The sequence below is a fragment of the Eublepharis macularius genome, chromosome 8 (assembly GCF_028583425.1).
Source record: "Eublepharis macularius isolate TG4126 chromosome 8, MPM_Emac_v1.0, whole genome shotgun sequence".
NCBI classification, from domain to species: Eukaryota; Metazoa; Chordata; class Lepidosauria; order Squamata; family Eublepharidae; genus Eublepharis; species Eublepharis macularius.
This window is the reverse complement of record NC_072797.1, coordinates 110,125,742-110,269,920: the sequence shown is the minus strand read 5'-3', so window position 1 is coordinate 110,269,920 and position 144,179 is coordinate 110,125,742. Positions and strand designations below refer to the sequence as shown.

The window sequence follows — 144,179 nt, the reverse complement described above, 5'->3', positions numbered from 1 at the left end:
TCCTGGACTGCCCTTGGGTCTGACCCGGAAGTTACAGCTGATCCAGAATGCAGCGGCACGCATCCTTACCGGAACGCCCATCCGAGCACACATTCATCATGTGCTGTGCCAGCTGCACTGGCTTCCAGTGGAGTTCCAGATCTGGTTCAAGGTGTTAACCTTGGTATTTAAAGCCCTTCATGGACTGGGACCTCCATACCTGCGGGACCGCCTCTTCCATTACGTCCCCTGCAGGGTGTTGCGCTCTGCAGACAAGCAACTCCTGGTGGTCCCTGGCCCAAAGGACATCCATCTGGCCTCAACCAGGGTGAGGGTTTTTTCTGCCCTGGCCCTGGCCTGGTGGAATGCTCTCCCACTGGAGATCTGGGCCCTGTGGGACCTGTTACAGTTTTGCAGGGCTTGTAAAATGGAGATGTTCTGCTGGGCCTTTGGCTGAGTGCCAGCGAGTGTCCTTCTTCTTCCATCTAAGACCACCATTTCTTCCGGAGCTGCCCTCAGCCATCTGCCATGCCTGTATACAGACTCCCAATATTTGTTTAAATAGCCTGCTCCTGGACCATTTTAATTATTTTTTATAAAAAATTATTGATTTTATGTTTCTGTGATTTTAATGTATTTTTTAATGTTGTTAGCCACCCTCAGCCCATCTGTGGGGAGGGCAGGGTATACATCAAATAAATAAATAAATAAAAAAGTTACGGTGAGCTTTTGAGCTGCTTGATGTCTGTGGACAGGACCATTTAGGGGGTGCTCAATAGGTTTTCTCAGTTGCATTTTTTTCAAGAAAGTAATCTGTTTAAAACTATGCCCCTCTTGAGGTCTGTGCCCAAGGCGGCTGCCTAGTTGGTCTAATGGTAGCATTGGCCCTGTCTATAGTTACGGCAAACAGAAATGGGGAAAGGGGACAGCCTTGTCTAGTTCCCCTTGCTATATGGATATCTATTGAATGTACATTGTTAGTCCTAACTGTAGCTTTTGGAGAAAGATAAAGAGCATTAATGGCATTTTAGAATTGGTTGCCAAAACCCCTTTTTTGAAGTAAAAGTTTTAGATATGGTATTTCCACTTAATCAAATGCCTTCTCTATATCAAAGGCCAGAAGTAATGCAGGGGCTTTGTATGCTTCACAGAAATTAATTATAGTTAAAGTGTTACGTGTATTGTCTGGTCAAGGTGAATGTAGTTGGTTATTTAAATTTAGACAATGTTTTGGCAAATATGCTTGTAAAGATCTTTTGGTCTTGATTCAGGAAGGGTATTGGTTGAGAAGATTTAGTATTTGTAATATGGTTGTCCTTTTTTGGAGTAACTACTATATCAGCCTCTGACCAAGATAGAGGGATGCTACCTCCTAACATAACAGAGTTGCATGTGGCAGTTAGTGGAGTTGAAAGTAGGTGAATGTATTTTTTTGTAAAAACTTGGCAGGGAATCCATCCCTGTCTGAAGCTTTGTTATTTTTTTCAAGGATTTGATAGTGACTGTAACATCTTCTGTTGTGACTGGTTGGTCCAGATATTGTTTATGTTCTTGTGAGTTTTTTTCCAAATAATTTCCTGTGATGATAAATAATTTAAAATATGATTAGTGTCAGGATTGTCTGATGTACAAATGGTTTGGTAGTATTCAGCAAATACATCGGCTAATTTTACAGAATTAGTTTGAGTTTTTCCTGGGTGCCTTTAATAGCTTGTATAGAATGTGAGGTTTTTTCCTCTAATTTTCATGCAAGCAAGTTTATAGATTGGGTGGCCTTTTTTGTGTTCATCTTCTAGTTTTCTTATTCTAGATATCATTTCATGTCTAATGTTTTCTTTTTGCTCTTCATGACAGGAGGCAACGGAGATTAATTTCCCTCTAAGTACCACTTCCATAGTACCACTTTGAGGAATGCCACATAGTTTGTTTCTATTGTTTAATTTCTAAAGAGACTTCAGAAGAAATTTATTTGTTAAATAAAATGATTTATTTAGTTTCCAATTTGTTTGATGTCATTTATTCTCAGTGTACATTCTGTCCAAGCGTAGTCTGTCCACAACTTGTCACCAATCCTTGATGTAAGAGTTTGACTAATTAATTTAGGAGATAAGAATGTCATTTAAATATGTAATTTAGAAGATAAGAATATGTAATTAATCCTTGTGTATATATTGTGGATAGAAGAGAAGTATGTATAGTCTGTTACCAGTGGGTTTTGAAGATGTCACTAGATCAATAGATAAAACCTAAGAGCCATTAATTGATCTTAGCAGCTTAGTAACTGTATTGTTAATTTTAATCGCTTTGACACGATAGGCAGTAAAATTTAAAAGGTCATTCAGAGAGGAGTGATACAAATGTTTGCTGCTGACACATCGATTTACCCATGTTGAACGAAAGCAGAATTGAAAGCCAAGAGAATGAAGCGCACTCTGCATGAAGACAGCTCGTCAGGTTGTTTTGATCTACAAGCAGCTCTCCACACTGAAAGCAGTGAAAGCAGCTTTCTCAGTAATCATGCTTTGCGGTATTATCCAATACAATTTTTAAAGTTTGTATATGTACACTCACACATTATGCAATGCATTTATATTTGGTATCACTTTCATATTTATCAAAATACTTAATTTCACAGGTCAAGGGATGGTGTCATGGAAATATAAATAATAATAATAACCGTGCTTATATACTGCTCTTCTACACATATTAGTGCCTCACCCAGAGCAGTGAACAAGTTAGTGTTATTCTTATCCCCACAATGGAGCTGGGGCTGAGAGGAGTGGCTGACCCAAGGCCACCTACTGAACTCATGTCAGTAGTGGGATTCAAACCAGTAGACTGCTGATTATGGTTTAGAACACATACTTCGTGAAACATATGCATTCTAAATAACATTGTATGAACATCACTGTAGTTCTTTTTCTAGTATGGTGTATAACTGGTGCTTCTTTATCTTTGACAGCCAATTAAAAATAGTGAACAGTATCAGATACATGTTCTGTAATTGTTAGCAGAGACCAAGGATGATCTGGTCATGTAACTTTTCTTGTCACTTTTACTATCCATATCTCTTATCTTACAGCTGGGCATAGTGGTACTTTTGGCTAGGTAAAATGTCACATGATTGGAAATAGTAAAAAAGAATTAAATTATGATTGGTTTGATATTTATCTTTGTTATCATATGAAAAGATCTTAGATTTCTGCATAAGATAATATATAAAATGGTAATCCAAATAGCAGATCAGGATTTTGGCCAAAAGAAATCTCATGAAGGAAAACAAAGGCAGGAAACTTACCCTTGTAATATGTGCTACGGTAACTTGAATGCATTTCATCGTTAATCTGACTGAGTTAGATTTCATTAAGAAATGTTAGGAAACTTAATTCTTGTTGCGTTCATCTGTTCTATTTTTCTATGTTTTATTTAAATAAACATTTATATTTTGATACCTCACGTAATGAAAACGACTAGCGTTTGTTAATGAAAGAAGCCATTAAACTCTTAGGAGGAGTCTGTCTCCTGGTTGGGAGAGTGCAACAAAAATATACATCCCGTTTATTTTGTACTGAAAAGCAGTTTCTCTAAAACAGAGAAACATGTTTTCAGTTCTCACTTGAAGGTTTCAAGCTGCTCAGGATTTAAGATAAAACCTTCAACCCATCTCTACCGAGTGTTTAATACTTTTTACTTAATGTTTACAAGTTATGTTTAATATTTATGCCTAATGTGATTATAAAAGCAATACTGTTTGAATTGTCTATAAACTTATTTGAGTTGGATTGTTAGTAAAATTACAATTTTATGAAATTTTTACATTTTATAACATTACAACTTTGTACCAAAAAAGTTTTACATGTAGAAGAGGTTGCCAAAAATAAAATTGCCCATGCCCATGCCCATGCCCATGCCCATGCCCATGCCCATGCCCATGCCCATGCCCATGCCCATGCCCAGGACGAGGACGAGGACGAGGACAGCCGGGCCCCTGGGGGTCGCGGCTGCGCCGCTCCCCCCGACACCCCCCGCCCCGCCTCCGCCATCAGTTATCAAACTCAGTTCAAAGCCTTGACTGTGAGATGGCCTTGGCCTGGCATATCGGTAGGTTAACCTCTTCCTCTATGTTCCACCACAGCAGCTTTGCTCACCTGATCAGGGCTGTCTTCAGATACCGTCGAGGAGGGAGGGAGAAAGCTGCCATTTGTCTACTGAATGTAAAGCCTTTGTCCTTCACATATGTGAGAAGCTGTTCTCTTCCACATATGTGACAGGGGGAGGTAAACCCCGCCACCAATCCTTGCCTTTTGAGTGCTGACATCTACAATGGATGCCCTGGCTCCATTTTTTGGGGTTCACCAACCCACACTTTACAAACCAGTGGGTGAAGAAGACATCATTTTTTTTTTTTTTTAAAAATTTTTTTATTGGGTTAGAACATTAATATTTTTACATTACATTACATTCAATTTTTCCCTAATTTTTCGTTTCTAACCCCCTCCCTTTCCCTCCCTTTTGTTGACTTCCAACAGCTTTCCCACCCTCTGTCCCTTTTCCCTTACTTCTATTAATTTCCTCTGTCTAAAACAAATCTATATTCTCCATTATATTAAGCAGTACATCTTTAACTCTTTTACTTATTATACATCCAAACTATACTTCTTTAGATAAACAATTTATCCCATTTTCCAATTTTGAATATTTCTATATATCATAAACCATAAAAATTTCCCACATTTAAATCAAACAATTTGATTTGTTCTCTATATATTAATCATTTCTTCTTTTTATAGTATTTCTATATAACTCATCACATAGTCAGTCGTTTTAACTCTTCTATACATTCAGTTTGGTGCATATAAGTCTTATCAAGTAAAAAAAAAATATTGTTAATTACTCAATCCTCATGTTTAAACCGTTAATTATTCTCTATCAATATTCTATCAATTAACCTTTACATATCTATGTATATATCTCAATCAATTAATTAATCTAACTGCTTATAAATTCACATTTCTCTTCCTCCCCCGGTAAAGTCACCCCTCTCTTTTATACTTTTATTGTACTTCAGTAGTTCTCAAACTGCCACAGTTTTCCTCCCACCTCCCACTTCTTCTCCAGATATTGTTTCAGCTTCTCCCAGTCTGTGTTAAACTGCCCTGAGTCCAGATCTCTCAGTTTTCTTGTCATCTTGTCCATTTCAGCCATATACAGCAATTTGTAGATCCAATCTTCAATAGTTGGCACTTCTTGTACTTTCCATTTCTGCGCATACAAAAGTCTAGCTGCTGCAGTCATATAAAATATCAACGTCCTATGATGGGCTGGAATTCCCTCCATTCCCAGGTTTAGCAGCAGGAGTTCTGGGTTCTTATTTATTTGAAACTGTAAAATTTCACTCATTTCTCTTATTATTTCCCCCCAGAACTGCCTAGCTACCTCACACGACCACCACATATGATAGAGGGAGCCCTCATGCTTCCTACATTTCCAGCATTTATTAGAAGTGTTCAAGTTCCCTAGCGCAATCTTCTTTGGTGTCATGTACCAACGATAGATCATTTTGAAAATGTTCTCTTTAATATTAATACATGTCGTTGTCTTCATTATAGTTTTCCACAAGTATTCCCATGCCTCCATTGTTATTTCTTTATTGAAATTTATAGCCCATTTCACCATCTGTGTTTTAACTATCTCATCCTCAGTGTACCATTTCAACAATACTTGGTATACCTTGGATATTCTTTTCTTGTCTTCTTTAAGAAGGGTCTGCTCTAGTTCCGAGTTCTCTGTTCGTATGCCCCCTTTTGCAGAGTCCGAATTATATAAGTCTCTAATCTGTCTGTACTGGAACCAATCATAGTTAGGTGATAGTTCCTCTTGTGTCTTTATTCTAAGTTTAGATACTTCAGTTTTAGTTATTTCTTTGTACGTTAAACATTGTTGTTCATTATCAACAGCTCTCGGATCTATCACCTCATATGGAACCACCCACAAGGGGGTTCCTTCTTGTAGGTAAATTCTGTACTTCTTCCAGATTATATATAAACTTCTCCTTACAAAATGATGCAGGAACATCGAGTTGACCTTTACTTTGTCATGCCATAGGTATGCGTGCCATCCAAAAATTTTTTTATATCCCTCTAGGGCTAATAGTTTCTTATTCTTTAATGTCATCCACTCTTTTAACCAAACTAGGCAGATTGCATCATGGTAAAGTCTCAGGTTGGGCAGTTGCATTCCGCCTCTTTCCTTTGCATCTTGTAGAACTTTTACTTTCACTCGAGGCTTCTTGCCTGCCCAAACAAAATCTGATATTTTCCTCTGCCATTTTTCAAATTGCTTAGAGTCTCTGATGATTGGTATTGTCTGTAGCAAAAACATTACTCTTGGTAACACATTCATCTTAACTGCTGCAATCCTGCCCAACCATGACAAATTCAGTCTATTCCATTTGATCAAGTCTCTCTCTATCTGAGTCCATAATTTTTCATAATTATTCTTGAACAAATCTATATTTTTTGCAGTCAGCTCAACTCCCAAATATTTCACCTTACTAGTTACTTCACAGTCCGTTGTTTCCATTAACAATTGTTGTTTCTGCTTAGTCATGTTTTTACATAATATCTTTGACTTCTTTTTGTTAATGAAGAAACCTGCCAAGTCACCAAACTCCTTGATCTTATCTATCACTTTTGGCATGTTCTCCAATGGATCTTCTACAATTAACATTATGTCATCTGCAAATGCTCTAACCTTGTATGAATAGTCCTTTATTTTTATTCCTCGTATTTCCTCATCTTGTCGTATTTGTATCATCAGAATCTCCAATACTAAAATGAACAACAATGGAGATAACGGGCAACCTTGTCTTGTTCCTTTACTAATCGTCAATTTCTTGGTCAGTTCATCATTCACTACAATTGCTGCAGTCTGGTCTCTATAAATTTCTTTAATTGCTCTGATGAATCTTTCTCCCAATTGTAGCTTTTCCATAGTGGCAAACAAAAAATCCCAGTTTAAATTGTCAAACGCTTTTTCAGCGTCTACAAAGAAGAAACCAACCTCTTTATCACAACGCTTGTCATAGTATTCAATAGCATTGATCACTATCCTTAAATTGTCTCTTATTTGTCTGTCCGGCAAAAAGCCTGCTTGTTCTTCCTCTATGACTTCCGAGAGCCACCCCTTCAGTCTCTCCGCCAATATCTTCGCAAAAATTTTATAATCATTGTTAAGTAATGATATAGGCCTGTAATTTTTCACGTTAGTCAGATCTTGGCCCTCTTTTGGGATCAATGATATATTCGCTTCGCTCCAAGTGTCTGGAATTCTTTGATCCCTAAAAACTCCGTTCATCACCTCTTTTAGGAATGGTGCCAGTTCGTTGGCCATTGTCTTATAAAATTTAGCCGTAAGTCCATCTGGCCCTGGCGCCTTTCCTAGATTTGCGGATTGTATTGCCTTACTTATTTCCTCATCAGTTACTTCACTGTTCAACTTATTTCTCCAAGCTTCCGAGATCTCTGGAAGTTTGGTTTTCTCCAAATATGATGCTATTGATTCTTTGGTTACTTCTTTTTTATTATACAGCTTAGCATAGAATTTATAAAAGGCTCTACTAATGGTAGTTTGCTCCAGGTACGTTTTATTTTCTTCACAAATTTTATTTATTATTTTCTTTTCCCTTTTCTTCTTCAATTGCCATGCCAAATATTTCCCAGGTTTATTAGCACCCTCAAAAGCTTTTTGATTCAGTCTTTTAAGGTTCCACTCCAATTCTTTATTACTCATTGCTGTTAACTGTTCTTGAAGAATTTTGATTTCCTGATGTATTTTCTTTTTCCCTGGTCTCTTTTTTAACTGTACTTCTTTGGCCTTTATTTTCTCCTCAATCTCTTGTCTTTTCTCCTCTTTCTTTTTCCTTGCTCTGCCATTTAAGTCCATTAGTATGCCCCTTACAACCGCCTTGTACGCGTCCCAAACTTTACTGGTTGGTACTTCTTTATTCACGTTGTATTGTATAAAAAACTTTGTCTCTCTTCTCAATATTTCCATATTCTCACTTTCCTGTAACAAGTCCTCATTTATTCTCCAGGCTTTCCTTTTTCTCCTTTTTCCAAATTTCCACATGATTGGATTGTGATCTGAGCCTACCATCGGCATTATTTCTACCTCCTTAGTCCATAACGCTAAGTCCTTTGAGGCCCAGATCATATCAATTCTTGATAATGTAAGATGCCTTGCAGAATAAAAAGTAAACTGTTTGGTTTTAGGATATTCTCTCCTCCATACGTCTTCGAGAGTCTCTTGTTGAATCAACTCAAAAAAAAGCTTTGGCAATAGCCCTCTTTTCTTTTGTGCTGTTGAAGTCTTTTTGTCTAGTTCCAAATCTGTCACTCCATTGAAATCTCCAGCAAGAATTATCTGGTCATATACAAGATCATCTAAATGCTTCCTTAAATCCTCAAAGAAGCTTTCCTTTGCACCGTTAGGTGCATAAAGTCCGACTACCAACACTCTCTTTAAATTCCAATTACATTCCACTGCTACAAATCTAGCTTCCACATCTCTCATAACAAATTTTGGCTGCAGCTCCTCTTTTATGTACAACACCACTCCTCTTTTTTTCTTGTTAGAGGCCGCTACAAATTCTTTGCCCAATTTTCCAGATTTTAAATATTTTACATCCTGTTTTCTAATATGGGTCTCCTGCAAACAAACAATATCACATTTTTGTTTTAGTAGCCAATGAAAAATATTTTTCCTCTTATTCGGTGAATTTAGTCCATTTACATTCCAAGATAATACTTTACACTCCATATTCATGGTTTTGTTGGTAAGTCTTTTTCATTGTCCTTGATAAATCTCTCCATCTCCCGCTCAGATCTGATGCGTTTTTTTGCCCCTCCAAACTCAAAGGACACTCCTTCCGGTAACTCCCATCTGTATCTGATATTCATGTCCTTCAAAGTCTGAATTAGCACTCTATATTTTTTCCTGTCCATTAACACTGATCTGGGCAGTTCCTTCATTATGATAATCGTCTTGCCATCAATCTCCAATGGATCTTGAAATTGTTTTGTCACAATCCTCTCTTTCATGTTTCTAGTTGTAAACTGCACAATCACATCCCTTGGTAGTTTCCTCTGGGTTGCAATTCTCGAGTTCACACGGTACGCCACATCTAGGATAGCCACAATTTCCTCCTCCTCCTTCCCCAGGTAATCAGCCAACACCTCAGTCATCTGTTCTTGCGCTGACTTCCCTTCCACTTCTGGCAGACCACGAAAACGAAGCTGCTTCTCCATGTGTTTAGTTTCTGCAACTGAAATCCTCCCCTTCACCAGTCTCATCTCTGTTTGTTGCGTGTCTATTAAATTCTCCATCGCGTCTTCTACTGTTTTAACTCTCTGCTGCGTTCCTTGTAATTCACTACTAATCGTTTCCACGCCTTTTTTCACTTCTGACAGCTCCGACTTTACTGTCTGTGTAACTTCTTTGACCTCTTTAATAAGCTCCAATTTCGTGTCCTTAAGTTCTTTCATCATGTCTATAAGTTTTTTGTCCAAATTTTCTATTGCCGATTGCCACTCTTTTTTCGACATCGTGGGGCTTGCTTTAGCTCGCTCCCACGAATCTGCTCTCTTCCTTAGCTCCGTGGCGTATATTTAAACGTTTTCCTTTTTTTCAAATGTCCCAATCTTTGCCAAAATTAATTTTTTGTATCCAAAATGTCGGGCGTCTTTTCTCTATGGTTTCTCTATGTTATTGTAATCCAAGATGGCCTACTTCCTCTTCCGCTGAAGCCGCGACCCTTCCCCTTTCAAAAATGGCGATTCCCTACTTCCTGTCCATCGGCAAGGGCCGCTTCCCTCCAGCCACTCTATTGTTGTTACGCACTTCCTGTCTCCCGTCTTCCCACAGCAGGTCTCGCGATGGTGTCTTTTTCCCACAGCTCCAAAACCACAGGTATTCAAAACAATAGTCCGATTTTTGCAATAACTTCTTTAAATTTGGTCTCTTTTAAAATACAACTCCTGCCGAGTCTTCACCTCCTTTTCACTAGTCTGTTGCAGTTTAAAAATCTACTTTCTTTCCTCTCTGTTTTTATCAATCTGTCCCGTTTCAAGAGATAGCGATCTTTACCTTCTCTTCAACTTTCTCGGGTTGTAATCGCTGTTTCGATCTTAAATTCTCCTCTCGACTTCCCTCCCCGATCGAAGCTTGGGTATGTAGGTCTTATGCCAGCCGAATTGGCCCCAAAACTGCCGCAGAGATTATAGCCGACCCGTCGCAAGGTGGGACCTCAAGGATCGGGGGGGAGACTCCTTGTGTAGAGCCCCCCCTCGTCCGAGATCTAGCTCACCCTAGGGTCTTGAGCGTTCTTTGCCTGCTCCCCGCCTGAGAGCAGTCGGCCGCGGGTTATTTTCACCCCTCCGGCCGGTTAAAACGGCAGTCCGGTCAGCTCCGCAAATGGAGCTGCGTTAGACCTCCATGAATCCCAAACCGGAAGTCGGTGAAGAAGACATCATTTGTGCATGTTATCTACCTACCTCTTTGTGGCTGCATGGCAGACAGATGTTTGGGATATAAACTTCCCTGTGTCCCAAATACCTGGTTTCAGGTCACAGCGTTAGCAAATATGAATGCTGTGCTGTCACAGGATGGCATTGTCAACGATATCAAAAGGCACTAAGAAGTACAGGAAAACAAACAAGGATGCAGTTTCCAAATAAGAGGATCAGTGTAGGGCATTCATCAGGGCAACAAATGATCTTAGTCTGCCATGATGAGGGCAACAATCAGACTGAAATGGATCATCTTTATCACATGGCAACGGGGGTGGACAGGGTTGCCAAAGAAGCCATGGATAATGGTTCTTCAACATTGGTCCCATCCCTCTTCCATCAACACTGCCTCATCTGGAGGAGATCCAACAGATAATGGGCTAATATGCAAGTACAAACCAGCAGCAGGAGGCAGCACCACAGTGAAGCCAAGGACTATTGCTGCCTGTCTCCCTCGTCTCGTCTTTGCCTCACTTGCCTCATCATTGGTCATCTGTGGCTGGTGTCTCTGATCAAGAGGGATCACTGATGGGGCAACTGAGGCAAAGGCAAGCCAAGTGAGGAGGATAGGCAGCATCTGCAGCACCAGGCTTTTCTGCACCACTAGACCACTGGCTGATTCTTGCCTAGCCAGCCTTATTGGCCCTCCTGGCTGCCTGGGCACTGACATGTGTGTGTGTTGTGTGCAGACAAGTGGTACCCCAGACCACCATCCTATAGGAAATTTTCTCCTAGAGGCCATAATGGCAAACCTGATCTTGCTTAGAAGCCCTTTATCTGTTACATTCTAGAGTATGATATTTGCTGCTTCACCATCCTCAGCCTCCCCAGTCTTACAGTTGCTGACTCCTGCTTGTGCCAGCAGATTTAGGGGTTATATCAGAGGATGGTGTGGTTTAGGAAGGAAAGGAACCTCGGTGGCATATAATGTCATAGAGTCCTCCCTCCAAAGCAGCTATTCCAGGGGAGTTGATCTCTCTTATCTGGAGATCAGCTGTAATTCCAGGAGAACTCCAGGCTCTATCTGGAGGTTGCAACCTTACCCAGTCTCCTTCTCTTCAAATCAGCTCTGCTGTTCCCTCCTGTATGCTTGAACCGTCTCTCCAAGCACCTGCTGACACTTTAGTCAAAACCCTCTTCAGATACCAATACTTCATGCAACTTTCCAACCAAGCTGTCACAAATTTTTGCATCACTGATTTTGTTCACATTAATCCACTGTTCACTGTACAAACACACACACCCTTCGCATCATTTTTGCACTCACCTTCATTTTGACCCTCTAACTGAATTGGTCTATGGGAAGCAATCCTTAAAGTGGATTCCTTTTTTTGGTTTATATATTCCTTTTGGTTGGTATATATTAATCGGACATCTCTTAATTTTTTTTTCAAATAAAAAAACAAATAAATAACTGAAAAAATAGGACATATTTTTTTATTGTTACTTGGAGCATCCAGCCAGGTAACTCCTCTTCGCCTGAGGCTAAGTCCCAGGCTACCAACAGATAATTGTTGGGGTGGAGGGAAGCGAAAAACATGGTCTGGGTGTGCTTTCAGTCCCGAGTCTGCAGAAAACTGCAGTCTGTTTTGTGCTGTTCCGTGAGCATATTGGCATAGAAAGGGTTAATTGAAGGGTGCCAGTCCAGAGTTTTCATTTCTAAAATATTGTTCTGGAGTGTCTCTAACACATCCCACTGTTTTTTGTGGCACTGGCGTTTCTTTAGTGCCCGTTCCGGGCTGTTTTGTGCTGTTCCGGGAGCTTTTTGGCACGGAACGGGTTAATAAAAGCGGGGCAGTCCAGAGTTTTCATTTCTAAAATATTGTTCTGGAGTGTCTCTAACACATCCCACTGTTTTTTTGTGGCACTGGCATTTCTTTAGTGCCCGTTCCGGGCTGTTTTGTGCTGTTCCGGGAGCTTTTTGGCATGGAACGGGTTAATAAAAGCGGGGCAGTCCAGAGGTTTTCATTTCTCATAGAATCATAGAATCATAGAATCATAGAGTTGGAAGGGGCCATACAGACCATCTAGTCCAACCCCCTGCCCAGTGCAGGATCAGCCTAAAGTATCTCTGACAAGTATTCATCCAGCCTCTTCTTGAAAACTGCCAGTGAGGGGGAGCTCACCACCTCCCTAGGCAGCTGATTCCACTTTTGAACTACTCTGACGGTGAAAAAGTTTTTCCTAATATCCAGTCGGTACCTTTGTAGTTTTAGCCCATTGCTTCGCGTCCTACCCTCTGCTGCCAACTGGAACAGCTCCCTGCCCTCCTCCAAATGACAGCCTTTCAAATATTTAAAGAGAGCAATCATGTCCCCCCTCAACCTCCTCTTCTCCAAACTAAACATTCCCAAGGCCCTCAGCCTTTCCTCGTAGGGCTCAGTCTCCAGACCCCTGATCATCCTCGTCGCTCTCCTCTGCACCCCCTCGATTTTGTCCACATCCTTTTTGAAGTGAGGCCTCCAGAACTGCACACAGTACTCCAGGTGCGGCCTGACCAAGGCAGTATAGAGAGGGGCTATGACCTCCTGCGATTTCGATGCTATGGCCCCTTTGACACAACCCAGGATTGAATTAGCCTTTTTTGTCACCTCATCACACTGACTGCTCATATTCAGTTTACAGTCCACTCTTACCCCAAGATCCCTTTCACATATACTACTGCCCAGAAGTGTATCCCCCATCCAGTATTTGTGCTTCTCATTTTTGTGGCCCAGATGTAATACTGTGCACTTGTCTTTGTTGAATTGCATCCTATTCACAGCTGCCCACTTCTCCAGAGTATTCAGGTCTTGTTGAATTTTAATTCTATCTTCTTGGGTGTTTGCTACCCCTCCCACTTTGGTGTCATCAGCAAATTTAATGAGCAGCCCTTCCACTCCTTCATGCAGATCATTGATAAAAATATTGAAAAGTACCGGGCCCAAAACTGAGCCCTGCGGCACCCCACTCAACACCTCCCTCCAATCTGATGAAACGCCGTTGACCACCACTCTTTGAGTGCGGTCCTCCAACCAGTTCCCTATCCACCGAACTGTCCTATAGTCTACTCCACAGTCTTCCAGTTTGCCCATCAGAATGTCATGGGGGACCTTATCAAAAGCTTTACTGAAATCCAGATAAATCACGTCAACAGAGTTCCCCAGATCCAGCAAGCTGGTCACTCGATCAAAGAAGGAAACCAGGTTGGTCTGGCAGGATCTGTTAGGAGCAAAACCATGCTGACTTCCCCGGATCACTGAGCGGTCCTTCAGATGCTTACAGATTGATCCCTTTAAAATCTGTTCTAATATCTTCCCAGCAACAGAAGTCAGACTGACTGGCCTGTAGTTTCCCGGGTCATCCTTCCTCCCTTTCTTAAAGATTGGGATAACATTCGCTCTTCTCCAATCTTGTGGCACATCCCCAGTCCTCCAGGAGGCCTTGAAGATGATGGACAGGCCTTGAAGATGATGTTCTGGAGTGTCTCTAACACATGCCACTGTTTTTTGTGGCACTGGCGTTTCTTTAGTGCCCGTTCCGGGCTGTTTTGTGCTGTTCCGGGAGCTTTTTGGCATGTTATGGGTTAATTAAAGGGTGCCAGTCCAGAGTTTTCATTTCTAAAATATTGTTCTGGAGTGTCTCTAACACATCCCCCTCTTTTTTGTGACACTGGCCTTTCTTTAGTGCCCGTTCCGGGCTGTTTAGTGCCGTTCCGGGCTTTTTGGCATGGAACGGGTTAATTGAAGGGTGCCAGTCCAGAGTTTTCATTTCTAAAATATTGTTCTGGAATGGCTCTAACACATCCCACTGTCAGCCTGTGGCTAGATAAGGCTCTTCCTACAGGTTCCCTTTCAAAAGCAAACAAGAGTCCATTGATTGAATAAGGAAACTTTACTGCAGAAAAGGTCCATTATAGTCCACTGTCCTGAATAGAAGACTCAGGATGGTACACAGTCATTGTTACCAATGAAGGGCAAAGCATGAGGTACAGAGTAACAGTTCCCATCTGAATCAGCCTCCCCCCACAGTTCTCAAAACAACATCTTTCAGTCTTGGGAAGCTGCTCTCCTTCAAGGCCAATGCTTGGTGGAACGGTGTTAGACAAAACAGTCTCCTTCGGTGGGAAAGCTGCCTGGGAACTGGTGCACCTGCGGGGAAAGCACTTAGACACTAGAAGCATTAGAAAATGGAGTCAGTACAGTTTAAACACACACTGAACCTGACACCCACTGTATTTTGTAGCACTGGCATTTCTTTAGTGCCAGTTCCAGGCTGTTTTGTGCTGTTCCGGGAGCTTTTTGGCATGGAAAGGGTTAATTGAAGGATGCCAGTCCAGAGTTTTCATTTCTAAAATATTGTTCTGGAGTGTCTCTAACACATCCCACTGTTTTTTGTGGCACTGGCATTTCGTTAGTGCCCGTTCCGGGCTGTTTTGTGCTGTTCCGGAAGCTTTTTGGCATGGAACGGGTTAATAAAAGCGGGGCAGTCCAGAGTTTTCATTTCTAAAATATTGCTCTGGAGTGTCTCTAACACATCCCCCTCTTTTTTGTGGCACTGGCCTTTCTTTAGTGCCCGTTCCGGGCTGTTTTGTGCTGTTCTGGGAACTTTTTGGCATGGAATGGGTTAATTAAAGGGTGCCAGTCCAGAGTTTTCATTTCTAAAATATTGCTCTGGAGTGTCTCTAACACATCCCCCTCTTTTTTGTGGCACTGGCATTTCTTTTGTGCCCTTTCCGGCCTGTTCCGTCTTTTACCCTGTCCCGCCCACTTCGAAGCTCTTGCTGCCTGCGCTGCCCCAGGCCGAGAATGCGCGCCGCTCCAAATCCACGCGCAGATTCTCCCCGTGATGAACTCCGAGTGGGCACCACGTGACTGTGAAGGGGGCGCAGCACAGGGTGGAAGAGGAAATGCCTGCCCCGCCTGCCCTGCCCTTTCTAGAGCCTGTTGGTTTCCCCCCCCCCCCCCCACAACGGGCTTTGTTGCTAGTCCTACTTTATAATTCCCTTAGCGGGTTTCCGATGCACCAGTAAGTGCACCAGGCAGGCCGCTTCTGGAAGGTGCCGCTCGATGCCGCAGGTTTCGCAGCCCGTTCGGAGGGCGATGGCAGCGGCACGGGAAGGGCGGCGCGTCGGCAAGCCCTGGGGGAGCAACGGCGGGAGAGAAGCCCGCCACCCTCTGATCCATGCTGGAGCCAAGCCGCACCAATTTCAGAAGGGACGGGGTGATAGGGCGAGGGCGAAGTGCTCGCTGCCGCGTCAGCCCTGCCGGAGCCAGGTGTGCCACTCTGCAAAGATCCGGGGCTTTGCATGGCAGCAGCACTCCGCTCAGCCCTTGCACCACAGCGGTGCCCCTCTCAGCCCTTCCCGCGGTGGCGCAGGAAGGGCAGCAAGGGCGGCGTGTCAGAAAGCCTCAGGGGAGCCGTGGCAGGAGAGAAGCCTGCTGCCCTCTGACCCCTGCCAGAACCGCGCCACGCTGCTTTCGGCAGGGACAGGACGAGGGCAAAGCACCCGCTGCCATGTCAGCCCTGCCAGAGCCGGGCACGCCACTCTGCAAAGACCCGGGGCCTTGCATGGCAGCGGTGCTCCTCTTGCGGCGTCTCGACCCGGGTTCGAGGAGAGCAGTGCACACGGTTCCTGGGGCCTCGCAGGGCAGCAGTTTTCCACTCTCCTTGGGCCCGGGGAAAGGCGGCGTGAGCGGAGTGCCACCACCCTGCAAGGCCTCTGGAGCCACGGCACTCCGCTCTCCAATCCAAACCCCATTGCCTCCCTCCCTGCCTTTCCTTTCCACACCCCACCTGCCTCTGACCCCTCCCGAAAACCCCATTGCCTCCCTACCTGCCTTTCCCCTCCACACCTCACCTGGCTCTCAGCCCTCCCCAAAACCCCATTGCCTACCTACCTGCCTTTTCCCTCCACACCCCACCTGGCTCTCAGCCCTCCCCAAAACCCCATTGCCTCCCTAACTGCCATTACTCTCCCCACCCCCACCTGCCTCTGACCCCTTCCCAAACACCCATTGCCTCCCTCCATGCATTTCCTTTCCACACCCCACCTGCCTCTGACCCCTTCCCAAACACCCATTGCCTCCCTACCTGCCTTTCCTCTCCACACCCCTCCTGCCTCTCAGCACTCCCCAAACCTCCATTGCCTCCGTACCTGCCATCCCTCCCCAGACCCATCCTGCTTCTCACCTCTCCCCAGACCCACCTTGCCCCCCACCTGCCAGCCCTTTCTAACCACAACTTCCCACCAGCCCTCCACAGCCCCAGCTTTCTAGAGCCCATTGTATTTATTTGCACAACGGGCTCTGTTTCTAGTATAAAAAAAAAAATTCACCCCCTACCCACCACCCATTGAAAAGGCAATATAATGTTGATAACAAAAACTATTGAACTCAAATTAATAAGAAAGCAATTTTCATACCAAATGCTAAATCAAAAACATGATATATGTACAGCCTCTGAGAGACCCTGTGGAAAGTGAACTCATTTGGGCCTGTTGAACAAAAGTGCAAAATCAAGGGCCTGTCTTTATTGGGAACAAGAGAAAATGTCCCCCCCCCGAACCTCAATACTGCTGGGTAGCACAAACTGCTAGTGACATATTAAACTGGTTTTTTTTAAAGTTTGGATTGTTTCCCCCCTTCCCCACTTATACGGCTTGCAAGGAAATGGGGAAAAAACAATTTATTGACTCAGGAATGCTTTCCATTTTGTTGCTCAGTTGTTTCTTACTGGAATTAGTTCCTTTATGAGGAGTAGGGGCTGAATGAGTTAAATTTTTTGTGCAGATTTTGATAGGTCAGTGGAGGTAATGTTGAGTTTATACAGTAAAGCTTGTCCTGATACGATAGAGTACCATACGGCAAATATTTTCAAGTTTAAAGAAATAGCTTTAGCAAGGAGCCAAGACATAATTTATCGCACCCACGGGCCGTCATTCCAGTCAGGGGCCTGTTATTCCAGTCCCAGAGCCCTTCTGAAACACCCAGGGTCCGTCATTCCAGCATAGAGCCTGTCATTCCAGTCCCAGAGCCCTTCTGTCACACCCAGGGCCCTTCATTCCAGTCAGGGGCCTGTCATTCCAGTCCCAGAGCCCTTCTGGCACACCCAGGGGCCGTCATTCCAGTCATGGGCCTGTCATTCCAGTCCCCGAGCCCTTCTCTCACACCCAGGGCCCTTCATTCCAGCATGCGGCCTGTCAATCCAGTCCCCGAGCCCTTCTGGCACACCCAGGCACCGTCATTCCAGTCAGGGGACTGTTATTCCAGTCCCAGAGCCCTTCTGGCACACCCAGGGTCCGTCATTCCAGCATAGAGCCTGTCATTCCAGTCCCAGAGCCCTTCTGGCACACCCAGGGGCCGTCATTCCAGTCATGGGCCTGTCATTCCAGTCCCCGAGCCCTTCTCTCACACCCAGGGCCCTTCATTCCAGTCAGGGGCCTGTCATTCCAGTCCCCGAGCCCTTCTGGCAAACTCAGGGACCGTCATTCCAGCATGGGGCCTGTCAGTCCAGTCCCCGAGCCCTTCTGGCACACCCAGGGCCCGTCATTCCAGGAAGGGGCCTGTCATTCCAGTCCCTGACCCCTTCTGGCACACCCAGGGGCCATCATTCCAGTCAGGGGACTGTCATTCCAGTCCCAGAGCCCTTCTGGCACACCCAGGGGCCGTCATTCCAGTCATGGGCCTGTCATTCCAGTCCCCGAGCCCTTCTCTCACATCCAGGGCCCTTCATTCCAGTCAGGGGCCTGTCATTCCAGTCCCCGAGCCCTTCTGGCAAACCCAGGGACCGTCATTCCAGCATGGGGCCTGTCAATCCAGTCCCCGAGCCCTTCTGGCACACCCAGGCACCGTCATTCCAGTCAGGGGCCTGTTATTCCAGTCCCAGAGCCCTTCTGGCACACCCAGGGTCCGTCATTCCAGCATAGAGCCTGTCATTCCAGTCCCAGAGCCCTTCTGTCACACCCAGGCACCGTCATTCCAGTCAGGGGCCTGTTATTCCAGTCCCAGAGCCCTTCTGGCACACCCAGGGTCCGTCATTCCAGCATAGAGCCTGTCATTCCAGTCCCAGAGCCCTTCTGTCACACCCAGGGCCCTTCATTCCAGTCAGGGGCCTGTTATTCCAGTCCCAGAGCCCTTCTGGCACACCCAGGGTCTGTCATTCCAGCATAGAGCCTGTCATTCCAGTCCCAGAGCCCTTCTGTCACACCCAGGGCCCTTCATTCCAGTCAGGGGCCTGTCATTCCAGTCCCAGAGCCCTTCTGGCAAACCCAGGGGCCGTCATTCCAGTCATGGGCCTGTCATTCCAGTCCCCGAGCCCTTCTCTCACACCCAGGGCCCTTAATTCCAGTCAGGGGCCTGTCATTCCAGTCCCCGAGCCCTTCTGGCAAACCCAGGGACCGTCATTCCAGCATGGGGCCTGTCAATCCAGTCCCCGAGCCCTTCTGGCACACCCAGGCACCGTCATTCCAGTCAGGGGCCTGTTATTCCAGTCCCAGAGCCCTTCTGGCACACCCAGGGTCCGTCATTCCAGCATAGAGCCTGTCATTCCAGTCCCAGAGCCCTTCTGTCACACCCAGGGCCCTTCATTCCAGGAAGGGGCCTGTCATTCCAGTCCCTGACCCCTTCTGGCACACCCAGGGGCCATCATTCCAGCATCGGGCCTGTCAATCCAGTCCCCGAGCCCTTCTGGCACACCGAGCGCCCGTCATTCCAGCATGGGGCCTGTCAATCCAGTCCCCGAGCCCTTCTGGCACACCGAGGGCCCGTCATTCCAGTCAGGGGCCTGTCAATCCAGTCCCCAAGCCCTTCTGGCACACCCAGGTGTCGTCATTCCAGTCTGGGGCCTGTCATTCCAGTCCCAGAGCCCTTCTGGCTCACCGAGGGCCCGTCATTCCAGTCAGGGGCCTGTCATTCCAGTCCCCGAGCCCATCTGGCACACCCAGGGCCCGTCATTCCAGTCAGGGGCCTGTCATTCCAGTCCCCGAGCCCTTCTGGCACACCCAGGGGCCGTCATTCCATCATGGGGCCTGTGAATCCAGTCCCCGAGCCCTTCTGGCACACCCAGGGGCCGTCATTCCAGTCAGGGGCCTGTCATTCCAGTCCCAGAGCCCTTCTGGCACACCCAGGGGCCGTCATTCTAGTCATGGGCCTGTCATTCCAATCCCCGAGCCCTTCTCTCGCACCCAGGGCCCTTCATTCCAGCATGGGGCCTGTCATTCCAGTCCCCGAGCCCTTCTGGCACACCCAGGGGCCGCCATTCCAGCATGGGGCCTGTCAATCCAGTCCCCGAGCCCTTCTGGCACACCCAGGGCCCATCATTCCAGTCAGGGGCCTGTCATTCCAGTCCCTGAGCCCTTCTGGCACACCCAGGGGCCGTCATTCCATCATGGGGCCTGTCAATCCAGTCCCGGAGCCCTTCTGGCACACCCAGGGGCCGTCATTCCAGTCAGGGGCCTGTCATTCCATTCCCCGAGCCCTTCTGTCACACCCAGGGGCCGTCATTCCAGTCAGGGGCCCGTCATTCCAGTCCCCGAGCCCTTCTGTCACATCCAGGGGCCGTCATTCCAGTCAGGGTCCTTTCATTCCAGTCTCAGCACTCTTCTGGCACACCCAGGGGCCTTTATTCCAGTCAGGGGCCTGTCATTCCAGTCTCCGAGCCCTTCTGTCACACCCAGGGCCCGTCATTCCAGTCCGGGGCCTGTCATTCCAGTCTCAGCGCCCTTCTCACACACCCAGGGGCCTCTATTCCAGTCAGGGGCCTGTCATTCCAGTCCCTGAGCCCTTCTGGCACACCCAGGGTCCGTCATTCCAGCATAGAGCCTGTCATTCCTGTCCCAGAGCCCATCTGTCACACTCTGGGGTCGTCATTCCAGTCAGGAGCTTGTCATTCCAGTCTCAGCGCCCTTCTGGCTCACCCAGGGGCCTTTATTCCAGTCAGGGGCCTGTCATTCCAGTCCCAGAGCCCTTCTGGCACACCCAGGGGCCGTCATTCCAGCATGGGGCCTGTCAATCCAATCCCCAAGCCCTTCTGTCACACCCAGGGACCATCATTCCAGTCAGGGGCCTGTCATTCCAGTCCCAGAGCCCTTTTGGCACCCCTAGAGGCCGTCATTCCAGCATGGGGCCTTTCATTCCAGTCCCAGAGCCCTTCTGGCACACCCAGGGCCCGTCATTCCAGTCAGGGGCCTGTCATTCCAGTCCCAGAGCCCTTCCGGCACCCCCAGAGACCGTCATTCTAGCATGGGGCCTGTCATTCCAGTCCCCAAGCCCTTCTGTCACACCCAGGGCATGTCATTCCAGTCAGGGCCTGTCATTCCAGTCCCCGAGCCCTTCTGTCACACCCAGGGCCCGTCATTCCAGCATAGAGCCTGTCATTCCTGTCCCAGAGCCCATCTGTCACACCCAGGGGTCGTCATTCCAGCACAGAGCCTGTCGTTCCAGTCCCAGAGCCCTTCTGGCACACCCAGGGCCCGTCATTCCAGTCAGGGACCTGACATTCCAGTCCCAGAGCCCTTCTGTCACACCCAGGGTCCGTCATTCCAGCATAGAGCCTGTCATTCCTGTCCCAGAGCCCATCTGTCACACCCAGTGGTCGTCATTCCAGTCAGGGGCCTGCCATTCCAGTCCCAGAGGCCTTCTGGCACACCCAGGGGCCGTTATTCCAGTTAGGGGCCTGTCATTCCAGTCCCAGAGCCCTTCTGGAACACCCAGGGCCCATCATTCCTGTCAGGGGTCTGTCATTCCAGTCCCAGAGCCCTTCTGGCACACCGAGGGCCCGTCATTCCAGCATGGGGCCTGTCATTCCAGTCCCAGGGCCCTTCTGGCACACCCAGGGCCCGTCATTCCAGTCAGGGGCCTGTCATTCCAGTCCCCGAGCCCTTCTGGCACACCCAGGGGCCGTCATTCCAGTCTGGGGCTTGTCATTCCAGTCCCAGAGCCCTTCTGGCACACCCAGGTGCCGTTATTCCAGTTAGGGGCCTGTCATTCCAGTCCCAGAGCCCATCTGTCACACCCAGGGGTCGTCATTCCAGTCAGGGGCCTGTCATTCCAGTCCCAGAGCCCTTCTGGCACACCCAGGGGCTGTTATTCCAGTTAGGAGCCTGTCGTTCCAGTCCCAGAGCCCTTCTGGCACACCCACGGCTTGTCATTCCTGTCAGGGGCCTGTCATTCCAGTCCCAGAGCCCTTCTGGCACACCCAGGGGTTGTCATTCCAGTCAGGGGCCTGTCATTCCAGTCCCCGAGCCCTTCTGGCACACCCAGGGGCTCTCATTCCAGTCTGGGGCCTGTCATTCCAGTCCCAGAGCTCTTCTGGCACACCCAGGGGTCGTTATTCCAGTTAGGGCCTGTCATTCCAGTCCCAGAGCCCTTCTGGCACACCCAGGGGCCGTCGTTCCAGCATGGGGCCTGTCAATCCAGTCCCAGAACAGGTTATCTGAGCCCAGAAACTTTCCTTCAAAATTCCATTCCACGTTTTCTTTGCACCTCTTTTTTTGCTCTAATGTGTTTCAATGGAGCCCATGCAAGTCAATGGGCATTCCAGTTTCCCATTATTTCCTATGGGCATTCAAGCCTCTCCCATTATTTTCAATGGGCAATCCTGTCATTCGTTTTAGTACATCCCCTGGAGAGCACCGTTTTGTAATATTCATTCTTCCTCCGCTCCCTGATTATGTTTGGCCCTTGTGCACCAGACAAGTCAATCACACCTTAGTCCAAAGAGCATGTCCTGTCTCTACTAGGAGCTTTGCCAGATTTAATACTCAGATTGTTACGATTCATCACAGATTCTAGAGGAAAAAAAATCACAGTTCATTTGCCATGATCCTTAAATTGCAGGAATGCAGCAAATTCACTTCATATACACATTTTGACAAGTTAGGGCAGTGCACGTCTGTGGAATCTCATAATTTAAGGGCTGTGGCAAATGAACGCCAAAGACTTCCCTAAGGTTCACTGCAGGCATTCCAGAGAAAAGCTGCTCTAAGTATTAAAGGAGCTCTGTGGAAAACAATTTTGCCTTCCAAAGAAACCATTCGAAAACTTAGGAATGTTGCATAAGCATTAAAAGGACAAAAGTCTGCCAAGAAACCGTCGTGATGCGACGTCCCCCCCCCCCCGCCCCCATGGGTCAGTAATGACTCGGTGCTTGCACAGGGGACTACCTTTACCTTTCTAAAGGTGCTACAAAGAGCTCATTTGGATTCAATAAACAGATACTGCAGAAGGTGTAGAAATACAAGACAATGTGGAGATGAGAAAAGCGAATGTAGTAGCTGTTTCCTTAGCAAAATGGTAATATTTTTTGCCCCCAATCATTTTTGTGGAGATTGCCTTTCCTAAATCTGAAGAAATAAATATGAGATGATAATGTTAAGAAAACTGGAAAATAAGGAAGAAAGGTGGGGCGGGGAGAGATGGCAAGACTGGAGGTCGTCTTATAGAAACAAATATGGATGAGGTTGAAAATATTTTTAATAACAGGGCAAGGTGTGGAATTGGAAAACAATTGGTACTGTTTCTAAGTTGGTGCTAACTTGGTAAGATGTTCAAATTGTTGGCATGAGGGCTATGGAAACCAGGGATGTTGCAAAAGAAATAGTAAAGGCTGATGAGGCACATTGAATACTCAAAGCATGTTAGAGAAGTTCTTTTGAGTTTTTTGCCTAAGGAAGTTCCAGCCGTTATGGAAAGAGGTAGGAGCATAGAAATTCTTATGTGAAACAGTGTAAAATGGACAAAAACATGGAAACAACATGGGAAGGGATTTTCTTGAATATGACTCTGGCAAGAGGAATTTGTAAGTAGAAGCAGGAAAAATATTAGAATATGGTGAGAATAGGTGACAATTGCACTTCAAAAGAGAACAAATATTCTGGTCTTAAAGAAACTTTGATACCACTGGAAAAAAATACTTCAGCATTTGCTGAGCTGTGTTTAAATATTATAATCCAACATGAGCAAAAGGAGATAGCAAATTGATGTCTACCCTGCAAAAGAAACATTTTGTAGAGAAATCCTGAAGATGGTGGGTTATCTTCAGAGAACAAAGTTGCAGCTTTTTAAAAAAAAATGCTGATTTTGTCTTCCAGATGACAGTATTTGCTAGTGGAGCTTGATTGATTGATTGATTTTATTTTGCAGTCCTTAGACCAGATATACAAGAAGAGAAACATATTTAAGAAATTTCACAATTTAGATAAAAAGATAAAAAGCAGTTTTAAAATTGAAATAACATCTAAGTAACATAAAATTTTCTTAACTTGAGCATTGCCATACAGAAACTGGCTACTTGATAAGTAATCTTTGGATCTTTATCTGCTAAAAGAAACTCAAGTTTAAGTTTTTCAGAGAAATCCAGAATTTCCCCAACCAACGGGGTGATTAACTCACTGCGTGCCACCTTATAATGCGAGCATGAGAAAAACATGTATTCCATGGTCTCCACCTCCCTTGACTGGCAAGTACAAAGCCTTTTGGTAAAGGGGATATTCTTATACTTGCCTTCAAGTACAGCAGAAGGAAGAGCAGAGCACTTGGCTAGATAGCGGAGCTTGAAATTAATCTGTCCACATTTGCCAGCTGCTTGAAAATCATTGCTTTTATGAAAATCATGCTCATAAGCAGCACAGTGTGAATTGTAATTTTTCTTGCCAGTGTAGGCACCGCTGGCGCCAGGGTTTCTGACGCCTGCAGCGATCCCCACATCACGGGTGCTGGGACGCTGGAGAGGGCGCTGGAGGGGGTGCCGGGGGCGGAGGCATGCCACGGAGCTGGCGTGCCTGGCCCGTGGCTGCTACAGCCGGCCAGCCCCGTGCCGCCGCTGCCGCCACCACATGCCTCTGGCTGGGCGCAGCAGCCGCAGGCCAGGCTTGGCGCCATTGAGGCAGTGAGGCGGGTGCTGTGGGTGCTGGGGCGCTGGAGGGGGCACCAGAGGGGGTGCCGGGGGCAGAGGCGCGCGCCACGGAGCTGGCATGCCTGGCCTGTGACTGCTACAGCTGGCCAGCCCCGTGCCGCTGCTGCCACCACACGCCCCCGGCTGGGCGCAGCAGCTGCAGGCCAGGCACGGCAGGCGGCCGGGGTGGCATGCGGAGCGCGGGCAGCCTCCGCATGCCGCCCCAGCCACCCGCTGGCCAATGGGCCCGGCTTTTGCTGTGTGATGACATCATCATGGAATGACGTCATCATGCAGTCCGGGGGCGTGCACACGTGCACGTGAGGATCACCATGGGCACCAGAAACCCTGGCGCCAGCGGTGCACACGCCACCCCAGCCACCTGCTGTACCTGGCCCGTGGCTGCTGCACCCAGCTGGGGGCGTGTGGTGGCAGCAGCAGCACAGGGCTGGCCGGCTGTAGCAGCCATGGGCCAGGCACGCCAGCTCCGTGGCGCATGCCTCCGCCCCCGGCACCCCCTCCGGTGCCCCCTACAGCGCCCACAGCACCCGCCTCACTGCCTCAGTGGTGGCGCTGGCCCTGAATGTAGGAGCCTCTGATTCTACTTCATTGCAAAATGAACAGGGATGAGGAAAGAAGAATTTTTGGGGGTGATTGTAGTAAACTTTCTCTCTGGTTTCACTTTGAATTGTAATCTTCATTATGTATTCTGATAATCACAAATCTAATCAGTAAATCCTACAAAAGTTGCAACCAGTGATTTTATTTTATTACTTTAAATGCCAAAATATTACAACATTATAATGGAAATCTGAGAATGTGTCTCAAGCACATAAGACATTCAATTATTATTGAAGGAGGACGTTTAAAGGATCCATTCCTGCTACACCCATTGAACAAATTAAAGGGCAAATTGCAGTACCACAGGTCGTTTAACTCCTCTTTTAATTGCCGATAATGATACGGTGATGTGGTATCTTTCTGACATGATACTGACTTAAGATGAAAAAGCTCAGCTCTACCTATCTATATTTATACCAGAGCAAACACCCATTATTCAATTGAGGCCACATCTTTGTTCTCTGCATCATGAGAGCTCTCACCTTTATACATTCCAACAGATTTTAATTGATGTTTTGCTTTGCTGTTCCCTATGTCTGAAAAATACAATGGGTTTTTACAGTAGTATCTACTAAATTTTTCAGTCTTGTGCAAACAACCAGATTTAAGAGCATAATCCTATGCAGATTTATTCCAGTCTACACCCATTGATTTCAATTGGCTTAAACTGGAGTGACTCTATATAGAATTGTATTGTTGTTCTGTTGCACAAAAAAGTGCTCTTTCCCTTTGCCCCTTCCAATCTTCTGAGCAAAAGAGAGATGAGACAGACAAGGGCTGTTGTAACAGCGTATATTTGCAAATATAGGGTACCAGCTTACAAAATGAGCTTAGAATGTACCAGAGAACAAAGGAGCACATGCTTCTTTTAAGGGCTCATGACATCATTTTGGAGAAACGAAACTCACATTCAAACAAAACCTGTGATCTCTTTACACCTATGGATAGGCTATTCTCCATTTCTCACTCTCGCGACAGCTTTATTACCCTCCTTGTCTCCATGGTAGTTACTCATTACTTTCACACACACTCTCTCCCTCCAAAAAGGAGGGAGGGGAAACTTATAATTCTCCCTTTGTCTCTGCCTCTGCATCCCAAGAATGTTCAGTTATCTGTCCAAGGCCAGATTTTCTCTTCTCATGTGCAACCAGGGAGAAAGGGGGTGGGGGTGGCTAAAAGACAGAGACCAGTTACTTAAAACATAAAGAATCCATCCTAAGCTTCTTGCTAGCTTAATATCACAGCTATATGATTAATATAAATTTGCTAATCCCACAGTTATCCTAAACTTTAAAAATATGTTGAATATATTCAGTAGCATATTTATGTCGATCATAGTGTTTTAACTCTCTTGAGAATTTATTTAATGTTATAATTGTATATTGTTTTCAGTCTCCTCTGGAGGTATTTCAAACATGTTGGAAATTTTAGGGATTCTCAAAAACATTTGTTTGATGAATAATTTGACTTGCACCATTTGGCTTTGGCCTTTTGTGGTTCTCCAGATAATAGTGGCTTATTTTCTTTTGAACATACACAGTTAGCATGCACACGGCGTAAGATATGGAGTGCGAGTTGGGAAAACTGTTGATTGCCAAATGCTTTCCTACAGAAGACTGACAGCCAGCAAAGGTAATTTCCCCTCCTTTGTCAGATGCAACAGTGGCATGCAAAAAAAATGTTTTATTAGTCAGCTCATGCTGTAGAGGCGCTGCTCTGTTTGTCAGCAATATTGGTGAATTTGTGAATTTAATTGTAAATAAGAAATAAGGCAGCATTTGGGAGATAGTAAAAGAGGGTTGAAAGAAAGCAGGTACTTAGAAGTCCCCACATCTGATTATATAACCCTGTAGAAAGCTTTGTCAGCTCATTCTTTTTATTATCAGTAAAATAAATAATGGAAAGGATTTCTTCAGCAGCTGTGTGGCAAAATAACTGACTAGCAAGTTATGAAGGTTAGAACTCAGAATACCATGCAACAATTGCTTAAGTTGTTTACTAAATCAGGAACCTACTCAGCCGGAATGACAGGCGCTGTTGAGTGTGAAAGCTTAACGTAACTGGTGACTGGAAGTGGGGTTCCCGAAATGAAGGTTGTGTGGATGAGCCTTGTCGGTCTTCGGCAAATAAAAAGGTGGGGGGGAGCAATGTTCCTAAGGAATACCCGAAGCATCTAACATTTTTACTTTTTAAACTTATAATTAAACTTGTGAAAGGAACTTTGTGTAGATCTTTTTGGCCAAATTACACATAATGCTGAAATTCTGTGCCTGGAACACCAGAAGTATTATTTGTCCCTAAAAACAGTCATGGGGTCTCCCGTATGAATTGGGACCTTGGCTGTTGAAGAATTAATTCTTTCCCTTGTCCGCTGTTTCTCAGGTCAAAAATCACCCCTTCCTGGGTTACTTTCAGCAAGGGAAAAGAAAGGCATAATATGGGCCTATCTCCCCCCCCCCCTCATAGGGCTTTAAGCAGTCTGAAGGAGCCTATTTTCAATCAGGGAAATGGTGACCAGGGAAACTTAACCCTTCCTTCCCCAGTACCACAGCCCAACTCCTTATATTCCATCTTGCAACTTTTTTGAGTAAAATAATGTGCCTGGAAGTCTCATCACAGAGCTCCAATTTTAGGTGAGTTGCCATGTTGGTCTGTGAACAGCAGGATTTAAGTCCAGTGCCACCTTAGAGATTTTCAGGGTGCATGCTTTCAAGAGTTAGAGCTCCCTTCTTCAGACATAATCAAATCTTCTTCTTTATTCTTGTGAAACAGAATGATTGGAACTACCACTTCAGGCACTCGCTTGCTAGTTATTAGGGTTGCCAGGGACCTGGAGTCCCTCAACGGGGGATCCCCGGGTCCCTGTACACTCCCAGCGGGGGACTGGGAGCCAGTACTTACCCTGGCTTCCCTTTTCACACGCACACAGTGCGCACACGCTCCCAGCTCACATTATGACATCACTTCCAGGAGTGATGTCATCATGCAGGGTCAAAAGGTGCCCCTGGGTCAAAGGGGGGGTCCTTATTCCAGCTGGCGCAGGCTGCTCTCGCTGTGACTGTGGCCTGCTCTCGCGCACAGGGGCCGCGGTGGCGAGGGCGGGCAGTGGTGGCAAGAGTGGCCTGCTCTCACCGCTGCCGCGTGCTCTCACCCACTCTCACTGCTGCCCACTGCTGTTGCCGCTGCCCGCTCTCGCGGTGTGGATGCGCATCCCCTGCCTGGGGACACACTGCACCACCCAGGGAGGGGGTGCCCCAGGGAGCATGCCCCCCTGCCAGCCAGGTAAGTGGGCGCAGGGGGGAAGGGTGGAACCAGTTATGGTGAGGGGCCATGGCTCAGTGGTAGAGCATCTGCTTGGCATGCAGAAGGTACTAGGTTCAATCTCCAGTTTTAAAAAGGATCAGGTTGTATGAGATGTAAAAGATCCCTTGGAGATCCCTTGATCTTGGAGAGACACTCCAGTCAGAGTACACATTATGGACCTAGATTGATCAGTGGTTAGACTCAGTATAAGGAAGGTTCGTGTGTGCTTGTTAAATTGGTGCTGCTGTGCACCAAATCTGTTTTTTCCCCCTCATTCCTCCCTAACTACCTTGGAGACATTGCTTCTGCTCTGATTTGAGTCCAGAATACGTCAAAAGGACTTCGAGTGTTAAATAACAAAATGAAAGAACAAGCAGAGCACACAATTATTGACGTCAATGATGTCAGTGACTGAAGTGTCACTGGCTTCTTTGGAGTTAAGAGAATATTGCCAGAGTTTGCAAACTTTAACAGTCACAAAGTAATTCATATTATTTGAAATAAGACAATAAACCAATATGTTGTTTGATTCCCCCCGCCACTACACTGAGGAAGGGAAATATTTATTAAAAGATGCAGTAAAATAGGTTTTAAAGTATTGTCAGCTGCCAGAATCAAGGCAATAAATTGACATCCATCTTTATAAGCCTTACCATTGGAATCAGTGATTTTCTACCAGGGTTCAGCCCAGCTATTTGTGAAGTGTTGTTAAGGAAGGGAGTTGCCTTTGCACTATTTCCCTGACTGAGCAGTCATACATTTGAACCCATGGCCCTGGGATTAAAGGAAAATGTTTTCATGACTTCCAGGTGCGTTGAGTACAGAGAGCTGTCGTTTTAGATATTAAGTGCTACCACTTACCCATTTTATCTAAGTGGTTCATTATTGTGCTGCAAGAAGCATATAGGGGGTTACCCCAAGACCAGCACAAGTTTTTCCTCCCATGTCGGGCCCTTCACATTAAGCCACAGCTTTCTTCATCATGATTCCATGCAAGCTTTCTGTTCATGGGTGGAACAGGACCACAATAATAAACCATAGTTAAGTACGAGATCCATCAAGCTACAGTTTATAGAGCAGTATTGTTTCCTGCACCTGTTCTGTTTCGCATGCAGAAGGTCCCCAGATTCAATCCCTGGCATCTTCCGTGAAAATTATCAGGTAATCAGTGATGTGAAAGACCTGAGATTTTGGAAAACCACAGCTAGAGTGGACCATACTGATCTTGATGGATCAATGATCTGGCTCATTAAGGCAGCTTCATGTATGTTTAACTGGAAAACAAATAATTTCTCCCACATTCCAGGATGATGATATCAGGGTAGATACCAAACTGTATGTCAATCCTTAGAAAACAAGGAAATGTTTTCAAGGTAAACCAACAAAATACAATGTTCACCATTTTTTAAAAGTAAAAGTAGAGCACGTGTGTCTTCCATTTTCCGAAGCATCACACTAATGAAATAATTTTTTAATAACAGAATTTTCAGATTTTATCTGAAACACTCATAATGAAAGATGTTCGCTACCTAAAACTATTTAAATATGTCAGCATCAAGACCACATAAGAGTAGATGAACACTTTGATGCAATTTAACTATTATTTTGTCCAGAGTAAGCATACTGAAGCATGATTTAAAAAGCCAACTACCAGATCTACTCTATAATCACAAAGACAGATTAAAACAACCACTACACACACACAATAACAGCTCTTGAAAGTGGACTTTTCTCCTTTAAAAAATAAGAAACAAACAGCACTGAAGTCACTTTATTGTATTTTTGGACTTTTTCCTGCAGTGTATGCAATCTGTTTGTGTTTATTGACTTTTACCAGGAATTTGCAAGTGTATTTACTACTATGTATTTAAAGGTAAAGGTAAGCACCGAGTCATTACTGACCCATAGGGGGACGGTGCATCATGACGTTTTCTTGGCAGACTTTTTACGGGGTGGTTTGCCATTGCCTTCCCCAGTCATCTACACTTTACCCCCAGGAAACTGGGTACTCATTTTACCGACCTCAGAAGGATGGAAGGCTGAGTCAACCTTGAGCTGGCTATGTGAACCCGGCTTCCTCCAGGATCGAACTCAGGTTGTGAGCAGACCTTGGGCTGCAGTACTGCCGCTTACCACTCTGCGCCACATGAGACCAAAATTGTTGCTTATTACTGTACGCTTATGAATTAATAACATTTCTTGATGAAATTGAATTGTGAGTGTCTTCATAAGTTGGCTCTGTATGATTGTTGTAATTATTTTGTATATTGGCTTGAATTGTATTAGTTAGGCAGTTACAGTGTGGTTCTTTTGTTAAATAGCAGGAGGCCTGGCAACCATCATTAATTACTATACTTGTCAGAGAGTCATGTGATAATATAGTATCAAGTGTAGTTAGAAGTGACATATCCATATCTCTAGGATTCACCCCTGACTCTATGATCTGAGGTGAATCCACATCTCTAAGATTCACACCAGACTCTATGGTAAACACTTCTAGTTATGCTGTGTTCCGGTTACAGCATTGTAAATTCCAATTACAGTGTTATACTAATACTGGAATGTGACTACAGCATACTTCTGATAAGCCTGTTCACATGTTACAGTGAACACACATACAACCTGCATGCACATGCATATACCTGTTTGTAATAGGCTCACCAGGTTGCCCACATTAGGGCAACCTCCTGCCCTTGGTGGGCTAAAGCAGCATCCTGTAAGGCTGCAATATCACTTCTGACAAAAACTAGAAGTAACACCGTGACATAAGAAGGACGGGCTCTAGCATTTGCCGAAGAAACCTCCAAGCTCCTTTTGAGAAACTTAGAGTGCCCCCCATGTCATGACGTCACTTCCAGTTTTCTCCAGAAGTGACATCTTGCACACCCGTCCCTCTCCCCATGCTCCCAGGGGTGCTGAACTGTGGCCTGGCAATCCTAAACCAGATGGATAGAACTGTAATACCATTGATATGTATGAGAGGTGCAACATGCTATGTGGATGCAAGAAAAGTTGCACCTGCTGAAATTCTTGCTTCTACACAGCAATTTAAAGGGTCTTGTTGCAGCACTGAGCTGAACATGTCAGTTAAATATCCAGTATATCACCAGTACAATCCTAAAAAGTTGCACCCTTCTAAATCAATTGAAGTCAGTGGGCTTAGAAGAATATAACACTGGTTAGAATCGCACTGTATTGTGCTTAATTTGCTAAATTAGTGTTCTTATTTTATGTCGTTAGTACTAGTCGTATATCAAATTTAGAAAAGAATCTGCACTAACTATATAGATCACCAAAGGGTTATTGTTAAATGCATTTTACAAGATTACAGAATAATCTTTCAGCCTGTAAAGGCGAGCTGCTTTTATGATTAACCTATTCATATCTGAAGCAAACTTCTTGGGCCTGCTTGGGCATTACTTCCCCTGCTTCCAGGAATCTCTTAGGGAGGTATTGGGAATTGGCCTGTATTTTATACCTACTGGCAGGATATCTCTTCTGCATCTGCCCTACGTTTCTCACTGCTGATGGAGGTGACTGTCCAGACTGGAAAATCTTGAAATTATTTTACTTTTATTTATTTAATTTATTTATTTATTACATTTCTAGACCGCCCTCCCCATTGGACGAGCTCAAGGCAGTGTAACAACATACAATTTATAACATACGGTTTAAAACAATAAAAACATAAATAAACATTTAAAAACATTATCCATGTGCAATAAAATTTCTCAGATGGCGGATATAAGTATGTGTCACACTTTATGAGCTCCTGCATGGGTGGTGGACGGTCTTCAGTGGTATGGCTGGCAAGAGGACAGCCTAGCCCCCACCAAATGCCTGGCGGAACATCTCCATCTTGCAGGCCCTGGCCTTTGGGAAATTAAATCCTCCTCAAAGCATAATTTTAATCTTCAAGCTCAGGTCAAATGCTCAAATAATCACAGGATCCCCCATCTATCCTTGTGAGGAGAAGAAGGAAAGTAGTGTGTGAGCCCAGGTTACTATATCCTACTATCTTCTGGGCAGCAAGAGATGCAGGCAGGGAAAGAGAGTAATACAAGCCATCGTGATGTGGATAATTTCAATATATCGTACATTAGCATAGTACTTGTGCTTTTCCTGCCCCCGTGCAAATAGCTTGTCAAAGTTTTTTTCCAATCAGTATTAGAAAAACAATGAAATAATGAAATGTGTACCAGTTTAACATCCTACTTTTAGCCTATTTAGTACTTACTACAGCATACATGTTATGTTTGAAGGTCTAAGCTCTTTACATATATTATCTGGATAATCCTTCCAACATTCTGGTCGAGCAGGCTTGCATTATACCCATACTGCAGACTGGGAAGAGGGAAAGCCAAAAGAATGGTGAACATAAGAGCCTTGCTGGATTAGACTAGTAGTCTGTCTTGTTCAGCATTCTGAACCATACAGTGGCCAATAAATCACTTATCTGGATAAGGGCCTTCACAACTAACAGTGCAATCCTAAGGTTACATTCCTTTAAGTTTATTGACTTCAGTAGATTTAGAGTAGGGGGACCAGGCTTCCCACTAGTAGGAGCTCTCTCATGCCCCTCCTCTGGTTCCCCACTGCTGCCCAGTGGAACAGCAGGATAAATTACTTGAAAAAAAGTGACACTGCATAAAATGAGTTTTGGGGGATTGGTACAGTGTTGCAGTGACACCATGACATCACTTCTGGTTACGTGGCCGGATATGTCATCCATGGCATTGACAGCATTGTGCAATCCTGGCCCTATCCCCCACCCCCGTCTGTCTCTTCCAAAAATTGCTGTCCCTGCCTGATACATATTATCTTCCAGTTTGCAATTAATTTCCTTTAGAATCCCACAGAGTCTGGGTTTCTTTATTTAAATGGAAGACAATGAGATCGGATATAGACTTCAGTCTTGTATCTCTTACCTGTTATTGTGATTTTGTACTATCCATTGAGGTCTTTTATAGAAATGATTATATGCTCTAAAATAAACAATAAGTAAGTTACCCGATTGTTAAAATAAAACATAATTTGAGATTGTTTACACGGAAGCAAATATTTGCTGTTTTCATTAGTGGCATCACTAAATGTATTTATTTATACCCTACCTCCACTGGGGGGCAGGGGGGGACTGAAGGTGGTTTATATAATTCTCCTGTACTCCATTTTATTGCCACAAAAACCTTGTGGGGTAGGTTAGGCTGAGTGTGTGTAACTAACTACCCAAGGTCACCCAGCAAGTATCTGTGGCATAAGTGGGGAATGGGGATCTGAACTTGGTTTTCCCAGATCCTAGTCTAACCCCTAAAGCTGCAATTAAAGACAGATTAATGGGATTTTATTTTGTATAGTGTGTGAGGGGGAGGGAATCTTGAAATCACCTGGAGAAAAAACAGTTTGCATATGAAAAGCATTATGGAAGTCCTGAAAACTAACTAGGTGGAACAGAAACTTCCTGTCAATGCCCGCTTATTACCAAAAGGCTTATTACCAACATGTGTGGGCCTGCCAGGCTAATTGCACTGGTACAATACAACAGGACCTGTTATTGCAGGTCTCTGTTGCAAGTCTAGATGCGGGTTCAGAAAGCATCAGCATACAGGTTACCTGAAAAGTAATGCAAATGCTACTATTTTCCTCACAATTAGTAAGAAAAGGTAAGATTGTGAGGAATTTAGCATCACTGAAATAACCGGTATGTTGGCAAATTACTGAAAGTGCAAAAATAACATTTTTATCAGTAGTTTTTTCACTTTTTGTTTATATTTTTAGACAATAGGAAATTTCAGTTAACAATTCGCAAAATTCACAAAGTGAAATATATTACCTACATGGTACAAAAATTATCTAGAAGACTAGAATATGTTAAATTAACTATTGTTGGCTACTGATACCTGTGAATTCCCATTCTTGAATTCTTCTGTCTTCATCCAAGTAAGGGACAAACAGAAGACACGCAATGAAGAATGATAAGGGAAGATTTTGTTGTATGCCAACTGGGCAACCAGTTAAATGGGATATTAGGGCTGTAGCCCTAAGGACACCTTCCTAGAGATAAGCATTATTGAATAACATGGGACTTACTTCCAAGTAGATCTGTTTATGATTGCTTCCTACATCAATATGGCTGTTCATTTGGGGCAATATAGTTGTCACCAAAGCACTCCAGGGAGGTATCCCACATGTTATTGAATTTCTGTAAGGTACTGCATCAAATAAATGTTTTTATTTTATTTATTTATTTAAAACATTTTTAGCCACTTTTCTACCTTGCAGAAACTCAAGACAGCTTACAATATAAATAAAATAATAATAAAATTAATAAAAACAACATTTAAAAATACAATTTCAGACTGTCAATAAAACATAGAACCCTAAATAAAAATGTCTTCATCTGCCTCCTGAAGATTGGCAGTGAGGGGGCACGAGGCGAACTATCTGGGGATGCTGTTCCATAATCGTGTCGGGTCTGCCACCAAAAAGGCCATCTCTCATTTACCCACCAAGTGAGCTTCTTTAGCTGATGGGACAGCCAGGAGGGCCTCTCCCTGTGGTCTAAGTTCCCAGGTAGGAAATATGGTAGATACCCTGGTCCCAAAACATGTAGAGCTTTAAAGGCCAAAACGGGTATCTTGAATTGAGCTTTGGAGCATATTGGTAGCCATATAATTGCTGTAATATCAGTCACATGCTCCTGATAGCTGGACACTACCTGCAGCTTCTAAACGCTCTTCAAGGGTAGCACCAAGCAGGGCTTTTTTTCAGCGGGAACGCGGTGGAACGGAGTTCCAGCACCTCTTAAAAATGGTCACATGGCCAGTGGCCCCGCCCCCTGATCTCCAGACAGAGGGGAGTTTAGTTTGCCCTCCACACTGCTTGACGGTGTGGACAGCAATCTAAACTCCCCTCTGTCTGGATATCAGGGGGCGGGGCCACCGGCCATGTGACCATTTTCGCCGAGGGCAATTTAAACTTTAAAAAACTCCCCCCTTGTTCCAGCTGACCCAAAGTGACATCATTGTGTGGTCTTGAGTTCCACCACTGAGTTCCACCACCTCTTTTCCCAGAAAAAAAGCCCTGGCCCCAAGTAGAGAGCATTACAAAAGTCCAGTTGAAATGTAATTAAGGCATGGATCAATGTGGCTAGATCTGTCTGAACCAGGAATCGGCACAGCTGATGCACCAACTGAAGCTGGGCAAAAGCACTCCTTACCACCACAGCCACCTGGTTTTCTAAGGTGATGGCTGTTCTGAGCAGCACTCCCAAGCTGCAAACGAGGCTGTTCAAGGGAAGTATAACACCATCAGTTCCTGATCTGCCTTTCTATTAACCAAAAGGATCTCTGTCTTGTCAGGATTCAGTTTCAGCTTGTTCACCTTCATCCAGCCCATTACTGACTCGAAGCACTGGTTCAAAACATCTGCAGCCTTGGAGATAGGTGAGAAAGAAAGAGCTGGGTATCATCTGCACATTGCTGACACCGCAGCCCAAACCTCCTGTTCCCCTATCCCAGTGACTTCATATAGATATTAAATAGCATGAGGAATAAGTTGTAGATCCTCACAGGCCAGCTCCCAGCTGCAACTCTTTCCATGCAGTCCTAAGAGTGCTTTTCTGGGAAAGCCCCACTGAATAGATTTTAGTAGGATTCTGAGTACACCTGTTTAGAATAACTGTCCTTGTGTTGCTGTGAAGGTCCACTTGAATTATTGGCTGCCCAGGCATTTAAGATTCTGCCTAAATACTGGGATCTCTGCTCAGAAAGGTAGCTATGAATCCCTGCTGTATCCTCTTGCTTCACCTTTTGGACCTTGTCCCTCCCCTTTTTGAGTGAAACACATTGCTCAGTGTGTGTTTGTGTGTGGGTGTATGGGTGTGGGCGTTTGGAATATTGTTTCATAACGTGAGCATTCCAGAATTTGGCATGATTGTTGCATACTTAATATTATCATGATTGCCTAACAGTGCAATCCTAAACAGAGTTACACTCTTCTGTGTCCACTAAAGTCAATGGATTTAGAGGATATAACTCTAGAACTGTACTGTTAGTCTGCAAATATTCCCACCAATAACACTACCTCTGATTTCCCCATACTCCAGGTTTCTATTTCTTCCAACCTTGCTTACCAGCCTTTTAACTTTGTTAAACAATCCCTTTGTTACTATTTGTGTGTCTATTCCCTCAAGCCCCATGTAAACCTAAGGACAACAGCTCATAATACAGAAGAGAGATGCAGTAGAAGGAAGACTTCTTTCTTGTTTTAGAGCTAAACTACACGAGACACCTGATACATGTTGGGTTCCCGCAAGTTTACCTGGGAAGTGTAGTCAGGGCAGTAGCAGTAGCAGAGCAAGAAGGATGGAAGGGAAAGAGTCAGCGAGCGGAGCTTGAACAGAGCCGAGCCCAAAGCTGACTGGCGGCTAGCAGCGGCAGAAGGAGTTTCTGAGGCTGCTGCCACCATTGCAGCTGCTAGATTCGACTGTCCTTTGAGTCTAGCAGCTACAATGGTGGCAGCAGCCTCAGCAACTCCTTCAGCCGCTGCTAGCTGTCTGTCAGCTTTGGGCTCCCTTTGCTGACTCTCTCTCCCATCCTGTGTCCCTGCTTCTGCTAGCCCAACTACACTTCCCAGGTAAACTTGTGGAAACACGACTTGTGTCAAGTGTCTTGTGTAGTTTAGCTCTAAGACAAGAAAGAAGTATTTCTTCTACTGCGTCTCCTGTACTATAGGAGCTGAGTGAATTTGGACGAGATGAGTGGATTTGGATAAGATTGAAAAGTAAGGCCCTCACACAGAAACTTGTCTAGCACAAGCCCATTTCCTACCACACATGCTAACAGGATTGTTCTTTCTAAAACTGAATGTTGAGATAACTATTGAATTAACAGGTTGTTTCCACTGTTTTGGGTGTACGGTAAGGGCCATGTTATGCTTACAGAATCCAAAGGAAGAATTCTACTACATGGCACTATAGCAAAATTGTTGGCCTGGAAAAAAACAAAAAACATAATTATATTAAGTAACATAGGAGTTTCAGAAAATGGTACTTGCTTCAGGTTTACATAAAGAAATTATATTTAAACTGTTATTAGCCAATTGAAATTTAGCCTTTTAGTCATAAAATATAGTAAAAGGTCTTGAGAATTCAGTTATGGTGAGTGTGAAAATGCCATTGTCAATCCAATCTTGCTTTAGAAAAAGATATCTTTCTGTTTTGAGTGTTGGATTATGCTAGATTGGTGATTTATGATGTGCTTAAGGGTTACATTTCTGTCTATAAACTAGTGCCTTCTATTTAGCCCTTACTGCAACAATGGTCAAATAAAAGTGCTTATTTTTAAAGTGCTCAGAATTTGAAGCAGTTTCATCTATAAATGCAGGCAAATATGAGTGCTCCAGTGTGATGCATCTTGTCTGAGTTTGCTCAACAACACATTTCAATCTATGGGAGATCAGAACAGCAGAATGACAAAAAGATAAATCTGAAAGCGAAATTTATCATGTTTTGCATATAGTAGCTCTTTTGAAATGAAAGCATGAACTGACAAGTCTGAAAGTATTGGTTGAAATAGCAAGCTGAGTCCAGTTACACCTTAAAGACCAAAAGGATTTTCAAAGTATAAGCTTTTGCGAGTCAAAGCTCCCTTGGTCAGATACTGCAGCCTAACTCAGTCCTGCTTTTCAACAGCAGACCCAAACGGGCTACTCATGTGAAACTCAAACTCAAACATAAACACATAAACCACATCATAGAATCATCTAAATCATATCTCTGCAATCATCCACTACTTCAATCACTGATAATCATGTAGGTCATCTAGACTGTATAACATTTAGATGGTGTAAGAGAAAACGATAATAAGCTACTATAATTTGAATCATATTACCATCAATTAAATCATATATTTATATAAAACTTATATATTTTTTCCAGCTCTATTTAGATTTATTTCAGTTCTATTTTTTATATTTCTATTTAGGTAACTTTCCGTCTATCTTCATATTTGATAATAATTATTTTTAATTTTCAACTACATAATCAAAACTACTCTCAATTTTTCTTGGAATTCTCAGATTGGCCTATTATTTATGTAAGATGTTAGTTTTGCCAGTGACGTATATTTATATAGCTTATTCTTTCATTCCAGCAGATCTGGACATTTTTCTGCCTTCCATTTTGCTGCAAATACTACTCTTGCCATCGTCACTATGTATTTTTGGAATATTACTTGGTAAAATATTTAATAACATATTTTTGGGGTTCATCAAGAACTTAAATTTTAATATCTTTTGCATTTCTTTATGTCTTTCTATCCAATATTTCCCTGCTTTCTTGCATGTCCACCACGTGATAAAATGTTGCACCTGTGTTTTGGCATTTCTAGCGCTTTCCATTATAGTTTTTGTTAGCTTTTGCAATGTCCTTAGGATTAATATACCATCTGAAGAACATTTTATACCCTCTCTTAAGATTTCTCATTCTGTAAATTTGATTTATTTGGTACATGAATTTTCCCAGTGGCTCATACATATATTTTGTCCAAGGTTTGCATCCATTTTATGATACAATTTTTACTTGCTCTGATTCTGTATCATATTGGAATAATATTTTATATGTTTTTCCTGATTGGTGTTTTGAATCTCCAATGATTGATTGTTCAGAAACTGTTTTCTCTCTTAACTGGCCTCCTTCTTTGATCACTTGTTCTTTGACTTTTTTAATAAAATATTTATGCATTTTAAGTCAATATAAATATTTAGTAAATTTACTGTAACATGTAAGTAAAAATTCACATTCTCCCATACTTTTAAGCTGAGAACAATACACACCTCAGGTAAATACACTTTCTAAATTTTACAGACACTATCCTGCTGATAGGGCTAAACCTTAGATAAAAATCACAATGCAAGTTTGAGGTTCTGCTGCAGCTAAAGTTTGCCCATACAAAAGCATTTTTTAACTTCTTTGACTTTAGATACCATTTGATAATACAAGGACCATGGAATGTTTTTCCTTGTATCCTGTCATGCTGCCTAAGTGCACATCAGTTGGACTTATACACTCCCGGTGCCAGGGTTTCTGCCACCTGCAGCCACCCTCCTGTGCACATGTGCGCAGCGCGTGCCCCCCCAGACTGCATGATGACGTCATATGATGAGGTCATCACGCAGTAAAGCCAGGGCCATTGGCCAGCAAGGAGGCTGCCCGTGCTCCGCACACTGCCCCGGCTGCCTGCCGTCCCTGGCCCGCGACTGCTGTGCCTGGCCCGCGACTGCTGCACCTGCCCGGGGGCGTGGTGGCAGCGGCACGGGGCTGGCTGGCAGCGGCGCGGGCCAGGCATACCAGCTCCGTGGCGCGCGCCTCCGTCCCCGGCACCCTCAGCCCCCGCCTCAATGGTGGCGCCAGGCCTGGACTTATACCAAATCCAATAGAAGAGTGAGCAAACCCTGCCTTATTTCCCTTTGGAATGAGAAGGGTTCACATGCATGTGCAAATATAGCACGAGGGTCTTGGCTATCCTTTAGCTAGTTGCAAGTATTGACAGGGGGTGGGGGATCTGACAGTGTCTTACTCTGCTAGATCCAGGGCTGCATCTGTTTTATTCCAACACCTGTATGAAGTACTGGGTTGAAATAAAAACAGCCGCTTTCTAGATTGCTTATTTAATTCAGTACTGAATATCTGATTTTGTGTTCAAAAATACAGCAGGAACAACCCCAGAGAATGGTCTAATGAGGACACACAGTGCAGTTCTGAACTTAAGCCATTGTATAAGCTTTGATCTGATATGGTATTGGAACCCTCTGGGAGCTCCTCATTGAAAACAGAGCTGGGCAGAAATAGAATAAACAAGAGGCTAAAATCCCCGAGACTGGTTGGAGAATGGCATGCTGCTCAATATCCTTGCTGAATCTAAAACTCTCTGGATCTGATCAATGTATGGATTGGATAGGAGACCTTCTGGGACTCTGACGTATGCCACTATGAATCCATTGCAAAGGTGGTTGGGATAGAAATGCAATAAATACATAAAATGTGGATCTTCCAGCTGTCCAGATATGACCTGATTTGGGACTTTGATAATTCACAATAGCATCACAGTCTGTGAACATTGCAAGGTACATATGGAAAAGTAGGTTCCCATTTCTTCAACTGATGGTAGACAATCCAAACTTAAAGCAGGAATAGCAATGATTTGCATTGATTTCCATGTATTGATTCAGCACTCCTGACTCCTCTTTATGGTCAGCATATGCTTGCACCTTTGACATCTAGTTGACATTGTTTCCTCTTTCCATTATTCTGTGCTTTTTGCATTCTGTTTTTAATCCACAAAGGCCACATACAAAGTAATGTTTTTATTTGGTCAGTACTTCCTGGTTAGATCATTTTAATCATTGATACTTTTATATATGGTTAATTGCTGATTCTTGTATATATGATTCATTTATTTATGTCACATTGTTTTGTATGTTCAGATCGTGATGGCCTTTGGCCACAGACAATAAACTCTATTACTACTACTTCCTTCTGTTTTCAGTGATTTTGTTGAGTGCATTTTGGTTGAATTAAACCATTTCACTGTTTTGCTGAAAACGAAGTAATGAAACTGAAGTGAGTTTTTAAAACAATACAAACACTTCGACAGCATTAGGTTTAAGTGGCTGTGGAAACTTTTGACTTTGAAACTTTGAAGCTGTAACAAACTAGCATGTCAGAACTCCAGTGATAGCAATATTGTATTGTCGAAGGCTTTCACGGCTGGAGAACGATGGTTGTTGTGGGTTTTCCGGGCTGTATTGCCGTGGTCTTGGCATTGTAGTTCCTGACGTTTCGCCAGCAGCTGTGGCTGGCATCTTCAGAGGTGTAGCACCAAAAGACAGAGAGCTCTCAGTGTCACAGTGTGGAAAAGATGTTGGCAGATCATTTATATCTACTCAGGAGGGGTGGGGTTGAGCAGATTTCATCAACAAAATCAGTTCTCTGAAACTCAATCCACAAGACATACTTGTCAGTTTTGATGTTGTATCCCTGTTTACCAAGGTTCCAGTAAAAGACACTATTGCACTTATTAATCAGATTTTCCCAGAGGATGTAACAGCCTTATTCCATCATTGTCTGACAACCAGTTACTTCCAATGGGATAACGAATTCTATGAACAGATGGATGGGGTGGCCATGGGGAGCCCTCTCAGCCCAGTTATAGCAAACTTCTACATGGAACATTTTGAAAAAACATCTCTAGAATCAGCACCCCACAAACCTAGTGTATGGTTCCGGTTTGTGGATGATACATTTATCATTTGGAGCCATGGGGAGGAAGAATTGATGGGTTTTTTTTAATCATCTCAACAACATCCACCTGAACATACAATTCACAATGGAGAGAGAAATCGAGGGAAAACTGCCATTTTTGGATACCTTGGTCATCCGCAAAGCAAACTTTCAGTTAGGTCACAAGGTCTACAGGAAACCAACTCACACTGATCGGTATTTACACAAAAACTCCAATCACCACCCCCGACAGAAAAGAGGCATAATGAAAACATTAGTGGATCGTGCAAGATGGATATGTGAGCCGCACTTTCTCAATGAGGAAATTAATCATCTAAACCACGCACTTCAGGCAAATGGCTACTCCAGAAATGAAATCCGAAGAGCAATCAAACCCAGGATGAATCAAACAACCAAGGAAAAACAGTCTCCTACAGGAAAGGTGTTTTTGCCATATATCAAAGGAATTACTGATCAGATGGGAAAGCTTATGAAAAAGCATAACCTTCAAGCAGTATTCAGACCCACCCGAAAAATACAACAGATGCTACGATCAGCAAAAGACAGTAGAGACCCCCTCATCTCTGCAGGAGTATACCGTATACCCTGCAGCTGTGGACAAGTTTACATCGGGACCACAAAGCGTAGCATCCAGACAAGAATAAAAGAACATGAAAGACACTGCAGACTTGGACAACCTGAAAAATCAGCAGTGGCTGAACATAGCCTAACTCAAACAGGGCACAGTATCTTATTCCAGGACACCAAAATACTGGACAACACTTCCAACTACTTTGTCAGACTGCACAGGGAAGCCATTGAAATTCACAAGCATAAGCAAAACTTCAACAGGAAAGAAGAAACCTTAAGAATGAACAGAGCATGGTTTCCAGTTCTGAAAAACACCAGGCTAACAAAACACTCTACACCCGACAATAGCCCGGCAGAGAAGATTAGCACATCAAGCACCAATCCATATGCAAAAGAACCTCCTCAGGATACAGTGAAGCCTCCTGCCTTTAGCATTCCACACCCTGGGAAACTCTTACAGGATGACTCAGCTCAACCCCACCCCTCCTGAGTAGATATAAATGACCTGCCAACATCTTTTCCACACTGTGACACTGAGAGATCTCTGTCTTTTGGTGCTACACCTCTGAAGATGCTAGCCACAGCTGCTGGCGAAATGTCAGGAACTACAATGCCAAGACCACGGCAATACAGCCCGGAAAACCCACAACCACCACCGATAGCAATATTGCCTCTCCAGCAGAAAGGAGTGGGAAAGACCAGAAGTATGAAACAAGGAAAAGGGCATAAAGCAATAGGCAGAGGGGAAAAGTGTAGTAATAAAATGTGTTACAGCTTGATCCCAGGAGCTCCCAGTCCCAAGCCTGAATTATGGACCAGTGAACCAGTGTCTGTCTCCAGGTCCCCTGCAGCTGAGGGACTTGTGCAGCTCTGCCCCAGGAGGGCAGGGAGGAACAGGGCGAGGGGAGGTGTCACTGATGGATGATGACTTTTAAAAGAACTGAGAATTCCAGTCAGCCTCAGGCCTTCTGAACTGCCATAGCCTTGCTCCTTCAAATGTATGTTTGATTGTTGTGACTTGTATATATGATTATATAGTGTGGCAGTACCTTTATATAGGAGTGGTATTTCAAATTCAGGGCAAAAGCTTTCACAACACACAGTACTATCTTGAGAAATCTGCAACCAGCATCCTGGATGCTATTAGCCTAAAATATCGGTATTCATAAAGCTACTAGATCCAGAGGAGTTAGCCATGTTAGTCTGTAGTAGCAAAATCAAAAAGAGTCCAGTAGCACCTTTAAGACTAACCAATTTTATTGTAGCATAAGCTTTCGAGAATCACAGTTCTCTTCGTCAGATGCATGGAGGGCAGAAAGAAACTGGTCAGATATAAAGGAGGAGAGGGGATGGCGGAGTAGATGCAAACAGCTCCTTCTGATATGGAGATGCAAACAGCTCCTTCTAATATGGAGATCGGTTTGCTTCTGTTAAGGAAATCAGTTACCTGTGATAATGAGATAACCATTCATAGTCCCTATTCAGGCCCAGGTTGACAGAGTCAAATTTACATATGAATTCCAATTCAGCAGCTTCCCATTGGATTTTGTTTTTGAAAGGTTTCTGTTGAACTACAGTGACCTTTAAGTCTTTGATGGAATGTCCTGGTAGATTGAAGTGTTCTCCCACTGGTTTCTGGACGTTGCCATTTCTAATGTCAAGATTTGTGTCCATTTATTCTTTTGCGTAGAGGTTGGCTGGTTTGTCCAATGTACAGAGCAGAAGGACATTGTTGGCACATGAGGGCATATATCACATTGGAGGATGAGCAGTTGTAAGAGCCAGAGACAGTGTAGTTGACGCTGTCTAAAGGCTACTAACACTCACAGTGTTGGTTGTTGTGGGTTTTCCGGGCTGTATTGCCGTGGTCTTGGCATTGTAGTTCCTGACGTTTCGCCAGCAGCTGTGGCTGGCATCTTCAGAGGTGTAGCACCAAAAGACAGAGATCTCTCAGTGTCACAGTGTGGAAAAGATGTAGGTCATTTGTATCTACTCAGGAGGGGTGGGGTTGAGCTGAGTCATCCTGTAAGAGTTTCCCAGGGTGTGGAATGCTAATGGCGGGAGACTTCACTGTATCCTGAGGAGGTTCTTTCAATGGCTTCCCTGTGCAGTCTGACAAAGTACTTTGTCAGACTGCACAGGGAAGCCATTGAAATTCACAAGCACAAGCAAAACTTCAACAGGAAAGAAGAAACCTTAAGAATGAACCGAGCATGGTTGCCAGTTCTGAAAAACACCAGGCTAACAAAACATTCTATCCTTGACAATAGCCCTGCAGAGAAGATTAGCACATCAAGTACCAATCCATATGCAAAAGAACCTCCTCAGGATACAGTGAAGTCTCCCGCCATTAGCATTCCACACCCTGGGAAACTCTTACAGGATGACTCAGCTCAACCCCACCCCTCCTGAGTAGATACAAATGACCTACATCTTTTCCACACTGTGACACTGAGAGATCTCTGTCTTTTGGTGCTACACCTCTGAAGATGCCAGCCACAGCTGCTGGCGAAACGTCAGGAACTACAATGCCAAGACCACGGCAATACAAACCGGAAAACCCACAACAACCATCGTTCTCCGGCCGTGAAAGCCTTCGACAATACTCTCAGTGTTGTCGTCGTATGCCTACACGATTGGGAGCATATTTAACTTGGATGCAAATTCCACAGCTCAACAATGCAATTTCTGAGGAAACGCTTTTAGGACTGATTTTAGTGAATCTTGGGCGCTGTAGGTGAATAAAGAGTTTGCTTTCTGGCATAAGTATAAATATTTAGCATGCATTTTAGGAATCGGACTCTAGTCAACCAAGTTTGTGCTAGAACAAAAAGGCGTTAAGGGTGCTACAAGGGGTATAGGGACCAGGCAACCCTATTCAAGGCTCATGTTTATTTTTGGCGCACTCACTTAGCCGGCTGCTCCTCTGGAATTATTACCTAGGTGAGTAATAGAGCTTTTCAGTTTTCCAGGCTTCCACGGGAGGAGAACCTGCAGCAAGATCAATTTCCCTCCCACTCTCAGGTTACCAGGCAGCTACAGATGCGACTTGCGCAAACCCCACCGCACCGCGAAGCTGCATTCTGGGCGCTATCGAGGGCAGCTCGCCCACCGTTACCGGCGCTGCAGCCTGCACAGCGAGAACCCATCCTATAGGTCGTCCAGCTCTCATGCAAAAAAGGTGGGTGGGGCCATGCGGAAGAACTCGGGAAGAGGAGCGAACGCGGCGGGGATGAGGGGGCGGAGCTTGATATGCAAAGGAGGCCTCGGGCTCGGGCATCAAGGAGAAGGAAAGGGCTTCGGGTGGGCGCGGCTTGGTATGCAGATAACCGTGGGCGCGAACTTGACGGACAGCAGCCCGAGCTGAGTTCTAGGGAGGCAGCCTCGCAGGCCGCCAACGGACCGCTCAGGGAAGCGGCGCGAGGCTGTGGCGAGGGGCGGCCGGAGACGGCGTTTGCTGCCACGCGCGCATCGCTGGGAAGTCTCCGCCGCACGGGAGGCTCCGCAGGCGCTCCGGAAACATGGCGAGTGTCGGAAATGAACCCGAAGGGACGGGCGGCGGCGGCGGCGGCGAAGAGGTAAGGGAACCGAGTCCTGCCGGGAGGGCGCGTGTGTGCCGGTGAAGGGCTCGTAGGCGGGGGCTGCCGCATTGGACCGGAGGGGCTTTCCCCCTTCCCGGCCCACCTCGCTGAGCCTCCGATCCGGGTAGCTTCGGAGGGGGAAAGGATGGAGAGGGAGGCCTCCCGTTTGTCCGCGACGATCCCGCCCGCCTCCTCCGGAGCTCGCCGCTCCCCGCCTGGCACCCAACAGGTGCCGCCTTTGGTTCTCCTGCTTGAGAGGAACAAGGTGGCGGGAGGACGGCCCTGGAGAGGCTGTAAGGGGGATGTCGCCCCGCAAAGGGATGCGCCTTGGTCGGTGCGGTGGGCTTCCTGAAGCGCCCCGCCTTCCTCTCAGGCATCTTTTTTCTGGGAAGCGTGTGAGGGGCTGGCTTCCTTCTTCACTGCGCTTTACAGTCACATCACAGGACGCATAGGAGGCAAACACAGAATTTTCAGCATGAATTTCACAACAAAGGGCATTTTTTAAAAAAGTGTTCAGAAGCTTTATCTCATGAGTAACAAGTGCACAACTACCCCTGGGCTTTTCTTAAAAAGTCAGGATTTCTTTTCTGGGTTCCAGTGCCAATGTGTAGTTTTGGAAGGTTAGTTAAGCCGCAGAGCTGCTGTGGCACTAGCATCAGTTTCTGAAATCCCTTTCACACGCAAATGTGTCTAGATATAACATAAAACCAACCAAAAATTAATCCATAATTTTTTGAATAAGGACCAATGAGGAAAGCACCTTTGTGACAGGTGCCAACAAAGGTCTGGTTCCAAATAAAATGAATAATTTGCTCACTTGCTGAAGACAGCTGGATTTTTAGTTAAACCATACCTTGAAGTCTGAAATCAGTTTCATCTGCACTCTCTCTCTCTCTCTCTCTCTCTCTCTTCACTGACTTAAGTGAAAGGATTCCTAAGTAGGTGGATTTTTACAGATCGGGGCGGTGAGTGCATGGTCTTGTTTTGGAGAAGTTCAAGATGATCCCTTATTTATTTGTTTGCTTATTTATTATCCACCTTTCTCACTGAAGGTAGATTACATAGTGCAGGTCAATACGATCAGTGGCTGGTACAGTCATTAAACAATACAATAGCGTATAGCTTGCAGAAATTTGAAAACAAGCATAAATTATTTTTCAGCGCTGCGTTTTTATAAGAAAACAACATTACTTCACAGTGGCTGCTTGTAAATTTGACATTCTAGTCACTTTTCAAAAGTGTAGACAGCAGATCCTGATAAAAATGTAGGCCCAGTTATAATTTCTAGAGAGGATGCCATGCGTTGCTGTTTGTTCATAGCTTTTGATTCAGGAGCTGCTCAGGACAGGGCATTCTAAGCAATTTCAATAAATCAAGTTGTTACTAGAGGTGTAAAATGTCCAGAAATTTTGAAGCCGTGGGGAAATGTTTTTTTGGGGATGGGGTGTTTTTGTGGGGAGGATAGAAATTTAGGGGGGAAATGTAAGATATAGCTACTTTAAATAATAAGAATAAGAATAGCGCTTATATACCGCTCTTCTAGACAGATTAGTGCCTCACCCAGAGTGGTGAACAAGTTAGTGTTATTATTATCCCCAGAATGCAGCTGGGGAGCTGGGGCTGAGAGGAGTGGCTAACCCAAGGCCACCTACTGAGCTCATGGCAGTATGGGATTCGAACCAGTAGAGTGCTGATTCACAGCTGAACCACTTAATCACTGTGCTACAGCAACCATAAAGTGCATAATTTATGTTAGCTTTAAAAGTCATACTATTTTGCATATTTATGGAATTTAAAATATACATTATTTCATTTTTTACAAGAAAAAACCCAGATATTCCCAGTACTTCAAACAGAGCTTTTAACTGTTCATCCTAAACTACTTTAGCACATGTATCATAATTTTTGCCATCTGAGAGGTAGGAAAAAATAAAAGTAGAAATTAGAAAACAAATTTTGTAGTGAACAAAAGAAAATATATTTTATGGACACAAACAGTCTCACCGACTACCAGCAGATTGGGATATCACATTAAACACTGAAAAAAATAATCTCCTTATAATGTATTATTATCAGATACATTATAGCATATTGTGGCCCAAACCATTCACATTTAAATAATACACATTTCCATGAAAATATGATGTAAATGTCTACGGTGTATATATTTTGCATTGGAGATTGTTTTGTCTTAAAAAGTATTATATTCATTCCCAAGGAGAAAATATTTCAGAGGAGTGTCCCCCCCATCAGAATTTTTAAAAAACACCTTCTGGGAAAAACTGTGCTTTTCCAACTTTTTCAAGACCTTCACATCTCCAGTTTATATTGGTCTTGGAAAATTTTGAGATGGGAAAGAAGCACCATGTACTGTCTTAAATGGCCTCAGGGCTGAGGGATGCTTGAAGTGCTTCCCACTGCATATTACATGTAGCAAGAAGGTGTGTTTTGAGATCTGGGTCACTGGGGCTCTGTGAACTAGATACCATGGACAGTTTTAATAAATGAACTGATAGCACTATGCCTGTTAATAAAGGTTTTTGGAGCATTTTTTTAAAAAAAAATGTAACTGGAATTAGATGTGTTACGTCATTGAGGCTTTTGTCAGGCAAGGAAAGGTGAGCATGCCCAAGTGACTGTACAATTGACTTGCCGTGCTGTTTCTGCTGCAGCCTCTCCATTATTTTGTATGATGATGGATGTTATTCCTAAAAAAAAGCTTTAGGGCATAGAGTGCTTTGCCTTGCTCTAAATTAATTTAAAAATGTAATACCGGTAGATCATTCGTGATATAAAAACAGTGACAAAAAGACTATCAGTTATGTTGAAGTTGTATTTTGTGGGGAAATCCCAGTATAAAATCTGTGCTTTTGTGTACTTTTTACCCTTCTAAATACATTGTACCTTTTACTCACTTTGTGCATACCTGGATTTCTCACTATTTATTATGGGCCCTATTCATCTTTTTTAAGGCACGTTTCTCTTTCAGAGGATCAGGCCTCCTGCCAGCTCTTTTAGCACACAGAGTGGAAACACAGTGATGTGCCTTGCAGTGTATTCTGTTCACTTACCTAGAAACTGCCCAAACACTGTTTCTTCATCTATCAATGCCTGTAATCGGCTTTATGGTTCTGTAGCCAGATATGCAGTGTTCCGGGTGGAGCTCTTTAATATCAGTTTGTCCCAACTTGTTTGCAACCACACCAGACTTTAGACTTGATATGGAACAGATACCGTGCTTTAAGAAGCTCTTGTATCTTTTCCTTCTTTCAAGCAGTCCAGAACAGTGTATTTCTGCCCTGAAGCATAGTGCCCTGCCCAAGCCCATCCTGTGAGAGGCAAACTGTACGTCACAGTGGCACCCCCCAATTTAAGTAAAGCCAAATTCATATAAAACATAACTGGGACAAAGGGGAGTGGTGAACATTTACAGTCCTAAGCAAAATTGCATCTTTCTAAGTCCGTTTACTTTAACGTGTATTCTTGAGATTTCTTTAATACAAATTAGTTGTGCTTTAGAAAGCTGGGGACTATGCTGCTGTATGTGTTCCTGCTTTGTAAGCTTCAGATTCACACTGCGGTTTGTGAAACTAGTGGTCTGAATGCTGGACTATGGAGCCTCTTGCTGCTAAGACTACTCTTTGTCTAGAGAAATGGAAAGATGCAGTATCTTATCTTGTGGATAACTTGAGATTATGAGAAAATTAGAGATACGTATTCAGTGTATCAAACCAAAGAGTTAAAGTAGCTCTTTGGAAGAGGAGATGGCAGATTCCTCCATTTCTCCATCTTACTAGAGCCCCATTTTGCCTCCTGTGCTGTTTCTGCTGACCTCCTGGAAAAAAAAGGGGGGGGGAGTCAGTAGGAGGTGGTGGGAAAATGTAGCTCCATGAGGCTTGCAGTTCTTTAGATACATGCCATTGTTCATAAGGAGTGGAAAATAAAATTCTTTCTTAAAACACCTTGTCAACTTCAAGTTGAAAATTACGAAATATTTTGTATGGCAAAAACTATTGGTGCACAGTAACATAAGTTGCCTAATTGTGTATGGATGTGGTGATTATACTTTAGATATGGAAGGCAAGGTGTAAATAATACGAAAGAAACTCTGCGCTTACCTACATTACCTACATTAGATATTTATCTTGCTGCTTTCTCTCACAGAGATAACTTGTCTCGAGTTGCACAGTGAGCGGGATAGTGACACTGGATGCCTTTTATAATTATTCCAAGGCTTATCTGAGAGTAGCATGTGGGTAATTATTTACTCAGGTTCAAATTCTACAAAGGTAAATATATGCCTACCACCTGACAGGGGAGAGCAGTAGCTTGGGGGACAGGCAGTTTTGAGTTGGGAAAATGGCACTTGGGGAAAAGTTAAGCACACCTTCCACTTCTTGGATCATAAATATTGCTTTCTGAAGCCACTTTTCATTTTTTAAAAGTTGGAACTTCATCACATATTTTTGATTTATGTTTAAGTATAAAGTGGTGGTCTTTAATCTTCCCAAAGCTAGGACCAACCTTTAATTAACTCTCATTTGGCAGCAGGGACCCGCCAAGCTGTAAGCACATGACAGGAAGTAATATGACATCAGAGTCACATGATAAGAAGTTGTGTCAGAGATATGACAGGAAGAGGAGTCAGAGAGATGTTCTCAAGGCCAGGACTACTGACAGCAGACCAAGAGAACTCAGGATAGAAAAAACAAATTGAGCACCAGGAAGTGTGCCATAGTGAGGAACAAGCCAGCACAGAAAAGTTGAGAGACTCCCTAACCCATTCTACAGATGTATCATTTCTGGAAGATTTGAAGCCATGGGTGATGTGTGTGTGTGTGTGTGTGTGTGTGTGTGTGTGTGTGTGTGTGTATTTTAAATACAAAATTGTGAGTAAGACAAGGAGAGAGTTACAAACTGTTGTACTCTAAGAAACCTTAGCATGTGAACCTTACTTTTTGCCAGTTGAAGTGGGGAAAATGAAATTTGAAAATAAAAGAACACCAATTTTATAGTAAAGAAAAGAAATAAATTATTTGGGGAAAAACTGCACTCACATCTCCAGTAATAGGGCTAGTAATATACTGGAATATTAAGTTCAACGTTAACATTGAAAATATTAAACTTGAATAGTATATTATCATCCAACACAGATCATATTAATTTTGAATAAATAAGTAATATACACTTGAAAATGTTTCTCTGGAAGAAATTAGGGGAAAAAATGCTTAGCAGGGGGAAAGATAAAAATATTCCCCCCCCCCCTCCAATTCTGTTTTTTGCTCTGGCCTTCGTATCTCTACCCATTTTCTACAAAAGCTCTCCTTTGCATTCTGTCTCCCTCTCTTGGCCAGCCAACTCACCTAACCCCACCAGTTGTCCTATGCTCCCTACTGATACAGAATGTCCCCCAGGAAAAGATTAGCTTCTGTGGAGAGAGGGGGCTTCATAGTGTATCATGTATACAGAGCACTGAAGGAGTTACTGATGATGACGCGCATTGGTTGGGTAGGAGGAAAGAGAGAACTCAGGGGAGAATTTTTGTGGGAGGGGAACTTCCATGCCAGAGTCATCATGTGTACAAAGCATTGGAGGACTGACTGGGGTAGGGGCGGCAAGGCAGGTAAGAAGGAGCAAAGCTTTTGCAGTGACAGGTGGCTTCATGCTGCAAGCGTGTGAAACATTGGAGGACTTTTTGGTGGTGCGGCTGTACTATATTGGGTGGGGAAGAGAGACAGGACAAGGGAGAGCTTTTGTGAGGGTGGGGGTCTCAGAGTATTGTGCTAATATTTAATCCTCTTAATCATTGAGTGACTACACCTCACCTTTCTGCTGCTCATCTTTGGAGAGGCACAAGGCATAGCACCTTTGTGCACTAGCAACAAGTCTTTCCCTAAAGCTTTGTTGAGGGTTGTGATTTCACAGATGGGCTCAGTGTCCTACCAGAGTGTCCCATCTCATGGGATGAAGACTGCCATGGGACTGCCGTGTTCTGTATCTAAGGGGCAACTACATAATCTGTGCAAATGTGTGTGATGAAGCCCTAGCTTTTTTTAAAAAAATGAAAGGTACCTTGTAAGAATCTGTTTTTCCTCCTTCCTACATTCCACATGCCTTGTAAACAAAGAGGAAAATCAGCTGAAAATGGGAACATGGAGCAAAAAAATTGCCACTAGGGAAAAATTAAGCATCACCACAACATCCTGCTGCTTCTGTGTTCAAAACTACAGCCTCTGTATTGAGGCAGCTTTTGCTTGAAACAAATTGGAGCTTTGTTATACGTAGTCACATGTAGCATTTAGTTTTCTCATAAGAAGTAAAAACACCTTGTAGAATCCTCCTTCCTTGTTCTTTTCTGAAACTACCATGGATTGCACCATTTTTGGGGTATAGATAACTATCTAGACCAAATTGTCTTAATATGACATTGGTTATGTCTTCACAGATTTGTCTTAGTTCAAATCTACAGTTGTCTGACTTCAGTCTTTTTATCTTTTCTTGATCTCTCTAAAGTAGCTTTCCTTGCATCCTCTTGTTATAATTGTCTTTGGACTGAAAATATAAAATCTGCTGTTCTTGTCTTTTTTCCTTTGTGCTTCTTTGCTAAATGACACGAGGCTTGCTACAGTTAAGAGGTGTGCAATCTGGATCTGGGATTCATGAAAAAAGCCAGATGTTTGCCGATCCAGCTAAATCCAGCTTTCCAGAATTAAATCAGAGAATCTGGGATCTGAGCCAGGAGCCTGGATTCAGACCCCTGAATAAGTCTGAGTAAATCCAGGAAATGTGGCTTCAGCCTGTGGCTGGTTCTTTTCTGGGCTTTTCCCACTTTTTTCCAAGAGGGGAAGAGGGAAGGTGGAGTGAGGCAGAGGCAAGAAGGGGGGGGAATGAGTAGCCAATCTGTGCAGAAGCTCTCCTTGTCTGCCTGGCTTCTGTGAATGACACTGATTCAGTTGGGCTAAGTTGCAACATGGTCCCTTGCTTCAGTTTGGTTTGGGTAGAATTCTCTGTTTTGACATGATTCTCTGGTTTGATGTTGATCCCCTTGATTCACTTTGGTTCTGTTGGGCTTCCTCTTGCATTTGACAGTGTGCCTTTGGCCACGTGCAGTCTTGCCCCTGTGTGTTTCTCTGCCTGAGAGCCTGCTTGGAAATGTTTCCCCATAGGAAACAATGGAGAGTGGCTAAGAGCATCTTCTTCAGGGGCCCATAGAATTAGATCCCCTGGTCCAATCTTCCTGAAACTAGGGTGGTGTTTAGCGGACAGTCAGGGGTAGGTTCCCTGAACATTTGGTGGAGTTGGCTTGAAAAATGCTACTCCCGGTCCCCTCGTATAGCCCTCAGATAGTTTTCCCCAGAGGGAATAATGGTCAAATAAATCTGGGATTTTCTGATCTCTCTTAACTGGATCAGAGAATCTTTCCTAGATTTCAGAAATCTCAGATTTTTGAGGGATTCCTGAAACCCAAATAAGATTTCCCAGATTTTGCATGACTGATACAACTTTCAGACAGCAAGGAAAACTATTTCTAGTATGCATTCCAAATATAATATTTTTATTTTAATATAAAATATATTTTAATATTTTATATTAAAGTTTATATTATATTTTCATACATTTTAATATATTTTAATATATTTTAATATTTTAATATATTTTTAATATTAAAAATATCCATAGTGTGGAAACATTTTGGACTGATTGGTCATATCACCTGCAGATATTCTTTTTTATTGTTGCTGCTGCAAAATTGAAACCAATAACGCAGAATATTAATATGGATGTGAGTTTTGTGACAGTAAGGTATGTTACTGATATTATTCTTTAAAGTCAAAAAGCATATATAAAAATAGAAGTAAATATGCTGATAGGCTGACTTTTATTTATTTTTTATTTGTTTACGTCACTTAGAGTCCACCTTTCTTACTGAGACTCGGGTTTCATGAAGGCTTTTTATGTTTTCCTGTAGCCTTGGGTCTTTCTCTTTTGTGTTATCGTGATACCATAAAATAATGTAATACAATACAATTTAGTTTAGTATTTAGTTTTAAATAAAATTGTTCTCTGGTGTGGCAAAAAAGCATTCTTTTCTTAAACAAGCAGAAAATATAGTGTCTTGGATCTCATGGGACGTTTTCACCGATGGAAGGGATTTCCATCAATGGAGTGATTTATCCTCATCTTCCTATTTCCACTGTAGCCCAAAATACCCTTTGAAATAAAGAACCTAGGTGACAGGGGACCTCCAAGGAATAGCATAAAGAGGGAGACAAAAGTCTGCAGTGAGAAAGAAATTTGGCAAAAATTTCCGCACCCTGCCTTCCATTAGCAGAATACCTCCATGGGTTCCTGCCCATAGTTCTTGAAAAGAAATAAGATGAAATAGGTCAGTTGGACTTAACGTAACTTGAATGCTTCCATTTCCTCTTAATAATATAATTTTTAAAATGTGTTCCTAAATTTACTTTGCTATTTCCTTGTTTCATTCGCTCACATTCTACTGAAAGCGGATAGTCTCTCATCTACCTAGTCTGAAGAAGGGAGCTCTGACTCTTGAAAGCTTACACTCTGAAAACCTTATTGATCTCTAAGGTGCCACTGGACCAAATCCTGGTGTTCTACTGCAGGCCAACAGTACCTAAACTATCATTCACCCAACAAATGCATTTGGATTGTTCCTCAGCTTCAGGATAAACTGAGTTAGCTGTAAGTCTGTTTCTTGTTCTTGTCAAGCTACATTTCACAATGTGGGCTAAGCTGTTTCCTCTGCCTACCATTTACATGCGGGTTAAGTGATTCCACTCAATTCTGAAATATATTCTGTAATTCTGTCCCATAACTCAGAGAAAGAGGATAGTGAAGGTGATCACAGTCCATTTGGTGTGACATCTGGTGGAGGAAGAAGAAACTAACTTGATTATCCAAGCATAAAATTAATCTCATCAGCCTACCACAAAAATAGTTAATATTGGTACTTTCTAGGTATGATGTCATTGTTTGACACTTCTTATTGAAGAGTATTTTAAACCCAAGAATGCCAAATGAATCACTTTAATCAGCAGCACTTTATCACATCATTGATATCTTTCTCTGTTTTCCATTATAGACATATCTAATTCATATTTATTAAAACAATTGGCAAGTGCCTCCTGAAAATAATAAATCCATGTCAAAGACATGCGAGAAAAGTTTTATTTCAGGGGACGGACATAATAATGGAGCTCAACTGGATAGCACAGATGGTGAGAAAGGCTCAACAGAGCCAAAGAAAATGATAAAATCATTACGGTAGTAGTTGTTATTCATCCAGCATCCATGGATTTTTAAAAAAGAGAACAGTGCAGTGAAACAAGAACATAATGTATACAACAGTCCTTGAAATGCAATATTAGTGTCTGGACTGGAGCCATAGTGAAAGATATAAAAACAACATAATTCTATAGTATGAGATAGCCTGTTAATTAATCTTTAGAGAACACAAATGGGAATCCAGAAGCTCTTGCGGGGGCGTCTCATTTCCCCCTTATTTATACCTTATACCTTATTTATAGTGATAGCAAATCAGCCGAACTTTTGGGTAAGTGGATGAAATCTGTCCGTCCCAGTATACAATATACTTGGCAATGCAGTAGAAACTGTAAGCTTTCTGGATGTGTTCACATATAGGGAAAGAGTTTGTAGTTAGTGCCACTGGACACGCTATCCACCTGAGAGATTTTTCAACATGTAGTACAGCAGACGTGATATATGTGAGTGATATATTTGATTGAATGTATATGCTATTTCCTGTACATTGGAAGCACAACATAGATCAGTTAAGACCAGAATTCAGGAACATGTCTCAAGTATCAGAACAAGAACAGTGGAAGCACCCTTGGTGCAGTATTTCATTGAGTGCTATAGGGAACCCAGGGAGGCTCAGTATTTTTTATTGCAAGTGCTGCGACCACACAGGTCAAACAATCTGTAGAGAGACTTACTTGGACATGAATCTTTTTGGATGTATAAGTTAGATACTGTGACTCCAAAGGGATTGAACCAGATGTTAGACCTCTTGTGCTATTTATGAGTTAGATTACAGTTGAGGGAGCTGCAGTGATAGTGTGTGTACACCTTTAATTGAGCTGTGATAGTGAGTGTGTGTACACCTTTAATTGATTCTGTGTATAGAGCCTAATGTATATATTATGGGATAGCATGGCTTTTACCACGCCCTGACTATGTGATACAGGATTTTCCACAGAGGATATTGCAATAGAACAAACTAAGGTTGTAATGCTGTGAGTATGACTCTGTTCAGCTTTATATAGAACTTCTGTATGTTTGATCATGTATATTATTGGTAATTGTTGTTATTGTGTAACAGGGATTTATTTACTGTATCAGCACATCCTTGAAAAAGATTATCTTGAAACAGGAACTGAGCAAGCTGCCTGTTGGACATTTGGTGAATTGTACAAGGTCTATTGATACTGAACTGTGGATTATATCTTGGCGGTCTGGCAAGCATCTTCAGGGGGACTGACAGTCTGTTTCAGGCATTCCCAGAATAATTTTATATGTGCACCTGTAAAAGAGAAGAGAAGCCACATGTGATATCAAGAAAACAATAAAGTGAACATCTACCTGCAGGGACTTACCTTATTTATAGCCACCCGTCATAGGAGTATGCATTGCCAGCCAGATGTTCATGAGCCTGGAGAAGATGGAAAGCTGAGTAGCTTCTGATTAGTACATGGTCTTTTTTCTATAAGAGTATGTTAAATGATCATACGTGAAAAATTAATTGGATGTGAACATTCTTTACTGAGTTCATTCTGGTGGTTGATTACTAAGACTAACAGCCTTGAGGGCTATGTATTATCTTACTGCCAATTATAAAGGCTTATAGTTTGATACACTCTAGTATTTAATATTTATTATTGTATTTATTATATTTATTGACCTCATAGCAGTGTGCATTTTAGCAGTTAATGCTGTAGTTAAATATTCAACCAACATTCATAATTATTTGGCGCTGCGCACTTTTAGTATACAATGACTGGTATTTATGGCAACGGAAGATCTTGTATCTTTCCATAGTTTAGTTCACTTTGAGCGAGGCAAATGCTTAAGTCCATTAGTTCTGCACTGATATCCACGCAAGCTCTATATTTGTAGCAACAGATTTACATATTTTATTTACTCACAGTTTTGCCAAAGGGGTTCTTCATGTTTGAATGAATTGTAACAACAACAACAATAACAACAATAACAACTGTACTTATATACCACTCTTCTAGACAGATTAGTGCCCCAATCAAAGCAATGAACAAAGTCAGTGTTATTATTATCCCCACAATACAGCTGGGGAGTTGGAGCTGAGAGGAGCGGCCAGCAAAAGCCAGGAAAGGCATGATTTCAAAAATGGTGGGGAATTAGTATAAATGACAGGTAAAGAAGATTAAGAATAGGGCTTTGGAGGGGGTCACTGACACACATACACACACCCCATTCAGTGACTTTATTTCTCTTCTAAGGTAAAATGTTAAATTGATTACTTTTTGCAAAATTCTGAAGGTAAATAAAATCATTAGTGGTGTAAAAATTCCATGGATTTGGAAACCCATGTTTGTTAAGACAATGTGTAATTCTGCCTCAGATCTTACATTACATCAGCTCAGGAATGTGGGGTATAATTCCAAGGTCAGTGACATCAGATAAGTACAATAGAAAATAAACAGCTGAGACTTTTTTCTTTATGCAAACAGTACCAAAAAGCTGAAGATCCTCAAATTTCACACTCTGTACAGATTCTCTAAATTAGCATAATCTGTGAAACACTGCAGGTTTATGATTACCTTAGAATATTTGTATTCATTTTTATGAATAATTATTAAATGGGTCAGCCATAGATTTGTCGGACCTTTCCTAGAAAACTCATATTTACTCATACTTTTCACTAATGAAAGATGGAACTGGGACTGTAGTTGGATATACAAAAAAAACAAACAAACCCATGACTTGGAGTCCATCTTTTTAGAGTCCCTGGGATTGTACTCTGATGACATTAGATTTTTATTACTAGGGAAGACTAGAAATGTTTTTCAACAAAAGAGGCATATGTGTGTTCTCTGACCTACTAGAGAATACTGTTTTGAAAAGGAACGCCAGTATTTGGCAGGTAGATGGCAGGCAATACAGTACACCAGACCTTTAATTACTGTAGTTCAATACAAAAGTCTATGGTGTGGTTATGTGGCACCAGCCTGAACATTTTGCACCAGCACCTGCTTGCCCCTAGTAATTCTCTATAAACTGAGGTAAGACAGTGAAGACTTCGATGTAATAGAGGAAACTCTAGGTATGCAGCCTATGAGGAAATGTCTAATATAGAAGGGAGTCTGAACCTACAATTTACATGATTTTCATGGCTCAACGGGATATAGAACTGTATATCCTGTTATATTTATATTAAAAACAGAGTAGTCAAAATTGTAGCTTTTATTTTTAAAAAAGCAAGTTTCAGTACAACATAGTATGTTAAAAAAAACCCACTGGCAACTCTCTCTTCAAAGCAGAGATATAGTTTGGGGATGGCAGTAGTGTAAGAGTTTAGTTTCCCTGTACACCAGTAATTTTCCCTTCCAATATTGAATACCAGTTGTATCCTAGTTCTCTTCCCCTCTTTTCCCCTTTGCACAAGTCAATGACAAACATTTCAAACGAGAGAAAAAGAAGGCACAAAGAAGCAGCAATATATTTCACAATGATAATTCTACCAAGAGACACTAATTTTCAGAGAAAGTTGCAGTTTTATTGTGTGAATTTTCCAAGAAGCTCAGACACTCCAATACTTCTCTGTATGAAATGGATTTTTCTATCTAAATAAATCTTTTAATGCTTAAGAACATATTTTGGGAATGTCAGCTTATACACTGCAGATCATTATGTCAAAGCAAGGTATGCTATCCCAGTGCTGTAAAGGAGGTTTCATGCTGACTAAATTGGCCATTAGAGGATTCTCTCGTAGTGGAACTGCCAGTAGCTTGGTAGAAAATAATTGGAAACGCTACAGAACTGAGGTGCTTCTGTCTTTTTAAAAAGTACTGGACACTGGCCTTGTGTGGAATACCATTAAAGAGCATTTTAAAATACAGATTTTAGTTTTTAAGAAGATTTTGCATGTCATTTGAACATAATAGCCACACAGTAGCCCCATTCAGGTAATGATGAGCTCTGGTCAGTCTTAGAAATCCTCCTTCCCATGATGTGTCACTCAAGTTTGGAGACTTCCTGGTTTGCAATAAGCCATTATTTGTTGTTACATCTGAATCGGTAACAATGGTTTATTTCTTGCCTACAAATCAGAATTCCTGATCAGGATTGAATTGTTCAAATGTAACAACAAACTGAGGTTTGGTGTGAACTGGGAAGTGTTCCCTGAACCATTTGTGGTGGGGGGCTTCCAAGGCAAATTGTAGTTTGTCACTGGCTGTGTTCAGATGCAGTGTATGCTATTTAAAGTTCTCTTAAAAAGTCTCACATCAAAACTAGCTGAGATTTCATAGTCTCACTATAGTCATAGTAAAACCTAAGCTGAACTTGGTGTTAAAGCTTTCTCTCTTTTAAATTGGTTGTAACATTTCAGAAAGAAGCTTATGTCAGAATAACCTGAAGTGACCAGGTAGAACTGTTTGTTCTTGAACAAAAATTACATACTGTTATTTGAAAACGTATTTTTAACTCCAGTATTGAAATATAGACAGAGTGCCATCTGAAGTATCTAGACCACTGTGTGTGGCAAACAATCTGAATAAATGGTTGTTGGGGGTTTTCCGGGCTGTATTGCCGTGGTCTTGGCATTGTAGTTCCTGACGTTTCGCCAGCAGCTGTGGCTGGCATCTTCAGAGGTGTATCACCAAAAGACAGAGATCTCTCAGTGAGATCTCTGAGAGATCTCTGTCTTTTGGTGATACACCTCTGAAGATGCCAGCCACAGCTGCTGGCGAAACGTCAGGAACTACAATGCCAAGACCACGGCAATACAGCCCGGAAAACCCCCAACAACCATCGTTCTCCGGCCGTGAAAGCCTTCGACAATAAATCTGAATAAAGATCATATGCAGCTGTAGAAACCCAGTTAAACTTGTCTGCCAGAATGAAGTTAATGTTGCCAACACTATATAGCTGTTCTGCTGAGTTTAAGGATTGTGGCCTCAGAGGACACTTTCCTGGAACTAAGCTCAATTGAAAAATATGGAACTTACTTCTGAGTAGTTCCACTTAGGATTGTTCCCTGAAAGTGCAATCCTAAGCACCGTTGAACCTAGTGGGACTTCTGTCTGAGTAGACATGCATAGGATTGTGCTATAAAGCTGAAGAAAAGGATGGCTATAGCTCAGTGGAAATGGACTCTCTGTGCCCTTACAGTTACTAAAACACTTATACTTCAACACTGGAAAGACAAAAGACCACTTCTTGTAAATCACCAGATTGAAGACCTTAAAATCAACATGTCAATCAAATTGAATGTATCGCATATAGAAGGCAATTGTGCATGGACTTATTTTTAGATATTTGGAAATCTTTTATAAATACCTGTGTATATATTTGCCAATAGTGTTTTGTAGCCAGCACTGTTTTCTTTTCTCCCCTCTCCTGTTCGCTTTTATACTTTTTAAAATGTTTTTGCACTAATAAAAAAAAATTAAAAGAAAATTCTTGGATATCTGCTTGTTTCCACATATCAAATGTACTTGCACTGTCTAATCTGCTTTGAGTCTCAGTGAGAAAGGCCGATTATAAATAATGTACATAAATAAAGAAAAGAAAAATAGCTTTTGGTGGAGGTAGCCCCTGTTCTCTGCTATTCCAATTAAATTCATAGCGTTCTGTAGCAGCTTTTAAAAAGACTGTTACATCTGTCTGCATTGTCAAATTTACTTTAGGCCTGAAGAATAGCTTCATCAATGTTCCTCTTGTGCAGCTGCTTAGGTCCTGAAGTAGGGGTACCTTTACTAAATTATCCATCCACTTTAGCAACCGTTGCTAAAGAAGAATGTTGGCCATTGTCCAGTTGCTAGTTTGCCTTTTCTGGGTAAGATGATTAAATGAGTGGTTGCAGAACAGCTCCAGGCCTTCCTGACTAGTGTTGCCAAGTCCTCTGGGGTCAAAGCAGGGGACGGGGGTCATGGGGGGACACATTAGGAGCATTCACTTTGCATGCATGTTCTTGAATGCTTTTGCGTCATGCTGGGAATAACAGTTTCTGGCAACAGGCCATGCCAGGGGTCGATTTGTTAAAAATCAGCCCCCAATCTAGCATTGACCTGTTCCTGCACCACCCCCACCCCCTGCTGGCCAAATAAGAGGGTGGGGGGGGCGGAAGCTGAGAGTGGAGAATTCCCCACCCCCACTTGGGGAATGGTAACCCTATTCCTGGCTCATCTGCATTGGACACCTTTCAGTCTGGTTTCTGACTGGTCTAAGGGACAGAGGCAACGTTGATGTCTTTAGTTCATTATTTCAGTTTGAATGCAACAAGGGCTATGCCATCTTGTTGCTATTATTGGATTTACCTGCTGCTTCTGATGAGGTGGACCATGCCATCTTGTTGAGATAATTGAGGTAGAAGTAGGTATCAAGGGAAATGCTTTGGGTTGTTTTAAATCTTTCCTTGGGGATCAGACTCAGAGGGTTGCTATTGGAGTCCAGTTTTCATCAGTGTGGGACTTGTCCTGTGGGATTCCACAAGGCCCTATGCCATTTAAACTTTATGTAGAACCCTTAAGAGAAATCATCAATATGATGATAACACCCAGCTCTCTATTTCTTTGTTAAGATTTTGAAGGACATTTTGCCGTCCACATTTAATGGCATTCAGCTGACCCTCAATGACTCAGTTTACGGGGTCATACAGGATCCAGCAGTTCTGCTGGAGAAGCAAGTTTATTCAATGGTAAAAAATGTTTTCTACCATCTTCATTTAGTCAAGAAAATGGCTACCTTCCTTGACTATGTAGATCTCTGCCCATGTAGATCCATACCACATTCACCTCAAGGCTTAACTATTAGAATACATTCTACATGGGTCTGCCCCTCAAAGACAACCTGGAAACTTTAGCTTGTACAAGATATCACAGCTCAATTGTTACCAGGAACAAATCAGTCACTTCATTGCATTCCAGTTAGTTTCTGGGTTCAGTTCAAGGTATTGACTTTTCACCTACAAAACCCTTCATGTCTTGGGACCGACATATGAAATGGACTGCCTTTCCTGATGTGCCTCACAACTGCTGCACTCATCAGAACAAAGTCTGCTGAAGGTGCCATCCTGAAAATGGATAATATCAGCAGCTGCCCATTCCTGAGAGTTCTTTGTTGTGGCTCCGACTTTCTGGAATGGCCTGCCTGAGAAGGTCAAGTCCCATACCTCTGCTGTTTCACTGAATGCTCACAATGGAATTGTTCAGGAATATATGTTTCTAAAGAGAATTGGGCTGTAGTAAAATGGAATTGTTTAGGAGGAGGATGCTTTTAGAAAGGAATGATGTTTGTCATTTATAGCTCTGTTTGTTGTGTGCATTTTACTGCATTGTTTTCTGATTTATGTAATTCTGTTTTTGCCTTTCTTATAACATGTATACTGTTTTTATTGCACTGCTTTTTAATTTTGTAATCCTTTTAATACTGTTTTTATATTGTTTCTTATATGTCTTATACTGTTCATACTGCATTGATAAATGATGTAATACATCTTGATTCTCAGTGAGAAAGGTGGACCAAAATAAATTAAATATATATCATGAATAATTTTTGCATAAATGACCTTTGTAGAAAAGGTTTATGTGAACATCTGGCCATTTTAGAAGCCCATACATCTTGGAAGATATGAATAATCAGTTGCCAGTGTTCCTAATGCAGAGTGTCCTCTTTCATAACCCTGAAATTCTCTGGTTTTTGTAATTTCTAGTAAATACTTTAGCTTTTATTAACATGTCTTTCATCACTAATTAATATAGGAAGATAGCTTTAATTTAGTTCAGTATATTTTCAGTTTGCTAACAATGTATTCCCACTAAATTTACAGGAAAGCTTTGAAGATGCCTTCGAAAACATCCCAGTGTAAGTGAAATTTTATTTTTGCATCATTCTGTTAATGGTGGGGAAGGGAAATTGATAAATAAAGCTATAAGTTATACTATCCAATCTATTATTTAAGTGTTACCTTAGTTACGACCAACACTATCTCTGCTTCATTCCAATTCAACTACTCCTTTTCCAACTCATGATTGCTAACTGTGGCTGGGTGGGTCTGACATAGGGTTGCTAGGTCCCCTTACCCTCCCAGTGGGAGGGGAGATATGTCACTTACATTTTTTTGTCTGCTTGTGCACATGCAAAACACGTGCGTGCTCCTGGTGTGGTGCGATGATGCCACTCCAGGGAGTGATATCGTTGCGCAGGCTGCAGGAGCGTTCCTGCACGTTGCCCTAGGCAGATTTGGGCCCCAAACAGTTCCAGCCAGTTTGGGGCACAGGAGCGCTCTCGGGGCCTACACAATGATGTTGCTCCTGGGAGTATGCCTGTGAGGCCTGTTCCTCCACTTTCCCCCCTGCCAGCCAGGTTAGTGGTGGCCAGATTAGTAGGGGGGGGCAGGGGATCCCCCGCCCCCACCAGGGAACCTGGCAGCCTAGTCTGACAGTGTCTCATTTGTTTATTTTATACTCCTTGTTTACCACTTCCCAGTAATAACATCACAATAATAACATTTAAAAGATAGTTTATGACATACAAATGAAATAGGAAAGATCAGTGCAATTCCTTCCGTCTGTATGATATTGGGCCTTTAATCTTGAGTAAAACGAAAATATCCCTTCAAGGATCTATGAAGGAGTGTGTGACCAAACATAGAGAAACAAAAGCCTACATCCACAAATAATGAAAACGAGTGAAAAATTTATTGGTAGTTAACATAGAAACTTATATAGCAAATCTACCTAGAGATGTGCGCTTTGGGTTTCCGATTTGGGTAAAATACCCAAATTAGACCCAATCCATAAAGATTCAGGAAATCTCGAATCAAAGCTTTCCAAAGCATTCATAATGCTTCGGAAAGCTTCGGGGCCGAGTTTAAAGGCCCCCTTTCCTGCCCCTTGCAAGCAGCAGGGCCTTTTAAACATCCCTCCCAAGTCCCAGCCCCCCACCTCCACTTACCTGGGCCCTGCTACTGGTAGTAAAGGCGGCAGCGGTGGCTCTGGCCTTCCCCGCCAGGCTGCAGGGTAGCAGAGGAGGGGGAGAAATTCCTTCCTTCCCCTCAAATGGCCACCGCAGTGGCCATTTGAGAGGCAGGAAGGGCCAGAGGAGGCGGCTCTGGTCTTCCCCGCAGCCCTGCAGTCCCAGAGGAGGCAGTGCGGCGGGAGAGGAGCCGGTTCTGGGCCGTCCCGGCCTAGCATGGGCTGCGGCGGCGGCAGAGGAGCCAGCTCCGAGCCATCCCAGTCTCGCACGTGCTACTGCTGCCACCGCCACCACCACAGTGGCAGTGGCGACATCCCGCCGCCAGCTGATCACCCTCCCCCTTTCCCTGCTGGCCAGGTAAGGGGGTGGGGGTGGAGGGGTTGCCCCGGGGGGGGGAGGTGGGGGAGGTTGCTCCCCCTCACTTCAGTATTCTCCAAATCTTTACGGACCATACCGAAGCGAGTAAATACCAGAATTCCAAAGCGACTTACCGCTTCAGAATTCTGGTATTTCCAAAAAAAATTTCCCGTGTCAGGTAAACCTGAATCTTTTCGGGATGCACACCCCTAAATATACCTCAAAATATAACTATGACTATACACAAGAAACCGTGATTGGCAAAAATACGTGGAACCTGTTGAGCTTCGTAAAAAACATTCCATATTACAAAGCATGTAAGATGTTACATGAAACCTGGTAAACATCATAGAAAAATGATCACATATCTAGACAGTATGGCTGCTAGAAAAGCTTTTTGAATTCACAGGTGGCTTTTCTAGCTTGCTATTTACCTTTGTTAATGTTATCTTTTTTACTGGGTCAGGGTTTTATACCAAAGATATTTTATTGTTTTGGTGGCATGGAGATTAGTTAATTGTTTCAGATGTCTTCATATAGGAGGAAAAGAAGTTTATTTCACATATCTGGAGACAAGAACAATATTTTATTATCTGAAACATATTTTGAAATGTGCTTTTGTTTCCCTTTGTGTGGTCACACACTCTTTCGTAGGACCTTTACAGAGCAATCCTAAGCAGAGTTACACCGGTCTAAGCCCATTGAAATGAATGGGCTTAGGCTGGTGTAACTCTGCTTAGGATTGCACTGTTAATCTTTACAGAAGCACCATGAGGTGAAGCAAAGTGGCCCCACACTGCTATTCAATGTGTAAAGAGCTACCCAACAGAACTGTTAATGGGGATGTATGTGATCAGTTTTGAACACTTGAAATGTGCTGTATTAATGCCAAATGGTTATGAATGATAATAGTATCTGTGATTTCAAGTCTCTTTATATAACATCATTAAATTAAGAAGAAATAATTATGTAACAGTTTTTTATAAGAGAAGAATTTCCCGGCACTTCCGCTGTGTTTATCAAGAAACACAAGCAGGGCCTTACACTTTCCTGTGTTTTTATATTTTCCTGTTCCAAAGATGAAGATTCTTAATCCTGAATTGCTCTGCGTGGTATCACTGCAGAAAGAGAAACCGGAAGTGTTTAGGGAAGGTTAGCTTTGTAATCTCAAAACGGTGGTTAAAGGTTATTTTATTGTCTCTTGATAGAGAAGCCCAGATTCAGGTGAGAGGAATTGGAATAGCACTAGGAATTGATGCACATAATTCTAGAGATTCCCCATAGATGGCTAGCATGTTATTGGTCCACTTCGTTCTTCAGTTAAATATAAGCACTTGAATCAGTTTCACTTCTTTTAGAGTTAGTGAATAAGTTAAATACCTGGCTGAACTGGTTTTTGGAATTAAATACACGTATAGTAGTTGATGAAGAGTTCTGCAGATAAGGATGCATCTGAGAGAAAATAGTGACTAATCTTAAAGATACTTAGGGCCACTCTGTTGCTTGAAGATAAGATTTCAAGTGGGGACTTGTTTGCTCACAACTGATTGCTTGGCTACTAATCGCCCATCCTGCTCTCTGACATACATAGGTGTAAAGGCATGCCCAAATCTGCAGAGTATTGGGACCGACAGGTTACAGTAGAATCCTGTGCACCTGGGAATAAATGTAATAAACCTAATGAATTCAGACAATTTTTACTTTTTGTTAAATACACAAAACACAAGCTGTAAGATACCTTGAGGAATGAGTCTCTCCTTGGCTCTCTGTGGGATCTCTCTATAGAGCTGAAGGTATGGGGGACACACCAGACTTTCCCCCTACTTTCCTCGAAATTTCCTGAATATCAAGGCTTAATTGTAGAGTGTGTGCATTGCATGTAGAAGCCTCAGGCTCAGTTGCTAGCTATTCCATTTAAAGGATCTCTGATCAAATGGCTGTAAAAGACCTCTGCTTGAGATTTTGAAGAGAACCTGACTGCCCTCCTTGTGAGGGGGGAATTAGTGTAGAAGGAGAAGCAGCGAGAGGAGGTAACTAGGGCCTATGTATACAGGGATCGTTGCTCTAGAGAACTCTTAATAAAACCAGGCTGATGTTCAACAAGAATGTTTTTTATTGAAGGGGTAGCAAAAGCAAACACACAGGAAATCACACACAACATACACACAGAGCTAACTAGAAAATGGGGAGGAAAATGGAGAGGAGTGCAGGGTTTGATGATATTTGCCAGTCTGGAAGATAGGGGACGTCTGTAGGATAGTACCTTTGAATGACCAGCACTACATGGCAGGAAGAGAAAGGCTCAGAGATGCATCCAAGGGTGGGTGTCAGATCCAGAACACGCACACACACAATTGTGGCAGAGAGTACCCCAGTTATACTGTGGAATGTACCCTGGGGCAGGATGGTGTCTTCTGCCCCAAAACAATAACTTAATGGCTGTCTCCAGAGGGGAGACAAAATGGGAAAGGTTTGATTAAACTTTCCTGAGTGATACTAACGGTAAAAAGGTGCTTGATGATCCGTGATGGATAAACTGGTGGGGCTTATCAGGTTCCTGAATAGCCCAGATTGAGGAGTAAATAAGGGAAGATTGGCAGGGTGTGGAGGTGATTAATTCAGGAATTCCTGGAAGACTCTTTGTCTTAAGATCTTTGTACATCTCTAGGGCGTGGGGCTGATAGTCAGTCTTGTCTATGACCCATGTGCCAGTAATTTTCCAACTCCCGGCCGGGGGTTGGCAACCGTTTCCTGCCTCACCAGACAGCATTTCTGCACTTAAAATACATGAGGAGAGGGGCTTATGATATAGCCATATTCATAAGCTTCCCTGCTAGTGTGAGGGTTGGGGTCAACTGCTAACAACACTGGGCTTCTGGAGGCAATGGTCTGATTTGGCAGCTCCTGCGGGGAGGGAAATAGAAGGGAGCATTGTGAAAATTGGCCAAGGGAAGGTAACTGTTGAGAAGTGAATGATTGCAGGCATCAGTAATATGGTTGCTGGGAATATACAACATGACCAAAGGATAAGTTTTTTATGTACCTGTTCATACAGAACTTCGTTTTGTTTCGAAGAGGAAACTGAGTACTTTCCTTCTACCTTACAATTTTGTTTGGAATATTTATCCTTTTTTGGTTTACGTTCATCTGCCTAGTGTGGCAGATGTTTCACCAGAAACAGACCACCGATTAACATGCTTCCTTTATACTGGACATACTTTTCAGGCATGCCAGTAGGCATTCTCTGCTTCTACAGATTACTATCACTTTTCTCCCAGATAGCATGAAGAGAGAACTACATCTGGACAACAGCTCTCTCATGACTGAGGGGGAAATGGTACAGCTGTCTCATCTCACCTGGTGATAAAGAGTGCAGCTTAATTAGACCCTGCCCAGGCATGGCTTTGCTTCCTTCCAATAGTCAGCCATACAGCTCAGTTACTGCCTTTTGGTTTTATGGAGACTGGAGAGTAGAGGAAAAGGCGCAGTTGCTGCCTGACTCAAAGCCAATATGGTGCAGCTCTTGGAATGGGTCAGTATTAGAGATTGATATTGTTGGGCTACTGATCAGGCCACCTCTGGTGGTCCCTCAGCAGCACCAGGAGGAAATAGATATATTATTCCCCTCAGCAAAGCAGTCTGCCCCCCTCATTTGTGGAGGGAGGAAGTGATAGGCTGGGCATTGACACTGTTATTGACTTGGCCTCACAAGCCCCTCCAGAAGATCTCATTTTTCCCATGAAGGGAACTGTGTATCTGATTTTTGCTTACAGTTATTTGTTAATATTTTGGACAGTGCTTATCCAAAACTTCAGCAGTTGGTATTGTTGAGCTAAAATATTTGTATTATTAGAACCTGAGCAAGGCACCTGTAAAATTTATTATAATTTTATACTACAAATATATTCCTTTCAGTTTTGGTGGATTTATTGTGCATGTTCCAGTAGATAAATTGAATCATTCCTCCCCCGCGCCCCCCCCCCCCAAAGCTTAAGCCAAGGGCTGAGTCTGTTGTATTCAGCTGTGAATCAAATTTGGCTGTCTTCAGAATTGTGACTAGCCATTCCTTAGTGGTTGAACAGCCTTTTTAAAATACTGCATAAGTTCAATATCATTAACTAACATGACTGATATTAATAAGCCTAGAAGCAAATGGACAGTTTTTCTCACCAGAAATATTTAGCAGAGATGTAAAATTTCAAGGAAGTTTGAAACAATGGAGCGGGGGGGGGGGAACAAAATGGAAAAGCAATGCCTGGTCAAGCATAGACATAATTTAAAGAAAAAAACCCCGAGATATCATAATGGTGTGCCATGAGATTTGGCTGACATTTTGGGGTTGCTAGGTAATCGAAACTGGAGAATGGAAATGGTATGGGGAGAAAAGCATGCATTGGGAGAAGGAAGGAAATCATGCCGTGGGGAGCTGGGTGGAAAACCCATGTGGAAGGGTTGAGGAAAGTTAAGGGCCAGCAGGGGGAAGTGAGATTTCCCCTCCCTTACAAGTACTCAGATATTCCTAGCTTGTCATTCTCGAATGGCTTAATTACTTTATATAAAAATCTTACTACTACATACTTTGAGGGGGAAAAACTTCGTGTTAAAAAGTGTTTCACTCATTTGAAAACAGAAAGCTTTAGAATTTTTTTCAGAAGTCCTCAAAGTTTCCAGTTTTTCTCTTGGAAAAAATGGGAAAATGTCCTCAGGGAAAAAATAACATAGGGAAAATGTTTTTCCATTTTGTTTCTTTTCCCTAGGCCTTCATATCTTAATATAGTGATAGAATCAAAGTTTAGTCTAGAATCAGTCATTTGAGATGCAACTTCTAATATTTGGGACCACAGATTTGAATGGAGATAACCCCTTTACCACAAATGTTTTTCTAAAAAGTTTGCATCATAGACTGTCCCCAAACATTTGAGTTTGTTAAAGCAAATCAACCAGATAAAGATTTTACTAGTTAAATCAAGTAAAATTTATCTCCTTGCCCCATATTCCTTCTTTCTTCAAATATTCTTGCATAGTTCCCTTCTTTCCATCAGCACAGAAAAACTGCTGTCACTGAACATGTGCATGGTTTCACAGCCTTACTTTGCATTGCCATAATTTAGCTTCCTACCTCTGGCTTGTTTTTTGCCCCAGGAGCTATCTTAATTATGGACACCATTAATCCCAGTCTCTTAGCTCCCTATCTACGGGGTCTCCTTTCTCTCAGCTCCCCAGCCTTCTGTCACTTTGTCTCCATTGCTGCCCATCCCTGTAAACAACCGGACTGCTTGGGTTGCAAAGTTGATGTTTGTAAAGGAAAGGGGAAATTGGTGAAGATTCCTTTGCCCCCGTTCTGTTGGCAGAAGTGCCTTCTGCAAGTTGAAAATATGGTTAGGCTCCAACACAATGGCTGCAAACATATGCAAGCGTCCATCTTGCGCCCAGTGGCATGGGGGCAGGGTAGAGGAACAACATGCTTCTGTGGATCTTTAAATCCAACACAATCTCTAGAGGGTTCTTGTGAGAGCATGAATTACTGGAATGCTGATGAAGACCTTGGACCGCTTTAAGGACTGTACCAGAAATCTCTTTTAGTAGCTCCTTAGAACCATCACATGTGGATTATTTTATGTTGATGGTTTTATGTTTACATGTTCTTGATACGTTCGTTGTCTCCCCAGATGTCCTTGATTTGCATGTGATAGGATACCTTTATTTAGCTCATTTTAAAAAGATAGTTCTAAAATTTTAGAAAACCAAAAGTGGCTTGAAGAATAATAAGACTGTAGTTTTCTAGTGTTGTTACTTATTGTAAGACTGTATTTAGAACAGAGGTCAATGAATTATTAAACAGTTCTGCCATCTGCTGCTGTCTGTTCTTTAAAAAGAAAATGTGAAATAGCCTGGTTTACCTTTTTATTTTATTTTAAACATTTCATGATGAATGAACTGCAAAACACTGAGGTAACTTTTTTGAGGTCTTTTAAATATATGAATCACTGAGCTGTCTTTGCCCTCAATTTTTCCCTTTGCTGTTAGTTAGTGATGGATTAGAATTAGGCTGCAGCAGAGATTGGAAAATTTCCCATCATCCTCTTCTGCAGAGACATCATCTACCAGCATTGCTGAGCTGCAGCTATTTCAATTGACATTTCTTTTAAATTCCGTTATGGAGGACTCCTGTGATGCCAGCTGCCACTGTGTGAACTTCTATGTTTTTTTCTGGTTGATAACTAATTAGTAAGAACTCCATGGGCACTGAGGAATAAAACAGAAAATGGAATCTTCTCTGGGTGCTTTCTGCTGGCAATTTTGTTTCTGAAGGAAACAAAACACGTCTGAAAGAAGCTTATCTTCCTATAGTGATTGCATTGCATTTCCTCCATCTAAAGTTATCTGATCATTTAATTCTGTGAGTATATTGTGTCATGTCTTTACTGAGTAGTTACTGAAATTGAGGAAATAAGTGAGGGTACTTGTAATTTTTCTGTGTGGAAATTGCTTTTAAGCAACTGTTTTTATAGAAATGAATTACATTTTGCAATGAAAATATTGTGAGTTCATTATGTCTTCATCCATGGTAAAAATTAACATTCAGAGCTGTTTAAGACGTGATTGATTTTTCTCCCCCCATCGTAGTTTGTTTCTTGCAGTCGTCATTTTTTTTTCTGCTGATGTCAATGGTTTAATTGCCTAGGATGCAAAATACTGCAAGGTGTGTATTTGATATGGTCACAGTAGAACACATCTGAGCTGGATATATATATAATATATGGTATTTAGTGAGAGTATCTATAAATTTATAGTCTCTGCTATCTAATCTTTTGTACGTCTCCATTACAGCAGTTTATATTTAAAAAATCAGTAGCCTCAAAAAAAGATCCCTCCCCAAATAACCTGATATCCTTGAAACATATAATTAGATATAAATGTGTTTCTACAGCAATAGCATAAGATTGCACAGTAAACTTTATGTAAAATAACGCAAAGTCGCAGAAAGTCACAAAAAAAAGATGAGTCAGTTCCTATTGTACATCTGGTTCTGGGCCAAAATTTGTGTGACGCAGTCTAACTACCATAAACATCTGGCATGATTTTGTTGCCCTATATGCTGAGTAACTGGATTGTGTTTTCCTCTAGAATTTTTTAAAAATAACTTGTGCTGTTTCTTCTACCTCCCTAGAGTTCTTTATCAGTGTTTAATATAATGGAATTGTACTGGTTTTTTTCCTTCACTGTATTATTGTCTGCTTCTAGGTGAAGGAGATGGGGAATGCAATAAGAACAACCAGCACTAAAGACACTGCTAAGGCAGTGATAGTTCAGTATAGATTAGCAGCAGAAAATTATTGTTGTTGGAGTAAGGGAAATAGCTGTGCGGCAGAGGGGCGGCCTTGTTGCCATTTTACCCTTTTGAGCAACATGAATATGTGTCCAGGAGAAGCATACACCTTGAACCAAGTGAACAGAAAAAAAAACCCAGAGGAGAGCCACTTGTTGACCTTCCTGCCACCAGTGAGGTATAGTGGTTGGAGTGTCGGACTAGGATTTGGGATACCCAGGTTTGAGTCCCCACTCTGCCATGGAATCATGCTGGCTGACTTGGCAAGTCACTCTTTCTATATAACCTACCTCACAAGGTTGTCATGAGGGTTAAATGGAGTAGAGGAGACCAGTGTATGCTGCCCTAAACTCTTTGGAGGAAAGGCAGGATAAAAAAAGTGATAATTAAATTAAATTTAACATCTTAAAATGTCAGATGAATATTCTTACAAGAGAGTTACTTCAGGGAACACTCAGCTTCTAACACTTGAAAAAGAACAGTTTAGTAGTGCAATCCTAAAGAAAGTTACAGTCTTCTAAGCCCATGGACTTAGGGGTGTAATACTGTTTAGGATGACACTGCTAAAAACTTACTCTAAAGGGTTCACAATTGTATGGACAGTATGATGATGTGTATCCTACACTTGCATTAGGATAAAGGCCATTGTGTTTTTTAAAAGTTGCTGTAAGCCATTACCTAGAAAATCCTAATTGTATTCCACATCTTATTTCTGCTTGCACAAGGCACAGTGCTGGCAACAACATGTTAGTCTAAATGTATATTTGCACAATAATTTTAATTTAAAATTTAATAATTTAGTTAAGGAATGCATTTTCAAAGTGGGAGACGGTAGTACTCATGATTGTGCAAGAACAGTGTCACGTTGTTGGGGAAATTATTCAGAATGCAAATGGAATCTTGTCAGTTAATTATTAATCATGTTCTAAAAACAATGGGTGATCAGGCCATTGCCTTGGATGGAACGGATCATTGAAGACGGAATCCAGAGACCACAGCGCTTTAAAAAAAATTATTAGAAATCAACACGGTGATATTACCATTTAAAGATCCTGTTGCTAAATTCCCATTCAGCTTTTACATAATCTAATTTGGTCAAAGGGTCTTGGAGGAGACTGATTATCTAAATCCATTTCAACCTCGATTCAGGCCTGGATTTGGTATGGAAATGATCATGGTTGCCCTGACTGATAACCTTCACCGAGAGAATGACAGGGGGAGTGCATCCCTGTTAATTCTCCTGGACTTCTCAGTTTTTGATATCATCAACCATGATATTCTTCTGGAGAGATTGGCTAGGCTGGATGTTGGGGGATCCTGCTTTGGTGGTTCCGCTCTAACTTGACCAATCAATTTCAAAAGTGGTGCTGGGGCACTGCTGCTTAGTCCTGTGGCATTTGCGTTATGAGGTCCTGCAGAGTTCCCCATGCCATTTAACCTCTACATGAAATTGCTGGGAGTGGTCTGGGGATTCGGAGAGAGGTACCACCGATATGTGGATGACACCCAGGTCTATTTCTCCTTAACAGCAAGCCAGGTGGGTCTGTGGAAGTCCTAAATAGATGCCTGGAGAAGGTAATGGGATAGATGAGGATCAATATACTGAAGCTCAGTCCAGTCAAGACTGAGGTGCTATTGGTCAATGGAGAATTTGTTCAGGGAATGCAAAGCCAGACTGTCCTGGAAGGGGTTGCAATACCCTTAAAAGAACAGGTTTGTAGCTTGCGTTTTTACTGGACCCAGCCAGTGGTTGGAGGCTCAGGACTCCTCCCAGCAAGTAATGCCTTTTATCAGCTCCAGTAAGCTAGCTACAGCCATTCCATGAAAAGTGTGATCTGGCTACAGTAATCCATGATCTGATCACATCCAAGTTAGATTACTGTAATGTGTTCTGCACCGGGCTTCCTTTGAAAACTTCGGTTTGTCCAAAACGTGGCAATCAGGCTACTATCAGGGGTTGGCTACATGGATTACTGGTTACCCATCTGTTTCTGGGCAGAATTCAGTTCTTATTTTTAAGGTCCTAAACAGCTTGGGGCCACAGTACTTGAAGGACCATCTCTTTCCATACTGTCCAGCCCATCAAGTAAGATCTGCTTTGCAAGCCCTGCTGTCTATGCCTCTTTTTTCAGAGGTGAGGCAGAAGTAGAGACAGAGCATTTTCTGTGGTGGCACTTTGCCTTTGGAATACCCCCCCCCCCTTTGAGGCTCACCTGCTACCTATTTTACTTTCTTATAGGCATCAATCTAAAACATATTTTTACCCAGACTTTTAGTTAGGGGTTTTATCTTACCAGCTTTTTAATGTTCTGCTTCTGTTTTATGGATAGTTGTTGTGCTGCTTATGTCTGATGGTTTGTGTTTTAATATTGTAATTGTTAATTGTAAGCTGCCTCCAGCAGGATACTGAAAAGGTGTTATAAAATATTCTAAATAAATAAGGCCAGTTTGATTGGTACCTGCTTGTCTTTTGAGGCTGGAGTCCTTATGGTTGACTCTCTCCTCTGATGTTGCCCTGTTGGTCTCCTCCATCAAGGTGGGAATTTTACAGACCATTACACCCTCCTTGATTGTCACGTTTCTCACACAGTCTCAATTCCATTTTTTTTTCTTTAATGGTAGTTGACTATTGGGTCTAGTTATCTTTGCACAATCCCAAACTTCTGCAAGGCCCCTTCTAAAAACTGAGGATCAGCAAGATTAAGCATTGCCCGGTCAACATGTCATATTATGGGAACAGAAAGTGGTCAAGGCTTTGGTCCCTGTTATCCAGCTTGAGAACTGTTTATCAAGACCATTTTGTTCTGGGAGCCTGAGGGGAAAAACTATAAGACTGCACTGTCTGTTGTTCTGTTTGAGCTGTCCATCAGTCATCCACATGAAGTTCCTCTTTCCTGACTTTTGACCTTGCCTGCCCTCTGGCATACCCTTACATTTGATTTGATTTGGTAACTAAATTAATCATACTTACAAGATGCGACCATGTCAATGTATGCTTATGCAATGACATTTGCTGCTTAGGGATAGGCTTCACTGATGTCCGCCAAGAAAAAATTCATTATCATTTCAGGTCTGGGCTTGGGGTGGTGGTGGTATCATGACTGTTTATTTCCTGGCTGGACTTTACCATTTTAGGATTCTAGTTTGTGTGGGGTTTTTGGGTTCTGGAGTTTAAGACCATTATTTTCTATGGGGAATGTATACAATGGTCTGGGGCAGATGTTTATAAAGATTAAGTCACCAGATTTGTACAGAACACAGTCCTCCATCTAATCTAAAGACCTACGATGTTTCAAGCAGATTGAACAAAGGGGTTTGATTCTATAGATCTCCAAAGTAAGAAGTTCTCTGCACAGATGCCCTTCCCTACTGATTCTGAAAATGGTAGTCAAGTGGCAGCCTAGCAAGAGAGCAGCAGCTGGCCACTAGCATTTTTTGGTAAAAAAGTGCATTCGTTTTATTTCCATACTGTTACAATGACAGACTGACAATAAAATTTTTCATGCCTTTCTGCTGAAAAATCTGTATTTGCAATCCTTTGTCATTGTGGTCTGCTGTTTGTTTCCTTTCACACACACACACAGTCCTGAAGGTCTGCCATTATTCCCTGTGGGGGACTTTGGTGGGGGCTGGCATGTCTGTTTTTAACCAAATGACCCTCAAATTGTAGCAGAGCTAGTGTTGCCTGCCCACTAAAGACACTTCCCCAAAATTTCAAGCAAATTGGATCAAGGGGGCCCAGTTCTATGGGCCCCTGAACAAGGTGCCTTCAGCCCCATAGTACTGGCAAAGATCAAAAGGGCTCCATCCCCACAAAGGAGAGAGGAGAGGAGAACTGTGACTCTCTACTGCTTGTCTCCAGTGGTGATTGGCTGGAAGTGCTCTGTGCTCTTCCCTTGCAAGGATCCAATTGGAAGGGAGCAATGCCGTTGCCGGGGGAATCAGTGGAATCAAAGACAAACACATGTGCACACTAGCAGCTCTCAAAGACAAAGGACAACACGGATTGTTTGGAGAGTGGGGTTACATAATACCCAAGAATCCCAGATTTGTGTTACTATTACAGAAAATCACGGTAACAACTCAAACCAGGTATTTTCATGTATATATTTAGCTCAGGAATTTCATGATGCACATCCCTACTTGCTAGTATATTGACGTTCACTAGTCATATCAGCATTAGTCAATAGGTGCAGTAACACTCAAGTACTCTCAATCCAGGTAGCATTTGCAGTGCAAGAGTTAGCAGTGAGTAGAGAAATTCTCCCAGCAGCATCAACTGTTTGCTTGAATCTTGAGAATGTTGTTTTCTTGTATTGTTATTGCTTGATTTAAGATATTTCTATGCTTGGTTGTGAACTTTTTAATTGGTGTCTTTTGCAGATATTTCTCCATCTCTTCTTTTGTGTCTTCTTCCTATAGCAATAGCTGAGTTCATCACAGTCTTTTTACTCAGCTCTCATTCATTTCAATAAGACTTTTACAAGAGGCTTTTGCATTGGATTGTACACTTTTTTAAAAAAATCAAAAGTGCTTTTAGCTATGTTTCATTGATTTATTTGAAGCCAATTTTGTGTTTTGAAATTTTAAAAAGTTTTTAATTGAAATATTTCATTTCTAAACAGTTGTATTCTATATCTTTCAATGGAAGGGCTAGAGACACTACAATATAATGGCAAGATTGAGAAAGTATGACAGAACTTGCATCCCACTTTATTCTCTTTCTTATAACTGTTCAGATAGCTATTTAACATGGCATATGAATCTCCTTTTTTACTGTGATAAAAGACTGAAACTAAAAATGATATGAGCTTCAACCATGGGTAGCTAAGTATATACTTTGCATCTAGAAGACCCCAGGTGTCAGGTCTGTTGCTCACAGTCCCTCCATCTTCACTTGATTTGCAATCATCCTCTGTGTGTGTGTGTGTGTGTGTGTGTGTGTGTGTGAGAGAGAGAGAGAGAGAGAGAGAGAGAGAGAGAGAGAGAGAGAGAGAGCTTGGATTTCTTGCTGCAAGGGGGGAATCGGCTTCAATGTATCCTGTTTTCCATAGCCTGACACCAGGTCTTCTAGTACTTCTCTGCCCAGAGCAGTGGTCTGGTTATAATTTTCAATGTATCAAAATAAAGTATTATTATTACAGTTATTTAGCAGTTTGAGGTGAAATGTCCATTTGTCAGCCAGAAGGCAACATTATCCTTACTCTTCAATGGGCGAGAATTCAAGGAGCCACTAGCAATCTCTTCAGTGGCCTGAAGTAGCTTTTGTATGTTAACCCCCATTGTACATGATTTGTCCAGCTAATTGAGAGAAGTTGCTTCCACTGATTTTAAGTTTATTTGCCTGGAAGATTGCAATATGAACTGCTACCAACAGAGGTTTCTCAAGGGCAAAGGAAAGACCAAAACTTGGTATTCTGGTATTAATCGGCTTTTTAAAATGAAATGCAGTATATCTGCTGCATTTGGTCTGCTTGCTTCCAACAGTTGCAGGTTAGTGCTCAGCAGGAGAAGCCTATGCTAAGCTGTTATTTAAAGATCAATTCTGAATAAGTCTACTTAGAATCGTAATGTCTCTTCAATGGGGCTTACTCTCAGGAAAGACTTCTTAGGATTGTGCTACTAATGACTGAAATAAGATGTAAAAATTGCTTCTAGCTTAAGTGATAAAGTACTAAAGGGAGCTAAATGTTTACTAGTTGAGCCCAGGATTCAAACCACTCATATCAATTACTCATTTGCTCACTGATAATGTGTAGATAGATTTGCAGAATATAGATTGTTTTCCTTTAATTTCGAAGGTTCGTTTTAGCTTGCATTAATTTATCCTTTGTATAACTGTTTCACCAAGATCCTAGTATGACTCTCCGATCACTATGCCACAGTGGCTCTCTCTATACCATGTTGCCATGGGATCAAAATATTCCAAGAACATGCATTGGAGAAATAACAACTTATCCTCTATTTTTATTACCTTCACTCAGCTGTATAAATAAATAAATAGGATCCAAGCCTCTGCTGCACCTGACTGCCCACCCCCTTTTGTTCTGTTTTTGTCTGTTTTTATGTTCCTTCTTATTAGGCAGGTTATGTAAAAGCAAATATTTGCTTATGCTGTTTTGAAAAGGTTAAATATTTAAATAAACTAATTAAAATATTTTAATTAATTAATTAATATTAATTAAAATATTGAATGCTTTATCTGTCTCTTGCCACCTCGCCAATCAGCTTTAGTGGTTCTTCAGAAATTTTCAGTCAGGAACCTGAAATTTGATGGATAGTCAATTTGATTTGTAAGTCGATGGATATCTTTAAAATAGATTTTAAGAAATGACATGGCTGACCCAGTTATTTATATCTAAACATACAACTGTGTAGTACTACAATTTGCATTTCATTTGAAAACTGTGTATATCATTGTAGATAGCCATCTGTTCTTAACATAGCAGATGGTGTGGAATTTGCTTTTTTAACATTAGTTTTTAGTTTTTCCTGACTTCCGGTTTGGGATTCATGGAGGTCTAACGCAGCTCCATTTGTGGAGCTGACCGGATTGCCGTTTTAACCGGCCGGAGGGGTGAAAATAACCCGCGGCCGACTGCTCTCAGGCGGGGAGCAGGCAAAGAACGCTCAAGACCCTAGGGTGAGTTAGATCTCGGACGAGGGGGGGCTCTACACAAGGAGTCTCCCCCCCGATCCTTGAGGTCCCACCTTGCGACGGGTCGGCTATAATCTCTGCGGCAATTTTGGGGCCAATTCGGCTGGCATAAGACCTACATACCCAAGCTTCGATCGGGGAGGGAAGTCGAGAGGAGAATTTAAGATCGAAACAGCGATTACAACCCGAGAAAGCTGGAGAGAAGGTAAAGATCGCTATCTCTTGAAACGGGACAGATTGACAAAAACAGAGAGGAAAGAAAGTAGACTTTTAAACTGCAACAGACTAGCGAAAAGGAGGTGAAGACTCGGCAGGAGTTGTATTTTAAAAGAGACTAAGTTTAAAGAAGTTATTACAAAAATCGGACTATTGTTTTGAATACCTGTGGTTTTGGAGCTGTGGGAAAAAGACACCATCGCGAGACCTGCTGTGGGAAGACGGGAGACAGGAAGTGCGTAACAACAATAGAGTGGCTGGAGGGAAGCGGCCCTTGCCAAAGGACAGGAAGTGGGGAATCGCCATCTTTGAAAGTGGAAGGGTCGTGGCTTCAGCGGAAGAGGAAGTAGGCCATCTTGGATTATAATAACATAGAGAAACCATAGAGAAAAGACGCCCGACATTTTGGATATAAAAAATTAATTTTGGCAAAGATTGGGACATTTAAAAAAAAGGAAAACGTTTAATTATACGCCACGGAGCTGAGGAAGAGAGCAGATTCGTGGGAGCGAGCTAAAGCAAGCCCCACGATGTCGAAAAAAGAGTGGCAATCGGCAATAGAAAACTTGGACAAAAAACTTATAGACATGATGAAAGAACTTAAGGACACGAAATTGGAGCTTATTAAAGAGGTCAAGGAAGTTACACAGACAGTAAAGTCGGAGCTGTCAGAAGTGAAAAAAGGTGTGGAAACGATTAGCAGTGAATTACAAGGAACGCAGCAGAGAGTTAAAACAGTAGAAGACGCGATGGAGAATTTAATAGACACGCAACAAACAGAGATGAGGCTGGTGAAGGGGAGGATGTCAGTTGCAGAAACTAAACACATGGAGAAGCAGCTTCGTTTTCGTGGTCTGCCAGAAGTGGAAGGGAAGTCAGCGCAAGAACAGATGACTGAGGTGTTGGCTGATTACCTGGGGAAGGAGGAGGAGGAAATTGTGGCTATCCTAGATGTGGCGTATCGTGTGAACTCGAGAATTGCAACCCAGAGGAAACTACCAAGGGATGTGATTGTGCAGTTTACAACTAGAAATATGAAAGAGAGGATTGTGACCAAACAATTTCAAGATCCATTGGAGATTGATGGCAAGACGATTATTATAATGAAGGAACTGCCCAGATCAGTGTTATTGGACAGGAAAAAATATAGAGTGCTAATTCAGACTTTGAAGGACATGAATATCAGATACAGATGGGAGTTACCGGAAGGAGTGTCCTTTGAGTTTGGAGGGGCAAAAAAACGTATCAGATCTGAGCGGGAGATGGAGAGATTTATCAAGGACAATGAAAAAGACTTACCAACAAAACCATGAATATGGAGTGTAAAGTATTATCTTGGAATATAAATGGACTAAACTCACCGAATAAGAGAAAAAATATTTTTCATTGGCTACTAAAACAAAAATGTGATATTGTTTGTTTGCAGGAGACCCACATTAGAAAACAGGATGTAAAATATTTAAAATCTGGAAAATTGGGCAAAGAATTTGTAGCGGCTTCCAACAAGAAAAAAAGAGGAGTGGTGTTGTATATAAAAGAGGAGCTGCAGCCAAAATTTGTTATGAGAGATGTGGAAGCTAGATTTGTAGCAGTGGAATGTAATTGGAACTTAAAGAGAGTGTTGGTAGTCGGACTTTATGCACCTAACGGTGCAAAGGAAAGCTTCTTTGAGGACTTAAGGAAGCACCTAGACGATCTTGTATATGACCAGATAATTCTTGCTGGAGATTTCAATGGAGTGACAGATTTGGAATTAGACAAAAAGACTACAAAAGCACAAAAGAAAAGAGGACTATTGCCAAAGCTTTTTTTTGAGTTGATTCAACAAGAGACTCTCGAAGACGTATGGAGGAGAGAATATCCTAAAACCAAACAGTTTACTTTTTATTCTGCAAGGCATCTTACATTATCAAGAATTGATATGATCTGGGCCTCAAAGGACTTAGCGCTATGGACTAAGGAGGTAGAAATAATGCCGATGGTAGGCTCAGATCACAACCCAATTATGTGGAAATTTGGAAAAAGGAGAAAAAGGAAAGCCTGGAGAATAAATGAGGACCTGTTACAGGAAAGTGAGAATATGGAAACACTGAGAAGAGAGACTAAGTTTTTTATACAATACAACGTGAATAAAGAAGTACCAACCAGTAAAGTTTGGGACGCGTACAAGGCGGTTGTAAGGGGCATACTAATGGACTTAAATGGTAGAGCAAGGAAAAAGAAAGAGGAGAAAAGACAAGAGATTGAGGAGAAAATAAAGGCCAAAGAAGTACAGTTAAAAAAGAGACCAGGGAAAAAGAAAATACATCAGGAAATCAAAATTCTTCAAGAACAGTTAACAGCAATGTGTAACAAAGAATTGGAGTGGAACCTTAAAAGACTGAATCAAAAAGCTTTTGAGGGTGCTAATAAACCTGGGAAATATTTGGCATGGCAATTAAAGAAGAAAAGGGAAAAGAAAATAATAAATAAAATTTGTGAAGAAAACAAAACGTATTTGGAGCAGACTACCATTAGCAGAGCCTTTTATAAATTTTACGCTAAGCTGTATAATAAAAAAGAAGTAAACAAAGAATCAATAGCATCATATTTGGAGAAAACCAAACTTCCAGAGATCTCGGAAGCTTGGAGAAATAAGTTGAACAGTGAAGTAACTGATGAGGAAATAAATATGGCAATACAATCCGCAAATCTAGGAAAGGCGCCAGGGCCAGATGGACTTACGGCTAAATTTTATAAGACAATGGCCAATGAACTGGCACCATTCCTAAAAGAGGTGATGAACGGAGTTTTTAGGGATCAAAGAATTCCAGACACTTGGAGCGAAGCGAATATATCATTGATCCCAAAAGAGGGCCAAGATCTGACTAGCGTGAAAAATTATAGGCCTATATCACTACTCAATAATGACTATAAAATTTTTGCGAAGATATTGGCGGAGAGATTGAAGGGGTGGCTCTCGGAAGTCATAGAGGAGGAACAAGCAGGCTTTTTGCCAGACAGACAAATAAGAGACAACTTAAGGACAGTGATCAATGCTATTGAATACTACGACAAGCGTTGTGACAAAGAGGTTGGTTTCTTCTTTGTAGACGCTGAAAAAGCGTTTGACAATTTAAACTGGGATTTTATGTTTGCCACTATGGAAAAGCTACAACTGGGAGAAAGATTCGTCAGAGCAATCAAGGAAATCTATAGAGACCAGACTGCAGCAATTGTAGTGAATGATGAATTGACCAAAAAATTGACGATTAGTAAAGGAACAAGACAAGGTTGCCCGTTATCTCCATTGTTGTTCATTTTAGTATTGGAGATTCTGATGATACAAATTCGACAAGATGAGGAAATACGAGGAATAAAAATAAAGGACTACTCATATAAGGTCAGAGCATTTGCAGACGACATAATGTTAATTGTAGAAGACCCACTGGAGAACATGCCAAAAGTGATAGGCAAGATCAAGGAGTTTGGAGATTTGGCAGGTTTCTTCATTAACAAAAAGAAGTCAAAGATATTATGCAAAAACATGACTAAGCAGAAACAACAATTGTTAATGGAAACAACGGATTGTGAAGTAACTAGTAAGGTGAAATACTTGGGAGTTGAGCTGACTGCAAAAAATATAGATTTGTTCAAGAATAATTATGAAAAATTATGGACTCAGATAGAGAGAGACTTGATCAAATGGAATAGATTGAACCTGTCATGGTTGGGCAGGATTGCAGCAGTTAAGATGAATGTGTTACCAAGAGTAATGTTTTTGTTACAGACAATACCAATCATCAGAGACTCTAAACAATTTGAAAAATGGCAGAGGAAAATATCAGATTTTGTTTGGGCAGGCAAGAAGCCTCGAGTGAAAGTAAAAGTTTTACAAGATGCAAAGGAGAGAGGCGGAATGCAACTGCCCAATCTGAGACTTTACCATGATGCAATCTGCCTAGTTTGGCTAAAAGAGTGGATGACATTAAAGAATAAGAAACTATTAGCCCTAGAGGGATATAAAAAATTTTTTGGATGGCACGCATACCTATGGCATGACAAAGTAAAGGTCAACTCGATGTTCCTGCATCATTTTGTAAGGAGAAGTCTATTTACAATCTGGAAGAAGTATAGAACTTACTTACAAGAAGGAACCCCCTTGTGGGTGGTTCCATATGAGGTGATAGATCCGAGAGCTGTGGATAATGAACAACAATGTTTAACGTATAAAGAAATAACTAAGATTGAAGTATCTAAACTTAGAATAAAGACGCAAGAGGAACTATCACCTAACTATGATTGGTTTCAGTATAGACAGATTAGAGACTTATACAACTCAGACTTTGCAAAAGGGGGCATACGAACAGAGAACTCGGAACTAGAGCAGACCCTTCTTAAAGAAGACAAGAAAAGAATATCCAAGGTATACCAAGTATTGCTGAAATGGTATACTGAGGATGAGATAGTTAAAACACAGATGGTGAAATGGGCTATAAATTTCAATAAAGAAATAACAATGGAGGCATGGGAATACTTGTGGAAAACTACAATGAAGACAACGACATGTATTAATATTAAAGAGAACATTTTCAAAATGATCTATCGTTGGTACATGACACCAAAGAAGATTGCGCTAGGGAATTTGAATACTTCTAATAAATGCTGGAAATGTAAGAAACATGAGGGCTCCCTCTATCATATGTGGTGGTCGTGTGAGGTAGCTAGGCAGTTCTGGGGGGAAATAATAAGAGAAATGAGTGAAATTTTACAGTTTCAAATAAATAAGAACCCAGAACTCCTGCTGCTAAACTTGGGAATGGAGGGAATTCCAGCCCATCATAGGACGTTGATTTTTTATATGACTGCAGCAGCTAGACTTTTGTATGCGCAGAAATGGAAAGTACAAGAAGTACCAACTATTGAAGATTGGATCTACAAATTGCTGTATATGGCTGAAATGGACAAGATGACAAGAAAACTGAGAGATCTGGACTCAGGGCAGTTCAACACAGACTGGGAGAAGCTGAAACAATACCTGGAGAAGAAATGGGAGGTGGGAGGAAAACTGTGGCAGTTTGAGAACTACTGAAATATAATAAAAGTATAAAAGAGAGGGGTGACTTTACCGGGGGAGGAAGAGAAATGTGAATTTATAAGCAGTTAGATTAATTGATTGAGATATATATAGATATGTATAGGTCAACTGATAGAGAATAATTAATGATAAGGTTTAAACATGAGGATTGACTAACTAACAATATTTTCTTTCTTTGACAAGATTTATATGCACCAAACTGAATGTATAGAAGAGTTAAATTGATTGAGTATCTGAGGAGTTATATAGAATTACCATAAAAAGTTGAAATGAGTAATATATAGAGAATAAATCAAATTGTTTGATTTAAATGTGGGAAATTTTTATGGTTTATGATATATAGGTTTATATAGAATTATTCAAAACTGGAAAATGGGATAAATTGTTTATCTAAAGACGTATAGTTTGGGTGTATAATAATTAAAGGAGTTAATGATGCACTGCTTAATATAATGGAGAATGTATATCTGTTTTAGACAGAGGAATTTAATAGAAGTAAGGGAAAAGGGACAGAGGGTGGGAAAGCTGTTGGAAGTCAACAAAAGGGGGGGAAAGGGAGGGGGTTAGAAACGAAAAATTAGGGGAAAATTGATTGTAATGTAAAAATAAAAATGTTCTAACCCAATAAAAAATTTTTCAAAAAAAAAAAAGTTTTTAGTTTTTCCTCTTCTGGCTGCTTAGTTACTAGTATTGTATTTTGTCATGTATTATTTTCTCAAGAGGTTTGTGCAGATGTAAGGAAGTCATAACAAGTGCAGTTATGAGATTTATTATTATTTATTTACTTCATTTATAGTCTGCCTTTCTCTCTGAGACTGAAGACGGATTACAACTAAAACCAACTGAGTAAGAACAATAACATACATACACTCAACAAAATTATAGAACATCACACAAAACACAGTTAATCAGGAACAACAAGACTGGAGGACAATGCTAAAAACACCCCAGCATAATATGTACACTGAATTCCACAGACATTAACTATAGTCTTACTCACTTTATAAGCATGTGCTCCTGAAGTGTTCCATTTTATGCATTCTGTGGAATGATATGCATGTGGGAGCTTTCCTGACCTTGTCAGGTAGGCTGTTCCACCAGTTGGGAGCCATAACCGAATACCTGTACAAAAGTGTTGATCATACCCATGTCCTGAGTGGTATATTCAGAAGGCTTACAATAGAGCATAACAGGAGAGTTGGTCCAGCAGATGTGATGGCCCTGGGCCATGAAGGGCTTTGTTACTGATAAGCCGAACCTTGAACTGAACCCCAAAATTAATTGGTAACCAGTGTAGTGACTGCAGAATAAGTGCAATATGCATTCTCCACCTAGCTCCTGATAATAATTAAGCTGTAGCGTTCTCTACGAGCTAGAGTTTCTGAGTTGTCTTATTAGAATCTTGGTGATATTTCCTGGTATTATTGCATTCCAAAACCTACAGTGTTTGTAGTTGAAGTGTTACCTCTAAAGTTAGTTGAAATGTTGAAATGAGAAGTTAGTTGAAATGTTACCTTTAATATATTTCTGTTCTTAGTTGTAAGATAATGTGATGAGAAAACATAGCGAATCCAATCTAATTTTATATCTGGAACAAATGTAACAAAACACTGTATAAAACAACTTAAGTTATACTGTGGACTTTGTATTTTGGCTTGGATTAAAAATAGATATTGCTATTTAAAATTTTTAAATTGCTTACTTAATTAGGGCCACCAAGATGGATCTCAAGTGTGCTCTGGAAGAGTGTACAATGGCGTTAAATTTATTTCTAAACAACAAATTCTCAGAAGCTCTGGAATTACTTCGTCCATGGTGAGTAGTATAAGAAAATGTAAGACAGGCCATCTGCTTTCTGGAGATTCATTTAAGACCTCTCAGCATTGTCAGTTTCATTACTTGTTGTGTGTCTTCTAGTTCTGCAAAAGCTGGTCTTCTGCCATTGTTTGTTTCAGTCCTCTGAAGTGACTTAGATATTCTGTTACTCAGAATTTGTGCCCGTTTCAAATTTTAACATGTCATCTGAGTAAATGCATATGCATCTGGAAGAGGGGAAGGGAGTAAGCACTTCCCATTTATACCTTTTTGAAGTATGTTATATCAAGTTTATATTTTAAAGTGAGTTTGCGTCACTTTGTGTTGCAAAATAGTGCCCAGGCCCAGGCAACGTATTAACTGGCAATAAATTTGAAGGAATGAAGTAATTAGAAGTAGATTTGAAAAAGAAAAGTATCTCATTTCACCAACAAGACTACCAGCATGCCTTATATGTGAAAAAACATATATGTGTTACTTTGCAAAACTTTTCAATTTAATTTTTCCATAAAGGGTACATAATTTTAGAAAGAGGCCACTTAAATTGAAATGTCAATTTCCTGCCTCCAAACAGGTCGAAAGGCAGTATGTACCATGCCCTAGGATATGGCACTATTTTAGTTATGCAAGCTGCTATGACTTTCGAACAGCAGGATATCCAAATGGGAATAGCTACAATGAAAGAAGCATTACAAACCTGCCAAAAGTAAGTGTTACTAAATTGTGCATAGTGGAATTTTAAATATTAGAGGCTGTTGTATGCTAGTATTTGTGTTTCCACTCAACGAGGAGTAGAGTATTAATTAAAAGGTAATGTAGAGAGAGGCTACTTTTTTGTAGTTTGGGTATGCACCATTTGGTACGTCAAAGATTATAATTTAGAATTGCTGGGCAGTACCACGGGAGAAATATATGAAATGATATGTGCCTTATTTTTTCACCCCACATCCATTTGCTTCCTCTAAGGCTGAGGGCAGTCTCAGTTCCTGAGTTAGCACTAAGACTGGGGTGGGAATCAGCCCCCTGCGCAATCCATTGCTTCCGTGTCATGCTGGAAATCATGTCATCAGCCAGCAATGTGGGAGCATGCACGCCCATTTCTGCTGTGGGCCTCCTGGTTCCCTGTGCTGGTTCCCCAGACATTTTCCCTGTCAGGATGTCACCTGCCATACTCTGCAAGGCCCTGTGCACTATTTGACTATGATGATAAGAGGTTGGAGCCGTTCTCTGACTGGAATATGAAAGTCTGCAAGGGAGGGGGCTACTCTTTGGTTATCTGTGTGTTTACTCTTTAGTCTAGGAAGCCTGAGAAGCAACGCCTCATGGCCTTGAAGGTTCCAACACATCATCTCTGCTTTGTTCCGCTGATCATCTCTTGAACTTAGCTAACTGTTTCGTGAAGGAGATGGGGACTCTGGGGATTAGGCTGTGCTTAGACTCCTATATATGTTATGTGCTTGTAGAGAAAGGCCATTCCTGGCAAAGAATGCAGTAGGGATATGATTCTAGTAGCTTATCAATAAAGTGCTTTAACTCATGGAGTTCCTGGACTCATGCAGTGAAGTCTTTTGAGAGTTACTTGGCATATCCTCACATTCCTTGCCAATCAGACGAGCCATTGCAAGGGGTGGTAGCTAGGAGAGGGTGATCTGCCACTGGGGAACTGTCAACACTGGTTAGCACTTCCTGGTTTAGAAGACTGCATTTCACCAGTAGAAAGGTCTGTCTGGCTTCCCCAGACCAGCCTTGTCTTGGGGCTCAGAGCAGGTTTTTTATGAGCACTTAGGATCTGGCAACTGGCTTTTAAAATTTATATTCTTGTTCATAATTTCTTTCTGTATATTCCGTCCTCCTCTTAGCTAGTTTAGGATTACTCCAGGTGACACAGGAAGGGGGGGCAGTCCTTTTGTCAACCAGCCTGCATTGGACTCTTCAACGGGCTTATTCTCCTTTTGAGCAGGATAGTGATTGAAAGTGAATTTTAGTGAGAGTAGAATGCCATAACACATACATACATACAGCAATGTGTAGGAGAAGTCCCATGCAGTTTTTCTTCTCCCCTCCAAAGATGAGAATGGGAAAGCTGCAACACTGCTGCCTGATAAGTGTACAAACATACACTTTCACATTCAAAGCAGATGATCAATCAGTAGTATATAGGGGTGTGCACCCGAAAAATATTCAGGTTTCCTGCTTCGGAATAAACCCTGAAATCCAAAGCGGCATGCTGCTTCGGATTCGGGTTTTGAAGTCACTTCGGTATGCTCCATAAAGATTTGGAGCATACTGAAGTGACGGGGAGGGGGGAGGACACCCCCACCCTTTAACCCCCACCCTTAAACTACCACCCCCAGCCTTTAACCCCACCCCCCACCCCACTTACCTGGTCAGGCTCCAGCTGGTCTTCCCTGCCACTGGCGCCGCCGGCACAGCTAGCCGGCAGACAGGGCCTTTCCTGCCACTGCCATGACCGGTGCAGCTGGCCGGCAGACAGGGCCTTCCCTGCCGCCTCTGCAGCCGGCGCGGCACCGGCGGCTGGGAAGGCCCTGTCTGCCAAACAGCCGTGGCTGTTATTTGTAGTCCACCTTTCTTACTGGGACTCAAGGTGAATTGCACAGAGTAAGTCAATACAATCAAGAGCATCCAATAAACAGTGCAATAGAATTTGTTTTATAGAAATCTGGAACCAACCAGAAATCTTAAAATAGAACTAAAGCAAAGCATAAGTGTCAAAATGATGTGTTAAACTATGCAAAAATTAGGTAGTAGGATCTTACTTACACCAACAGACAACATGAGCTATACACAGTCTCAAAATCTTTACCCAAGTAGCTTTCCAAACCATTCTGTACAGTACTACCCAATTATCTATGCAGAAAAGCCCTCTTGAATAATTCAGTTTTGTTTAGTTAGCAGAAAGCCAGAATGGTGACCTAATCAGGCAGGCCATTTCATAAGATGAGGGTCATAATGGAGAAAGCACGTGTATGAGCGGTTGTTGATTTTGCCCATTTAGAGGTTGGCACCTGCGGAAGGCTTTGCTCAAATGAATGAAGCTGTCATGGTGGACCATAGAGGGAAAGGAGGTCCCACAGATATGAGGGACTGAGGCCATGAAGGGCTTTGTATATGATAGCCCATACCTTAAATTGAGCCAGGTAACTGATGGGCAGCCAATAGTTCCTTATAATAGCTAGGTACCTGGGGATGTGCATTAACTGGTTCTAATAATTCCTCACGGATGAGATTCCAAGGGTTGTTGTCACTAGAGACCTGTTAACAATCTAAACTCCCGATGGCATATCTCTCAGCTTCACTGCCCCACCATCTTAAGGTATAGTTAGGGTCCTAATTTGTGTATCTATGAGTGTGTGTATGTGGAGAAATCTGTACTCATTTTTACTGTTTCTGAAAAATATCTACCACTTTTTCAACAGATTTGCTCCTAAAATGGTAACTTATATTGAGCTAAATACATGATGGCAGTGGCAGGAGATTGTGATTTTATATACCTTATTTATAAAGAAAATAACTCAGTTTGGTTAGAAGCCTTTAAAACCACTTTATCGTATACAAAAAAATTAAATGTGATTGGATTGATTTTTCCCCACCATTTGTGTACATTTTCTGTCATCTTAACATAGTGCAAACATTAGTACAGTATAAAGTGGAATATCTTTTTTGTACATGGGAAAGTGGTCAAAGTCTGCATTACCTACCATCTCTTTGGTAACTGAGGCTAGGCAGAAAGAGAGAATAATCCTAGTATTACTAATTCACCATGTATAATGACTGTGAATAATGAGCTGAGAGTTATGAGTAGATACCCCCAAATGTTAAAATAATATCTGTCAATAGGGGAGTTGTGTGTGCACGTGTGCCGGCCTGCAAGACGGAGATGTTCCGCCAGGCATTTGGTGGGGGCTGGGCTGGCCTCTCGCTGGCCATACCACTGAAGACCGTCCACCACCCGTGCAGGAAAATGCTGCATTTTAATATTTTATACCCACCAATTTTAATTGTTTTGATATGTTTTAATGTTTTTATAATGTTATTACTGTTTTAAACTGTTGTTAAACTGCCCTGAGCCCGTCTGGCGGGGAGGGCGGTCTAGAAATGTGATTAAATAAATAAATAAATAAATAAATAAATAAATAAATAAATAAATAAATAAATGTACCCCTAAAGTATTTAATATTTATGATTAGCCAGTCCTAAAATGCTAATGTGTTAACATCTGAATTACTCAAGTGATGTCTAGTAGTAGTAGTAGTAGTAGTTATCAGTTTGCACCAACTTCCACGTTCTCTTTAACAGGCTAGCTGGGTAATAACATCCTTATGTCCCTGTCCTCAACTATTGTTTTATAGTATTTACAACCTATTTTATCCAGTAATGTATTTTGATCTTGTTTCTCCTCTGAGCTCTCTGCTACTGTGCAAGTGTTTCAAGAATATTTCAAGTTCTTTGAATAAAAGTAAGATTTTAAAATATTTTGTCTCTTTCTCATTCATATTAATGTAGATTCAGGAAGAGAAACACAGTGGTGGAATCATTGTCCAATTTAGTTTCAAAACACTCTGTAGATCAGCTGAGTGAAGGTAAGAAAAATTCAGGATGAATTGTAGTTTTAGCAATGCATATATTCTTAGATTGTTTTGATAACTTGGCAACATGAAATGGCTCTCGTAGCTTAGAATGTTGGATCTGGGAGACACAGATTTGAATCCCTACTCTGCATGGAAGCTCTCTGGGTGACCTTCACACATGCTCAGCCTAACCTACCCCATAGGGTTGTTGTGGAGATAAAATGGAGGAGAGGAGAATGATGTAAGCCACCTTATGTCCCCGCTGAAGTGAACAAATTGGATCTACAGTAGGGAAAGCAGCCTTTTTGGCATGTGTGCTGTGGGAAAGTGTCTACTTGTAACAGTAGTAATGTGCCAGTGGAAGGAAGAAATGAGAATTTTACTTGGCCAGAGGTGCTGGGAGCATTCCAGGGGCTCAGATGCTGGCAGCTCGGGTCCAGGAGGTGATGACTGTTTGCCTATCCCAGTTTTCCACGGTGCTAGCCTCAGTGTCGCTGCCAGGACCCCGGGGCTTATCTCAGTGGCACAGGCAGGGAACGTTCTCTGCGAAGCAGAGTCCTGTGCTGCTGTTGGCATGCATGCCGAGGGTTGCCTGCTTCTGTTTTCTCTAAATGTTAAGATGAAATTAGCCCCACCCATTCATTGCTAATTTGAGTGAACATATAAATAAGCTTTCAGGGTTTTCCAGGGGTTGGAGACAAAGAATTGTGAAAAAACTCTTCATCTTAGCCCAGAGCACATTGGAATTGAAAGAACAGAGGTGTTAGTTTCTCTTCCTGTCTTTTGATTTTAAACCTGCAAGTATGTTTAACTCTCTGTATACACAAAGTTTCCATTTGGAATAAACTCTGCTAAAATTCATCAGAGTACTTTGTTTGGGGTGTTGGAAATCACATGATAGAGCTGCCTTGCTGAGGCTAAGCAAGTTTAGGGGTGGTCAGCACCTGCTCAGGAGATCTCCTAGGAATTCCATGTATGCCACCATAAGTTCCATCAAGAAAGAAATAAAAAGATGATAGAAAGCACCATCTCTGGATTTGTTTTGTTTTGTTTTTCATCCAGAAGTCTCTGAAGTCAGTGGATCATCAAATCATGTGATAGTCTAGCAGATACTGTGTTTGATTATTGCTTTTTAATTATTCTGTTGGCTGCAGAATGTGTCTCAGAAATACTATCTGTGATAGATATGCTTATTTAGATTCAGTGCTTAACAGCATAGCATTTTCATTAATTGCAAAGGGTTCAGTGTTTTGGTTAGAATGTTTATAATGCTTATTTCTGGAATGTAAAGAGGTTCTATATGTAAATTATAAACAGTATTCTGCTGTTTTACCCTCATAAATTTACTTCTTGTTTTATGCATTTTAGTGTAAAGGCTACAAAATCAAGCTCAACATATGAGATTTGCTTTCTTAGTTGTAAGAGTTGCCAAAAGATTTTTTTTTTCAGTTTTAAAAGACAGGAGCTACTTGACAGCACGTAACTCACACACTTTATGGATTATTGAAATGGTTCTTAATCCAGTACAGCCCACCAAGCATGTAGCATTAAGGCATAAAAACAAGGCAATGTTATATCGACTTATTTGTATAATATGCTTGTTATGATGCACAGATTTCAGTGCAGTGAGATTTTTGTGCCTGATGGCTATCAGCCAGCTCTCTAATGTTAGGTTTGATTCTTATTAGTGGTTTGAGTCTTACTCGCTTTGTGCTACTCCCTTAAGGGCCTGGCAGTGGGCAATCCAGGACTCCTCACTCTGCTGGCTGTCAGAGGCCACTGCAAGTGCAGACAAGGCTGTGCTGCCTAAAATCTTCAAATGCCCCCATTTGCCCTCCCAAGTTCTGAAGGAACCCCGAAATTTGTAGACTTCCCTCTAACAGTAACTCAGATGAGAATTTACTGAACTATTTTCAGTTTTATGGTGATAATATACATGAAGAATTTTGGTAATGAATTGGAGGAAACAATAATGGAATCAATATCAATAGTAAGAACGGTAGAATAAGATAAAAATGTAAGTCAAATTAAAAAGTTGGATATACATTTGTTGTCTGGGTTAGATTCAGCTTTTTTTGTCTGGGAACAACTATTTAATACCGTTCATTTATACTTTAAATGCACTAACTGTTACACTATGAATGTTTTTCTTTAACAGAGGAAATGCATGCAGAAATCTGTTATGCTGAGTGTTTACTACAGAAAGCCGCACTGACGTTTGTACAGGTAATGTAGTCTTTGCACTTTGTCAGTGTACATGCATATGTGGTTGGAAACTATTTCTTTTGTTAAAATCCAAGTTAGGATCGTTTCTTAATTAAGATGCAACTTTTGCCCTGCTATAAAGTATATCCAGACTCGTCCGTCTGTTTAACAGAAGCTAGGCTTCAAGTGCTGCTGTATCAGTAATGGCTATTAAAAGTACCTAATATCTTTTAGGGAAGAATATACAACTGGTCGCTAGGAGCATGATTTATTGCTTTTCTATCTGAGGCAAAATTTATTCATGCATTTTAAAGGGTTTTTTAATCATTTCAGAATATGTTTTGTGCAATTGTAGTAGATTACCACCATTCACATCCTGACCTGGATAGTCGAGGCAAGCCTGATCTCATCAGATCTTGGAAGCTAAACAGGGTCTGCCTTGGTTAGTGATTGGATGGGAGAGGCAGGCAATGTCAGTGTTAGTCACTTGCCTTGAAAATCCCACCAGGGGTTGCTGTAGGTCAGCTATGACTTGATGGCACTCTCCACCACCATTATTAGCAAGGTATGTTTTTCACCCTTTTTAACCACCTCCTCCCTCATGCCTTTCCCAGATGCTGATCAATAATGCCCTGTTACCAGTTTCTGATACAAATTCACAGGTGTCCATCTAGCTTGCCCGGCACTATTTCCTTCATTGTATCACACACTCTCCAGGGGAAATGACAAAGTTGAGGGAAACTCTTCTCCATTTTCCCATGTCTTATCACTTACACAAAGTAATTCCTGTTTTCTTTTTTTAAATCAGCAAGGGTGCCTGCGCGTAGTCTTTTGAAGGGAACCTGCTCCCCCCATAAGCAGAGACAGCAATTGGGTGGTTAGATATGTTTCCCCAACTTTGGTGAAATGACAGTGCTTTTTCCTATCATATTAAGCCTCACTGTAGAATATAAAAGGATCAGGGTGAAACAAATCTACTTTTGCAAGACCAACAAGATCTCCCCCCTACACTCTGTATAGGAAATAGAGGTTAAAATATGAGGGAACTATTCCCAAATGTGTACAACAGTATGTAAAAGCAGTGGGTGGAGGACTAATGCATCTGATACAGGTGCATTTAAAACAGCAATTTTGTCTTTTCATGCATGTCAATAATGGGAGAGAAGCTTGAGTGATAAATGGCATGCGTGAAATATGTCTGAGATAGCAAGGGTACCAGTGCATTGTAATAGAAAATGATATTGCATTCTATGTGTTTATACTTTGCCCTTTAGTCCTTATCATGTCTACAAGTAGACATTAAAGGCAGAGCTTCAAAAGCAGGAAGTATTTATGCTCATAATTAGGAAAATACTTATTGATGCAATACATTATTGTGCAAATATTAGTGTGTGACTTTGCTTGTTAAGCAGTTATGTTGCTAAACAATGTAGTAATATTTAATTACTCATGAATTCTTGCTCTAGATTTTGGAGTTTTTAATATATTTATTTTCTGTCTTAAAATTATGCCATTCATTTTTTTTCCAAATCATTATTAAAATACTTAAACAAAGCAGCTCTCTTGTCTTCAAACCCTAACCAGGTGTAGTGGTTAAGAGTGCCAGTTTGAGCAGGGCTGGATCTAGGGTTCCCAACACCTGGGACAACCCAAGTCTGGCTACCCTCGTGTGCACGCGTTCCCCGACAGGGAGCGCGTGGCAAGCCGTCCGCCCCCTCAGCAAGGCAGGTGAATGATGCAGGCGGCCTCCCAGCTCTCCATGCCATTCACCTGCCCGACTGAGGGGGTGGACAGCTTGCCGCGCTCCCTGTCCTGCTGGGCAGGCGAATGGCACGGGCGGCTGCTCAGACGCCCGTGCTGCCACCGGGGCACTCCTGGCAGCTGGCAGCTGCGCTTGGTGCCCCCTCTTTGGCGGCACCAGGGGCAGGCTACCACCCCTGCCCCCCCTCCATCCGGTCCTGAGTTTGAGAGCCAATTTTAAAGTGCCAGTTTGAGAGCCAGTTTGGTATAGTGGTTAAGAGTGCCAGGACTCTAATCTGGAAAACTGGATTTGATTATCCCCACAAAAATAATCACAGGGTTCTGAGTGGGTGTTAAGTTGCCCTGAAGGCAACTTAACTTAAATTGAATGTTGTTATTATTATTATTAATTTTAACCACTGGCCTTTCCCTGTAGAGTAAGAGTCACATTACACTCTGCAAATTAAAGTCACTGCTGTTCTTTGTTTCTATGGTGATTTCCGTGAATGGTCCTTTACCATAATAAGCATTATTAACAGCCTTCAATAAGACACTTGGCCAAAGCTTACTGGGATGGGCATGCCCCATTCCGTCTCTCTCTCAGAGCTGATGGAATGTTGAGGGGAGGCAGGTAGAGGAGTTGTGGCGGGGGAAGGATAGGTTGAGTGTCAGAGTGAGGGGAATGAATTGGCTGAGTGAAGAGAACAAGTCAGTCAAGCTGCAGCCTATATAAATATAAAGCTTTATGATGGCATTGTGAACAGAGAAGCAATTTATATGCCCCAATAGCTTGGGGAAATACCTGGGTGAGGGGCGATTATTAAGGGAACTAGGCAGTCCTGTCTGGTGGTATCTCAGAGAAAGAGAGCAAAGACCTGGTGCTTATAAAGGTCAAGTTTCTCATTAAAATAGAGACAGGGTGGTGAACCTGTGGCTGCCTAACGTACCTGGGCCTCTAAACTGAGTTAGAGAGTATCCTAAAGGGTGGGATTGAGCCGGGGGGGGGGGGATCACATTTACTTTCAGAGTCTTCCATGCAGTCATGTACGTGAACATATGAAAATGCTGATGTGACTGTGAATCAGTCCTAAGGCTCCAAATATTAGTTTGTAGGAGGAGACATGTGCGGGGGCTAGCTATGGCAGAGATAGAGAGTGAAGATAAAGAATAAATCGTCCAACTCTAACGGTAGATAACGCAAAACTTTACGGCAAGGCCATCTCTTGTGTCTTGTCAAATTCCTTTAATGCACCTGTGTACCCAAACTGTCTGAACAGGCTCATTGGAAACTAAGGCATGATGCTCTGTATTGTACAACTTGGCAGCAACTCTAAAGTAATGCAAGAGCTAATACTGATTTGATTGAACAGGAAATTGGGATCCGGGCTAATACACTGGCATTAATTATACCTTTGCTCTTATACTTGAGGTGGTGCACTTAAACTGTCCATGATAAATCATTAAGTAGTATGAGTTCAGATGTCTCCTTTCCATTCTTTTGAAACTCCTTTGTGTCCTTGTATTAAAACATGAGCATAATTTAATGCAATGGCCAGTGTCCCAACAAGAACTGCAAGAGGTGTTGAGGTTGCGGAATTGGATTTTTCCATTCCCCCCACTTACTGTGGCTCATTGTGCCCTCCTAGAACAATAGTCTTTTTGTTCCAGTGAAAGTGGAATGAAAAATAGACATCGTTCATTAATAATTCTGAGTAATTATAGTAATTATTATGCTTTTCTTTGCCATCCCTAGGCCATGGTAAACTGGACTTGATTACTGTGTGTAGTAGGTATAATTTGCTCCATTGACATAGCAAAACTGGAACTGGCCCCCACATGAGGATAACATGCAAATTTTTAAAGCATACCATATTTTTATTAAAAATTACCATAGATTATTTATTATACATTAAAAGAGAATTTTAGATACTCATAGCACCATCTAGTGGTACATATTGTATTTCATAGCTTGATAAAGAAATGCTTTTTTCTGTAAAATTTTACTTTTGGAAATTTCTATTTAATTTATGTATAGACAAAAGGCATATCCTTGATTATGAGTATCTTATGCATTCTAATATTACCTTCATTTATAAGAATTTTTTTCCTCAAACTCTGTTAAGTGTTTACACTTCACTTGCACAATTAAGTTTTAGTATGATCTTTGTAATACTCTTGCTTGATTTTTTTTTAAACCCATTTTTTCCAGGATGAAAATATGATCAACTTTATAAAGGGTGGCCTCAAAATTAGAACAAGTTATCAAATATACAAGTAAGTCCATAGAACATGTGTGCTATTTTTGTAACTTTGCAACAAATAGATTTTTTTCCTATTTGTTACAATAGCAAAAAATTGACACCCAGGTTTTTCTGTCCCAGGTTGGAAGATGCATGCAGCAGATTTTCTGAAGCTCAGCAGTCAGTTAGTGCCTTGAGGGGAAACCTCCAAGGAACCCTATATATGCTGCCTTAAATTCTATCTTTGAAAGAAAGGAAAATATAAATTAATTAATTATTGGCAATGATCATTTATTAGTGCCATACTCCCTCTACCCCTCAAAAAGGGGTATGCTACTCATGGGTTAGGCATCAGGATGATAGCAGAGGAAGCAGGAATAAAAGAATCACCATATTTCTCTAGAAAGGGGGAAAGAGAAAGCAAGTAGAGGGAGAGATACTAGGATATATGTAGTCTTTTAGGGCTCTGCATGAGATATACAAAATCATAATGGAGAACAGTGGTTCTCACATTGTGAGCTGCAAGCCAACAGTAGGTTGCACCCATTGTGCTGGTGGATAGCAAAGCTCAGACCCCTGAGCTGGGAGAGAAGGTTGTGGCTCCCCTTCCTCCTAGCAGTAGAAGAAGGAGCTGGAACAGCTGCATTCTCTTATCCTCTCTTCTTTTGCCTTGCAACTTGGTTCCTTTGTTCCTTCCCAGGGGCTTGGCTTCTTCCTGGACCTTTGCTGGTGGAACTGAGTCTGAGCCAAGCCCCAGCCTGGGGTGCTTTGGTAGTAGGTCTCAAAAGAATAAGAAAGTTTAGAAGTGGCTCCTGCTTCAAAAAATGGAGAACTGATGCTGTAAAACATGGGAGAAATTTAATGGGTACAGAAGAACACATTTGGGGAATAGGGGGAAGCATGAATAAGCACTCAAAGCAATGTGAGGGATGCCTCCTTGTTTCACTGAGTTAGGAACTATTTGAATACAGAATAAAAAATGCGTGTGACAGTCAAGATAAATGTATTGGATGGAACTGGTTGAAGGGATTCTTTGAAGGGAGAGGAAGAATTTAAGTGCTTTTCTTGAGGCAGTGACATCCAGTTCTGAGGATCCCAGTTTCTCCTTGCAAGAGATACTGGCCTATCAACTTTAATGTTCTGGTCAACTTCACCAGGTTGTCTCCTATATGTATATCTGAGACTGGAGAAATACATACATAGGAGTAGGCATACATAGGAATACATAGGAATACATAGAAAAATAGAAATACATAGGAGTAGGCATGAGGACTTGAGAGACTAAGATCAGTGCTGTGTTAATCTTGCTTGTGTAGACTTTTGAATTGCACCATTCATATTGGTTGAGGAGTTTCTGAATCAGCAATTAATTTACTACATATGAATACCACTGCTTATGTATGGGAAATGGGTCAGTGGATCTGAGGGAACAGTGTATCAGGAGGGAGAAACTAGACATCTGCAGTCTGTGAGGGAAAAGTGGCAAAAATCAATCTCTGTTTGTGCATAAACGCAAAATCCATTCCAATAAAGGAGCTGTTGCACTGAAGGAATGGCATCATAGGACTCTACTAAGACCCTCAACAGTTTTTCATGTCAACACCTCTCTCTTGCTGTTTGTCTGCAAATTGATTCTGCTGATATTCTTATTTAACTACTCCCCGTGCCCGCTTAAACATTCTCTTCCCAATTCCTTTTTGCTAAATCCTCCCACTGTTGTCCTTTCCTTCCAACACAGAACCAATTTATCCCTTTCCTCTGGCTTACCACCTTGGAGACTCTATTTTGGGTAGAATGGCAACATACAAAGGTTTCTAATAAATAATTATGTATTCAAACCCCTCCACATTGTCAAAAATTCTTCTCTTGAGACACATTCTGCTTCTGAAATACATCTAATTTGCTTCCTGCTCTTTGCCTCCAAATTTCTGGAGTATGCACATACTGCCACAGTTCTGCTTTTTTCCCTCCAGCTCCTTCTTAACCTTTTACAAGTTGGCTACTGGCCTTTCCAAAACAACTGACAGCCTCAGTGACAAATCTGTACGTCCCTAGTCTTTATTATCCGCAACATTTGCTACCTTTGAGTCTGTTGACCGTCTGCTAAGTTTTTTATTTTTCAATATCTAACATACAAAACTACAATAACAGTAACTACAAAAGACTACAATAGCACAAGGGAAGGGAAAGAAGGGAGAAAAAAGAGAAGGGAAAGGAGGGGTGGAAAAAAGGGGAAGGTAACCTACAAACACTAAACACTACACTTCAATGCTTTCCCTTCATACTGCCATAATAAAAAAATAGCTTTATAAAGTAGTGATGGAGTGGTTGATCATACAAAATACAAATTACAATTCAAATTAAATCTTTTTCCCTCCCCTGGGCCTCGGACGCAATTCTCTCTGAGCAGCTACAGCCGCAGCGCTCGTTGCCTCCCCCCTCCCTTCAGGCTTCGGATCCTCTTCTTTTTGCTTGGTGTCTGGCCCAAATTCTGGATTTTTATCCACAAAATCCCTTAGCTGATCTTCCGAATTAATCTTGTAAGCTTGATCTTTATAACTAAACCCGATTCCTTCCGGGAGTAGCCATTTGTACTTTATGTCCCGTTCCCTCAAAAGAGCTGCCAACTTCTTGTACTTAAATCTTCTCTTCCGAACTAAAAATGGAACGTCCTTCAATATCTTGACTTTATTTCCCAGAAAGTCTAACTCCGCATTGTATGAATTATATAGGATACTGTCCCGGACCCTCCTAGATGAAAACTCAATAACAATCTCACGAGGCAACTGCCGCTTCATTGTATATTTTGAGGATGCCCGACGGACTCCCAAAATGGCGCTTTTCACTTCTTCTTTAGTTGCCCTCGCAGGTGTCGCTAAAAGTTCCGAGGTGAGATCCCACAAATCCTCATTTTCCTCCTCTTTAACATTCTGGAGACGCAAAATGGTCTGTGTTTGCTCCACTTGCAGTCCGATCAGCTGGTTTTCCACCAGCTTAAGTTCCCTGTTCGTTGCTCTCATAAGTGACGCACTTTCCCGGGCAGACTTCTCTGCCCCCCCCGCTGCTTCTTTAATGGCTTTCACATCGCTCTCAACTAAGCCCACCCTTTGATCTGTTTCATTCAGTTTGTCAACAAAGGGTTTTATGGCTTCCACGGCCGATCTTTTGACCAGTTCCTCGAGCGTCTCGCCCCTCTGCAAGGCAGCCGTAACTGACTTGCCAAGAGCAGGACTCTGCTTTTTCGCTGCCATTTTAGGGGGGGGGAGACCGCCAATCTTCCGAGACTCTGCGAGGGGGGAAAAATCCGAGTCTTCTCACCTTCAGACCCCACCACTCCTCACATGCGCTTGTAGTAACAGAAGGGATTCGCTTACTTGCAGGCTTTCACCTAATCCTGTTCCTTGCCGTTTTCCTTGGCCCGGCAGCACACTGGGTGCCGCGCTCGTCTGCCGGCCTCCATAGGGACAAACGGGCAATTTACCCCCTGCCTCGATCTGTCAGAGGGCTCTTCCCGCCGCGCCCCAGACTCAGACTCCCTCCCTGAGAGTCTGGGGGCTAACCTTTGCAGATCAGCCGCCCGGCCAGGCGGCTCGGCCGCTTCCTCTCGGACCTGCCGAGAGGAGCGTCCGACATGGCCGCGAAAACGAAAACGAATCGAGAGAAGAGTTTCAAATGGCCAGCATCCTCAGCAAGGCAAGAGGCTTAGAGCAAACCTCAAGGGAACAGTGCGTGTGGATCCGAAAACGTGTTCAAACATGTTCGATTCGAATGGGGCTAGGGCTCTACCTTTATAGGTAAAATGTGACCTGAGGTGGAGGAGAGTCCTCCTAGCACTTAGGACAAAGACCCGAATGGCTAGTTCCTGGGTCAGACAAAAGACTTGAGTACTTTGATTGATAGCTGCCAGGACGTATGAATACAAATGTAAAACTAGTTCTCACGCTGCACAAAAGGACAGTTTTTCTGATGAAGTACACCAGAGCTAGGTTAAGTGTTTTTAGGGAGAGGATACATTGTGCCAGGAACGACTGTACGTGCTTATGAATGTCATTTGATCAGCTCCTCAATCACGGACAGGAGATCTCATCATGGAAGGAGGGAGAGGAATGTGCTAAATGGGGTCGACGCTGCAAGTCCTTTGTTGCGCTGGTCACAGGCGAGGCCAGGAAGATAGCATGTCCAATCACCGCTTAATCACCCCGCATTCCTTTGTGGCATTCCATTTATGCCAAGTCTCCCGGGCGGGACGTAGCAATGGCAGGGCCTCTCTGGCTGGCTAAACCGCAGCCATTTTAAACTCCAGAGGCTTGTACACTTTTAATATTACGTGCAGCTATATGAAAACTGCTGTACAACTGGTGGAGGCTGGGCTGACTGCTTAAACCTGCCTAACTTCTCCTTTAACATTTCTGCAGGGGAAATTCTTCCTCACCCTTCCCAGCTGCATTGGGCTCTCTCAGAGGTTTCCATGTGGTCTTCTGCTATTCCCACTTGCTCTGTGCACTCAACCTGGATGACTTCATCAAATCCCACATGTTTTATTAGCACCTGTACACTAATGACACCCAGATGAATTTCTCTTCTCTGAAGCCTTCTTCAGCTTGTGTATTTGCTGTATCCACTGACAACACTACCATCCTGGATTTGTGAAGCCTTGTTTTTTTTTCACTTCTCCCTTGGTTTTTTCACCTCTCCTCATACAATATTACAAATATGTGTCCTTATTCTCCATCCTAACAACAAAAAGTTTGTTCACATTCAGGTCACTTCCTGCCTTGACAACTGCAACAGTTTCCTCTCTCTCCTTCTATTGTGATGCCTCTGCTCTGCCATCTCATTTCTGAATTCTGCTGCCAAAATCACCCACTTCTTTCAGCGTCCTTCTTTCATTCATATATCGCTTCCTATTTGATTCTATACCCAGCACAGGCTCATTGTCACCATGAAATCCCTCCATTTCCTTGCCTTTCCCTTCTCTGTCCTTACATTCTTTTTTATACCTGTTCATTACTTTTACCCCTCCACAGCTCTTTTCTAATCATTTACAGCTATTTAAAGTAAGCATGAAGCAAATTTTTGGGAAACTAGGTTTTCCTGGAAATCTTATATTCCGGAAGTGTTTCCCTTGATTCCCTGTAGACCAAGGGAGGCCTTTGTGTAAAACTGCAGAAAGACCACAAAATGGCAAGAATAACAAAAGCAGGAAACAAGGGCTTCCTGTTGTCATTCAGTCTAGCATCTGATGATGGAAATAAAGCAGCAGGTAGCTAAACATGATGTTACCTGAATTTACTTGTTCCCTCATTTCATGGCTCAAAAGTTAAACCATATCCAATTTCCATTTTATGTCCTGTAGCTGTCCATGGTGTCTTTTCCTTAAGATGTTTCCTCTTCCTCCTCCTTTTCTCCCAAAACAAAAGGGTCCATTCCTGTTTAGATCCATCCTTTTACCTACTGGGATCTTCCAGAAGCTTTGGTCTCCATTATTCTCTGGTTGATTATATGATATGTGCCTTATTTTTGTGTGTTCTTATTTATGGGCTGTTATATTGTTTTGCTGTGTTTTGCAACTTGTTGCTTTCTTACAACCCAGGAAGGACCTTTCAGCATTTCCCAGGCAGCTATCAACATTTCAATATGCTTTACCGTGTAGCAGGTTTCTTATGGGGAGAGGTGCAATTTCACCACAGTTTCCTCCCTTTCCAGAAGAAATACGTAACTTCCACAAGAAGTTTATCTGTGGGGCAAAGAGATTTCTAATCTAGAACAGATGAAGGGTGTAAAAATTCAGCATGTGGTTGTCTTAGATTATTCTCCTGCTAAAAGTCTCTTTTTATCTGGAAAAAATGGAAATCAATCCGAGGAGACTGTTAAAAAACACAACAAATGTTGCTATAACAGCTGTAAAACAAGGTAGAGCTTGCAAGAAAATGTCAGCTTGCAATATTTGATTTGTGCCACTAGAAGTTTTGGCTTCAGTTTCACCCACTCAAGCATAAACAGTTTTGGGGTGTCTGCATTCATAAACTTACATCAGTAGCCTTTAAAGGACCTGTTTCAACTTCTCATCCTAGCACCAGAGCGAAATATAGGCTGCGACATAGATCTCTTCATTCTTTTTAAGAATATGAGCCTTGTGTGTTTCTAAACTTGATTGCATGACTCACCAAACTGTTGAAGAAGTCCCACAGAAACATCTTCCCTCACAGGGAAAGATACTAGAATATACAAGTCTCAGGTTTTCCCTTGCCCTATTCCTGGTGGGCTGTTCTCTTCAGAATTCTCAGGGACCCACAGCTACCGATGTGATCTGGGAGGGACTGCTACCCTTTATCTTCCCTTGCCTGGCATCATTCTCTTGACAATTCCCTTTTTTCCCTCAACCTAGTCCTCAGCAGGACAACTTCACTACAACTAGATTTTGAGCTGACTGATCTTACTCTTTCTAAGAGTTTCCACCTCTGCCTCTGACATTCATTCTCAGGGCATAGAGAATCAAAGACATTTAGATCATTACTTATCTGGATTTCAGGGCTTGCTGGTTGCTGCGACGTGGATGTATTGGAGCTCCTTCTCTCAGAGGTACAAAGGAAGACTGCAGAGAAATAAGGTGTGATGTCTTTAGTAGAGAATTCTTTTAGGTCTGTCAGCAAGCTCTGAAGCGCTAAGGCATGTTGGTGTTCCTTCTACTGCAGCTCTTCCCTCTTCTTAGTATATACTGCTTGTGGTTCTTGTGTCTCTTTCGCTGGGTCTTGGATTGCTCTTTCTATGCTTACAGCTCTAGTTTCCTGTGTAGGCTTTCCTTAGCTCTTAATTTGCGTATCTTATTCTGACTGACCGGTGTATATAGGATCAGTAGAACTAGCAGTTCCTGTACGCTTAGATTTTCAGACTCAAGTCTCTTACTCTCTTTATGCAACTCAACTAATTCAGTTCAATTTATTTATTTATTTATTTATTTATTTATTTATTTATTTATTTATTTATTTATTTATTTATAGTCTGCCTTTCTCAATGAGACTCAAAGACAAGTGCAAGCAAAAAGATCAACAACATGGAAATGTACTGAAGAAAGACAATAGGGTATGGGGTTGTAGAAATTTGGAAAAAACATAAATCCAAATGTAATGATGAAACTTTGCTGAAAAGAAGTACAAGTAAATGTGACATCTTTGACAACATGTTTAATGACCCCATAGGAACATATTTACATCAACCATCAGTACCCAGTGGAATAGTTAACAGTTCTTTGAATCACAACCCTATAATCTGGGTAGAAAGCCCTACTGAATAATTCAGTTTTGCGTACTTTGCAGAAAGCCAAGAGAGTGGGAGCTTTCCTGACCTCACCGGGTAGTCCAATCCCCAAGGTGGGGGCCACCATAGAGAGGGTGCATGTACAAGCAGCTTTAGATTTTGCCTAGCTGAAAGGTGGCATCTGCATGAGGCCCTGTTCAGATGAGCAAGCTGTAGACAGCATTATAATAGTCTAGTCTTGTTGTTACTGTGACATGAATCCAGGTGGCCAGATCAGCTTTGTCAAGGTTAGGGGCCATCTTCCAGGCTAGCCTGAGTTGGAAGAAGGCCTTTTTAAAGCTGCATTTACTTATTTTTCTAGCAGCAGTCCTGAATTCAAAATAAACCCAAGGCTCTTAACCGAGTCAGGGTCAACTGAACCCCATCAAAGGTGGGAAGTACAACATCCTGCATACTGTATATCTTTGTCCTTGCTTCAGACAATGAAAAAATAAACTGTTTCCTCTCAGAAAAAAATGCTCCCTTCAGTGGGTTTTCTTTTTCAGTTCTCAAAGTTTTTAGTATATGCATGGTGGGTTTTGCTTGTTTTACCCACAACTGCCCTATGTGATTAAGAAGCCAATACAGGCTTCCTTAGTTTATCCAGGTGAGGAATTTACCTGGTTGGCAAAGGTCTCACGTTACCAGGCCTAAATGAAAATATTTATTTCTCCAGCCTTGTTTCTTCACATGCCACCAGTAGGAAAGAGTAGAGATCTGTAAGTTCAGCTCCCTGGAAACAAGCGTGTCCCTTAAAGCAAGCACTTGCAGGGAGCAGGGCAGGACTAGTAAAATCATTCCGCAGCTCTTTCCTGACCTCTTACAACCGTTGTGGAGATGATTTTTCCTTAATGGTGAAAATAAAGAGCAAAGGAACAAAGTTATCAGAATTTAATTTTATCCCATGGCTCAACAGTAACCTGTTGGTGGTAGTCTTCATTTTTTACAGCCCTACACAGTTTGGATCTAAAGACCCCAAAGGACTAACTTCACCTGTATGAACCTGCTTAGGTTTAATAGTGTCCAGAAGTGTCCTGTTTGTGGAAGGCCACCTTGTCAGGGGTGAGGCTGGTGGGCGCTTGTGACGGGTCTTTTTCACCTGTAGTCACCAAGTTGTGGAATTTCCACTCCACAGAAGTACTGTACATCTGTCCCCTTCATGGTTGTCCTATTGGTGAAATCATAAAATGTCTCTATTCCAGAAGTCCTTGACTCTTTAATTGATGTTGTATTTCAGAATTGATTAGCCTGATTAACCAGTTTGGTGTAGTGGTTAAGAGCAGTGGGACTCTAATATGAAGAATCGAGTTTGTTTCCCTATTCCTCCACTTATAGCCACCTTGGGTCAATCACAGCTCTCCAGAGAGAGAGCTCCCACCCACTTCACAGGGTGATTGTTGTAGGATTAATAGTAACATACTTTGTAAACTGCTCTGAGTGCGCATTAAGTTGTTCTGAAGGGCGATACATAAATAAAATGTTATTATTATTTTAGAAGATTTATATTGTTTTTAATATGTTGTTACATTACTGGAGTTGCTTTTATTCTGGTCTTTGCTGCTTTTAATTATAACTGTCCCAAGGGAGTGGAAAAAATGGCAGTTCCCGTAACAAATGGCAGTTCCTCCTTTGCTCCTCCGCTGTTTAATTATAACTGGGCATTTCAGTTCTGCTGCTTGAACCTTTACTTCTTTGGTGAGATATCTGCTGATTTTTTTAAAAAAACTGTGTACTTTAAAAATATTTTTCTGTTCTTTGTTACTGTGCTTGATCTTATAAACTACTTTAAGTACTTTTTGGAGAAAGACTAAAAAATTCCTAAATAAATAAATAAAAATCGATTGATAACTTGACATTCTGCCAAATATCAGAAAGTACTTGCAGGCCTTTTCCCAGGCAGCTGTTACATATTTCAGTATTTTCTATTCTTTGCCGGATTTTCAGATGAACTTAAATCAGTTAAAACTAAAATTATGATGCACTCATATTAGGGCAGATTTCACCATCAGATCCTGTCTCTACATCAGCCTGCTGTTCATATCAAAACCCAATCTATGCAAGATCCGCTGAACAAACTGAGAGCATTACAGATCTTGCTGTGCTAAATTTTTCCCAGGTGTCCTTGGAGACCACAGATGGAGGGGAAAAATGTTTTCTAAAATATTACAGAAGTGCACACATCTGTGACCACAACATTCAGGAAGAATATGCCCATACATTATAAAGAGAAACAAAACAATATCTAGAAACCTATTCCTTTGTGTGCTGAAAAAAAATACTTTAAACTTTTTTTCAGTTTTTCACATTCAAAAGGCAGATTTTGAAGGAGTTTCTAATTTTTGTTGTTTCTGCATACATGCTATCTACATAATTTAGAAAGAAAAACATTAGAAACCACTTCAAAATTAATTCTCTGCATGCAAAAAAATTTTAAAAATGTTTTTGGCACAAGGACTGGTTTTAAATAGCTTTTCATTTCCCCCCGACCCCCATGATACAGAAGAATTAATCTGTGCATTTCTGTGCCATAGAAACCTTTCAAAAATCACTACTTCCTTTGCTGAGGATTTTATGTTTCTAACTTTTACATTTCTAGCTTTAAATTTCTTGGCCAACAAAGGGCTAGTTTTGAAGATGATTCTGTTACTCTGTTGTTGTTTATGTTTCCCAGGGTTGCAGAGGTGTGCACGCATTCCCATGGGGCTTGAAACTTTCCCCCTTCTTTGTCACTTGGGAAATGGGGAGGGGCATTCTCCCTTTAATCCATGGATTCTGCTTCTTGAAGTTTGAAAGAAGATTGTTTAAGTGAAACTGCTAGATTAAAGATGGAATGACTCCTAATTTGGACTGAGTTGGAGGAAGCACCTGGTCTCTAGTTAAAGCCTAGTTTCACAGCTATACTGTACTAGAAGTCTGTGACCATCAAAATTCACTACCATGCCATGCATGTTGATGGTTCTACTGTATAAATACAGTAAAAGCTTTGTTACCTTGCATTCATGAGGTAAATCAAATGTGCTGGTTATTCAAGATTATTGCTCTCCCTTGCCCCCTATCAAGAGGACTCTGCAGTGAACAAACCCTACCCCATTACAACACCATGATAACTGCCCCCTTGCCTGGTGAGACCTTTCCTGTATAGACATCCTATGCAGCAACCAGAGAAGAGGGCCAGCTGTCTGAGACCCATCCAGGAGAGCCTGCTCCCAGCAGCTTGCAGGCTGATGGGGGAGGAGACACTCCAGGATGGTGTTAGCTGGTAACGCCAGGTGTCAGAAGCACAGCAGTGGCCATAGGCATCAAGCTAACTGCCTGGGGATGCAGAAATAGAGTTTGTGTGTATGTCTGAAGCTGGGTGGCTGGGTGATTCTGGTCAATTGAGCATTCTGGACAATCAAGTGCCAGGTAACAAAGCTTTTACTGTAATGAGAATGTAGTACAAAAAAGCTGATCACTACAGTTAGACCAGGCTAGAAGGTACCACATGGTGAATGATGAAGTCTCTGAAATAATCCCATTCAATGTACAGTGATGCAGGTACAATTTTAGAATTTTTGCATTATTGTCTATTTTACTGATGTTCTTCCTATCATTTAATTGGAAAACTTTCTCCTTTTGAATCAAAAGAGAATGTCATCAAGTTCTGCAGATGACTCAGGATAGCAAAAGCACGAATGAAACTTACTACCAGTTTGAAGGGGGTGTGCAACTAGGAATAGGAGCATTCAATTTGGTAAGTGTCTGACTCCAAACTGTAAGCTAGCTATGGCACTCTATTTGGTACATAAAATACAGATAGTGGTGCTGTCATTTTAAAAATAAACTTGATTTGTAATAATGATTTTGCAGACAAATTGTAATGCTACAATTCCTTAATTTTAAAATGTAAATTTCTGTGTGTTTCCACTTCAATTTACAACTTTATTGTATTGTTAAACTGAACTTAGTACTAGTCATCTGAATGTTATGCTGAAAATATTTTGTGGTTTTTAAAATCTGGTGTGATTTTTTCCTTTGTTTTGGTTTTCAGTTTTTAATACTATCAAAAATTGATGAAAGGTTTGTTTCTCTTTTGTTACAGATGTTGTCCCTTTTACCAGGAAGAATCCTCCGGCTTCTAGAATTTATTGGGTTTTCAGGCAATAGGGTATATTACTTTGTTTACACAATTACTAGTCCTTTGAGAACAAAACACTATTTTTTTAAAAAATATATATATTTTAAAGCTAGTTCAGTCCCTGTATTCATTATTGTTACCATTCACTATATCATTGTGACAAAAAGGGTTGTGTTCTCAGGATTTTTTCTCCATTAGATCCAGGGAGCACCAGTTAATCATGTTGAGGACTACTTTTATTTATTCAAGAGAAGGTTGTGCCACTAACTTAAGCACAGAAAAGCATTTTTGTTATACTCTTAACTTGAAGTTTCCGTTTTCCCTATTTTCATTTGACTTACTTTTTTCTCTGTCTCATTGCACACTCTATCTTTTCTCGCTAAACAGCTCTCCCTTAACCCTTCTTCTGTTTCTCCATAATGCTATCTTCTCTTTGTACTGCTTTATGCACATGCTGTTTCCTTGATGTAGCCACTACAGATCTGCATCTCTATCTGTTCCTTTCCCTCATTTTGTTTTCCCATCCGTATGTATATCTGTGCTCCTACTTTTCATTCCTTCTCACCCTCTTTCTCCTCCTCTCATTTCTCCTTTCCATCTTTTTTTTGCTTTCCTTCTGCCATGCTTTCCATCCCTTCTATTACTGTTTGCTGAGTTTGGCAGAAATCCCATACAAGCTTTTCATTCTTCCTACAATTCATTTCTTAAGAGAGCCTGAGATATAGGTAGGCCATGCAGTATCCACTCTTCTATCCAGAGAGAGAAGCTGTGTGGAAATGCAGTCATGCATTTTCCCATTATAGTGTTTGGGCTTGTATGAGTTGCAGATGTTCCCACAAAGAGTTTGGAAAAAGCTACAGATAATATACTTGGCATTTTTCCTCAGTGGACCATAAATAGCCAAGTAGGGGCCCAATGATCAACTTGTGTGGCTTTCATTGTGCAGGTTTATATTAGGTAGTGTTTTGATGTTACGTTGTTTTCCAGCATTGGGTAGTTCAGTGATCCATCCATGCTGTCTTTATACAGAAGCTTTGCTCAAGCTTCTGCCAGGTCACAGATAAACAAAGATTGTTGAAAATGGGTTTTAAGTGTTATTAGATCACATAAGGAACCCCATGGTGCAGAGTGGTAAGCTGCAGTACTGCAGCCCAAGCTCTGCTCACGACCTGAGTTCGATCCCGGCGGAAGCCAGGTTCAGGTAACCAGCTCAAGGTTGATTCAGCCTTCCATCCTTCTGAGGTCGGTAAAATGAGTACCCAGTTTCTTGGGTGTAAAGTGTAGATGACTGGGGAAGGCAATGGCAAACCACCCCATAGCAAAAAGTCTGCCAAGAAAACATCGTGATGCGACGTCCCCCTATGGATCAGTAATGACTTGGTGCTTGCACAGGGGACTACCTTTAGGTTATTTACAAAGCAGTCTTAAGCAGGTCTATTCAGGAACCTATCCAAGTCTATTCAGTGGAGCTTACTCCCAGAAAAGCATTCTTTGGACTACTATCACTGTATGTATCACTTTAGGGAGTTGCAAACAGACTTTTTTGCTTACATAACCTGTTTGTGCATAACAAGAGAATCGTTGTGGTACAGTGTGGTACATTGGCTATGTTGGATTTGGGGGGTAACACTATTCCCTACTCACTTATGAAATTCAATAAGTAGTAAATCTTGGGAATGTCTGTCTCTCAGCCTAAGCTAACTGGCCAGGATGTTGTGAGGCTAAAAAGTCATTCTGAGCTCCTTGAAGAAAGGATATAGCAATGTAACTCACAACAAGAATCTTTAGGCTAATCTACTATTGGAAGCTCAAGGTAACTCTTTTCCCTTTTCTTATGTCTTCCTTTCTGTACTATTTGAAATTGAGAGCACTACTAGAAAAAAGAAAATGCTGTTTCATCTTGTACAATTGTGTTATTGCTGACAGGAGCTGGGGCTCCAACAGTTACAAGAAGGGGCTTCTGGTGCCAGTCTGCGGGCCATACTGTGTACTTTCACCCTGCTGCTATACTACACCTACGTTTCTTTAATCCTTGGTAAGAATTACAACGGATCCTTACTATGAAATTACGCATGGGAAGGCATTTCAATTCAGTTTTTTAGTATTATATGTTAATATGTTGTTTTACTTGTTTACATCTTGTACTTTGTCATTCATTTGTTGTTTCATGCTGTTTGAATATCCACTATGTGAACCATTTTAAGTGGGTTTTAGACCCTGGATTGTAGGAGGCCCTGGTTAGCCTTAAATGGAATCAACAGCAGGAGCTGACAAATTCTTAAAGTAATTAACAGTGCAGCGCTAGGCAGAATTACACTTTTCTGAATCCATTGAAGTCAAAGGGCTTAGAAGGGTGTTGCTCTGCTTAGGCTGGAAATGCAAAGAAAGAAGACTTCTCTGTCAAGTTGTAACCCATTCATGGCGACCCCATCCGTGGGGCATTCCAGGCATGAGACAAGCAGAGGAGGTTTGCCACTGGCTTCCTTCGCATAGCAACTCCAGTATTCCTCGGTGATCCCATCCAAGTACTGACTGTGGCCAACCTGAGTTGGCTCCCAAGCTCTAATGAGACCGGGTAAGTCAGGGCTATTCAGGCTACAAACATAAAGGAAGGAAATTTGCTAGGAAATTTGCTCTAAGAAGGGTTGCACTGGAGGAAAGGAACATGTAGTCTCAAGACTGGCGTCTAGTGGGACTATCTGTGTCAGTCCTCTGAAGATAAAATAAGTTAAAATTGATGGTTGTTGGGGGTTTTCCGGGCTGTATTGCCGTGGTCTTGGCATTGTAGTTCCTGACGTTTCGCCAGCAGCTGTGGCTGGCATCTTCAGAGGTGTAGCACCAAAAGACATAACAAAAGACATAAATTGTCTTTTGGTGCTACACCTCTGAAGATGCCAGCCACAGCTGCTGGCAAAACGTCAGGAACTACAATGCCAAGACCACGGCAATACAGCCCGGAAAACCCCCAACAACCATCGTTCTCCGGCCGTGAAAGCCTTCGACAATAAATTAAGTTAAAATTGTATAGCATTTTATACCATGAAAAGCTTGAACATGGATGGATTTTTATAGGTTGAAATCTGATTCAGGAATTGAGCTGCAAGGATAATGTTGTTTTGTTCTACTGTTTTTCAAGTATGTTTACTTAATGCGCACAGTATATATTTCTAGTAATTCTGTACAAGTTTACTTGCAATCCTAAGCAGAGTTACAGGGTTCACCATTCTAAGACCCTTCACTTCAATGGACTTCGAAGGGTGTAAATCATCTTAAGATAGCACTGTTGGTGGATTAATCTGCAGTTCTGATATATTGTTAGTACACTATTCTGATTCTCATATATTGTTAATACTCAGAGAATATTTTGTTAATTTACAGGAACAGGGGAATCCAACCTTTTAGAAGCAGAAACCCTCCTTCAGCCTTACCTCCAGAAGTTTCCAAAGGTAGCGGTGTGTGTATGTGCGTGTGCACGCGTGTGTGTGCGCGTGCGCGCGTGTGTGTGTGTGGCATTTTATAATGTAATTGGTTTGCTATTATTAAAAAGGCATTAATTTGTCACTTTCTTACTTCCCAGGGTGCCATCATTCTATTTTACAATGCCAGAATAGACATACTGAAAGGAAATTTTGAAAAGGTAATAGCTCCCCCACCTTCTATAATACAATTTAACAGTGCTGCAGCTTTGAGGAATCTTTTTGGAGCTAGCTTGTACCATTCATAATTGTTCTAAAACTGTGCCCCAATGCTGATTTTGCTGAAACCAGCAGAAGTCAGTAGCTTCCAGTGGGACTATTTAAGAATAATGTAGGTTGTCCAAATGTGTATAATGGCATTTCTGTTGGTGAATGAGAGGGGCGTTTTTGCTGTTTTCCCTCTCCCATTCTGATCCCATGCAGTTTATGACAGTTCACTGACCTACCCCAAGAGCAGAACGGGTGTGTTTGTGTCAGTTTAATGCAGCAGCTGGAAAAGGATGACCTTTTCCAAGAACTTTGCTCCTCTCATATTTACTTGGATCCAGTTTGTGTGCTTACTCTATTTTTGGTAAACTTATAGAATTGTGTTTACAAATTAATGCTGGTATTACTTTGAACTTAATATCTAGGCAACTGTGGCAATCCACATCTCATATAGACATATGTGTATATATAATTATTAAAATAACTTGTCAGTTTAGCTGTTATGCAATGGCATTTAGTTTTTGGATATGCATTGTATTACATTTCAATGAATATAAATCCAATCAACATTTGTATCATTTTCCAGATCATACCTTTTCTGTGAATGGTTTCTACAGTAATATAATGAATTTATACCTCCTTGCCAATTGATAAACTATAAAGCAAATAAAAAGAAGGCTCCTCTGAGTCTGGAAAGCTACCCAGTGAACAAGAAATACCTCGGAGGCACACTAAAGATAAATTGAATATTTTTAATTTTTTTGTGCAAAGTGCCAAAGTGCTAATGTACATTATCCAATAATTATTATATATAAATATCCAATAATTATATACAAATATATATATACACACACACACACACACAAATTCAATCAAAAGTCCAACTGGTATAGCTCAAGGTCATTGAGTAATCCGATGAACCATTCCACCATAACACTCATCTCAAGGTCATTGAGTAATCCAACCTTTGAAAAAGCATTTTGCCGAAACGGGATTACGAACTGGCAAAACCTGTCAGGCTCTTCAGTCACATTTTTGGCTTCCAACTATAACCATTAGACAATGTTGTCTCCTGGAAAGACTCCACACAGAAACCAACACAATTTACAAGAGAACAAAAAAAAAAGGATTAATTCATTGTGAACTGCATCTCTGGACGTTTCAAGTAACCACCCTGTGGTGAAGCTATACCGGTTGGACTTTTGATTGAATTTGTATAGATATATTTTTGTATGTAATTTTTGGATATTTATATATAATATTTATTGGATGATGTACAATTGCACTTTGCACAATTTTTTTAAAAAAATATTCAATTTATCTTTAGTGTACCTTCAAGGTGTTTCTTGTTCAATTGATAAACTATTGATGTTGATTAGGAAGCCTGAAGTAGATGTATTCAAATAAAATCTTGTACTGGCTATAGTAATTAAAATGTGAATTTTAAATTAATATTCTTCTCTGAGGTATGCTATAGAATTATCTATCTGCGGAACAAAAGAAATTTACAAGGGACAAGACATCTATTTTAAATGAATGAAAGGGATCTTTGCTTACCTCCCCTTTGCACCCCCTGAAAATCTGCTTCTCAGTTTTTACGTATTGCGTATAACTCCCATCCAGAGCAGGTCCCTAAGGAGGTGAATTGAGGCCTGAAGTGGGATGTAGGAATTTGTGGAGATTCCCGCTCCCACTCTTACGAAAGCTCCTCCTCCATTTATGGAATAGTTCATGCAAGATTAGAGTGCTCTTTTCCACCATTTCTTCCTTCCTGCCCCTCCCAGCCCTGCATCCCAAGGAGCTCTAACTTTTAGGAATGGCTTTCAAGGGAACACGAGACTAAAGAAACAAGCTCAAGACAACAAATTATTCCTTGCTCACAGATTTTGGATCCAACCCATAATGTTTTCAGTGAGCTAAATTTAAAAATACACAAACATTCAGTTCTTCCCAAGGTTACAAAAAGACTAGGTAAAGTCCAATAAGACGGCTATTGGTACTCATTCTAATCTCAGATTTGAAGTAAGATAAGGGAGCCTACAAAGAGCCACTGCTGCTTTAAAGGCCATAAGGAATTTTGCATAAGAGAACAAAACCCTCAGGTTAGGTGTTTCCTGTACCTTCCTCCTTAATGCCATCAACTGCAGTGACTACTAGAGATGCATGCTGTCCCAACTAGCTCTAATTTCAGTACAATCCATTTATATTGGGTTGAGGTATCAGAAGTTCACACTATCCCTAGCATCAGCTCTTTCTGGGAATATTGTTCTCGTACTTTAAACCCAATAAGGTTTTTAAAAGAGCCAGTTTGGTGTAGTAGTTAGGAGCACGGGACTCTAATCTGGAGAGCCAGTTTGATTCCCCATTCCTCCGCTTGAAGCCAGCTGGGTGACCTTGGGCTAGTCACGCCTCTCTGGAGCTCTCTCAGCCCCACCCACCTCACAGGGTGTTTTGTTGTGGGGATAATAATAACATACTTTGTAAACCGCTCTGAGTGGGCATTAAGTTGTCCTGAAGGGCAGTATATAAATTGAATGTTGTTGTTGTTAAAAAACCCCATGCAAGAACCTGATGGAGCATATTCTTCTAACCATTTCCAGCCATGAATTTTACTTCGACATTAAATATAGTCATTGGCTACTTTCTTGATTGTCTTAAACTTGAAGAGCTCAATAACTTTATAAACCCCTGTATTAAGTAGCATGTCCGTAATTTTGAATGATGTGCTTCTTTAAAAAGACAGATACTACTCCTTGATACTTCTGTAATGTGATTTTGAATTCTAGGCTCAGGTGACATTCCAGGAATGTATTGCAGCTCAGCAAGAATGGAAACAGATTCATCACCTCTGTTACTGGGAGCTGATGTGGTGCTACTCCTTCCAGCAAAAGTGGCTTCAAGCATATCGGTATGCAGATCTGCTTTGCAAAGAAAGCAGGTGGTCAAAGGTAAATGGGTGAGCAGATGCTGTTATGGTGGTGAGAGCACCTTCTTTGTTTCAGCCTGAGCTAACTTTGTCAGCATAGGCCTCCTTGAGGAGAAACTTATTCAAGGAGTTTCTAAGCCTCCCATTAATTAAATTTGTGTATGGAAATTCAAGTACTCAGTTACTTTAGCTCTTCTTAGGACTTCTTTCTACTATAATTTGATCCAGAACTGACTAAAATAATGTTTATATAGCCAACCAACAGTTTTAGTTATGGACTTTCAGGGACTTTTGTGCAAAGAATTGTAGAGGCCATCAAAATTGGCTTTCCATGAATTGTCATAAAAATGGTGTAATGGTTTCCTGGAGCTAGACACTGCTCCAAGTAATTCCTGTCACTTTCTTGCCTTCTCCACTGCAGTGGGGTTCCTAGGATGCACATAAGGAATGGTTAACATGTGAAATTTCTGCCAGAGGATGTAATAATGTCCATTGGTGTAGGCAACTTTAAAAGGAGGTTAGCCTGGTTCATGGAGGATAGGTCTATCAGTGCCTACCAGCCATGGTGACTAAAGAGATCCATCACATTCGGAGGCAGTAAATATCTGAATACCAGTGCCAGGAGGCCATATTACAGTAAAGCCTCAGCCTCTATGCCCTGTTCTTGGCCCTCCTGAGTAACTGGTTGGCTACTGAGTATGAGAGGTTGTTTGCTGGGCTAGATGGACCCCGCTGCCCCTCTCACACCGGATGCAGCAGCCCGGCAGTGACACTGCTGTCCCGATGCAAGAGGGACAAGGAGATTCTCCGCACCCCTCTGGCACCGGGTGCAACAGCCCGCCGGCACCCGCTCTCCCGATGCGAGAGGGATGAGGAGATTCTCCCCACCTCTCTCGTTGGATGCAGCAGCCCGGCGGCACCTGCTGTCCCAGCGAGAGAGGGATGAGGAGATTCTCCCCGCCCCTCTCACCGGGTGCAGCAGCCCGGCAGCACCCACTGTCCCGGTGAGAGAGGGACGAGGAGATTCTCCCCGCCCCTCTCGCACCTCGTGCGGCAGCCGAGTGGTGCCTGCTTTCCCGGTGTGAGAGGGACAAGGACATTCTCCCCGCCCCTCTTGCACCAGGTGCAGCAGCCTGGCGCCGTTGCCATAGGCTTAAGCCTGCAGCTCCCCACCGGGCACTCTATTCACCCACTGCTGACAGGGACAGGGTGTTCCCTGGCCCTGTCAGCAGCGGGTGAAGGCAGCGCCGCTGACCTGATGCCAGGGAGATGGAGAGACTCCCCATCTCGCTGGCATCAGGTGAAAAGGAGGCAGCGGTGGAGGGGGGGGCTAGTTTAAACTGGCTGCCTTGCTCACTGACCTGATGCCGGGGAGACCTGATGCCGGGAATCCCCCCCCCCAATCGTCTTCAGAGGAAGCTGCGGGATGGGGAAGCTTTGAAGTGCTCTGAATATTTTCGGAGCATTTCAAAGCGGGGCCAAGAAGCAATTTCCGAAGCAGCTTGCCATTTCGGAAATTGCTTCTTTCCGACTTTTTCCTGCTTTGTAAATTACGAAGTGGGAAAACCTAATCTTTTTTTGCTGCACACCGCTAGTGACAAGTAATCCACAGTACCTGGCTGTAATTTCAGTAACACTCTCTAATCTCTAGAACAGAATAAAGGACTTGAATGAATAACATAGCCTTTATGTTGTCCTTTAAATTACTCTCTTGTTAAACTAATCGTTCAATAAACTCTGCTATTTATCCCACTGCTATTTATCCCTCTGCTGACAAAACATAACTTCCCACAGACCAAATCAGCTGTTGGTTATGAACGGTTTCCAAAACTCTCAGCTGCCATTGGTAGGTTCAGAATTCCACTCTCATTGGCTTCTCCATTGTAGTGCTATTGTTACAGAGGGGCATAGGTTTCTGTTGAAACTTAACAGGTTACAAATTGCATTGAGAGAAGAAATGAATTCAACACCATGTTTAATAGGCTAGTGCCTGTCTTTCTGCTCTCTTAATGGACTGAGCACAAAAATATTGTATGAGTGTTTTATTATGTTTTGTTATTTTTTAAAATAGTTTTCTTTATTTTTGTTATTAAATATGTTGGGTTTTGTTATTTGTTTCCATTGTTTACCTAATAAATATTTTTGTTCTCTCTTTTCAAATATTGATGTAGGCAGCTTATAGTAAATATAACTTCCCCAACACATACACCATATTATTATTAATTACTGGCTTCTGTAGATTATTTATTTATTTAGGCTCTTTCTGTGCTGCCTCTTTAGAGTCCTGCTTGAGGTGGCTTATAATTAAACATGGCACAATATGAAAAAGAAGCCATCATAATCAAGTGATTGGACATAAGCCACATAAAAAACTATTAGTCAAATAGAAGCATACCATTAACATCTGATAAGATAAAAATCCCTATTTAAAAGACTGTGTTAAACGAAGCTTTTGGCCTGGTGCCTAAAAGAAAGTAAAGTGGGTGCTACGTAAGATAAGACTTTCGATAGCTTTTGATTCTGCAACAGATAAATTCCTGCTGTGCCTATGCTCAGATTTAAGTACTTCTCTAGTTGAGGACATTCTGTGGTAGTTTTGAAATCATATAGACTCCATATAGAGGCTGCAAGCCTTCTGGTCGTACTCCATCATGTATATACATGCATCATGTATAAAAGCTGTCTACTGCATACTGTTTCAACCTTGCGCAGCAGCTGCATGCCAGTGCCGTGTGAGATGGATAATAATAATAATAATAACAACAACATTCGACAACATTCAGGACGACTTAACACCCACTCAGAGTGGTTTACAATGTTATTATCCCCACAACAAAACACCCTATGAGGTGGGTGGGGCTGAGAGAGCTCCTAGAAGTTGTGACTCACCCAAGGTCACCCAACTGGCTTCAAGTGGAGGAATGAGAATCAAACCTGGCTTTCCCATGCTCTTAACCACTACACCAAACTGGGTAGTGCTGACGCAGACATTATGTATGCAACTGGGGTAATTAATATTTGCAGTCAGGAGGAGCTTTTGAATGATACACACATTGTATTATACATTCCTAGTGGGAAAGGCTCTTCAGGGGTTTCCATATGGGAGTCACACTGTTCAAATCAGCTTTAAGCATTACCATTTCAGAAGGTCGTAAAAATACACCACGAGAGCCAGCATAGTGTAGAGGTTAGAGTCTTGAACTAGGATCTGGGAGAACCATGTTCAAATCCTTACTCTTATGTGAAGGCTTGCTAGGTGACCTCAAGCCAGTCAACTGTCTCAGCCTAATTTTCCTCACAGGGTGCTTGTTGTGAGGATAAAGTGGAGGTGAAAAGAGTAATGTTGGTGAGAAAAGTGTAGAGTATATAAATAAATAGCATTCTCTAAAGCATGGAGGACCCGAGATACTTGATCTTTATAGGAAGTCATAGTTGTCTTCTCCAGTCCTACAATTGCTACTATTCTACTATATCCATTTTGTGCTTTATGTTATATATCTATGTGTTTTATGATGGGGGCCATTGCTGTGACAATAGTATCAACATGCACTGCTTTGCTGAATCAACATCTTGGTTTTGCTTTTGTCATATCCATGTCGTCTTAGTAAAACCAATTTGGCAAAATTAGGAAAATGGCCAATTATTGCTATTGTGAGTGGTCTCCTCTGTACTTTTTTCTGATTGCATTTCAGTTGTATTTCATCCTATACGTCCTGCATTTTATGGCTTCTTGACCCTGCTTTTTGGTAGTTACTTTTTTCATACCTCATCTGCCTAGTGCATTACATTGCAGCTGACAAAGTGTGTTTTAGTCTTCAAAAATTGATGCCTGAATAAATTCTTCTTAGTTTCTAAGGGGCTATTACATTCTTGTTTATTTTAGAACTAAAATGTTATAACAAACTATTTGAATGTTGTATATTATTTTGCACAGGCGATTTACGTGTTCCAAAAAGCTGCCATTTTGTGTATGCTTTCAGAGGATGATGTGAAAACAACAGGAGAAGACATTGTAGCTTTGTTCAGGTAGCATTTTATGTTATGATTGCAACTAGATTAGAGCAACATCAGATTTAAATTTTCTTTTGATTTACGTAACAACAATTTCGTTTTCCTTTGTTTAATTGTAATTGTAATGAATCTGCTCAGTAGGGTTGTACCAGCCTGGAGGCAGCATATCCTGTCCCTTTAATAGAGGCTTAATGGCAACTCTGTAATCCAAGACTCCCAATTGTTTTTGTTAAAATCAATAGAATAAAATGGAGGGAGAGAACTGAGACCATATATAGCACCCTGAGATACTTGAAGGAGGGCAAGATAAAAAGGAAACAAAATAATCCCAAATAAAATTTCAAAATGCCTGAAATTAAATCTGTTTGTATGTGTATAGATTAGAGTTGGGCACGAACCGAAATATGAACCAAAATTCGTCACAAACTGGGCCAGTTCATGGTTCACGAAACCAGCAGTTCATCAGAGCCCATTTCTGATAAACCGCCACAAACTTTTGGTCGGTTCGTTTCATTTGTTTTTCGGTTTATCGCTGCAGACAGCCTGGCACCAATCAGTCATTTTCCTAGGCAGTGGGGGGAGGGGCTGGGCTTTCTGCAGCCCCAGAAGTGACCTTCTGCTTCCCCGGAAGTGACATTTTCACAAACCAAAACAAACTGGTTCGTGAACCAAGGCAAGTTCATGAAAGTTTATGGTTCATGGTTCATGAAACGCAATGAATCACAAACTGCACAGTTCGGTATTTTCCCAATTCATGCCCACCTCTAGTATAGATATATAAAACTTAGTCATACTGCAGAGAACTCATAAAGCTATAGGTTAAAGATATAGAAAAAGGTATTTCTAGGTCTGGAGATGTTAAGGTTTCATTTCTGTAACTGTAAAAAAAAAAACCTTTGTTTTTTCCTCTTGCAGGCAAGTAGAAGGCCTAAAACAAAGAATAGCAGGAAAATCTATCCCAACAGAGAAGTTTGCTGTGAGGAAAGCTCGACGTTATGCAGGCTCTCAACCCGTGAAGCTAATAGTACCTGCTCTGGTATTTACAGCAGATTTATTATTTTTAATAATTTATAATTATTTATATAATTTATAAATTTTTAATAAATAATAAAGTTAAAAAGAGGCTATGGATATCTTTAATAATGAATGTAAATAGAAGACATCATCTTCTGAGGCTTTCTGTAGTGTTGCATGTACTGTCCAGGCAAGGCAGTCCTGTTGTGTCATGGAGAAAAACATGAATCCCCCTTCCTTGAGGGTTACAAGTACTTCTCTTACTACCCCTATTCTGGGTAGATCCAGCACATGGATAATCTTTTAGCAAGTTGTGCTCATCTCTTAATGAAAGAATTTGATATGTCATTGAGTTCCACTCCAAAAGCAGAGGATAATTGAAGGCTACTTTCAGATTCAAGTAATGAATAAGTAGTATTGAATAACGTGAGAAGTATCTTTATCTAAATCTTGAGTCTCATAATGCACCACAATTCTATTTATAAAATACAAACCACTTTTGAAATGTTCTTCAGCAAATATAAATTTGCATTTCTAAAAAGCTTGCAAATAATATATGCAAAGCTAGTTATTCCAGTAGCCAATAGGAGAGTGGATTGAATGTATAGATAGATGTGTGAAAGCTTTTGAGAGTAACACTAGGCAGGTCTACTTGGAAGTTAAGTCCCATTTGAGATAGAGACAGCAGCAATTAGCTTATTCAGGTAATATATAGTTAGATGGCATCAGCATATTGATGACAACCTACTCCAAAAGTGCAGACAATCGCTTTAAGGGGCCTTATGTAGATATTAAGTGACGTGGGAGATAAAACAGAGCCATGTGGCAACTTCATGTCAGCTCCGAAGGGGATGGTTCAGCATCTCTCACTGCAACCTTTACCGAATAGTCTGATAGAAAAGGCGAGAACCATCTCAGTGCGGCTCTGCTCAGACCCACCTCACCGTTCAGATGCCTTAGCAGAAAGTGTTAGTTTTTCAGCTAATTACAAAGGAATATTGTGTAGCACATTAGTAGTCTGTTTGGTCGTGTAAGAACTCAAATAAATTGATATGGAAAATATTTATTAATATGTCATTTTTTTGTTTTACCAGGAAATGATGTATGTCTGGAATGGCATTTCAATTGTTGGCAAGAGAACTGACCTTACTGAAAATTTACTGGTAACAATTGAAAAAGAAGAAACTGCTTTAAAGAATGAACCTAGTAAGTAGTAATTTTAGAATCAAGTAACGTTAGTAATTAATTGTGTTCCACCACCTATATATATCTTATGAAGAAAAAACTTATCTGAGTAGACATTGTATTTTTTATTCTATACTGTTTTTCAACATTGTGTAGGTTGCAGAATCATCGATTCTTTCCGTTCATCCCGATCATGGAATTATGCATATTGGCTTTGCCGATATTTCGTTTCTATTGCATGAATGTGTGGTGGCTAAGCAATTTTCAGCAGCTCCAGACTTGTTTCAATCTAGATTCAGTCATATTGTTTTGGACTGAATCAGCCTCCCCCCCTCCCCCAATTTATGGTCTTTGCTACAAGAGTGACGGGAAGAGCACCCCCTTCTTGTTTCTAATGGACCACTTACAGTGCAATCCTAAATAGTTACTCCAGTCTAAACCTATTGATTTCAATGGGCTTGGAGTAACTCTTCTTAGAATTGCATAGTCAGTGGCTTTGAGTAGTATTATCCAGTCCTTGTTTTGAACTGGCGGAGTTGAAAGCACTGCACTCCAGTGATTTTTGTTCCTATTTGACCGATCAATTTCAGAAGGGGATGCTGAGAGACTGCTGGTTTACAATATGGGGTTTCTCAAGTTCTGCTGCCATGAAATTTAATAACTAAATCAGTAATTCCCCAACTTTTTGAGCCTGCAAGCATCTGTGGAATTTTGACACATGGTGTTGGGCGCAGCCACAAAATGGCAGCTGCAGGAGTTGGAGCCAACCACAACATGACCAAAAGTGAGGTTGGGTGTAATTCTGATTAAAACTCTTCAACATTTCAGGCAGGAACTCTGCTTAACAGGATGCCTTTTCAAACAAACAGCATTTAAAAAAAAATTTGTGCGTACACACAGCTTGACTTCAGTCACGCAGTGAAGATCCTTGTCTACTAGGGGCAGTTGTCTCTAAAGCAGCATTTTAAAAAATCTGCTCAATCAAATCTCCAGTAGCCAATCAGAATTCCTGCTGAGCAAAATCTCCATCTGGTCCCACCCACTTTCTAAAAACACCAGGATAGATATCAGCAGGCACCGCACTGGGGGTCCCTGATCTACATGAAATTGATGGGAGAGCTTGTCCTATATTCAGCGACGTGTACCTAACAATTAAGGGCCCTTTTATTAAGAGGGGGGATGTTTTTTCCATTGATTCCTCCCTCCCATTGCAGACTCCCAGTTTCCTATATATGCTATTCCTGAGGGTCCACTGAGCTGTCTGCAGTGGGAAGGGGGAAAATGGGCAGAAATCATTGTCCCCTCTTATGAACATTTAAGTGTCCTTAAATCTTTGGAACCACATGGCTGGGCACAAGTAATTATTTTTGAGTTTGGCATGAGGTGCTGTCAACATTCTGATGACCTCCAGCTCTGTTTCTGCTTAACTGGAAATTATTGGCCCCTATGCAGGTGGGTCTGTAGAAGTCTTAAAAAAGCATTGGGAAACAGTAATGGACTGGATGGTGGCCAATAACTTGAGACCTCTGTTGGATGAGAGGAAGATAACGTATCTTGTTCCACTGAATATGCTGTATTTGCTTGAAACTCTTGTTATGGCCTTCACTGACATTGACATTTTATATTGGTTTTGTGATTATTTCTTTTCATATCAATTGTTATATTTGTAATTAGAAACATTGCCTCTTTATTTTAAGATCACAATGAATACTACATGGATGACATCTGCCTATTGCAGCTGCTAAAAGGCCTGTGTTTGAAACATTTAGGAAGACTCTTGCAAGCAGAACTCTGCTTCAATCAAGTTATTCAAAGGTAAAAACTGCAAGACAAGTTCTGTGGATTGTGGGAATCCAAGATTAGGTTTTCATCTTGTTCTGGGTAGGATTGCATTCTGAAGAATCATGTTTTCAGTTTGAGAAGAGGCTTAGATATGACCCTGCTTCTTGAGAGACTAGCTGCAGAGCTTTCCAAGAGTGTGTTACCAGCTTATACTGGTTTATGAATTGTAATACTCCCAGAAGGAAGTGACCTAGCCAGTTAAGCATGCATTCATAACATCAAAATAGGGTTACTGTAACATGCTGTGGAGGATCTAACTTAACCTGCTGCAGTTACCGTGTTACTCCAGTACTGTGTCAGCAGCACTGGCTGCCAATTTGTTTTTAGGCCCAGTTCAAGCTGCTGATCTTTCCCTTTAAAGTACAAAAGTCTTATGACTAGGGATGTGAGCTTTGGGTTTCCAATTTGGGTTTTTAACCCGAATTGGGCACGATTTGTAAACATTCAGAATTCCCAAATCGGCCCCAGCATTGCTGAGACAATTTGGGAATTCTGAAGCAAAGTTTTCCGAAGCTACTTGTATTACTTTGGGAAGCTTTAGGCAAAGCAGCAGCAGCTGCTCTGCAGCACTTTTCTAGCAGTTTGCATTGCAAACAACCAGAAAAGCACTTGCTTTCAAATTTCCTGCCCCGTCACTTGTTTCCCCCGGTGGGAGGGGGAGGAGGGTTCCTTCCTTCCCCTCCCATAGGAGAAAAAAGTGGTGGGGCAGGAAGTTTGAAAGCTCCCCCATGGTTTGCTTCAACTGACCGGTGGGGGAGTCCCTGCCAGTCAGCAGGAGCAAGCTGCAGGGGTTTAAAAGTTAAAGCACTCCTTTCAGCATGGCTTACAAGCCATGGGAAAGGGGTGCTTTGCAACCCCGCTCAGCTTGTTCCGCCCAGCCGCTTCCTTCGCCCGCAGCGAGAGGGGCCAGGGGATTCCCTGTCCTCTTCTGCAGCGGGCAGAATGAGTGCTCGGAGGCTGAGCAGCAGGTTTAAACCTGCCACCTGGCCGCTTCCTTGGCCCACTGCAATAGGGGCCCAGGGATTCCCTGGCCTCTCCCACAGCGGGTGAAGTGAGCGCCTGGTGTCTAGGCAGCAGGTTTAAACGTGTTGCCTGGCTGCTTCCTTCGCCCGCTGTGAGAGGGGCCAGGGCCTGGCGCCTCCTGCAGCAGACGAAATGAGTGGGGGTAGGTTTAATCCTACACTTTTCTAGCTGCTTGTAAGCAATTAGAAAAGTGTAGGTTTAAACTTCCTGCCCTGTCACTTATTTCACCAAATGGGAGGGGGAGGAGGAAACCCCCTCCTGCCCCTCCCATCGGGTGAAATAAGCGGCGGGGGGGAGTGTAAACACAACACTTTTCTTGCCACTTGCAAGCGCCAAGAAAAGTGTTGCTTTTCAGTGCTCTCTGAATCTTTATGGAGCATACTGAAGCGGGTCAATAAGCAATTTTCAAAGCGGCGTGCTGCTTCAGAAATTGCCTATTTCCGACCTTTTTTCCCACTTTGGACATTTTGAAGCGGGAAATCAGAAATTTTTTTTGCTCACTCCTGCTTATGACTAATATACTGGAAGTACCCACCCCATATATATGATCTAAGATCATCAGTTAGTTCTATTTTTGCATGCCTACAGCAAAAGAGCTGAGACTGGCAACGTATACAAGGCAGGGCTTTTTCAGTGGTGATCCCAAGATTGTGGAATTCCCTGCCGCAGATGCCTGACTTGCCCTGTCACTTGTGACCTTCCAGAAGATGTTCAAGTCTACTTGGGCATTTTATTTTTAATTCGTTTGAGGGTTTGCAGTTAGTAACTGGTGTATATATTCATTGTTGTTTTACCTATTTTTTTTTTGTATTGACTGCTGTTCTTATGACTTTGTTTTATGATTACCAGTAAAAGTTAAAAAATTATAATAACTTTTTATATGTTGTAATATATTGTGGTAAGCCTCTTTGAACTGCCTTGGGTTCATTGTGAGGCAAAGAAAGGCAGTATTTTAATAAATACATTTTAAAATGTTGAGATAGTACCCAAAGGTAGGATGTAAATTTTCCAAAACAAATGTTGAATTTCAGGGTACATTCTCTTTTTATAATATTCTGGGCATTCCCTTCTCAGAGCTCTTCCACCTAAATCTAAAATAATTGGGTTTGTGCAGAATCTTAATAGGTTTGAATAGTGACAATCTCCATCTTGTATATGGGTGGTGGGCTTCATACCATCTGAGTTCAGTGAAGGAAAAATCAAGAGACCTCTTGATTTCTTTTTTAAAAGAAATATTTTTAAGAAATATTTTTATTTTTATAAACAAAATAATGCTGCAGAAAGAAAAAAGGGAAGGGGGACAAAAATTTAGAAAGAGAATTTAAAATGCATATTAACAAGGACCATCCAAAATGTGATAAACATAAATCATTTAAGATGCGAATTTCAGGTATACAACATATTCATATTACCCAGGAATATTTTCTCTCTCAGTCCTAATGAAATTTGCCATTAGATCAACAGACATTTAATGAATTATATAAGTAAGTTGGTTTAAAATTTAAAAAAAAAATTAACATTAACTATCAGATATTGAATATTTGAAGTCCACGTGGCAATGTATTAATTCTTGGATAATTTTAGAACATTAACATATCTATAAACTGTAATTGCTACAATCCAAAAAAGTGATCAATGTATTACAGAGATACTTCAAAAAGGTATAATGATCATCTAAACCTACATCGAAAACCTGATTATCTATAGAATATTTATATCATAAAATATTTGTAATACTAATTACGTTAACTCTGCCACATTTCTTCAAGTTCTGCTTGTTCGAGTTTACTGCCTTCTATAATGGTTTGACTGTTGCTTATCAACCTGGTTTTAGAGCTGGCTGCTGGCTGACTATAAGGATGAGCTTAGAATCATATTAAATTGTTTTTGATGTTATCTTTTAGTTTAAGTAGAATTTCAGTGTAATATCTGTTCTGTGTTGAATTGCCTTGAAAACTTATGTAATGTTTCCTTGATCTGTTAGTGAGAAGCAACTGAAATATGATAAGTATCTAGTACCGTACACGATGTATGAACTGGGCCTTCTGTACAAAGAACAGGATGAAAGAGAAAAAGCAATACGTTTTATTGAAGCTGCAAAGTAAGTGGTGGTGGTTACCTTTTATATAATTGGGATAAATATAAAAAGCCAAGTTTATTTGTTGTAGCATATTTGTTAGCTTGTCATAATCAGTTTTTTGCACTGTTAGTGTAACTTGCATTCTTACAATTTGCTTGCAGTGAGTAGGGAAGCTGTTTTAAGGAAACTGCATGTCCTTTACTTCATTAGATTGTTCAGCTCGAGGGAATGTTTTAACAAAGCCCTGTCAGCACTGTTTTTCCTCTTGCTGAGAGCCAAGCTACAAGTGAAGCCTGACACAGGTTGGACACTTGTCAGCTTCCCTCAAGTTTTGATGGGAAATTTAGGCATCCTGGTCTTGCAGCTGTAATGGAGAGCCAAGCTGTAAAACCAGGATGCCTACATTTCCCATCAAAACTTGAGGGAAGCTGACAAGTGTCCAACCTGTGTCAGGCTTCACTTGTAGCTTAGCTTCATTTAAAAATATGCATGGCAGAGAGTAAGGAGAATTGACCCTGCTTATTGTATACGACTTCTGGCTGCATTCAGATGTCATGAACACGCATAGGTTTGTTTCTATGCTTGCACAATCCTTCTTGTCTATCCTTGCGTGAAGAACACAGTTGAAGCCCACTCAGGTTTAGAAGTTCCAATAAAACCCTAATTTGCCCTGATGTCTGGCTGTGGGTACCTGAATAAATTGAAGTTTGTTTCTTTCCTACAAACTCAAACCCTGATTACTATAAAAATCTAAAAGCAAGTCATTAATACTTTTCTTCCTTAAATTGTATCTCACAAAGATTAAGGTAGATCAGGTCATCCAGAAAACTGAAATTTGGTATATGTTTTGGTCAAGACATGCTGATGACTGGAAGTTTGAAAGGGGGATATTTCTGTGTGTGTGAATCTCAAAACAGTAGATTTGGTGCCCCCCTCCCCCAATCAGCTAAGCTGTTCTTATACTAACAAAGAAGCTGGAATTGGTATATGGATAGCTCAAGACACCCTGATAACTGCAGAAGGCTTAGAGACATTTATAAACAAGTGTAGCTTGAGATAGTTAAGATACTTCTCGGATGCCACATAGTCCAAACCCTGTTGATTACTGCAGCACAGCAAAGTGATTTCTACAATAAGTCATGTTTGCCTCTCGGCGTAAGAATTTGGAGATGAGATTTTCCTCATAATAGAGGCAAATATTCCAGCACAGAGTCTAGTTACATTTGAGATAGACTATTGGGCTATGGAAATCTCATTATCTAGTTAAGCTTGGATTTGTGGAAAGCAGCAGCCAGAAAATGGAAACGTCATTCAGTAGCATGGCTTGTTTATTAGATCTTGTACTAGTATTGTTGTATGTAAAAAGGCCTAAAAAGGAATAATGAAGGAAAATAACATCATTATATTCTGCAGCTAACTAATAGGAGGTCGTCCAGCTAAAGTGTTGTCTCTTGCAGAAACAACTATAAGGAATATTCCATGGAATCCAGGTTGCACTTCCGAATCCATGCTGCACTTAACAGTCTGAAAGTGACTCCTGCTCCAACACCCTGATGTCATCTGAGAGTGATGCCTAACAAGTGTCTACAAGTTATTTGAAATTTTTAAAAATCATGTAAATGATGTAACAAAAGAGATTAGTAGTTTATATTTTCTATCATTTGTGATATTTGTATGTTTGTCATTCTTTCAGGCTGTTCTTTTTCTATGGGGCACCTTCCATATCTCTGCTTGGCATTTAGAGGGAGACCTTATATTTTGTTTATAAGAGAATTAATTTAATGTTTGACAAGAAAGGGAAGTATTTTAAAAGACAATTGCCAGTGCAATAAAGAGTAATTCAAACACTTTATTTTTTATAAGAGGACTAATGTTTATGCATTAAAACTGTCTAAGATTTTTGTTCATAGTTTCAACATTCCATGAAGGCTTGAATTTCTGTAATACCTTTTTATTAGAATTTGTTAATCTTAATTTTAAAGAAAAAAGTTGGCTGCTGGTAGCCATAGTCACATATTTGGCAATTGAAGCTTAGATTTACATACCAAAGATTTGACTTGTATAATAGCCAAAAAAGAATGAATGACTTAAAGTCAATTCATGAATGTTAGCTTGAATTTCAGTGCAATATTTTGACAATATATATCTGAACAAATTTTAAGGAAAGACAGGGTTGTTAGGTTGCTCTGTAAAGTTGTTTTGATAATAGATGCAAAAAGCATTTCTTGATTGTGAATAATTGTAGCAGTTCACCTGTCCTACTGTATATGCTTAATTCACTGATAATACTGGGAATGAACTGTACAGTGAGATAATATATTTCCAGTATCCCATGGGCATTTGATTGCCCCTCTGTTCCTGCCACTAAAGGTGGGAGTAGATTTGGTAGTTTTATGACGGCCGAGTCCTTTAATTCCAATTTCAGGATTGGTATTTCTGAAGGAAATTAACACCCATAAAATATATTAAGCCTTTTCTTGTTGCAAGAAATGCTCCCAAACAAGATTATGTTTTTGTTAATCATCTGTTAATAAATATGACCATCCTATGTACATAAAGTATTTCATTTGTAGAATCTGCAGGCAAATGCATATTTCTGAAGATATGTATACAATATCTACTTAGGTCATCCTTTTACCAATATAATTAAAAATGTTAAAAAGCATCTTCTGTTAAGGACCAGATCTATCAGTCATGTTTACTAACTTTATATCATATTCTATATTAACAGTTACAGTACTATTAGTGCAGTTAGAGGTGAAAATTTTTGCCTTGGCATCAGGCCCTCTTTATACTTGAGTTATTAATTAGGTGCTGCTGAATTAAGGAGAATTTGGGGCTGTTAATTTTTAAATATAACTTCTATAAACACAATCATGCTTGATGGATATTGATCACACAACCTGTCTTCATGAGCAGCAGAAATAGGAATGACAAGATAGCTTGTCCTGAGTTTCTTAATACAACCATCCCAATTTAATAAACGGGGTTCTCTTTCTGATGGTGGAATTGTGGAAGTTGTATCCTACAGCATCCTTTGCTTGTTGCTGGATTTCATGCTGCTGTACCTTCCTGCCATCTGTTCTTTCTTTCCAGTTTAACTTTTGATGCCCTCAAATTTGCTAAGAGATAATGCCTTTTCTCTTGATGTTTTAATAACACTCTTAACAAAATTTTGAGGGAGCAGGTCTTCCTTGCTACATTCAGGATGAATTGAAAGAAGAGATTTTGTGCCAAGTCTAAGGGTCACTTTGCATATTACTTTTCCAGATATGGGCATTAATACTCATGCCAAGAAAAGCACATACAGTGTAACTTATGAATTATGGCACAAGTAGCTTTTTTGCTTTCAATCTATGTCATAGGAAGAATATTCAACACAATATTTAAATTCAGATACAAGATTTGCAGATAAGCAGCTATGACTGCAAAAATCAAAAAGTCCTGTTTTGGCTTGCTAATGTACAAAATTACTTTGCTATTTTAATCTTATTGTTTCTCAAATACTGAGGCCACAAGTATTCTTAAAATATCATTGTAAATCAGAATCCTTTTGTGTATTTCTGTATCCAGGATTCGATGTGTAAAACTTCATTAATATTGCTGGATTATTTAATACATGCTGTTAGACAAGAATATGATAAAACGATGTGGAGTCAATTTTATATTTAAATAGACTGTGATGTTAAATATATGGACGCAGTTATTCAATATAGATTAAATCAGTCTTACTCCACTAGTTTGTCCTTTTGTATTAAGATTGTTTCAGAAATTATATGCTTATGTTGTATATTTAAATGTTAATTCTTTTTGTGACATGTTGCTTATATATACACTACATTGTGTTTTTTAATATCTGGTAAAGGTTTCTACGTTTTAAGAGAGACATTAAGGGGAGATGTGTTTTAGAAGAGAGCATATGAGCTTATTAGAGGATTTTATTGGAATATACATTCTAATGTTTATGGCTATAAGCTGTCTTGCACCTTTATCAAGGGCAGAAAATAATATGGTGAATAGATCTATCAATTGCAACTTAATGATCAACAGCTATTATACATGGAACAGATTCATTCTCTGGGTCTGATTCCATGCAGAACTTGACTGTGAATGTAGTTTTTTTTTAAATTAGCCCACTGCATAACTTAAAAATGATAGTTGTTCAATAATACTCTTACAGACTTGAAACTATTAATTATTGCTCCCTTCTTCCATGTGTTTCATATAGCCGTATGAGAGAGTACTTGTTTTAGCTGAATAGATTTACATCCTGATCCTGTATGTGTTTGTGTGTATATGTGTAAGCAGGAGCGGCGCCAGGGTTTCTGGCAGCCGGCCGGCTGGCCAGGCGCATACCTGCATGCGTGCACACACCAGCCTGAGTGATGACGTCAGGTGTGACGTCATCATGGGCGTGCGCACGAGCCGGCCCAATTGCTGCAGCGGGTGGCTGGGACAGCGCGCAGGTGGCCTCCCAGCTCTCCTGCTCGGTTGCCCTGTGCCACCCCAGATGCCTGCCCGCGGCTGCTGTGCCCGGCCAGGGGCGTGTGCTGGCGGCGGTGGCAGAGCGGGGCAGGAGGGCTGGGAGGCTGCAGCTCCGTGGCGTGCACTCCCGCCCCCAGTGCCTCCTCTGGCACCCTGCAACCGCCTACCTGGCCTCAATGGGCGCGCCAGCCCAGTGTGTAAGCCCTAGTTGGTTCACTGGAAGTTTTGTTTCAAGTGTACATAGGATTGTAGCCTTAGCATGCCATACTCTGATTGTAGTGGTATTACACAAGATTTATAACAGTGTAACTAAAGAAAACCCAGACAGAGATAGTATCTATACCTTTTGTGTGGGTTTTGTCGCAGCTGTCCTGTCTTCCTATGAACTTGCTATGTTATAGTATAGTTGAAAACAGCACAGAGTATAGTACTGAGATGGCATTAAAAAGGGAATGTCTTAAAAATTGTATTCTAGTTGCCTTAAATATATATGTGCGTTTAAAAGGAGCCTGTAGTGGGTAATAATAAAAGCATAGCTCTCTGAATTCAGGGACTTCTGTATTAGAATCCTTTCAACTTAAAAAAAGTCTCCAACAAGTGCTGTATGCTTGGCTTTTGCACATATACGTTGTTCTTATGAAAGCAATGAAGAATATGTTAACCAGATAGAGGGTTGAATTTAAAATGCTTTTGAGTAATATTTTAATAATTCAGGCTGCACTCCTTGGCACACTTGAAAATAAGTCTTTGAACATAGTGGGATTAAACCTGCATAGGATTATTCAGTTGGAGACAAATTGTATCTTCTGTATGTATAACATGGTTTTCACTTAATGCTTAACATTTTACCAGTACTCAACAGTGGCTTTACTCTGCTTTTACAATGTATTGCAAAACTGCCCTAGAGTCACGATACACATCAAGGCAGAAGAATTTATAGATTGGACAGAACTATGGCCATGACTCTTAGATATGTGATTAGTTGTCATAGTTGACTCTCAAAATGCTGCTTTCTAACCTGTGTTCTTACTTAACCCATACATTGTAAATCTGAATACCAGAGAATACATGCTCTGGGAATGTTCAGTTTGGAGAAGAGGAGATGGAGGGGAGACATGATTACTCTTAAGTATTTAAAAGGCTGTCACTTAGAGGAGGTAAGGGAGCTGTTCCTGTTGGCAACAGGACTAGAAACAATGGGTTTAAACTACAGGAGGGAAGGTACTAGCTGAACATTAGGAAAAAAATTCTTCACATTAAGAGTAGTTCAGCAATGGAATTGGCTGCCTGAGGATGTGGTGGGTTCCCCCTCATTGGCAGTTTTAAAGGATGTTGGGGGTGCTTTAAGCTGTTTCTGCATTGGGCAGGGGGTTGGACTCATTGGTCTGTACGGACCCCTCCAACTCTGTGATTCTATGATACCTGCATCTTCCATTAAAGCTGAATTTTGAATTCTTTGGGATGAATTTCTTATATAATAGGTACACATTTCTTTGATGTGAAAAGAACTTCCCACAATAATTTGCCAATATGTATGTCACCACATGGCAAACAGTTGTTCAGTCTCAAAGGGGATTTCAGCATCAGTGTGGTATGGTATGTCAGGCTGTTAAGTTAACAAATGAACTATCCCTCTGGATAGGTGCAAGTCGCTGGTTATTCCTAAAGCAGTTATCTGGATTTTGGCAATTGACTTGTACAGTAAATTGCTCACATTATTTGAGTAAATTTAAACCTTTAATAACATGGCTATATTATTGGTCTTTCTCCATTGTTTAATTCAGTGTCAGCCCTAAACAATTTATCCCAGTTTGTATGGAAATTCCATTTATATGTTACATTCTCATACTCATTGCTATCTTAGCAGTTGATCCTGAGGTTTTGCTTTAGTTCTTTTACTTCATACTTTTTGAAAGAGGCAGCTGGGATAAAATGTACTATGTTTATGGCTAAAAAGAAATCGTTTCCTATATGAGGGATAAAGGTAAGTATGTTTTCCACACAGCTTTCCCCCTGCCCCCAAGTGGAATACAGCATGCCCTGGTTTATTTGGGAGCTTCCACACTCCAAGCATGGCTCATAGGACACCCAGGGCTTTCCCTTTTAAACCAATGGAAAGGAAACTTTCCTGTGCGATTTCTGTAGTTCGAAGAGCTTACTTTTTTAAAAAATAGCAGTCGTTAGGCAATATGTGGAAAAAATTAATGGGAGTAAGACAGACCTTTGCCCACTTTCCTGATCCTGACTCTGCCCTCCTCCAAGACACAACTTAGACACCATTTATGTGAGCAACCAAATGGCCTAGTAAGGACCATTTCATAACATGTTTCCTGAAACGTTTTAAAATGCTAGTTTTCACTAGGGTTTTTTAAGTCTAGGAATTCTCTGGTTGATACTCTTGGGAAACTTTTTGCCTCAGAAACTTCAGTTAGTTGAAACTCAACATTTTCTTGTGAGTCTAAAATCTAATCCCCCCTCCCCCATTCCAGTATTAACTATCACATGCGAAAATCCAGAAAACTCATTAAAACCATGATGTCTCACTGTTACTAGGCAATGTTAACTGATCTGTTCCTTTCTCTTAAAGATCACAAAAACAAAATTAGTACAAATATGAGATTACTATGCCCGTTTTATGACCAATAGGTCTCACAAAGGAAGGGCTTATGCACAAATATTAGAACATGTGGGAAGTCTAGATGCTATTAATTTAGCTTCTTAAAACTAAACTTGCCAGTGTCACAATGTTACTTATTTTTTCCTGGTGCACAAAATTTTTATACATTGCTATTCATTTGCCAGTTTGCTTTAGGCCTCGCTGGCCTAAAGGGGGTAGAATCTGTTAGCTTTTAAGTGGACTGTTTTGAAGTTTTTCCCCTGATAAACAGTGACTGTAGCTTGTATTCTGTTGACATTTTTACATTTGCACTGTGTATTTTGAAAAATTTTCTCCAAATAGCTTTCTTTACCTACAGGCAGGGCTTTTTTTCTGGGAAAAGGTGGTGAAAGTCAGGACCACAGAATGGCGTCACTTTGGGTCAGCTGGAACAAGGGGGGAGTTTTTTTAAGTTTAAATTGCCCTTGGCGAAAATGGTCACATGGCCAGTGGCCCCGCCCCTGATCTCCAGTCAGAGGGGAGTTTAGATTGCCCTCCGCGCCACTGAGCAGCACGGAGGGCAATCTAAACTCCCCTCTGACTGGAGATCAGGGGGCGGGGCCACTGGCCATGTGGCCATTTTTAAGAGGTGCCGGAACTCTGTTCCACTGCGTTCCCGCTGAAAAAAATCCCTGCCTACAGTAAAAGCAATTATAATTTTGCAAAGCTTGTATTTGGATTATATGGAAAATGGTACATTTTTCAGGTGTTAATGGCAAATCCAACAAGCATTTCTCCATGTAGTACCAATTGCTGGAACATGTGCTATATTATTGATTCAGTTAAGTACAATAAGCCACTAAGCCTTCTACCACTTTAATCTGAAGTGCTAGTTGAATGTTTATGGCAACTTAAAAAAAAAATCTGTTTACATGATTATGGTCAATTTGAACGGTCATCTGTAAACTAATACTTAAGGTCATTTGTATTAGTTTTATGTATTAGATATGTAATACTTGATCTAGTCTCTGTTAACTTGCATTTTTAACAAATAAACATTCAAAACTGTTGTGTCTACAGTTCCTTGTTTTTTTAATTATATAATGTACATTTCTACAGAAAGGAAATTATTTTTAATAATGCTTCATACTGAACGCTTACATCTTACTTGAAAATAGAGAAATGTAATTTCCACAAATTGGATCTCTGGAGTTTTGGATTGCTCTTTCTTTCATCAGTACATTTCAGCATCAAAGTACAAGTGACCAAACAATTTCTTTTCAAAACATGGCCAGTAGTAGATTTCCAGGACATTACCTTTCAAGAATCAGAGCTCCTTTCACAGCCACACACCTGAAACAATTTTCAGAATGTAGGCAGCCTGTTTTTCTGCTTAATGAAATTAAGATTGTGACATTGGCATTAAAAATTTCATGGTCTCTCGCTGTCTTCAAGACCTGCTTCCATAACTGGTATTTGTTAGCTTGTGTGTTTCTAGTTACCACCAGCATTTGGAAGTCCCTCTGTCATCTTTTAAATCAGCATCTAATCAGGAGCTTTCAGTGGCAAAGCTGCCTCTGTGGAATTCGTGCTATCCAGATATCTCTTCTGGCCTTTAAAAAAAGATTTATGCCCAGATGGTCTTTAAGAAAACCTATGGTCAGTTTTCTTTTAGTTTAGTTGTGTTTTTGCTGCTTCATTTAAAAATTAGTTTTATTGTAGCATCTTTTAAAGTGCCCCTGCATCATTTGTTGGGGGGGGGAGGTGTCATGCTGTGTAAATGCTATATAAATAAAATTATTGCTGGTCACATTAATTGAACCTTTTGGGTGGTCTCTTCTGGTTGTTTGCTATTAAAGCCTATATGCAAGTTTATTCTTTGATTTATCGCTTTATTGCAAAGACAGAATCCAAGTGTTAAAATGTAAGCTATACATTGAGAGCCAGTTTGGTGTAGTGGTTAAGAGCAGCAGGACTCTAATCTGGAGAATTGAGTTTGATTCCCCAGTCCTCCGCTTGAAGCCAACTGGGTGACCTTGGGTGAGTCGCAGCTCTCTCAGAGCTTTCTCAGCCCCACCCACCTCACAGGGTGATTGTTGTGAGGATAATAACACTTTGTAAACTGCTCTGAATGGGTGTTAAGTTGTCCTAAATTGAATGTTGTTATTGCTATTATTAGAAAAAAATCCTGCATGTTAACCCTTACACTAGACCTGTTTACCTGAGATCTCCTAATACCAACCTGAACAGAAAGGCACTTATAACTTCAAACAGCTATATTGACTTCTGAATATTATAGCTGCAACCCCCAGGTGGCTTGAATGAAAATTCTGATTCAAAATTCAGAGAAGACAGGGTCAAAGGAGAAGTAGAGAGAAAGAGCATGGAGGGACTACATAAAAGAAAAATGGAGCAAAGTCAGCTAAGAACATGAAAGGTAATTTGTGTTAAAATGTGCCAGCCCATTGAATAACAGGACTTCTTTGTGGCCTGACTTCCATGCTAAACATGGCCCCTTATCATTTAATCCCTGCATGCAGAGAGAAACATGTTTTGTCCCCTCTAAACTATGGCCTATGTGTAACCCTGTTTAGTTTATCCCACAGAACTTTATAGGAGTCAGTGACAGAGCATACCCCCTTTCTGCATAGCCCCTCTCTCTATCCTATTGATGGAGCCTTGACACCTGGTGTCAGTTACTGGCAGGTAGATCCATCAGCCCCTCTCCAGTGAACACACATTGATTCCAGTAGAAAAGCTTTATTAGGATCTTTACAGTTCAAGTCTGAACTCCATCACGGAGCTTGGTAGAAGTGACAAGGCAAAGCAGATAAGCATTGTCATACTTGACTTGCCCGCTCTTGAACAACTGTCAGGGTTTTGACGCGCAAATCTACACGGGTCCTTTGAGAACTCTTTCGTTATGGATAAACAGTGAGTACACAATAAGAGGTTCCCAGCCAGGGCCGGCACCTCCATTGAGGCAGATCCAGCAACCGCCTCCAGCGCTGAGGCGCCGGAGGGGGCGCCAGGGGTGAGGGCACATGCTGCAAAGCTGGCAGCAGCAGCGCAGGGGCGGCTGAGCAGGAGGGATGGGAAGCCACTGGTGCCACCCCAGCCGCCTGCCCGCAGCTACTGCAGTCTCCCAGCCCTCCTGTGCTGCTGCCGCCACAACCAGCACGCACCCTCAGCTGGGAGCAGCAGCTGCGAGCCAGGCGTAGCAGGCATTCCGGGTGGCTTGTGGATCAACAGAGCAGGAGGGCTGGGAGGACATATGCGTGCCTCGCCAGCCACCTGCCATGCCTAGCTGGGAGTATATGCCAGTGGTGGTAGCGCAGGGCAGTCTGAGCGGGCAGCCCTCCCGCGCAGCTGCCTGCTGCCCTGCAGTCCGGGTGTGCTCACGCGCGAGGGGGCAGAAGCAGGTCTGAAACTGCCCCCAGCCTCAGGCACCAGAAATCCTTGCGCCAGCCCTGTTCCCAGCATCTGAGCAAAGTAGCAGGTGTCTGGAATCTCCAAGGTCTTCTCTGGCTTGGAGATGCATAGTTCTGTGAGATAACATGAGAGGCCCCCTCTGGCTAGAAGGCCTGGAGAAATAACAGTTATAATATGGAAAGAACATGGCTAAGGAGAGAATACCTCAGATTAACATTAATCATTCAATATACTGTGGCATCAGTGACATAACAACCAAACAATCATGGCATGGCTGTACACAGACATGACACCCGGCTTTCATCCCACCTTGATATACTCCACGTCAGTTTGTCAGACTGTAGTCTCCTTTTTATCGTGGGTGTTGCTGTGCTTGACTTTCCTCAGTAGGTGGCAACATTCACAAATACTAGTTGCTTTCATCTTCTCTCCTCTAAACCACCACCACTTACATGTGTGATTTTAACCCTCTTAATTTTTTTTTTTAAAAGAATCCTCTAAATTCAATAGCTTGGAATTAAGTGAAAATCACTGATCTCAAAATCTGGGTGATAAAGTTTTGTACAGTACAGGACTGCTTATTGCACACTAATATCATATGCAGCTGAAGCGCACGCGCACGCACACACACACACACACACACACACCCTGCTGGAGGGGAAGCCTTCTGATTGGCCCTGCTCTCTCTCTCTCTCTCTCTCTCTCTCTCTCTCTCTCTCTCTCTCTCTCTCTCTCTCTACACGCACACACACACACACACACACACAATTCTTAAGGTTTATCACTTGCATATTGTGCAATATACAGGCAGATACATATGAATTTCATAACTTTTGAAAGCATGTTCTTTATTTACAATCTGGTTAACAACAATCATTCTTCAGTCTTCCAGGCTCTGGGAGGAATACCTCCCCCCCCCTCCCCAACACACACACTGGTGTTAGAAAGTGTACTCGGTAATTTTACAGTTTAGCTTACCACACCTCTGATTCTAGAAGCCCTTTTCCTTTCCTTCGAGTTCATAAATGCTACCTTTGCTCTTGCTGTTCCGCTGATAAGGGCTGCTTTTCCCTTGTTTGTATTTACCAGGAATAAAGGAGAATTGCTTTGAAGATATTAGTGTTACTCTTGAATGCTGTTCACATTTGTGACAGTTAAGAGAGCCCTGGTGGGACTGCAATAAGTTAAAGAGTCACACATACACACTCACACAAGTAGCAAGAGTGTACGTATTTGGTTACATTTATATTTGGTAGCTGCAGAGAATACACAACAATGGTTGAAACCTAAAGATTCTAAGGGTGCTTCAAAATATAGTGTTGAATCAGTGATCAGCATAAAGAACAGTACTGATTATTTGCAATCCACACGTTCATAGTGCCTATTCCTGAGCTGGTTATTGCTGGTCCAGCTGGGCTAACAAGATAACTGTAGTCTCTGGCTCCCAAAAGCTACACAGGAGAAATTGAAAACTACAGCATAACAGTGCAGCTTATAGAAATTTGTACCTGTTCAACGTAGCTGTAATAATAATAACAAAAAATAGTGTGATTGTATACTACCGTCTGAACAGATTAGTGCCACACTCAAGCTGGTGAATAAAGTCAGTGTTATATTATTATCTACACAATACAAATGGGTCTGAGAGGAGTGGCTTATCCAAGGCCACCTGCAGAGTTCATGGCAATAGTAGAAATCGAACTAGCAGAATGCTAACTTGCAATCCAGCCAGTTAACCACTATGCTACAGCAACTCTGTAGTTGTAATCTACAATCCAAAGAACTGGATGTTTAATGCAGCAAGTGGGTTTAGACTTGATTGTCTGAAGTGGCAACTCCCCCTCCTTCCTTGGGAAATTGAGACTTGGGTCAGTTTTTCAGAGTACTGAAAGTGTCACCAGTGGTGTTTTATATGTTTCCTTTGTGACCCTGCTGCCTCTGCTCAAACAATTATTTGAAATACGACAAAAGGTTCTTTGTCAGAAGCTATAACAGGGTGAATATACAGTACAACCAACAATATTATATTACCTGCACTATCCTTTTTGAAACAACTGGCTCGGCCTGAAGGGAATTTCAAAAGTGATTTGCAACATAGCATAAGAGTCTGCCATTCAAAGCAGGGGGGGAAATCTGACTCAGTATTCAAACAGTGGCTGTTTCCACATGGCTCCCCACTGCTCGTAACAACCCGAAATATCGCGAAAAAATGCAGAAGATCGCGTTTTCTCTCGCGAGATTTGCGCGACGTCACATGACGTTGGGCCAACCCTCTTGTGGTGGAATCCACCTATAACATTTTACCATTCAGCTCCCATAGACAGGGAAGGCCATAAGTTAGATGGCTTGGGGAGGAAGATGTACTCTTCAGCTGCCCTATCACTCAGAATAGCCAGTTATGAGGCTATAATGGGCTGCTACTAGCTGTTCTTATGGGAACAGATGTCATTTTTTCCTCAAAGCTCTCCCTGATGACAACAATAAATTTGCTAAGCTGCTCCAGGCTGAGGCGATCAGTCTCTTGAAACAGCATATTAATACTGCAAAGCACGTTGCAAACTCTGCCTGTAGTGGCATGGCCTCATCCACAGCCTCAGATGCCACCCTTGTCTTGACCACCCTCCCCAACCCTTCCAGAGGGAATCTTGAAGACCTTCAATTTGAAAGTGATGCTCTCTTTAGTGCTCAGATAGATGATGCTCTCAAGTGCGTTTAGAAAAATACGTATACTGCACAATCCATTGGGCTGATAGCCCTTTCATCTCCTGTTTACAAGCCTAGGCAATACTCTAGGTATACTCTTCTGTACCAGAGGCAAGGGCTACCCCATTCAGGTCCAGTTTCACAGGGCCCAGTCCTACAAATCCCAATATCCCTTCCAACAGCAGCACGCTAGAGGGAGCTACTCTAAACAAAATCCTTTATATCCAGCCTTGCTTCCATTATAGAATAGAAGACCCATATGGAGGGGTTGCAGGAAATTCACAATACTTCTAGAAGTCCTTTTTGAGTTTCATGTCTCAAGATATCTCATCTGTTATCTCATTAGAAGAAGCAAATTAGTCTTGTTGCAGCAGTATAGCTATTTTGTTTGATCTGAATGTGCACTCTGAGACAGAACAGAGGGGAAGCCAGTTGGGTCTGCTGAGTGTCGCAATATGAGCATTGACCTCTGCCTGGTCTTTGTGCTTAGAAGCTCCACAAATTAATTTCCTTTCTTGTTTACTGTCCAGGTAGACTGCAAGGTGTGTGCACAACATGCAAAACAAAAGTTTGCTTTATTGCACATACGGCTTTGGATTACGGCAGTTGATGCCTTTGCAGTGCAATTCTACACGGAGTTACAGCCGTTGGAGTCAGAGCTTGGACTAGATGTCTTGTTTCTTTTGTCCTTTGTGATTCCATGATGAGAATGAAAAGGAACAGGAGGACAGGCTGCAGAAACAGCTGTTGCAGCTGCTAGACTTTACTTTTAAATTGATTTAATATTAGACAAAAGGCCCTTCTGGCAGATCTTATTCACAGCTCTAAGCAGATTCCTGAGGGAAACGTTTCTAGGAGTAAGAGTCATATCAGCTGAACTATTTGTAAACCAGAAGTCTGCTTGTTAAGTGTCCAGTATTAATCTCTTGTGTATAACTCTAAAGCTTCATAGGAATTGTAATGAGCTGAAACTACAGATGCGTATTTATTTATTTTATTTATTTTACTTCATTTACACCCCACCTCTCTCTCCATGGGGACCCATTGTAGAGCTGAATCCAGTTTGCTTCAGTGAGACCACTACAGTGAGCCAGTTCAGTGTAAGAGCTCTAATCTGGAGAGCCAGGTTTGAATCCCCACTCCTTCACTTGAAGCCAGCTGGGTGACCTTGGGCTAGTCACAGCTCTCTCAGAGTTCTCTCAGCCCCACCCAACTTGCAGGGTTATTGTCCTGAGGATAAGAACACACTTCATAAACCACTCTGAGTGTGGCTTTAAGTTGTCCTGAAGGTGGTTAATACATTGAATGTTGTTGTTGTTGTTGTTATATAAAATTTTAGAATGGCTGTTTTGATTGATAGCTTTAAGAAATAAATATCTCCTTATGAAATAATATTGGCACCCTGCAATCCTGCTAAATCATGCCAGCTGCCAGCTACTGGGCAGCAACTCACCCCTGAAACACTTTTGTCTGATTATTGCTCCTCTCTATACAAGATAAGAACTCATTCTAGAGGGTTCTGAGGTGTTCTTTGCATGTTGTGTCTGCCTTGGTGGGAAACACTCTACACATTCCTCACATGTCATTTATCAGCTGGGCAGCAAAGTCCAGAAGACCCAAGCAGGACTCTTGTGCTGCTTTCGACCAGCCTTTCTGCACACAACGAGCCTGCAGTGCTGCAGAGATAGCCAGTGAGGTGGTCTTCAGCTCATGAGTCAGGATCCCTAAGTGAGTTATGGAGCTCCATCAGCTGGATTGTGTGAGCCCCCTAGAGCTGTTTTGTTTTTCTTTTGCAGCTTTCCGGAAGGACCTGCTTGTAGTATGCATAAGTAGAGAGCAAGGAAGCCGCATCTGACTCTCCTTGAATATACACTGAGATGAGCAGCAAGATGTTGACAGAGGCGACACTAAGAGCCAAGCTACAAGTGACGCCTGACACAGGTTGGACACTTGTCAGCTTCCCTCAAGTTTTGATGGGAAATGTAGGCGTCCTGGTTTTACAGCTTGTCTCTTCATTACAGCTGCAAGACCAGGATGCCTACATTTCCCATCAAACTTGAGGGAAGCTGACAAGTGTCCAACCTGTGTCAGGCGTCACTTGTAGCTTGGCTCTCAGTCAGCAATGGAGATAATTACTTCAAGACTGTGACCCACAGCCTTTTCCTTACTATGGTACATCTTCTGATGCTTGTCTTGGTTTTCCTGTCCCTGGTTATATTGCTCCGCAGCCTTAGGCATTGGATTTGACTGGTGAATTCATAATTGTGGATCTCTCTCTTCCCTTGCTGCTCATGGGTCCCATTTGTATAAAAGTAGGTTCTGTCTCTGGAAGGATTGAATACTACCACTCTACTATCTTTGAATTAACTCACGAACATCTGTTTTCTGAGGCATATGCTACTTACCACACTCTAAAATTTAAGGACCACTTCAGATCGTTGACTGACACAGAGGCCCTGTAGATAAAGCTACATCTTGGAAAGGAATGTTTGACCCAGGGTCTTCGCCAAAAAGCACTGCTTTCCATTGGCAATTTATCGCAAGTTAGACACATGTAAAGGGGATTGTCTCATTTCCAGGAATTCCTGCTGGAGGTGGTGGCTTGGACACACCAGTTCAAATGTTACTTCTTCCATGGGACTGCTCCGTGGGAAGAATTTCAAATGAATGAAATTAACTCTGGTTTATTTGCCAACGCTGTTACCAACTGCTAAAGAATGTAGCTCTTGCCTTTTCGCCAGTATCTGGAATCCTGGCCTGGAATGGATGATGAAGAAGACTCAATATAAGCTGGGCCCCAACAGCTGTGGTAATGGGACTGCAATGCTTCCTCACTCCTAATAGGAAACACATTTTCAAAGACTACTTCCTATTCCCTACTGAAAAGATCTGTGAATTCTTTTGAAAACAAAATTGGCTTTTAAAAAAAAATCCTGGAACAGGTGGTGAGGTTGGATGTATGTCTTATGGGCTTTACGGATAAGTGTAACAAGAATTCTGAAGCCAAGCAAATTGACCTGTGTGTTTTGGGTGTGTTGGCTTGCCTGTTCCTAGATCTTTGCTAACTAACTCCACATCAGTAAAAGCTTTAAATTTAGCTACTCCACATATTTTAGTCTGTCTACTTCTTTTTTGTCTGGTTTGTACAGAAAAGAAAGAGGATTGGATCCAAATGTGTTCTTCCAGTTATGGAGCTGTCTTCCATTCCCAGAAGATCACTCCATAATCAGGGCCTTTGGCTCCAATTGACAATAAATAATTGAAACTAAAACTAAAAATTGAAACTAAAACTAAAAATTGATATTAAAGTCAGAAAAGGTGGTCTTGGACTATTTCCAGTCAATACAGGTCAGGAAAAAAACCCAGAGACCTTTTCAAACAATGGGCAAATCCACATTACTCATTCTAAGTCGCATGTTCCCCGCATTCCCCACGCAATCCCGAGTGCCGGTCACATTACCTCATTAAACAGACGCATTTCATTCGCATTTCTCCCAAATATGTGGTCACAGGTTTTCAACGGGAGTTTCACGGTGGCCGTGAACGGGTCAATGCGCAATTTAAGTGGTTTTTTTAAAAACCACCCTCCTTCCTGTCTCTCCGGCCGTTCCGAGAGTTCCTATTGGCTGATTCAACTTGCAAGTGCTCCGTAGTCTGCAAAAGACTGTTTTTGACTTCATAGCATTGGATTTATTGATTATGCTGTTTCTGAATCAAATCTGGTAGTTTGAAAAATCATTTTGGGGTGAATCCATCCTCAGAACAGACTCGCGAAACTTCCTTTTTAACTGTTTTTTATTTTTTTAATTTTATATTACTGTAATATCAAAATTATGAAATATCGAAATAATGACACTCCAAGGAAGTGAAACTTCAGTAAAATTCAGGCACTGAACTGTCCTGCATAGGAAATGCCCACGAAAGCTTCCCACATGCTTCCAAATTTCCAAAAAAGAAACAGGAGAGAGCCATCAGTGCTGTCAGTGGGGGAAAGAGAGGCATCATTATCTTCAATGATGTTTCTTTATAAGGCAAAATCGAAATAACGGAAAAGTGCGCACAAAAAAGAATTTAAAAAAATGGGCGGGAAAAAAGGTCCCGTCCAAAAAAGCAGTTTTCGAGTGGCCGTGTGACCGGAGGGACGTGCGAGAAAGACGGATTGGAAGCAGAAATGTGAACGAAGAGGAAAAAATCGCGGATTGGAGGCAAACGGAAGATATCCGATAAACATGCGAGTAATGGGTGAATGTGGATTTGACCAATGTTTCACATTGAATTTTGCAGAGAGAAAATTTCAGGAGTGCTTTAATGTATCTTATCTTGTCAATATATGTGTGTGTGTGTTCAATCACACATTTAAAAAGATTACAGATCTCCCCTGTCTATATAAGGTAATTGTGTGTGCATGTACTTGCAATCTGGATCAGAGCCACATAAGAAGAGAAGAGCGGATTTAACGCTTTAACCCCCACTTTGTTTCACTAATCAAAACCAAGATTCCAAGACAAAGTCTTTTAAGAAGAAAAAACAGGTTTTTAAAATCTCCAACCTGATGTAGGCTAAAGTCAACATTTAACATCCATTTAAACTTCCCCATTTCTCAGAAGTGAGTAAATTGGGGAGGCAAGATCTAGATGTTAAAAATACTTTAAAACAAACTAGAGCAATGTTAACGTTTGCTATTGATATTTCTAAGATGCCTTTTGTAGAGGTTGGTGGCATTTATACCCTGAAAACACACAGATAACACATTTACATACCAAAATAGATAGTGCTCTCACTCTCCAGTAACTTATTTATTTATTTACACTTCACCTTTCTCCCCAATGGGGACCTGAACTGTCACATCATTCCCTTCTCCTCCATTTTATCCTCACAGCAACCCTGTGTGGTAGGTTAACATGAGACGTGTGACTAGCACAAGTTTATCCAGCATGCTTCCATGGCAGAGTGGAGATTCAAACCTGAGTCTCCCAGATTCCGGTCTCATACTTTAACCACTACACCATGCTGGCTTTCTTGAGTCTGAGAGCAGGGCCTAACGACAGTTCTGCTACTCAGTGAGGATGGACTAGAATTAGAGGGGCTACATTCAGGACCAAAGCCTTACATTCTTATTCTGCTTTGCAACATCAAGGTAGATAGATATTTTGGTGCTTTAAAACAGAAGTTATATGAGAGTGAAGAGAAGTTGGTCTGGAATTTCCTCAAAGGATTCAAGTTGTTCAAATGGACTGGATTCCAAAATTCATGATCCAACATCTCTGGTCTATTTATATTCAGATAGATCCACCATGTCCTTTGAAATGTTCCTCCTTGGGGTCAGTGTCTGGGTCACAGTTTAGGGCTGGTGATGATATGGTCACTTTATGTCTCTTTTTCATGGAGTCCTATGAGATGCTCTGAAAAGGTTTTGAAGTCAGTCATGTGCCGGATAAGTGCCAGAATATTGAAGCTCAATCCAGACCACATGAGGTGCTATTAGTCAACAACAGTGCTAGGCAAGGAATGAGGAATCAGCCTATTGTAGCTGAGGTAGAATTCCC

At 41.7% G+C, this 144,179-nt stretch overlaps 1 protein-coding gene across 2 annotated transcripts; it reads left to right on the top strand.

Annotated features, from left to right (window-relative positions):
* The first annotated feature begins 45,601 nt into the window (after positions 1–45,601).
* Positions 45,602–133,577, top strand: TTC39B (tetratricopeptide repeat domain 39B). Of its 2 annotated transcripts, XM_054986477.1 has the most exons (20): positions 45,602–45,791; positions 62,866–62,900; positions 85,362–85,466; positions 86,041–86,172; positions 89,991–90,067; positions 92,214–92,281; positions 96,210–96,274; positions 102,773–102,850; positions 107,164–107,269; positions 107,618–107,683; positions 109,580–109,688; positions 111,032–111,099; positions 111,231–111,290; positions 114,123–114,284; positions 118,197–118,288; positions 119,189–119,309; positions 120,382–120,493; positions 122,170–122,287; positions 125,322–125,438; positions 126,875–133,577. In XM_054986477.1, exons 1-20 carry the CDS (start codon positions 45,735–45,737, stop codon positions 126,969–126,971), a joined length of 1,845 nt encoding a protein of 614 aa, XP_054842452.1. In that variant the 5' UTR covers positions 45,602–45,734; the 3' UTR covers positions 126,972–133,577. The 2 variants fall into 2 exon arrangements, with proteins under 2 accessions (XP_054842452.1, XP_054842453.1); XM_054986478.1 differs by lacking the exon at positions 102,773–102,850.
* Positions 133,578–144,179: the final 10,602 nt, after the last annotated feature.

Coding starts and splice junctions, on each gene's coding strand:
- TTC39B (XM_054986477.1), top strand. CDS start 45,735: ATGGCGAGTGTCGGAAATGAACCCGAAGGGACGGGCGGCGGCGGCGGC. Junction 96,275..102,772: donor ACAAGTTATCAAATATACAA/GTAAGTCCATAG, acceptor TCTGGATTTCAG/GGCTTGCTGGTTGCTGCGAC. Junction 107,270..107,617: donor GAATAGGAGCATTCAATTTG/GTAAGTGTCTGA, acceptor CTTTTGTTACAG/ATGTTGTCCCTTTTACCAGG.